Source organism: Natator depressus, chromosome 1, assembly GCF_965152275.1.
Source record: "Natator depressus isolate rNatDep1 chromosome 1, rNatDep2.hap1, whole genome shotgun sequence".
Taxonomy (NCBI): Eukaryota; Metazoa; Chordata; order Testudines; family Cheloniidae; genus Natator; species Natator depressus.
In genome coordinates, this window is record NC_134234.1 from 216,516,768 (window position 1) to 216,653,580 (window position 136,813).

Here is a 136,813-nt window from a genome sequence, read left to right on the forward strand (position 1 = left end):
ACTATGAGGAGGGAATGGCATGTTGGAAGCTCTTGTGAGGGGTCAGGCCTTCACAGGAGCTCAGCACTCAACAACTCTCATTTCAGTATCTTAAGTGACAAGATTTTCATTGGAGCTGCTGGGTGTTGAGCACTTTTGAAAATCTGTCTCTTCATTTAACTGCCTAAACGGGAGCTGAGCTCTTTTGAAATTCTTGGCATACCTATCCGAATGGAAGCTACTGGATACAGAACACTTTTAAAAACCTGCCTCTTATTTATCTGCCTAAATACAGATAAATACATATGGTGGGTATGTCTACGCTGGCAGAGTTACAGCGCCGGCAGTTACAGCACCGCTCAGAGAGCACTGAAGGGAAACTGCTGTTGTGTGTTCACACTGTCAGCTGCCTGTGCAATAGCGTGTTCACACTTCGGGCACTTGCAGTGGTATTCAGAGCGGTGCACTCTGAGCAGCTATCCCACAGAGCATCTCTTCCTCTTCTGCCGCTAAGAGTTGTGGGAAGGCGGATGGGGTCACGGGGCACCGTGGGTCCTGTCCCAATGCCCTGTGATGCATTGCTTCTCATCCCAGCAAACCCTGTGCTTCTGTCCGCATTTGGCGCCATCTTTCAATGGTTTGTGCACTGCGTGCTCTGCCTCTTCGGTCTGCAGGAATGGATCCCGCACTGTTTACCAGTATGCTGCTCGCTCTGACTAACGCAACACGAAATTGCTGACGACAGTAGAACGCTGCTTTCAGGCTCAGGAAAGAAGCACTGAGTGGTGGGATCACATCATGGTGCACGTCGGGGATGACAAGCAGCGGCTGCAGAACTTTTGGATGAGGAAAGCCACATTCATGGGACTGTGTGACGAGCTCGCCCCAGCCCTGCGGCTCAAGGACACGAAAATGAGAGCTGCCCTGCCGTTAAAGAAGCGCCTGGTGATTTAACTGTGGAAGCTGGCTACTCCAGACTGCTACGGATCGGTCAGCTCTTTGTAGAACTGGCAGCTTGTGGGCTCAGCACCGATGTGGCAGTTTGCCTCCCGAGCCTTGTGGTAGGTGTTCTGCAGCTCGTTCGCTTTGGCCCTGCACTGCAGTGTGTCCTGGCCATGGCCCCTTTCTGTCATGCATCGTGAAATCTGTCCATAGGTATCATGATTCCTATGGCTGGAGCGCAGCTGGGACTGGACAGTCTCCTCTCCCCAAATGCTGATGAGGTCCAGCAGCTCAGCATTGCTCCAAGCCGGGATCGCCTGGTGCGTGGAGCAGGCATGGCCGCCTGGAGAGATGCGCTGAGACCACTGCACACATCACCAAGCAAACAGGAAGGGGACTTTCAAAATTCCCAAGGAATATACGGGGTGGGGCTGATGGTTGGTCACCTGAGGGCAGGGCAGTAGAGTTCAAACTGATGACCAGAGAGGTGAGAACAGGCATTGTGGGACACCTCCTGGAGGCCAGTCACAGCGCTGTAATCAACCAGGGTGTCTACACTGGCACCGCAGCGCTGTACCCCCTGCGCAGAAAGCTCTATGCCTCTCGTCGGGGTGGGTTTTTTACAGCGCTGCAACTGCGCAGTTTCTGTGCACTAAATGGCTTGGCAGTGTGTGCACCGCGGGAGTTACAGTGCAGAAAGCTACATTGCTGTGCAGAAACTTGCCAGGGTAGACAAGGCTGGTGTGGTCTGTCTAAAGGAGTTAGTAGCATAATATATTACTCATAAATAGGGAAACCACCATTGAGCTACGCAGATCATCCCAAACTCATGCTGATAAAAACTTCACACCACCTGGTATTCTGTATGTGACAGAGCATTTGGCAACTGTTTTAGATTTAAACTTTTATTGGGTTATTTTGATTACTCTGAGTTCAACTGTACAAAGCTCTGGGAAAGCCAGAAAAACCTTTAAAATGATCTAAAAACTTTTCAAAGCAAAAATTGTCTCCATTTTAAGAGCCGACATCAGAGGAGCTTCAAGTTCTCTATGTGTGTCCCACTGGAAAAAGAGAATGCCCCATTTCTAGCTCTGCCAGGCTGCTTCAACCTCTTATTGGTACCGTACTGAATCTTGCAGTGTGATTTGGGGCAGGGTTTAAATTCCACATTTGGGAGGAGAAGGAAACATTTTTCTGAAAGGATCATTAAAAAAAATGGCAGCTGTTTGAAACTACTAAGAGGTTTGGCATGTTAGGATAATATGGGGTGGGTTAGTGGGCAGCCAAAGGTATAAGACAAATGGATGATTTATCAAATGGCTCTGCAATTTTTCACAGGGGTATCACCTCCAGTTACCTGGTATGAGTCTAATACATTACTCTGTAATTTAACTCATAGCATCATGGCCACCTATGTGGTATATGTTTATGTGTCACATCTCCTTGCAATTGATCACATGGCTAGAATCTCCAGTTCCTTGGTATGTATGTATACATTTATCACGTCCCTGAAATTTATCACATGGCTTCCATCTCCGCTTAAGGGGGGAGTAGCTGCATCTCTGTGTGAGTGAGCATATAAAAAATGTTCCCACCTTTTCCCTCTACTTGTTTCCGTTGTCCTGCCCGTTTAGCCCCATTCCTGTGGAGAGAAGGCAGCGCAACCACTCTCCATAAGTCACTAACACCTCCCCCAGGAATATCCCTGCCTCCTGTGCGCGCATGGGCTCCTGTTGCTCGCACAGCATCTGATGTGTTGCCAGCATTGCAGAGGTCAGCTAAGGATAAACTCTTCTTGCACTCTTTTGTTACAGGAGATTATAAAAGAGGCTGCGCAAAAAAAATCTGTCAAAATGAGAGAAGGATAAAGAGCAGGGGAGTGGGGGTGGGGGGGGGAGGATATGAATGTGTGTACTAAAAAAGGCACCCAAAGAAATGTTTAAGCCTCTTTGGACGTATGTTGGCCTGACGGGTAGACATGAGTTAGGACAACGAATGGTAGTGAAGTTGGTCAGGTACTTAAATCCAACGTGAAATTAACCCCTCTAGCTTTATTTTCTCACCCCACTCCCCCAACGAGATCAACACGATCACAGCGGGTTGGAGATCAACACTGGACTAAAGTGAAGACCCAGGAATGCATTGTGTAACATACACCCCCTCCCGCCCCTAGAGCCACCAAAACGAGCCAGGCAAATCTAGCTCCGCTGTAAGACCACATGAATCTAAAAGGTGGTGGGAGAGGGAGAACCAGAGAAACGTGCGGGAAGGGGGGCACTTAGCGACAGTTCCCAGGGAGGAGGATGGACACAGGGAAGGGCTTGACAAACAAAAACGCTTGTTCTGGCTTTGCGGAGCAGCTGTGCTCCGACCAGGGCGATCTTTCTGCACCCGGAGTCTGTTTGGGAGGCAGGCTCAGGCTAGATGTAAGTCAGGAAACAGCAGCTGGGAGGAAGAGGCACACGCACAAAACCAGAGCGAAACAGGCTTCCTGCAAAGCCAAAGAGAAAAGAAGCCGGAGCAGAAGGAGTTAATGGGCTGACCCATAAAATCCTTCTCAAGGGCAGCGAGGCTTTGGAAAGAAAAGTGGGGCTGATCCGAAGGGGTGGGGGCGAAGGAAGGAAGAAAGTTGTGTGTGTGTGTGTGTGTGGGGGGGGGGGGGGGCTGATATAATTGTGCCTCCCAAGAAAGGTACAGGAGATCAACTCGCAGAGTAGGGCAGGAGCCCAGCCCAAGAACAGGAAGGGGATGCTGCTTCCTTTTGAAGATAGCCACGGAAAGAAGCTAGCAAATGCTTCACCAGCGTGAGCAGTGTGGGCTCCTTCCTTAAAAGCAAGTTTTCTGGAGTGGAGACTTAGAGAGAGAGAGAGGAGCCCAAAGAAGAAAGGAAGGGGCTATGGTTTCCTGGCCCCGCTGCTTTGTCTCTGGCTCCCTCTGCCTCTGGAAGATTAGCCACAGGACACAAAGATGCCCCGCTGGTCACCGCACGCCCAAGTTCAGTTTAGTTGGTGCTTCTTGCCTTTTTAGCCCGATCGCTTTCTCCGAGGGAGCAGGACGCGCAGCCCGGCAGCCTGTAGTGTAAGCTGAAGAGGGGGTTGCCTCCTAACTCATCTCAAGAGCTTGGTGGAGGCGGAAAAGAGGGGGAAAGGGAAGAAGAACTTGGAAGTGTCAAAGGAAAATTGGTGCCAGTGGAGGCAGCAGAAAGGACAAAGCAAATTAATTTGTTGCCTTTTTGTGCGTGTGCCAGTTTTTGGAGATCTTTAAAAAAAAAAAAAGCACACAGCCCCAAGCCCCAACCCCTTGGCTGGCTCTTATGGGAATGAAACACTCCTCCCGCTGCCTGCTCCTAAGGAGGAAAATGGCGGAGAATGCTACTGAGAACACCGAGGTAAGGAAGCGAGGCACAGGGACCTGTCCCCCGGACCCCCATCCCCGGACACACCCCCCGCGAGCAGCAGCGAGTGCAAAACTTTCCCCGCGCCTTCTGCTTGCTCCTGACACGGTGGCGGCTGCGTTTTTGCATGGCCCCTGCTCTGGCTGGCTTCCTCTCTAGCAGTGCGTCCAGCCCTACAGGTCAAGAACTTTCCGCCTCAATTTGCCCTGCCCTCCGGCGGCAGGCTTTGATCCGAAGCAGCTCCAAGTGCTTTGCGGCTCGGGCGAAGGAAGCGCTGGGCTCTTGGGCCGTTCCTGGACGGAGCAAACGCTCCTCAGGCCGGCGCTCGGTGCACTCCGTTGCCGCAAGCGCTGGGCAGCCGGGTGCGCAGGGGGCTGGGGAGGGGAGGAGGGGCGCCGCCTCGGGACAGCTCCGCGAGCTCTGAGGGGTTTTGTTGGGGGGGGGGGGGCGGGGGGGAGGCAGAGCTCTGCAGCACCCCGGGCAGCTCTTCGCAGACCGGCCAGGGAGTTAGGGAGCCGGGTCTCTGCAGCACCTGGGAGAGCTCCGAGCGCGGCTGCCAAGGGCAAGCAGAGCCGAAGGCTCTCGCATGGCTTGGTGAGGCGCCCCCAGGAGCTCTCCAGGGTGCTGCAGAGAGAGAGAGAGAGAGAGAGAGAGAGAGAGAGAGAATATTTTCGCTTTAGCTCCGTGTCCTTTAGCAGCCTCCCCCAGCCTTGCACTGCTTTCCTCTGGAGACGCGTCTGAGCGGTAATGGGGTCAGTAGCACCTGATACTCACTGAGCTGGCCGTGACCTGGCGGAGGCTTTCCAGGGGCTGTGGCTAGTCTCTTGCTCCCGGGGGAAAAGAGGCCGAATCAAATCCTCCGGCTGCCTGCCTGCCTGCGGGAGAGCGAGCGAGCGCCAAACGCTCGGCTTCTATTAATAGGCTATGCCCAGTGCTCTTGCTGAATATTTAACGTATGCTTACCCGATATGCAGCGCCGTGAAATGTGTATCCAGCATGGTACTGCATGCTAACCAACTCACACTCCTATTCCGCTTCAGCCTCTCTCTCTCTCTCTCTCTCTCTCACACACACAGCTGACCTCCATTCTCTTAATATCCCTGCAGAGGTAAGGCACGAGCGCGAGCTTCTGTCTGTTTCCCCTCTTTTACCGCTATTTAAAAGGGATTAGCCCCCAACCCCCTCCGTCTCCCTTGCAGTGAATCCTAACAGTGTCTGCGTGGTAGGGACACTAATCTCTGCAAACGGGTGTGTGTGGTAAAGGTCCAGGGACGTGCTTCACTCGCCCTGCTATGAGAAGAGCGGAGTTGTCTTAAACGAATATAATTCCAGCAATAAATCAAAGGAGCATGGCCTGCTCCTGCCTTACAACCCCCTCGAGTACCGTGGTAGAAGAGGCTGCTATAAATAGTAAGGAGTCAGGCAGCACATCTGTAAACTGTCCTAGTACGGATGGCACGTATTGTACCAGAGGTCCCAGATTCCTGCCCAGTACTGGAGGCAGAGGAGATAAGCCCAGCTGCTTACTTTCAGAACCCTTCATTGTCCTTAAATGGGGGCAGGGGGGGGGGGGGAGGGCTGAACGCATTAACTTTCTCTCTTCCATCTAAACTTGATATCGATGCATTTGGGGGGGGGTCTATCCCCTCTCCTGCTGTCTTGTGCAACGCTGCACCCACTGCATTATGCATCTGCAGGGATGGCTTTCTTAAAAAAAATGCACTCGGAAAGGAAGTGTATCCTGGTTACGGGCTAGGTTTTTTGCTCCTTATAATCTATGCAAATGCAAGATTTGTGAAACGAGAGCAAAATTATAGACTGGACTATTGCAGATAGACATTTTCTATTGTATATGTCTATGCATGAAGCCAGCAAGGATGCATTGATAACATCTGGTAAAATATTGTCTCGTTTATTAGCTTATTAATTTTCAGCTGTTAGCGTTTCTTAATTTTTAAAAAGGAGAGAGAGAGCGAGAGCCCCACATAATTAGAAATGCAACAGATTAAATATTGGTGTATTTTTTAAACTAGTTAACTATCAAACATCCTTATTCAGTAAAACCATAAGATGCCGAGTTGGGGCTCAAACCTGCATTCCCTGAGCCTCCCTCACCAAGCTCATCCTGAAGCCAGGGGCTGTTTTGGAAGCAGAAAGAATGTAAGATAGGGCCCTTGGTTTGCATTCTTATCATAATGAAGTTATGTAGTATCCTCAATTGGTGTCAACTGACTCCACCTGAAGTCAATGGAGTGACACTGATTTACATCAGCTGGTGATCTGGCCCATACTCTTAATTTTCTAAAGCACTAAGGTACTAGGGTGACAGGCAGTATATAAAAAAAGTGAGACACTCAGACAGATGAGCAGTTAAAACAGTTAACAAATAGCCAAAACATCACTGCCAAATTATTCTAAAATCACCTGGATCTTACTCATATTGATCTGAAGCTCTTAATAAGACAATTACATACATTTAGCATTACCATTTTGTGATAAAGGACAGTGGATTACAGAAATTCACCACACATGTAACAGCATTATCTAAGATCATCCTGGCTACAAATACTGTATGTCAAGCACTTTTCTTATACCGTACTGAGTTTTAAAAAAAATAAAAGAAATATAGACCCAGTCCCAGAAACCCCTGCTCATGCGAGAAACCCCAGTGAAATAAATGGGACTACTTGTGAGTAAAGGAGGACTATTCATGCCAGTAGGGGATTTACAGGATTAGGCCCATATTTTATCAATTTCTAGACATTTACAGTGTTAACACTGATTTATATGCACTATGGGCTAGACCCGCAAAGGGATGTAGGTGCCAAAATGCCACTTTAGGCATCTAAAACAAAAATTTAGATCCTCAACTCCCCTGCTCAGCTGCTGACTAACCCTGTAGACACTTACATTCTTTAGATGCCAACGTTGCCCTGGCAAAGTCAACATGGTGCCTAAATTTCTGTGTGTGGGCATGCACAAATCTGTCTAAATCCTGATGCTGCTTGGCTTCTCAGCACCTAAGCCCTGGTGGGATCCTCAAAATCCCGCCAGGGATTTTTAGAGGCCACTTAAGAGCACGCCTACTGCATTGGGCCCTGCACAAAACAATACTGGAGGAGCAGGTGGTGCCCCCCACTAGTAGAAGTTGTTCCACTTTGTATAAAGAATGCAATATTCATTGGGTCAGGATTAGAGACTGAGGATGACTCTATACCCCAGTGGTTAGGGCACCCACCTGGGAGACCCAGGTTTCAGCTCCAATAAATGTTTGTTTATTTTATATTCAGTGAAACAACTTCAACACGAGAAATTGAGAGAGCCCTACATCAGAATATGCCATAGCCCAGGGAGTAGGGAAATCACCTGGAGGTAGGAGGGCTGGGGCCAAGTCCCAGCTCTGACCACTGGACTACAGGGTATAAGGTCATCACCTCCTCCTGAGTTTTTTCTCTTTTTTTTGAGAAAGAACTGAGCTGGCTTGGGTACTTAACGTCTTCACAGCTGTGAAGCCCAGGTGGAGATCGGCATCTTCCTCCAGTCCAAATGTAGGCACCTAACTCCATTTGAGGGCCAACGCTTGGCCACACCCTTCTCCTCAACATTTCACTTCTGGCTAGCTTAGGTGGCCCCCTGCTCACCATGCTGGCTTCTCTGAATCACATTCTTAGAAGCCTAATTCTCCCCATGCAGTATGTGGGGAGCCAGAGTGCCTAACCTCGGGCTGAGGCTTCCGCTGGGCACCAGGGCAGCTGAAGTTACTCATTGCAATGCTGAGTGTAAGTCCCCTTTGTGGATATAGTCCTATGGGCCTGATTCAATGTCCAGTGAAGTGAAGGAGAGCCCCACCATTGACTTCAATGGGCATTGTATCAACCCCTGTATTTATGTATGAGAAGTCCATTAGAGCTCTATTTGCCAACATTTCTACAAAGCAATTCATTTGCAGGGCCTTTTATATTTCTTTATTTATACAGCACCCTGGGTGCACATGGTGCTTTACAGAAAAATAAAAGACAGGGGGCTGAAACCAAAAGCCCTCTGTGCATAGTATTCACAGTGAAGTCAATGGAAGCTCCTCTCATGGCTAGCTTGCAAGATTTGGACTGACGAGTGTACAGTCCAAAAGCCAATACTGCAGAGCTTTATTCTCAGGAACCATCCCACTGACTTCAGTGTAGGGCTATTCATGTGAATAGGGCTTTGGGATCAGTGCCTCAATTATGGGACTGATCTTATAAATCCTTATTCGCATGACCAGTCCCATTTACATCAGTGGGGCTGCTTATGTGAGTAATGGGTTCAGAAATGGGCCCTATAGCAATAATGGAAGACAGAAAGATAGAAAATAAAGGGAAAGGGGAAATTGCTTTTGGAAGAGCATTTATACAAAGTGTCCCAAAAATCCCTATTGTTGCACTTGCATGGATTGCTTGGTCTATTCTTTTAATGTGAATGGGCATGGAGGAAGGAGATGTCAGTTCTAGAGCTGAGTTTAGCAATGGAAAACAAGTCTAAAGACATGAGATTTCAGGAGGAGAGGGTGTGTGCTTGATACATAGTCTTATAGAGTGTAAGGCCAGAAGGGACCACCACATTATCTAATCTGACCTGCTATACATCACAGGCCCCCAGTACCACCCAGCACCTGCACACTAAACTGAACAACTGAAACAAGGCCAAAGTATTACAATTGTCAGGAAACTTGACAATTGTGTGCCACAGGCAGAGACTAGGAGAGACTGAGGTGCACCAGTGCCTGAGGCGTCTGGAATGTCAGGGAAATAATTAAGTGAGATGTACAGAGATAATCCTGGCAAGTGACCCACACCTACGTGCTGCAGAGGAAGACTAAAAAACCCCAGCGTCACTGCCTATTTGACTTGGGGGAACATTCCTTCCTAACCCACATATGGCAATCAGTTATACCCTGAGTATATGAGCAAGAGCCAGCCAGCCAAGTACCCGAGAGAGAGAATACTCAAAGTCACCTCAGAGTCCCTGGCCCACTCTGTCTATCTCCATTTGTGACCAACTTTGATACTTCAGAGGAAGGAAATTAAAAAAAAAAAATCTCCCAGCATACATTGGCAGGAACAAAATCCCTTCCTGACCCTTGTCAGTGGCTGTTCCAGGTGCAGGGAGTAGTGTGAAAAAAACGCATGAAGGCATGAGTGATACAAGGACTTTATAACCTGACTGCTATAGTGATAGGGGTTATATACATAGCTGAAGTCTAAGTCCCCTGTAATAAACCATCCAATGATTATACTCATCCACATGTACCATTTACATCTCTGACTGATGTCATAGTCCATAGGCTGTGGATTTCGGGGCAGGAGTACTGGGCCAGAGCCCAACCACTTCTTGGCTGGATCAGACGTGTGTGGTGTTGCAACCCTGTGTGCCAGATTGCAACACCACTCACTCAAATTTGGATGGGGTGGGTGTAGGGGTTTATGGGCTGAGGAGAGGAGGGTCAGGTTGCTGGTGGTGATGAGGTGTCTGAGAAGGGAAGAAGAGGGTCAGGCAGGGGGAGAAATCTATGCCCCCCACTTTACTGCATTTTGCAGTCCCTGTAATAGCCCTATTTTTATTACGATAGAACCTAGATGCTGCAGCTGAAACCGGGCTCCTATTGTGCTAATTGCATTACAAGCACACAGCATGGCAGCCTGTGCCCTGAAGACCTCAAAATCTAAGGAGATTAAATAAAGTATGGCAGAAAGGAAGTACTAATATCCCCATTTTACGGATGGGGAACAGATAGATTAAGTGATCTGCTAAAGGTCACACAGGATGTGTGTGGAAGAGCCAAGAAATGAATCTAGATCTCTTGAGTCCCAGTCTAGTGCCTCAACTCATAGACTTTAACATCAGAAGGGACCATCGTGATTATCTAGTCTGAGCTCCTGCACATTGCAGGCCACAGAACCTCACCCACCCACTCCTCTAATAGACCCCTAACCTCTGGCTGAGTTACTGAAGGCCTCAAATCATAGTTTAAAGACTTCAAGTTACAGAGAATCCACCATTTACATCAACCTCCCTCTATACTTACAGAAAGTCCTGGTTCTCTTCCATGGGTACAGAGGGCCACAGACACAATGAAAATCATGTGATTCTGCTGTACCCCCTGGTATGCAGGATGCCAGTAGTCCTTAAATATGGATGTGAACTCTGAATACTGCAGAGCCCAGATCTGTGAAAGCTCCTTCTCTGCCACGGTGGATGAAGACATTAAGGTGGTCTGTGTTAATGAGAAGCTCAGTGGATCTTCAACCACACAAATCCATCAGCCACCCCACTATGGATGGATGAGTGGGAAAACTGTGAGGGCTACTTGCAGCCCTGAGTCTCCACAATTACTCTGTGGCTCATGAGTAGGATTTCATTTCCCAGGCACTCCTGTGGCATGGGATTTGCCTTTCAATGAGTAATTAAAGTAAAACTCAACACAAACTAAAAACCTATTAAGAAGATTTTTGCTATTGAGAGAGGCAGCATGGCCTAGTGGCTAGATCATTGGTTTGGGACTGAAAAGACGCAGATTCTATTCCTGGCTCTGCGGCTGGCCAGCTGGTTGACCTTGGACAAATCATTGTCTCAGTTTCCTCATCTGTAAAATGGGATAATGATATTGACATCCATTGTAAAGTGCTCTGAGACCTACTGATGAAAAACACTAGATAAGCATAATGTTATTTGTTTCAGTACATGACTTCAGAACTCCATGCATGAAAGAATACCGCCGAATGGAAGTTGCTTACACCAAGAGAGATGGGACGGGAGGGTAGTGGAAGTGATGATGGACTCTGACTCATTCCGAGGCCCGGTGCCAGCCGGGTTGTAGCATGTCACCACTGAGAAAACAGCTTGTGACATGTCTTTCAACTGTACTGAGCGGTCACGTGTCCCAAAATCTTGTAACACTGGAGAGCAGACAGTTGCAATGCCAGCTGTGATGATAAACAGTGTATCTGAGTTGTATGGACCAGATCCTTAGCCCATGCTCCAGTCAGAGCTGTCTGGGAAACAGTGTTCCCATCCTGTGGGAGTTTGAGATTTTGAATATTTTTCTCATCCCAAATCAGGACTAAAAGTCAAAATTGTGAAAATGTTTGTGAACCGATACACCAAAAACCATTTCAGCTTGGGTCAAGTGTTTCGATAATTTTGAAACTTAGGTTAAAACAGGTTTTGACTTGGGAGAGTCGTGGAAATTGACCCTGCCCTGCAACTACTTTTGATTTCAACAAATCAGCATTTTCTGATAAAAACCCCATATTTTTTTCCAGAGAAGTCCCAGCTAGCTCTCCTCCAGCTGCTTTGTGCTGCTGAGACAGTGAAAAGCAGCCAGAAAGTTATCCTAAAGGGGCACCTGAGAATTCCCACTGACACAGGGGAATGCTCACGTAGTGTAGAGCTTGATTAGGGAGCAAAGCAGAGCGCATCCCATTCCATCTTATCCTCAGCTGGTGCCTTGCCTCTGCAGCCAGTATAACTTAGACTACCCCTTCAGCTACTCTGATTTATAGTGGGGGCTGTTTTGGTTTTTAGCCAGTCCAGGATTGGGGGAATGGAACTCTGGCTGAGAACCACGTTCCCCTCCCCACTCCAGTTGTGCAGGACATACATTTGGCTCAGGTGAGGATTATGCCCAGTGTAATTAAATGCTCTCTATCCCTCCTCAGAATTAACACAATGTTCAGGGTTGTGAAATCAAACACTAAAAAGTCAGGACATTCCCAGAATTAGGGTATCTCCTACATTGTTATCCTGACTCATTATAATGAAGGTATTTTGGGGTGTGCATTAATAATATAAAATAAGATCCAGGAATGTTTATATTTAATAAGAATCATAGAACTTAGAGATGGACAAGACCTACTGGATCCTCTGGTCTGTTTCCTTGCCAGTATAGGGTCATTCACTATAGCACATTTGTTGATGTCCGGTCTAATTACTCATATTGTCAAGGCCCGGCTTGACAAAGCCCTGGCTGGGATGATTTAGTTGGGGATTGGTCCTGCTTTGAGCAGGGGGTTGGACTAGATGACTTCCTGAGGTCCCTTCCAACCCTGATATTCTGTGATTCTATATGCTGTTTTGTAGTGTAGAATGTGCTGTTTGTCCTGGGGTCATTAAGGGACGGATTGTGCTTGCTTTGAGGCTGTTGTTGTTCTACACTAACCCAAGAGAGCTCCAGGAGTGTGCATGGAGGAGTGCATGGAGAGTGTGTACTCTACACAGGAACATGGGAATTGCCATCCTGGATCTGAGCTTTGGTCCACCTAGTTCAGTGTCCTGCCTCTGACAGTGACTGGCACTAGATGGTTTAATAGGCAGATGGGGGATAACTTGTCCCCTTTAGGATGGACCAATCTGCTGCCGCTTGGGTGGCTGGGTCAGAGTGGAGAATAGAATTAGTACTTTTGCCTCCCTTCCGCCCAGCCCTCCTTGCCCTGCTTGTGGTGATTTGTGCTAGGAGGATAGCAGACTTTTGTTCCCAAAGGTACCAGGAGGGGACAAGGGACAGGGCACATTCTAGTCATGACATTACACTAACCTCTTTTACTTGTAAACTATTTTTAGATCACCAATAAAAATAGTAGTGGCCGGTGAATGGCAAAGTCAGTTGCTTTGGGCTCCGATTTCAGAGCATTCTGCTGGTTAGTATGCTGCCCACCAGCTTCAGCAGCACGCTTGACTTTGATCTAGGCTTGGTTCCCCTGAGCTGTGCCAGCACTTGCTTCTGCCTGGCTGTTTATGCGTGGAGAAGCTGCGTAGAGTTCTTTGTGCGCCGCTCCTGAGCGTGGTGCCAGACGTGTTTAATCTAAAGCCTATGGGCAGAGAAGCTGGCTGTTATTCAGAAGACTCATAGGCTGTTTCTGGGAGTTGGAAGCCTAAGTGAATGAGCCAGATAGGCGCTAAATACCTGCAACTCCTATTGACTTCACTGGCCATGCTGGATGCTCAGCAACAGCACCTGGTTTACAGTCAAGCCTGTATTTTGGGGACTGAAGGGAAGGGTCAGATGGATTTTAAGTTCTGTAATAACTTGGGGTTTCCTAACCCATTTTTCTTTCCTCTGTGGGAATATTCCCTAAATACAATAACATAAAAACACGTCCATATTAAGGAGCAAGGGAACTACTCCTAGAGCCAGATGTGACTCCTCAGCCACTAGCTGTACTGGCCTGCTACAGCGGTGCCCTCACAAAGGTACAATGCCACCTGCAGTTCAGCAGTTGCCCACCCTTAGAAAGCATGCAGTGGGCAATCCTCTATGGCCAGCTAATGTCACTTGTGAGTACTGTCTTCATGGAGATTTTGTGTGTCCTGAGCACTGAGAATATGACTGTGTTCTGCTGCTACACAGAGGCACAAATGAGTGGAAAGTCCCTCGAGCCTTTTCCCCACCCTTGAGCATCTGCAAAAGCTGGACACAATTTAGCTCCTATAATGTAATAGGAAAATATATGGGCTTTATGATGGAGAGTGTATTGAACCTTGTGGTCCTGGAGATGCCTTTCGCCTCAGACAATCTAATAAAATAAAGACGTAATTTTAAAAGGCAGCGAAAATGTTGTCCCTTTTGTCTGCAAACACAAAAATTGAGTCTTGCTTTGAAAAATTGGAATGGAAGATGGATTATTTTGGTTTCATTGGATTAACAATTTGGAGAGCTAGACATCAGAATTGGAAAGGAGGAGGATTCAGACAATCACTGCCAAGACTGCTTTTTTGAAAACTCTGTTAAGTGCAGTGATGGAAAATAATTTCTCCTTGTATTCTGAGAGTGAAACGTTACAGCATCATAAATAAATCTGATTGTCTTGGCTTTCCAGTCAGAAGTGAAGATTCCAGTAACAAAACATATGCAAGGAAATTATGGAGAGAAAAAGTTCTTAGCTGAAATCTTAGACCTGGGCACAATAAATAGAGAAGTAAGTGTTAAGGTTAAGGTGTTGGCCTCGGAATTGGGAACCCACATTTAGCTTTCTGCTTTGCCACAGACTTCCCGTGTGACCATGGGCAAGTAAATGAGGGTACGTATACACTTCAAGCTGGGGATGTGATTCCCAACTCAAGGAGACATGCTACGACAATGGGAGCTAGTGTGCTAAATATAAAGGATAGCTGTGGCAGCACAAGGGGCTAGCCGACCTGAGTATGTACCCATTTGAGATGCTAGGCATGTACTCAGGCTGGTTAGCCTCTCTATTTTTAGCGTAATAGCTTGATCAGAGCTAGCTAGTGTGGGTATGCCTCCCCGAGCTGGGGATCCCACCCCCATCTCAAAGTGTAGATCTACCTTGAGTCTCTCTGTGCCTCAGTTCCCCATCAGTGCATGTAGATAATACCCCAGCTCTACCCTAACAGGAGCATTATAAAGATGGTGAGGCTCTCAGTTACTATATACAGATTAAAGATACTATATACATTAAAGATGGTGAGGCTGTCAGACACTATTTATGGATGGGGGCTGTATATAGATCATGTAAGATCTGAGGTATGGGATACACCTACTGTATTTGACTCTGACCTAACTTACAGTGGTATATCAGGAGTAACTCCACTGAAGCCAATGATGTTACACTGGTGTAAATGGAGATCGGAATCAGGCCCATGATGTAGTATCTTGCCTTTTTTCTCCCTCATTCAAGCTCTTTATTAAGTCTCTGGGGGAGTATGCGGAGACAGGGACTAGAGTACATTTTCTCTATTGAAACAGAATTTCTGTCTAGCTGCATACAGCCGCTGATGTAAATCAGCATAGTCCATTGAAGTCCATGGAGCTCTGCCAGCTGACACAAGCTGAGTATCTGGCATGTTGTTTTTTCTCCTGCATGCTTTGATGATTTTTCTTATAGTGTTTATGGAGGATGAATATTTTAATAAATAGGGTTTATAAAAAATGAATAGTAAACACAGAAATCTATGTTAAACTGATGTTTTGGGTGAAACACTTCCTGTTCATTTATTTACACAGCAAAGATCAGGCCACATCCGAGAAGCCACTTCTCTTCCCTCCCCCCGCCAATCAGATTTAGCTTCTTGCCTAATTGTACGGCTCAGCCAGCTGATGCAAAAGGAGACATCACATTTGACCTTCAGTCACATCGGGGTCTAGTCTCTTCTCTAGGGTCCCAATCCTGTGAAATATTAAGTACCACCAACTCTGATTGCCTTCACAGGCCCCACTTCTGAGGGTTGAGCCCCGTGGGTATGTCCACACCGCAAGTGTGAGCGTGATTGTAATACAAGTAGGCATACTTGTGCGAGATTTAATCCAGCTAGCACAGGTAACAAGAGAGTGAAGACGTGGTGTCATAGGCTAGCAACCTAAGTCCCTGGCAGCATTCTACATGAGCAGTTAGTCTGTGCCACCATGTCATCAGTACTACGATTGTCCATGCTAGCTAGATGAAAGCTTGCATCGGTATGCCTTCCCAAACATTGTAGGTATGCCTACTGTAAGCACCCCTTCACTTGCAGTGTAGACACCCTGTGAACTTAACTTCCTGCCTGTGTTATTCAGAGTAACATGTATTTGGAGAGGATAGTTCCACCAGGGAGTGATTCATCTGGGAGTTGAACTCATTGCCCGACAATATGTTAATTCCTTGCTATAGCCATTAGATAATTCTGCCTTCGTGGACTGAAAACTTGTTCCTACAGAGCGGGAGTGTAAGCCTACCGTGTCTCAGGCTCAGGGCACCCCCGCTGGTGGTGTCGGGGAATTGGTATATCTGCTGGATGAAGTTGTTGGGCGGCCTGCCTGGTGGCTGCGCAAATGACAGTTCAAACCTCCTGGGTGAGGGTTCAACACATCAACAGGCAGCCTACAGCTCCGGTCTCTTGATCAACCTCCTGGGTGAGGATTCAACAATCAAGCCAGCTACGGCTCTGCCCTTGTAGGTGGGGGCTGAGCCATTCGACAGTCTCTCTCTTAGGCCTCCTAGCTGGAGTAAACAACTAGCATCTATGGCTCTGGACTCCGGGTTGAGAGCTGTGCAATTCAACAGGCTAAACTTCAGACCTCCCAGGCAAGGGCAGATTAAGCAATGCCATCTGGGACTCAGGACTCCTGAATGGGCTGAGCACTGAAACAGTCTATAGGTCCGGCCTCCTGGCCAAGCAAACAACAATAGTCAGTGGCTCAGGCCTTCTAGGATGAGGGCTGAGCAGGCCACAATCAATGGTTGGAGCGCTTGGTTGTGGGCCGAGCAAATAAACAGTATCTCTGTCTTTCTGGCCTAAAGGACAGTGAGCATCCAGCCCTGGGGGGTAAGGGGAACTGGGCCCACGCTGCTCCACTGAGTTCCAGTCCAGGGAACTTGACATGATGGGTGGTCCCAACACAGGGTCAGCAGGGTAACGTGGGGTCACTGCATCGCCTCCTGGCAGCACAACAGGACCAAAGTCTTGTTACCCTGGGCTACTTCCTACTGGCTCTTGGTGGGGATGCTCCATCGCCACTGGGGCCTGGTTCCCAGTCTCACAGCCCTTCTTTCACTCCCCCTGCAGTATTGTCCACCTCTCAGGGCAGTGGTTTGCCTTTTCTGCCCACTGCTGGTTGTGCGCTCTGCTGGTGGCTCAGCTCCCTCGGAGGGACATTCGCTTCCTTCACTGGTCCAGCCCCAACTGAGCTGCAGGATGTAGTTTTTATATTTCCTGTCCCACCCCTGTACTTCCTGTGAAGGGGGCAGTGTAGGGTGGAGTTAGCTGCACCCAACGGGGTGACTTAATCTCCTCTGTACCAGAGCGAGGCCACTCTTCCTCACTACAGGCAAGGTTGTGTGAGAGCAGCACCGAGCCATTGGTGTGGCTGGCGAGCAGACGGGAAGAAGAAGCACATTTCACTGGGCACAGAATATCGTGCATGCTTCATCCTTTTCATTTCTACCATTTTCAGCACTTAGTAATTCTGGCAGGTTTCAGAGTAGCAGCCGTGTTAGTCTGTATTCGCAAAAAGAAAAGGAGTACTTGTGGCACCTTAGAGACTAACAAATTTATTTGAGCATAAGCTTTCGTGAGCTACAGCTCACTTCATCAGATGCCATGAAAGCTTATGCTCAAATAAATTTGTTAGTCTCTAAGGTGCCACAAGTACTCCTTTTCTTTTTAGTAATTCTGGGTTTATCTTGATGTTGCTGAAGTTAAGCACGTTGAAGGTGAAGTTTCCCTTAAGTGAAAAACCATTGTATCTTGAAACAAAATTCATTTAGTCAAACAAAATTTGTTCTGTAAGTCTACAGTAGGGGAGGGGCCACCTTACAAAGTCTTTAGTGGGGTTGGGAATTGAAATGGAAGGAGTGAAGTAGAAAACAAGAGAATGGGGAGATGTGTTCATAGCAACTTGCTGCCAAGGCTATTCATTGTCATCAATTCGCACCTGCAGCAGCAACAGCAGCAAAGGAAATATTCTCCCCTTCAATTTCCTGACAGAAATGTCCGGAATCAGAGAGCCAAAGGCCTGGGTGATGGATTAGACTTCCAGGGGATTGGGTCAATACTCCCTTTATACTGCTTGTAAATAAACAACTAGATCTTTACAACAGCTCCTAGAGACTCATGGAAAACACAATCTCTCTGTTTGCAAACCAGAGTGAAAATGACTTCTGCTAGCCTTTAATCACACACTGCAAGATTGCCCAATCATGGAACTAGAAAGCACACCATCCATATGACTAGTCATGTGATCCATCCCAACCAACCTGAGATGAAATAAGAACATCACATTCAGAAAAGCACAAAACATTTTGTTTCAGTTAGTTCAGGCGAATTTTGTTTAGCATTCCCTTGAAATCTCCATTAAACTAACCTTTAGCCAGTTCCAGCACCATTTTGCCAATGTTTAACCAAATCTAAGCTTGATAAGTTTCATTTGAATCAGTATTGTGTGTTGACCATGGAGCTTTGTTACTCATGATCCAGTAAGGCAAAGTAAGCTGTGGAGTGGAGGTGGTGCAGGCTGATAGGCTGGCAAGAACACAGTAGATGTCATGAGGCAGTCAACAACACCTTTGAATATTCTCTTCTGTCAGCGTCTGGCCCTCAGAGCTTCTCCTGCTCTCAATTTCTCCTAATTGCATTCAGGTAGCCACTTCTCCTCATTGGCAACAGTCATATGAGAAAATCCTTAAAATGGCTTCTAGGGACACTATTTGCATGTGCTGGATTAAGCACTTGTCTCCTAACCAGGGTTTATTTCTGCTCTCCTGTCTTTTCCAGCTGTGCTCATATCAGTTTCAGTTCAGGATTGATCTTAGCTCACCTTGCTGAGCACTGTGTATATTTTTCTTTCGCCCCATGGAAGCTTTTCCGTCCTGTCATTTAGCAAAATCTGAGTCCTGAGCTCTGGCTCTGCATTTCAGCAGCTGGCAGGATTAACTCGTTGTCCAAAGCAAGGATATGGAAAATTAAGGCTGTTATTCCATTCAATTTATTTCTTGATTAAATGTTGCAGCCTGTATGGAATATTAAACCACACAGTGTTCTCATTAATACTAGACTTAAGAACAGCTGAGTGAGTTAAGGACAGATCTCAGCTGGAGAAGAGCAAAACAATCACAGGGAAAAATGGACTGTTTTTTAGTGGCACCTGTTGGGAAAACTACGGGTCCTCTGCACTGGTAGACATGGGTTCAAATATAGTGTAGTAAGACTCTCCAAAAGGCAAGATTATGGTGCATCATGGGAGATGTAGTCTGACCAAAGAACCCTGTGTATAGAGGAAAATGGGAGCATGAGACACATGAACTACAACTCCCATGCAGCGCTGCAGCAGCATTTTCAAACAGATTTTTAAAAATTTTTGGCTGAATTTTTCCAATTTTAGGTCAACATTTTTCAGTATTTGAATTTCTGGTGAAGTATTGAAATGTTCTGCAGAAAAGTATCCCAATTTTTTGATCAGCTTTGTTCTCTGTAGCATAGAGAGTATGTATCACATGGCCTCCAACATTAGGGGTCTCTCAGTGGTCCAACTGAGCCCTGCATTTGCACTAAGATGGATTGCAATGTGAGTGCCTTATATATGGCCTGATCTGTCTTTCTTACATGTATCTATCTTCCTTATCTACCATCCTGCATGTTATTCTTCCTTCAAGCATTGGGGGCAGAGCAAGTGTGACACTAGTGCAGTGTTTTTGTGAGCATTGGTTTAGAAAAGGTTAGCCTGTGTAATAGAAGTAGGATAACTCTCAAAATTATTTCTTGCATTTCTGCTTTTTCATAGCTTACATTCCATTTTTTTCTGGTTTTTAAAGACCCCCTCCCCCGTTTTGTTTTTTTTTTTGGAGTGCCTGAATGTAATAGGAGGTTAAAATAGTTAGAAATAGTTAAAGAATGGTTTTAGGCTATGAGAGTGCTGTCAATTGTTTCTGTGAGGGTGGAATTGTATTCTTTGGGGATTCTTTTCTTTTACAAGAGACATACATTTAGAGAGCCTCTAGGCAGTTATTTCATTGGAAAAATATCTCTGTACATCCTTCATGTTATCTCTCTACCTGCCAGCTCTCTATTCCTTTCCTCAGCACTAGGCCAATAACGGTCCTAAGTGCTCATAAAATATTTCTTGAAGTTGCTGCCACGTATAGTGGCAGAAAAATATAACCAGTTTAATATTTGTTGTTTGGAAGATCTGTTTCCAGACAATGTAACTGCGTAATAAATGGAGACAGTCTGATCACACACTGTTTGTACCCTGGTGTAAATCCATCAATTTCAACGGAATTATTTGTGATTTACAGTGGTCCAAGTGAGTTCAAAATCACCCTGTTAAATTAAACGTGCTATCCCTATGAGTCTACTTAAGGATGCAAATGTCATATTTAATTGGTATTTGTCAAATTATGGGTTTTTCAGCAGGCTCTAAAGGTTATGGTACACGATTTCATGGGTGTATAAAAGTTTTAGTGATATGGTCTCTTGCATCCCTTTTGCATTTAACAATCAAACCTGTGGAAAGACATTTCAGAACTATCAAGAGCTGGCTTATGTATTAATGTGAAGCTACAGATTGTGTTGTACTCTTGTTTATGTTAGCATTGTTAGCAACAACTGATTAGGGTATACAATAAAGTTTGTATCATAGGTAACATTTTTCATGGGCCTAATCCCAACCCTACTGGAGTCAATGGAAAGACTTCCATTGACTTCAATGAGCTTTGGATCATGCCACACAATATTTAGTATTGGAGATGTGTGAGGGCCCCATTCTTTAATCTCTGTTCTCACTGGGTAGTATTTAGGCAAGAAATCCCACTTAACTCAGTGGGACTATTCATGTGCGTAAGACCTAATCAGCATGATCAGTTAATTAGAATTAGGCCCCAGTTCAGCAAGATATTAAGCATGAGTCTAATTTTACGCACCAGTAGTTCCACTGGCATATATGGAACTACACATGTGCTCCCATGTAGATTCATGGCTGAGCCCCTTGCTGAATCAGGGCCTAAAGCATTAAAAAGCTAGATTCACCCAGGGATTTAGATATTGCGATGCTCAGCGTTGCAACGCCTAACTTTTAGACCTCTAGAAAACCACTGGGATTCACAGAACCTGAGTTAGGTGCTCAAGCTTCCTATACCCCTAAGACTGGGATTCACAAAAGTCAGCATGCTAAATGGCTCCTCAACTAAGCTAGCCAATGGGAGATGTGAAGGAGAGGGGTGTGTCCTAAATCCTGCCCTCTCAGGGAGTTCAGCACCTAAGTCCAGGCTAAAGGGAAGCATCTACCTCTGCTCAGGATTCTCAGCAGTGAAGACTCTTCAGGCATTTCTTCATCTTGCAAGCAGTAGCTGTAGTCACCACCTCAAAACTACTCAGCGGGTAGGGTACTCACCTGGGTATGGGAGACCACTGGTTCAAGTCTTCCCTGTCCCAGCCTGATGCAAAGAGGTTTGAACAGGGAATCTGCCACCACTGAGGTGATTGGCCTAGCCAATGGGCTATAGGGTGGTCTGATGTAGGTCTCCCTCAGTCTCTCCTGTTGAAGCTGTTCCACTTTGGAGAAATAAATATATAAATATTAACTGGGCCAGAAAGAGAGTGAGAATAACTCTATAGCCTTGTGGTTAGGGCACTCATCTGTGAGGTGGGAGACCCAGGAGCCAGTCCCCCTGCTCCCATGACTCTAATGATTTATACACAGTGGAACAGCTTCAACTGGAGAGACTGAGGGAACCCCTTGTCAGAGTATCCCATAGCCCAGAGGCTAGGGAATGCACCTGAAAGGTGGCAGATCCTTGTTCAAATCCTTTCTCCCCCTCAGGTGGAGGTGAGGGGGTACTTGAACTGGGGGTCTTCCACATCCCCAGCCTAACCACTGGTTTGAAAGTTATGAGGGAAGTCCTCCCCCATTCCCCAGATGTTCTGGGTGGAGGTAGGCATGCTGCACACATGCCTAGAGGATCAGGCCCCTGCAAGTGAGAAAGGCAGAGGGATGCCTATCTTCCCCTGGTTCCTGCATTAGGTGTCTGGACAACAAAAGTGAGGCAGCAGTGTGTATGCCCAGAGGTGCCTAAGGAATGTCTAGTGCAAAAAGATAGGCGCTGCTGAGTGAATTTAGGTGCCTACAGGGTTAGGCAGCAGCTGAGTGGGGGTTTTGTAAATACGAATGGCATCTAAATCTGGGATTTAGGAACCTAAAGTGGCAGTTAGGCACCTAAGTCCCTTGTGAATCTACCTGTCTGAGCCTGATCCAAACCCTATTGAAATCAGCTGCAGTCATTTCATTGAGTTCATTGGGCTTTGGAACAGGCATTAAAGTGAAATTAATAGGAGTTATGTATACAGGTTGAGAATGGAATATACTCCTTAGGCCTGAAGCTGTGGGTTGCTGAGCTCAGTCTCTTTCAATGAGATTTCTACTTAACATAAAAACAACAATGTATCTTTAACTCTTAATGTCTGGCATGTCACTTCTCTTTGCATATAAAGTTTTTTGGATGTGGTAAAACAAAACAAGATTGTTTAGCGACCAGCTATAAGTCTACTTAATGAAGTTAAATCCACCTAGGGTTTCATGAGCATAGAGTTGGAGAAGACATATCCCCTATTTATAATCAGATGAGGATTAGGCAGCTACAGAATTTAATGCATTATTACCCTAACAATCAGAAAACAGACTATTTATGTGGCAGTAAAAAGCTTTTCATAAACTGTATATTATCACTACAAAAAAACTTTGCTAACTTAAAATTGAGGTTACTAATGTGTATTTTTCTCATAAATGATCACTAGAGAGCAAGGAAATAATATATTAAGACAACTGTCACACCCAACACAGTTCTAGTCTTTAACATATAGCGCACTGCCAGCATGATATTCAATCACACCAACACACTAACGTCTTCTTTAACACATGCAATTTCAGTTCAATAGTGCTATCACCTTCACCGTCACAGAACTGAAATTTAAACTGCACAACCTTAACTCTGACCTTGGGGACAGTTAAGTACCTAATGGGATTTTCAGAGCCAGCTAGGCAGGTAGGTGCCTAATTGCCACTGATTTCAGTAGGAATTAGGTGCTTAACCTGTTTAAATGCTTTTGAAAATCCCACTAGGTGCCTATCTGCACTGTTAGACACCTAAATACCTTTGAAGATCTGGCCTCAAGTGACTTAGAAGCCTAAGTCTCATTGAGGTGTTTTTGAAAATTTTACCCTTCATTATTTATTTTAAAAATTATGTAAAAAAGTCAGTTGTTCCTTGAAGAGTTATTGTGCCTAACGTGGACACTAAATTAAATAATTAAAATATAAAACAGAGGGATTTTAACTGGAAATCTCAATGCTTTACATGGAAATCTCAATGCAACTTTAAACTATCAGTTCTTCCCTTCTATATGATCAACACCTACTGGGTCCTTCATTCGTGGAAGCCAGAATTATATCCTTACATAAATCCATGGTCAGTTTGATTTTACAAGGACAGATAAATATGCAACAGCTATCTACTTATGGTGATCATTTTCAAATGGGTTTAGCATAGCGATATAATTTTTAATTGCTATTGGGCACACACAGCAGCTTTTGTATAAAGATGAGACTAGCTCTCTCGGTGCTTTTGTTTATTGAGTCATTAGCAATATATTGTCTTGTAATGTGTTTCATGGTAACGCGCATGAATATTCATCACATTCTGTAAAGCATGTAGTGTATGTTCTATGCTGAACAGATGATATTTAGGGCCTCTCTGCTGGGACTGACACTGCCAATTACCAGAGGGGTTTTGGTGATGCAAAAAACTGAATGCTCGCAATAGGCCAGAGGCCACCAGGGGCCTGAGTTTCAGAAGCACTGAGCACCTGGCTCTCGAATTAAAGTCAATGGGTCAGAATCATAGCATTTTACACTCACTTTGCACAGGTGTAAACGACTACACAAGGTGCAGGGCAATGCGGAATCAGGCTCCACGTTTTTAAAGGTACATTAAGCAAAAAGCAGACTCAGAACATCTCCCTTAAATTTAAAGAGATACATACACAGTCAAAAGGAGCTATGCATATATAGGAGGAGCAGAATACCAATGCAGAGTATGACCATGTTGGTCTGAGAGGGGGATTATTGTATGTGAATCCCATATTTTTATCTATTTCTTTTTCCTTGCTATCACACATCTTGAGAAAGGCCAGAGTGTAGCCAAGACACTGATTTTACCTCCAAATGTATTTGGGTAAGTAAATCAAATACCAGTTTTTAAATGACGCTCAGAATGTAAAATGTTGAACTATAAGTTCTCTGTCTGATATAGAAGAGATCCAATCACTTTAGGAATATCTGCCATACATGAACATAGCCCCCATGGCTCCCCAAGGTTTCAATCCTGTGGAGTTCTGCATGCCCTCAAGTCTCAATGGGCCAGATTTTGCTCTGAGTGACACCAGTATACATCTGGGGCAACTCAGGTGGCAAATGGAATTATTCTGGATTTACACCAGTGTAACAGAGCAGAATTTGGCCCAGTGACTTGAGCAGGACTTGATTATGTTGAGCCCCTCAAAGGACTGAAAAAAATACAAAGGGCCAACTATTTCTGATAGTTTCACTGATGTAAATCTGGAATAATTGACTCAAAAGAGTTAATTTCTTGAGCTGTCTGCTAGTGGTCACATGCACAGATTTATGGCTCTTGGTATTTGACTCAGTTTGGCTTCTGGACCCTGCTGGATTTGCCTGCACTATTAATTCAGATGCCAAGTTAAGAATAAACTATGACATAACAGCATCTTTACTGAGAAAATCCTTGATGGAGTCAAATTGACATGGTTCTAACCTTTCTAATGTAGTAGGATTTTTCTTATTGTTAATTTCCTTTACTGAACACTTGCATATGAAAACTCTGGTAAGTTAGGCGAATCGTGCCAAGAAAACTTTTTTATGAACTGGCAATTTATGATACAGCTGCTGCTTTCATGGCATGAGCCTTCTTTGAATCATTTTGAATGCCATGCTGTGAAGAGAAAAATGTCCAAAGAAACTCTATGTATATATTCCTTGTGGGATTCGCATTCAGCTGGGTTGAAAGTCAGATTGTTGGCAGAAAAATGATCAGATACATTCCTTTTGGCTTCATAATTGTTCTGCTGAAAACCAGTGTCACCCCTAAAATGACAAAGTCCAATCCAAGTCTGATTAGATGCTGACTGTCCTTTTCTCAAACACTTCAATGGCTAGAAAAAAATCAATTTTTAAAGCCTCTGGCAATGGCTGAGCTCTTTAAGCACTGAAATAAATGTTGAACATTTTGACTTGGGATCCTGTTCAAGCTGACAATAGTTTATCCAAGTCTAATTTGGAAAAAATGCAAGATCCATTTGATAGTTTTCTGATGCCTTCTATTGTCTGAAGAACATGGCAGTCCCTTTTTATGGCTGTACTAAATAACCTCATGTCTATGTTTGTAAACAAACCGTTCCAGGACCTTTGTGTTTTGGAACTGGTCCTCTGAGAGATCACAATGGTATGGTACCTGCTATCTCTTCAGTAACTTATAGAATCATAGAATATCAGAGTTGGAAGGGACCTCTGAAGGTCATCTAGTCCAACCCCCTGCCCAGAGCAGGATCAATCCCCAACTAAATCATCCCAGCCAGGGCTTTGTCAAGCCTGACCTTAAAAACTTCTAAGGAAGGGGATTCCACCACCTCCCTATTTAACTCATTCCAGTGTTTCACCACCCTCCTAGTGAAAAAGTTTTTCCTAATATCCAATACTAAATCTCCCCCACTGCAACTTGAGACCATTACTCCTTGTCCTGTCATCTGCTATCACTGAGAATAGTCTAGATCCATCCTCTTTGGACCCACCTTTCAGGTAGTTGAAAGCAGCTATCAAATACCCCCTCATTCTTCTCTTCCGCAGACTAAACATCCCCAGTTCCCTCAGCCTCTCCTCATAAGTCATGTGTTCCAGTCCCCTAATCATTTTTGTTGCCCTCCGCTGGACATTTTCTAATTTTTCCACATCCTTCTTGTAGTGTGGGGCCCAAAACTGGACACAGTACTCCAGACGAGGCCTCACCAATGTCGAATAGAGGGGGATAATCACTTCCCTCGATCTGCTGGCAATGCCCCTACTTATACACCCCAAAATGCCATTGGCCTTCTTGGCAACAAGGGCACACTGTTGACTCATATCCAGCTTCTCGTCCACTGTAACCCCTAGGTCCTTCTCTGCAGAACTGCTGCCTAGCCATTCGGTCCCTAGTCTGTAGCCATGCATTGGATTCTTCCGTCCTAAGTGCAGGACTCTGCACTTGTCCTTGTTGAACCTCATCAGATTTCTTTTGGCCCAATCCTCCAATTTGTCTAGGTCCCTCTGTATCCTATCCCTACCCTCCAGCATATCTACCACTCCTCCCAGTTTAGTGTCATCTGCAAACTTGCTGAGGGTGCAATCCACACTATCCTCAAGATCATTAATGAAGATATTGAACAAAACCGGCCCCAGGACCGACCCTCGGGGCACTCCGCTAGATACCGGCTGCCAACTAGACATGGAGCCATTGATCACTACCCGTTGAGCCCGACAATCTAGCCAACTTTCTACCCACCTTGTAGTGCATCCATCCAGCCCATACTTCTTTAACTTGCTGGCAAGAATACTGTGGGAGACTGTGTCAAAAGCTTTGCTAAAGTCAAGGAATAACACATCCACTGCTTTCCCTTCATCTACAGAACCAGTTATCTCATCATAGAAGGCAATTAGATTAGTCAGGCATGACTTTCCCTTGGTGAATCCATGCTGACTGTTCCTGATCACTTTCCTCTTGTCTAAGTGCTTCAGAATTGATTCCTTGAGGACCTGCTCCATGATTTTTCCGGGGACTGAGGTGAGGTTGACTGGCCTGTAGTTCCCCGGATCCTCCTTCTTCCCTTTTTTAAAGAAGACTTGCTCTTCCATATTTCTCTAGTTCGCTCCATGGTGAGGTTCTGTGATGAAGGTGGTGGAATCTCCTAGGTAACGCATTCCAGTGTTTTACCACCCTCCTAGTGAAAAAGTTTTTCCTAATATCCAACCTAAACCTCCCCCACTGCAACTTGAGACCACTACTCCTCGTTCTGTCATCTGCTACCACTGAGAACAGTCTAGATCCATCCTCTTTGGAACCCCCTTTCAGGTAGTGGAAAGCAGTAATCAAATCCCCCCTCATTCTTCTCTTCCGCAGACTAAACAATCCCAGTTCCCTCAGCCTCTCCTCATAAGTCATATGTTCCAGTCCTCTCATCATTTTTGTTGCCCTCCACTGGATGTTTTCCAATTTTTCCACATCCTTCTTGTAGTGTGGGGCCCAAAACTGGACACAGTACTCCAGATGAGGCCTCACCAACGTCGACTAGAGGGTCAGGCTTTTTAAGGTCAGGCTTGACAAAGCCCTGGCTGGGATGATTTAGTTGGGGATTGGTCCTGCTTTGAGCAGGGGGTTGGACTAGATGACCTCCTGAGGTCCTTTCCAACCCTGATATTCTATGATTCTATGATTTGAGCATAAGCTTTCGTGAGCTACAGCTCACTTCATCGGATGCATGCATGTAGCTCACGAAAGCTTATGCTCAAATAAATTTGTTAGTCTCTAAGGTGCCACAAGTATTCCTGTTCTTTTTGCGGATACAGACTAACATGGCTGCTACTCTGAAATCCTTACAAGGAGGTATTCAGACTCAGATCACTTCTGTGGTTGCTGCATTAATGTTACTAGACCACAGCATTTGGCATCCATGGTAGTTTTGCAAAACTTATTCCCTGACTCAAAACCCTGTGGAAAATCTGTTTGATAGTAAAGGCAGGCTGGAGTGACATTAACCCATCGGCAGTTCCTTCCAGTCTGGAGAACCCTCTCTCTGCTACTTTTAAGGTTTCTACTGAATGCTCTGACAGTGTGGCTTGCGTTTCAATCTATTTGTGCTGTTGCCAGGCTTGAGTGACTAACTCTGCATTTTCATATTTTCCAGTGTGCCTTATGAGTGTCATTCTTTTAAGGCCTTTTCCGCAGTGTGACACCTCTCCACAGCCATAGTTTCAGCCTAATGAAGATTTTTCTCTGGGACTCTAAAGGCTGGGGAAGCGGACTGATTTATTCTTCTCTTAGGAGCCCAGATCTGGTTCCCCTTTCCTCCAGCATTTGTTATAGGCAACGCTGGTAGTGCTGCCTATAATTAAAGTTGTCTGATATTTCCCATTATAAGACCCTGTTTTCAGTTGCTTTTAATACATAATAATAATGATGTGTTCAGTGCAGGTGTTGGATACAGGGCATTAAATAAGGTCTGGGACCACACAAAGAATGTGGAGGATAAAAAGAAATATTGAATAGCTACCCACTCACTGAATGAGGCAGAGGTGGTGTGGAAATAATTGTATGTGATCATGTAACTAAAGAATGTCTCATAATGCATATGCACAAGGGAGCCAAATTAAGGTTGCATGAGCATTTCCTAACCTTTGAGCACTTGAGTTTGCCACCTTAATGTTCTTTTAACACAGTTTTGTTGGATGCAATAAGATTCCAGATTTAGGAGTGTTTCTTCTACTCTTTGTTTCAGAATCTTGTTCCTAAGAGAGAGCTCCTCTTCTCACTTCTTCCCAGTTAATTCTAAATATACAATCAGTTCAGAAAGTGCTAACTAATGTTTCCCCTCCTCTGCTCCCCTCAGCTGCCAATCATTCTCAGAACAGGAGAAATGTTTGTAGAGACAAGATCTCAGGAGGACCCATCATTTTCCAAAAAAAACAACCCTCAGTCACAATAACATCTTTATTCCCCCTCCCCCCCCCCAGTTTTCTGTGTTAATTTACTATAGCTTTGAACACTATGCAGCGATCTGGGAACAAGTTAGGTAGTATATTAGTGGGAATGAGACATGAATAGCATTGGGGTGACACAAACGATCCCCTTGGGAACCTGCTATTTATGATTCTGTGATATAAAATTTGGCAGATTAAAACTCAGTGATACAGCCAGCAGCAGGTTAAAGGGAGAACTTATTATTCATTCTATTTTTTTCTATATAGTTTCTATCAAACACAATTTCATAGATGAGCTAATGGCTCACGCGACTGGTTAGTACATTTTCCAGCCCAGCCCATGTCAGTAGAGATTGCTGTTTGGTAGCCCCCATGCAACGAGTTGATGATCTTAGTCGAGTTCTTGGTGGACATATTGAAAACCATCACCACCACTGGACATTTCTTGGCACTTATGCTGGCAATATTTAGAAGCAGCCAAAGGCTGAATGGGCAAGAGAGATGGAAGTCCCCTCTCTCTTTGCACACTGGTGGGGCAGTGTGTTGAGAAAGTTTACACTGCTGCTAACCATGCTGCATTCATTCTATGATTAAAGAGGAGGACTGCCAACATCCATCATAAAAAACAAAACAAAATCTCATGAGATTTCAAAAATAATGTATGTTGGCTTCTTTCTGTTGGCCATCTAATACTGGAGACTTTTTATTAGTCATGTTTTCAAGCTTTTCTCCTCGACTATGAAGGCTTAAAAACTTACTTAAAAATATAAAAGCTGAGATTTTCAGGTAAAGCCTCAGCACCTGGAATCAGGTAAGAGAAAAATCCCCAAATCATGAGATTCACAATAAAATCATGAGAGTTGGAAACACTGAAATAGAGAATTTCAGTCTTCAAGCCAGCCATCTAGCTACACAGGCATCAACGCTAAATTTATTTGATTAAAAGCCCAGTTACACAGATTTTTCTGCCAGGAATGCCTTTTCTGTTCACTTGCTTACATTAACTTTTTTTCTTCTAGGTTTGTACTTCTTTTTTAGGCCAACATCTTTTCTAGGTTCTGTTTGGACTTTGTAGCAATTCTGGGGCACTATTTTGGATGGCCTTTGTATGAGCGCACAAGGGAGGGGAAGGGTACAAGGAGCTACACCGAGCTACCCACAGTACAGTCCTCCAAAGGGTACATCTAACAGGGTAACAGTCCCGTGGCATGGCCACGGCTGTTCTGGATCAGCTGACTGGGGTGCAGGTTGCAGGGCTAAAAGATGCTGTGTAGATGTTTGGGCTCAGTCTGGGTCACACAGCTGGGGCTCCAGCCTGAGCACAAATGCCTACACAGCAATTTCACCACCCTGGAGCCCAAGCCTTGCAAGCCTGAGTCAGCTAACTTAGGCTAGCCACGGGTTTTTTATCCCTGTGTAGACATAGCCAAAGTTGCCGTCCGTGCAGTCTTGAGAGCAATGTTCCCTCTAATTTTTGACAGGCTGTGTGTGCAAAAAATTTCTTCTGTGCAAATTGTTGAGCTTCTGTGCAAATTTTTGTGCGGGCAGTGTTTCACCGTGTGCGTGGGGTTTAGGATCCGTGCGCGCGCACACGCGCACAGCTTAGAGGGATCAGTGCTTGAGAGTGGGCTATGCAGGACCCATGCCACTACAAACAAGTGGGAGGAATCAGGACTATGGACTCACATATCCCACAATGACAAACAGAGGTGACTGGGGGTGTAGGTATGCAGGACCCTGAAAGGCTGTAGCAGCAGACTTACTCCCCCTGCTTGGGAGCTGCAGGAGGCATTGTTCCTTCCCTGGGGCCACTGCCTCCCTTTGTTTCATCTGGGTTGCTTGCTGCAGCTCCTTCGCCACCTCCGACACAGTGGTGTGGCTGAAAGCTACAAGACAGCCTCCTGAGCCCATTCATCAGCGTAATCATTTTAACTATCTTTCTGCTGCAGCAACTGATTCAAATGATCATCCCCCTCTTGTAGTATATGCTTGATGCTTTAGTTTCTTATTAGAAGCAGGACTCGGGTGAACCAGTTCTGATAAAACAAGAACCAGCCACCTTAAATCTTCAGCTGTCCCACAAACCATCTGTGGTCTCTCTCACGCTGATGATCAAAGGTGCATCAAGAGGTAGCTTCTCAGCTGCAGTTAACTTCATGTGCCTAAGTGCATGATCTCAGAATAGCACATATTTCATGACTTACCTAGGTTTATGGCATAGTAATTGCTTCTTCAGCGGCTGTTTGGTTATTCCCCATTTAACTTCAGCGGAAAGATGCAATAAAACACACTGCTGTCCCATCAGGACAGTCACAGATTGCTGTTTTCACCGTGGACATAGAGTTCTACATTGCCTCCATAAATCAGGCCAGGAGTTCCCATTCAGCCCCAGCCAAGTGTACACTCTGTCAGCATGCAGTAACATATGTTGCCTAATGAGTCAGCATCAAGGAAAATGCTTTCTGAGGCAAAACAGCCAGTCCTGTCTAGAAGAAGAAGAACAGCAAGAAAGTGAAGGCAACGAAGCTCACGGTGGAGACAGTACAGTGGTAAATAGCAACAGATGACCCTCAACAGGACTAGAGGTTCATGCTGTAATACTTGCAATTATTTATCTGTGGATCTTAAAACATCTGGGACCAAACTGCTTTTTGGGCACTGGCTCAAGCAGGGAGCGGTGTGGAGCTGCATTGCCCCATGAGGAACTCAGGGAGGGATTGTCCCTCAAGGAGGGATAATTTCTTCTCAAACCTCCCAGTATCCAGGGGACTACACAGGCTGCACTGTCCTCCTGGTATGGCCAGCCACTGTCCTGCCCCTTTTGAGCCACAGAAGTCCCTCTCCTTCCCTCAGCTTAAGGGACTGTACCTGTAACCGACCCTCAAATGGGCACAAGATGGGGGAGCTCCTTACACATGATCCCTCCTCCTCACTCTCCCCAGAGGGGTCTGTTACACTCTGGCCTTTTGCAAACTTTAATGAATTAAATTTGGTAGCACCCCATGATGCAGGTATTGTTCTAGCCAGTACAGATGGACAAGTTGAAGCACAGAGAGTTTACAGGGCTTGTAGACCCACATTGATAGATGAACATAAGAACGGCCATATTGGGTCAGACCAATGGTCCATCTAGCTCAGTATCCTGTCTTCCAACAGTGCCCAATGCCAGATGCTTCAGAGCAGGAGTGGGCAAACTATGGCCCGCAGGCCACATCTGGCCTGCCAGCCAATTTAATCCAGCCCTCGAGCTCCCGCTGGGGAGCGAGGTCTGGTGCTTGACCTGCTCCTGCGCTCCAGCCAGGAAGTGAGTTCGGGGGCAGCTCTGCATGTGTGTACTGCAGCTCCGCACAGCTCCTGGAAGCAGCAGCATGTCCCCGCTCCGGCTCCTACATGTAGGGGCAGCCAGGGGGCTTTGCACACTGTCCCTGCCCCAAGTGCCACCCCCACAGCTCCCATTGGCCAGGAACTGTGGCCAATGGCAGCTGCAAGGGTGGCACCTGTGGACAGGGTAGCACGCAGAGCCATCTGGCCATGCCACTGCGTAGGAGCCAGAGAGGGGACATGCTGCTGCTTCCGGGAGCTGCTTGAGGTAAGCGCCTCCTGGAGCCTGCACCCCTGAACCCCTCCCATGCCCCAACCCCATGCCCCAGCCCTGATCCTCCTCCCACCCTCTGAACCCCTCGGCCCCAGCCTGGAGCTCCCTCCTACACCCCAAACCCCTTATCCCCAGCCCAACTCCAGAGCCCACACCTCCAGTCAGAGACCTCACTCCCGCCCCCACACCCCAAACTTCTGCCCCAGCCCGGAGCCCCCTCCTGCACCCTGAACTCATTTCTGGCCCCACACGGGAGCCCACACCCTCAGCTAGAGCTCTCACCCCCTCCTGTACCCCAACCCCAATTTTGTGAGCATTCATGGCCTGCCATACAATTTTCATAGCTAGATGTGGCCCTTGGGCCAAAATGTTTGCCCTCCCCTGCTTCAGAGGGAATGAACAGAACAGGGAAATTATCGAATGATCCATTCACTGTCATACAGTCCCCGCTTCTGGCAGTCAGAGGCTTAGGGACACCCAGTGCTTGGGTTTCTTCCTTGACCATCTTGGCCTATCCTCCATGAACTTCTCACTCTTTTTTGAACCCAGTTATAGTTTTGATCTTCATAACATCCCCTGGCAATGAGTTCCACAGGTACTTTGGGTGAAGAAGTACTTCCTTTTATTTGTCTTAGATAGGCTGTCTATTAATTTCATCATGTGACCCCCTCGTTCTTCTGTTATGTGAAGGGGTAAATAACACCTCCTTATTCACTTTCTCCACACTATTCATGATTTTATAAACCTCTATCGTATCTCCTCTTAGTTGTCTCTTTACCAAACTGAAAAATCCCAGTCTTTTTAATCTCTCCTCATATGGAAGCTGTTCCAGCCCACTAATCATTTTAGTCGCCCTTCTCTGTAGATGACCTCTTGAGGTCTCTTCCAGCCCTAATCTTCTATGATTCTATACCTTTTCCAATTCTAATATATCTTTTCTGGGATGGCGTGACCAGAACTGCATGCAGTATTCAAGGTGTGGGTGTACCATGGATTTATATAATGGCATTATGATATTTTCTGTTTTATTATCTCTCTTTCCTAATGGTTCCTAACATTCTGTTATCTTTTTTGACTGATGCTGCACATTGAGTGGATGTTTTCAGAGAACTAGCCACAGTAACTCCAAGATCTCTTTCTGGAGTGGTAACAGCTAATTTAGACCCCTTCATTTTGTATGTATACTTGGGATTATGTTTTCAAAGATGCATAACTTTACATTTATCAATACTGAATGTCATCTGCCATTTTCTTGCCCATACACCCAGTTTTGTGAGATCCCTTTGTAATTTTTCGCAGTCTGCTTTGGGCTTAACTATCTTGAGTAATTTTGTATCATCTGCAAACTTTGCCACCTCACTGTTTACCCCTTTTCCAGATCAGTTATGAATAAACTGAACAGCACTGTCTGGGTGACTTCCTCAAGGACACACAGTGAGCCAAAATTAAAACACAGGAGTCCTGACTCTTGCTCTAACCACTAGACTACATGCAGTCTCTGCATGAATAAGTAATATGTTTTGACTTGGAGAGCCACAGTCCTATAGGGACAGGGCAGGTGTCTTCAGTCTCAGTGCCTTTGCTCTGAATATGGGAGCTGATTATTTTTTCTTCAGACTAAATTGACAAGTGTGGGGCTTGTAGTCAGTGTCTGTGATCTGAAATTTCTGAAGCTTCAGTGAACTGTATAAATCAGTATGCTGAGTTCCTCCTAGGCCACAGCTCAAGAACTGTCAATCCTCCACTCTCCTCTCCTTCCCATTCTCATCTGGCCTAAATAGGTTGAAAAATCAGAGTGGGGAAATCCATGCTTTCCTCAGTCTCTTCGAGTGTGGGTAATCTACATCAGAATCTAAATCTGAAACAAAATGAAAGCATTTCTGGGAAGTATGATAGGTAATTGAGATAGTGGAGAGTTTCCCTCCCAGTCGTAAAGCTAGATACAGGCCTACAGGGAATAAATACGTCCTAGCTCCTACAGCTATCATTCTGAGATGTCTGAATCTCAATGGCATGGGAAGAGTGTGGCTGGGGTATCAGATGCAAAATGACTTTCAGGGGTCAATGCATAAAAGCCTTGCTAAGTGCCTGGAAGATTGTATCCACAAATCACATTAAAAATGAAGCAGATTTTCGGGCTCCCCTTTCACAAATAGACCGATCACAGATGGGGGCAAATGTACAAGACATGGAGAGCTCAGTACTCTCAGAGGCATCACAACAGCTCAGCAGACGAAGCAACCTCCTCTGGAAAAACTTACATCCCATAGCTCAACCTAGCCAGAAATCCCTAGGGCACTCGTTGCCATTTCCTCCAGGGAGCAGTGTAGGAACAAACTGAAAATATTTTCTTTGTAGTTTTCAAATGCAAGGAAGAATTGTTTTATTTGTCTGAGTAGTTCTTGCTTGCAGGTAAAGTGTTTAACTGCTTGTGGGCAGACAGTTACAGCCTGGCTGGCCCGCCTTAGTATAAACTCATTGAGTTCTCCTTAGATGGAGACTTCTGTACATCTGGTTTGGGAACCTCGCTGTTTTATAGATCTGTACATAGTGATCATTAGTTAGGGTCGCTCCAATGTGATTTTCATAACAGAATTCCGTTGTTCTTAGTAGTGCTGGATTTACTCAGTACTAAGAGACAATGTGCTCTGCTGTAGGGCTCTTACTCTGGACCTTAAGGAGACAAAATGTGTTTGTGACAATCTGGGAATCTTTCTGTACAGCTTATCAATTCTGGCGGATATTATGGAGTTACTATGAAATGTTTGTTAGGGGCTTTCCCTTCACCCCTTCTGCTGGTTCTTGTCATGCAGACAGAAAGCAGAAGACTGGAAGTCCAAAGTGCAGGCAATGTGATGTTTATTGGGGATAGTTTCAAGCAAGCATATCCAAAGCTCTGACACCACAGAGCCTTTTTCCAAGTATTCCCATTCCCACCTCCTTTTTAGCAGGCCCAAATATACCTGTAGTGCACATCCCCGGTCCCACCCCTTACAATTTATGGTCATGTTCCGTTTTGGGGGGTTGTGAGTCTGGGGGCTTCATACCATCTTTTTTGTATCCCATGGGAGGGGTAAGGAGTGAGGTTGTGGTACGAACAGGGATAGGCATTTTGTTAGCCTTTTAGTGTTTCTTATACCTTCCCCCCATCCCATCTTGCCCCTCCCGACTGGTGCTTGACCTTGCCTTGAGACAGGAGTCGAGGCAGTCTTCAAATGTGCGCTCGTATATTATACTCCCACCATACCCAGTAACACTTTAGCTCTAAGCCTTATCTTTTCTCATTGTACTAAAAGCCCCATCTGGGTGTGGGAAATGCAACACACAGTGTCTTTGTTCTTTGTTTACACATATTAGTAAGGATATAAACGTATCAAAAATCAAACCCAAAATTCTGTCTCAGGCTAACAAACAGCCCTATAGACTAACAATGTTGTTATGAAAATCTGCTGTATCATGAATACTTCTCGGTATGTCTGTCCTCCATTGGCTAGTATGGTTGTGTCACCTCTTCCTAGAACTGATACCATGGGAAGGTTGTTAACTTTAAACAACCATGCTTTGACCAACAACAGTCACTCTAAAGAGTAGAAACAACGAGGAGTCCTTGTGACATCTTAGAGACTGACAAATTTATTTGGGCATAAGCTTTTGTAGCCCATGAAAGCTTATGCCCAAATAAATTTGTTAGTCTCTAAGATGCCACAAGGACTCCTTGTTGTTTTTGCTGATACGGACTAACGCAGCTACCACTCTGAAATCTAAATGTGAGGGGACTGTTGCCCCCTTACTAACATTCAGTGGGGGTGTTTTAGTTGCTAGCTCCCAGTACTCAAAGGGGAAGGGTCGAAGGGGAATCAGGACCCTGAGACTGACAATCCCCAGGAACAATGGGGAGAGGCCAATGCTCCAGGTCAGCCTGAATGACAGGGCGGGCAGGCTAATCAGGGAGTCAGGAGGCCAGAGATGTCCTGTCCTCCGTGTGAGCTGGAATTGCTTGGGTCAGACAGAGTGGGGCCAAGCTAAAGAGAAAGCAGGGGTGCAAGCTGAGTTGGGGAGCAGAGCTGTGCCAGATCCAGAGAGAGCAGACCCTGTCCTGGGAGCAGAGCTGCAGCCCCAAAGCCGGAGGCACAGCACAGAGAGAGCAGACTTGCCCGGGAGCAGAGCTGCAGCAACCATAGAGCCAGAGGGGCCAGAAAAGCAGCCTAGGAAGCAGGTCAGTGCTGGGAGCAGAGTCACAGAAGCAGCCTGCAGAGCAGACCTGTCCTGGGAGCAGAGCTGCAGCAACCAGAGCCAGAGGGGCCAAAGAAGCAGCCCAGGGAGCTGGAGGCAGAGCAGCAGAGACGGAGTGGTGCAGCTGGGGCTGGAGCAGTCCGGAGCTGGGTGTGGTGAGCAGCTGGGGAGAGCGAGGGGGACCCTGGGCAGCGGGCCCAGCACAGGGAGACGCCTCAGCCAAGGGGCTCTGCAGGCCAGGCTTGGATCGTAACCCCGACAGGGCGGGGGCGACACTGGGAAGAAGGGTCCTACCACTTAGAGCCTTAGAGCGTGTGGCCACCACCAGAGCAAGTGTCCAACCCACAGCATCCCTGCAGCACAGCCAGGGCCTGAGAAGAAGGCCTGGGACTTACAAGGAACAGACTGTGAACTGCCTTGACATTCCAGAGACACTGTTTGTGATGTTCCCTGCCACAGAGCGGGGTGATGTGTTTCCTTTCACCTTTCCCATTTTTCCTTATTCTTTTTAAAATTAATTGTTGATTAAATAACTTGCATTTGCTTTAAATTGTATGTAATGGTCAGTGGGTCAGAGAAGTGCCCAGTGCAGAGAGAGTACCCCGGAGTGGGGACACCCTAGCCCCTGTCCTAGGTGACCACAGCGGGGTTGGGGGTCAAGCCCTCCAGGAATCCTGGGCCCAGCCTTGTTGGGGTTACGAGGACTCTGCCTGGCAGGAGAGTGGAAGGGGAGTCCTCAAGGGCAGGGAGGCCACTGGGTAAAGGAAGTGGGAGCGAGGACTCAGATCCTTTCGCTAGCTTACTTCACCGGGATAGTGCAGAAGCCAGGAAAGTTCCCCACAATAGCGGGACTATTCCCCCGCTTACATAAAGAATAGCTGCGTCCTTGGAAAACCAGTTTTATCTTTCTGGGTGTTGGGGGTGGAAGCTATGAGCCATGGAAATTTACCAGGAACAGAACAAAAGAGGCCAAGTGGCCAGGCAGAAGTTTAAATAAGGAAACACACAGGAACAGAAGGGGCCAGACAGGAAGAGGACGCATTGGGCAAGAAACTGGGGAAGGAGACTCCATGAAGGAGAAGCCACCCAGCATGTAACAGCCTGCATGAGGCAGGGAAACCCTGACTGCTTTCCTGGGCACAGACGGCCCCCAGAAACTCCTAAGAGAAAGGTGAGCTAGTGAGGAGCATTGCATTTAGCATGTTGGTTAGATTCCATATGATCTGTATACGTTTGTGCTTTAGATGATTAAGTGAAAAGGGGGCAATAATGTGTTAGACTTGTGCAAAGTGTCTTTATTAAATGCTTCATAACTACTGTGTGCCTCCAGAGAGAGTGAAAAGGTAAACCTGAAGAATCACACTGCTAGGGTGGAGTTCCGGGAGTGGGTGTGTTTAAGCAATGGGAAAGTCTGAATGTCATCATTGTGCTCAGAAGCTGGGCAGCTGGTCGGCAGGTTCCAACTCTCAGAATATAAATTCTGTACCCTGAGAGTGTGCCTAGGGACCCCAAGATTGGGTCAGTGGCTGGACTTCATTCAGCCTCCAGAGGCTTAAAACACTCCAGACTAAGATTCCCTTCACAGCAGCCTGGTGGGTGCCTGGAAGGGGGTACCCGACCAGACCTGTGACAATGTCTAGTCTGGGTTTAGCAATATATTTCTTCTATGGCCTAATAACTTTTAGTTCTTATAAGAAATATAATGAAACCCCAGCTCTGCATCCCTCACTCAAGCACATTTTCCTTGCTCATTCAGTAATAACATTAAAATAAATGAGACTATTGGAATAAGTAAACACTACCCTTGAGTGAGGGTCATAGAACTGGGCCCTTGATATTACACTTGCCATCAAGACAGCTGATACCAAATTGGTACCTTTGTTGTCTGAGCATAAGCTAAGGAGTGAATGTGAGTCTGACTTCTCCTCTCTCTCCAAGGAGTTCTCCTTCAGGTCAGGATTGAGGTACTCTGGTGGGGTGGGATGGTACTGCTTGTGCTATACCAGTTCAATGGATAAACTGAGGACTTTATCCTCCTGGGCTGTCAGGCTGACATCTTTCATAAGCAGCAAAATTCATTTGAAAATGGAAAAAAATAGAAAAGTGATTGACAAGAATAAAAGTATTAAGAGAAATGGAATGACATTGTTGCCTGTATTGGATTAAGCAATGAATAATATGAAGGAAGAGCTCCTCAGCTCTGGAATTCATTTCCCACTACTTACCACCATTGTCTGGTCTGCCACAGCCTAGATGATACAGGCTCCCACTCTGCAAAGCACTTATGTTAAGCACATGCTTAAATCCCACTGAAGTCAAGGAATGTGTAAGCAGGCTTAACACGAAAACACATGCTCAAATGCTTTGCTGAATCAGGCCTTAGTGATTTTTCTTTTGTATTTTTAAATTTGTAAGAACAGCTAGTGTTTGCAATAGACCTGTAAGGTATAAATCGTAATGAAGTGGGATGAACTAGTTAAAAATAAATACGAGTATAGTATGTGTATTTACCCATCCTTCACTGTCTCAGCTCTGCTATATTATTTTATCTTCTGCATGTGATGCCTTCTCTTTAAGAGTTTGATCTATCTGCTATTAAAGTGAATGGAAAGACTTCCACTGACTTTGTTTCGCAATGGATCAGACCCTTACTGCTTATGTAAGAAAACAACGTGTACTGCCAGACTACTCTGCTTATCTTTTACTAATAATTAGTAAGTAGTTACTTTAAATATTAGAACCTGATTTTCATTTACACTAAGGCCACTTTACATCACTCTGGTAGTGCAAAGGGGCCTTAAAGTAAATGTAAATATGCTTTATTGCCAATTTAAGGCACCTTAATCCTGTCAGGTAAAGTGGCCTTAGCATAAATAAGAGGCAAGCCCTTAGTGTTTCCCTTCCCACCCTTTCTCTGTCTCATCTATTTCGAGGGTAAGCTTTTCAGAACAGGGCTTATCTCTTACTATATGTTTGTACAGTACCTAGCACAGTGGGGCCTTGATCTTAGCTGGCACCTCAGGACATCATCATCATCAACGATAACAGTAATGAATAAGAAAGCTATTAAACAGGATCTAAATTAATATTTCAATTCCTCTGTTATATTTCCCTGAGTTTGTTTTTCATATATAGCCTCATAACTTTTTATGTAGCACAGTTCAGCATTGTTCCTCACAGTGTTCAACTGTGGTGTTAGTAGAGATGCTGATGACCTCTGCTGCCACTTCTGCAGCCATCTGTGCTGGGTGAGGTGAGGCGCTGGAAGGAAATTTCACAAGTGAAAGTCTCCCTTCACCTGAAGGGGAATAAAAAGTGTCAGTCCCATTAATATCTGTACTTGCTAGACTCCATAGCACAGCAACTTGTCATCTCTGGCTTGTTGTGTATTACAAGGTGAAAACAAATGCTAATACAACTAGAAAGCTTTTTATCTTTGTGTTATGATTCTGGGATGACCTCATCCTTAATTCTAATTTCCTTCAGAAAGAGCTGAATTCCCTACCAAAGTGGCTTCCCAAGCCCTACACACAATGGTGACCTGTTAGCTTAAATGAGAGTCATGTGCCTGAAGCCCTGAGCACTGAATTTTCTGGTTTCAGAGTAGCAGCCGTGTTAGTCTGTATTCGCAAAAAGAACAGGAGGACTTGTGGCACCTTAGAGACTAACACATTTATTAGAGCATAAGCTTTCGTGGGCTACAGCTCACTTCATCGAATGCATAGAATGGAACATATAGTAAGAAGATATATATATATATATACACACACACATACAGAGAAGGTGGAAGTTGCCATATGTATATCTCTCTCTCTCTCTCTTCTTACTATATGTTCCATTCTATGCATCCGATGAAGTGAGCTGTAGCCCACGAAAGCTTATGCTCAAATAAATTTGTTAGTCTCTAAGGTGCCACAAGTCCTCCTTTTCTTTTTGAATTATCTGGGTTATTCATGCAGCTATAGCCCAAAATGACAAAAGACTTCAGCAGTCTCTAGTTCAGAGGGCTCCCAAACTTTGCAGATAACTGTATAACTTACTGCGGCAAGACCTTGTTGGTACGAGTAATTTCCTGCTAACTACCTGTGTATATAAGCTTAACCCTTGGTGGAGTCTGGGCTGGTCTGTCAATTGTGAAATGGGTTTGGGGCAGCCCAAGCTCCCTTTATACATTAGAGAACACTCCATTGAATGGCAAGGGGACAGCAGCAGGGCACCAAGAGTTGGCACACAGGTCCAATAGTAAGCCAGCTTACATGCCTGCCCAGAGGAGTACTTTTTACTCTCCTCTGCAGGCTACCTGCATTGTGGTGGGCAGAGCAGCCAATGAGGGGCTGTCCTGGGCACATGGATGGGAAGTGGTCAGGCAGAAGCAGAAGGGTCAGAGGATTGGCTCCTCCCTCCAACTTGCTGAACTGGCGCAGAAGTACGAGGCATCAGGAAGACAGCTGGAGATACTTACTTCCTCCTGGAGGAAGGGGAAGCAGGGACTGGATCATGACTCTGAATCAGGTTTCAGAGTAACAGCCGTGTTAGTCTGTATTCGCAAAAAGAAAAGGAGTACTTGTGGCACCTTAGAGACTAACCAATTTATTTGAGCATAAGCTTTCGTGAGCTACAGCTCACTTCATCGGATGCATAATTCGGTCCCTGTTCTGCTCCTGCGGAAGTACAATTACACATCCCTTCCTACCCAAGGTGACTGCTAGGTGCCAATCCAGCCCCAAGGGAAAGGGGGCAACTGAGGGCATCAGTCACAAAGCACATGAAGTGTCAGGATTAATAGCTATACCAGTGGCTGCAATAAACTGGTCTAAAGGCCTTAGGGCCAAATCCAGCTCCCTCCATATTCACCATTAAGGTGTCTGAGCGCTGTGAAAGCATTGCTGTGCTGCTGCCCTGAAACAAATAGGTCCATACCGCAGAATCGAGTTCTTCAGGGCTTCCCCCCAATCCCGCATGCTGCGGGGCTCAAAGGGGCAGGCAGGAGTGGGGCTGGGGGCTGGTGGATCAACTTCGAACAAGTGCCCCCAGCAAAGCAGGAGTAAAGCAATGGAAATGGATTCCTGCAGCAGCCACTGAAAACTAGCTTTGCTGATATTACAGCTTTGCTGAGACCATCCTGTTTTAACCAGCAGATCTCCAATGATCTAAAAATCAAAAAAGAGTCCTACAAAAAGTGGAAACTAGGTCAAATTACAAAGGATGAATATAAACAAATAACAGAAGTATGTAGGGGCAAAATTAGAAAGGCCAAGGCACAAAATGAGATCAAACTAGCCAGAGACATAAAGGGTAACAAGAAAACATTCTACAGATACATTAGAAGCAAGAGGAAGACCAAGGACAGGGTAGGCCCATTACTCAATGGGGGGGGGGGGAGAATAATAACAGAAAATGTGGAATTGGCAGAGGTGCTTAATGACTTCTTTGTTTCTGTTTTCACCAAGAAGGTTGGTGGTGATTGGACGTCTAATTTAGTGAATGCCAGTGAAAATGAGGTAGGATCAGAAGAGGCTAAAATAGGAAAAGAACAAGTTAAAAATTACTTAGATAAGTTAGATGTCTTCAATTCACCAGGGCCTGATCAAATGCACCCTAGAATACTCAAGGAGCTGACTGAGGAGATATCTGAGCCATTAGTGATTATCTTTGAGAAGTCATGGAAGATGGGAGAGATTCCAGAAGACTGGAAAAGGGCAAATATAGTGCCCATCTATAAAAAGGGAAATAAGGACAACCCAGGAAATTACAGACCAGTCAGCTTAACTTCTGTACCCGGAAAGATAATGGAGCAAATAATTAAGCAATTAATTTGCAAACATCTAGAAGATAATAAGGTGATAAGTAACAGCATGGATTTGTAAAAAACAAATCATTTCAAATCAACCTGATAGCTTCCTTTGACAGGGTAACAAGCCTTGTGAATGGGGGGAAGCGGAAGACATGGTATATCTTGACTTTAGTAAAGCTTTGATACTGACTTGATCCTTCTCATAAACAAACTAGGGAAATGCAACCTAGATGGAGCTACTATAAGGTAGGTGCAAAACTGGTCGGAAAACCATTCCCAGAGAGCAGTTATCAGTGGTTCACAGTCAAACTTGAAATGTATATCAAGTGTGGTCCCGCATGGATCACTTCTGGGTCCAGTTCTGTTCAATATCTTCATCAATGATTTAGATAATGGCATACAGAGTACACTTATAAAGTTTGTTGGTGATACCAAGCTGGGAGGGCTTGCAAGCGCTTTGGAGGATAGGATTAAAATTCAAAATGATCTGGACAAACTAGAGAAATGGTCTGAAGTAAATAGGATGAAATTCAATAAGGACCAATGCAAAGTACTCCATTTAGGAAGGAACAATCAGTTGCACACATACAAAATGGGAAATGACTGCCTAGGAAGGAGTACTGCAGAAAGGGATCTGGTGGTCATAGTGGACCATAGGCTAAATATGAGTCAACAGTGTAATGCTGTTGCAAAAAAAGCGAACATCATTCTGGGATGTGTTAGCAGGAGTGTTGTAAGCAAGACATGAGAAGTAATTCTTCTGCTCTACTCCACTTTGATTAGGCCTCAACTGGAGTATTGTGTCCAGTTCTGGGAGCCACATTTCAGGAAAGATGTGGACAAATCAGAGAAAGTCCAGAGAAGAGCAACCAAATTGATTAAAGGTCTAGAAAACATGATTTATGAGGGAAGATTGAAAAAAATTGGGTTTGTTTAGTCTGGAAAAGAGAAGACTGAGAGGGGACATAGCTGTTTTCAAGTATGTAGAAGGTTGTTACAATTTTTCTCCCTCCTCCTTGTTTTTCTTAACCTCTGAGGATAGGACGAGAAGCAACGAGCTTAAACTGCAGCAAGGGATGTTTACATCTGACATTAGGAAAAACTTCCTAACTGTCAGGGTAGTTAAGCACTGGAATAAATTGCCTAAGGAGGTTGTGGAATCTCCATCATTGGAGATTTTTAAGAGCAGGTTAGACAAACACCTGTCAGGAATGGTCTAGATAATTAGTCCTGCCCTGAGTGTCGGGGACTGGAGTAGATGACCTCTTGAGGTCCCTTCCAGTTCTATGATTCTATGTTCCATGGGCTGAGGGAGGGAAGATTAATTCCCACCGTTCAAAACACCACCCTTGTCTGAGAGTATTATACCTCCATAAGCCCTGTGCCATGCCTGGCTACATGAGCTTGGAGCAGTGGGGTGGGTTTGGTCCCTGTACAGTATGGGATAACATGGTGTAATTGCTGGGTGGTATACGAGCACTTGCCCTTGAAAGATCAGCAGGAATCAGGCCAGATGGGACATTAAAAAGTCAATATCAGTGCAAGTAATATACATTTAACACTAACAATGGTCTGTACCAGATTTAGAGGTGACTCTGCAGCGAATGCCTGGGAAAGCAATTGATATGGTTTATTTTTAGACTCCCTGAGACCGTGACCAACATTTGAAAAATCAGCAGGAACACCTGATGCATTTTAATAAAGCAGAGACATTCCTCCCCTTAAGCTGGTCTCTGAAACGCAAATGTGAACTAAAACGATGTTAAACTTGGAAATGCTCTTTATTTCCCAGAGGCTGTAGCCTAGATTCATGAGGAAAACTGGGCTATTGTCTTTCCTTCTTTCTCACGTTCTAAGGACAGGCAAAAATATATAAATAAAATACCCCAACCTAACTCTAACCTCTCCTCTCAAACCAAGATGAACTCTAATACCCTGTCAGAGGTCCAGGCCATTTGCCGCCTAACATTTTTGCCTTGATTACTTCTTTACTACCTGATCTGGATGAAATGCCACGACACTGGCCATTCTGGGATTTCTGGCCTTGTCAAAACCCCTTAGCACCAGATGTTTCGGGGGGGAAGTTTATTCATGTAAAATGCACACAGCATGGCTTGCCTGGTGGTTCACTGTAGCCCCCTCACATTTTGGGGAAGGGAACAAAGGAGAACGGAAGTTGTTCCCTGGATGATTGATCAATTTATCTAGGTACTTATATGACCCTCATCACTGTAATCTCTCAGTTTCTCACAAGTTAATTAAAAAGAATGGGAATCACACCAAACTCTTGCCCGCCTTTGTCTGAAGGAGAAACTCGAAAGATGGGAGGTTTCTGTTTTGTGTGTGTGGTTGTTTTTGCATCAGGGTTGCTGTTAGAGCAGCCTTAAGAAGGGGACAGCACCGCTAGGATGGAAGAGGGGGCTAGGACATGTTGCACATCACCATAACCCTGTCTGAGACCAGGAGGCACAACCTGTCGCAGCCTCTGCCACCTTGCAGAAAATGGGTGGGGGGTGGCGGTAACTGTGCAATTAATGTTAATAGCTTCTTAGGATAAATATGGAGAGTGCTCCCTGGGCCTCTCTTTTTAACAAAAGCAGACAGTAGTTCACTTCAGTTGCCATACATAGGGTTGCCAGGTGTCCGGTTTTCTACCGGAACACCCGGTCGAAAAGGACCCTAGTGGCTCCGATCAGCACTGCTGACCGGGCTGTTAAAAGTCTGGTTGACAGTGCTGCTGGTGCAGCAGGGCTGGCAGGTTCCCAGAAGCGGCCGGCACCTCCTGCTCCTAGGTGGAGGGACGGCCACGGGGGCTCCGCGTGCTGCCTCTGCTCTGAGCCCCAGCTCCGCAGCTCCCATTGGCCACGGTTCCCAGCCAATGGGAGCTGTGGGGGTGGTGCCTGTTCACAGGGGCAGCGCACAAAGCCACCTGGCCACCCCTGAGTCTAGGGCCGCAGGGACATACTGGCTGCTTCTGGGAGTGCCTGAGGTAAGCACCGCTCAGAGCCTGCACCCTATACCTCCTCCCGTACCCCAACCCCCTGCCCTGAGCCCCCTTCTGCACCCAAACTCCCTCTTGGAGACTGCACGCCTCCTCCTGCATCCCAACCTCTTGCCCCATCCCAGAGCCCCCTCCCACATCCTGAACTCCTAATTTCAGACCCCACTCAGGAGCCCGCACGCCCAGCCCAGAGCCCATGCCCCCTTCCACACCCCAACCCTCTACCCCAGCCCGGAGCCCCCTCCCCCACTCCGAACCCCTCGGCCCCAGCCTGGAGTCACCTCCTGCACCCCAAACCCCTTATCCCCAGACCCACCGCAGAGCCTGCACCCCCAGCTGGAGCCCGCATCCCCTCCCACACCCCAACCCCCTGCCCCAGCCTGGTGAAAATCAGTGAGTGAACGAGGGTGGGGGGAATGGAGTGAGCGGAGGGTGGGGCCTTGGGGCAGGGCAAGGATGTTTGGTTTTCTGCGATTAAAAAGTTGGCATTCCTAACCATTCACCTCTAGCCCCAATGCATTTCTCCAGGAAAAAAAAACACAACATGGGTTCATAGGTGCCAACTTCTACTGGCGCTGGTGGGTGCTCGACCCCCCTCTGCCCCGCCCCGACTCCACCCCTGCCCTGCCACCTCCCCATTTCAACCCCTTCCCCAAAGTCCCTGCCCCAACTCCACCCCCTCCCTGCCCCTATTCCAACTCTTTCCCCAAATCCCTGCCCCGGCCCCACCTCTTCCCCTGAGTGCGCCGTCTTCCCGCTCCTCCCCCCTCCCTCCTGGAGCTTGTTACACTGCAAAACAGCTGTTTTGTGGCGGCAAGCGCTGGGAGGTAGGTGGAGAAGCGAGGACGCGGCGTGCTCAAGGGAGGAGGTGGAGGCAGGGTGGGGGGAGCCTGTGGGTGCAGAGCACCCACTAATTTTTCCCCATGGGTGCTCCAGCCCCGGAGCACCCACGGAGTCGGCGCCTATGCATGGGTTCTCTTTTGTGCTATTGTACAGCGAAAATGCCAGTCCTGCTTTAGGGTGAGTTTTCCAGCACTGGAAACCATGTGCTCATTGCAAGGCTGTCAAGCAACCAGGCAGCTAGCTCCCATCTACAAAATATCCCCAGCTCTGGTGTCCACTTTTAAGCAAGCCAAGTTTATTTACAGCTCTCTGGTTTGTTACCATGACTGTGCCTGTACAGAACCTGTTTACCACCTCCCACCCTCCCACTGACTCTTTTATAGGCAGGAGGCTACATGCTACTCAGAGGGATGGATGGTGTTCCCAAATCAGGAAAACCCAGGTACGCTGATTGACACATATCTACAGCATCCATTCCTGAGCAAACTGGACAATTGAAACAAAGCATCATAGTATCCAGCACTACACAAATGTAACTGGACTCCTTCACAACTTTTATAACATGCATTTATTTCATTCTTCTTCTCTCTGTATTCAGACTCCTGCATCATGTGATCATCAGAAAGTAACAAATACATATGCTGCAGTGTGTGTGTGTGTATGTACACAGAGAGAGAGAGAGAGAGAGAGAGAGAGAGTGTGGTTGTCAGAGATTAATTTCAGGATTACTGACTCCTACAACTCAGGCCTGTGTACTTGAGTTTAAGAATAAATTGTTAGCTGCCAGTCCACTAGAGGGCAACATAATCAGAGAGCCTGCTTCTGCTGAACAGAACAATGGCAAAACACCATATGAACTCAATGGGAGCAGGACTGGGACCTTAACTAGCCCATTACATACTCCGTACAGTCAGGCAAAGCTCATCCCCATTGAGGTTCACAGGGCTTCAAATCCAACAGATTGGCATCAGTTTCTAATTAATGTACTTTCTGAGCACAATGTCTGTCTTGTGCTGCAGGGAGGATAGAAGTCAAAGCTAGAACTGGATGAATACAAGAATTTTTTTTTGACTATTGGGTTGAATTCAACCTACCTGTGATGGTTGGTGCTTGTTGGAAGCATCGCATAGTGGTTAGGGGGTGAGTCCCTGGACAATTTCTGGACTTAAAGCTTCTGATTGTCTCTCCCTTGTCAGACTTAAATTTGGTCTTCTTGGCCATGTCAGCAAATGTTCTGATGCCAGATTTCTTGATTGGACTGATGAAGCTACATGTCCCATCAGTATCAAGTGCCTGTTTCACAAATCTCTCCGTTCGTTCTTCACTATTTTCAGTAGTGACTCTTGTACATATGATGTTTCATGCAGTCCAATAGATATGTTGATAAGCATCTCATGATGTGATTCAGGATCAAATGGCTTTGTCGTATTGTTGATGACATGGCTGGTAAGAGCTGTAACATGCTCTTCAGCTCTCTAGAATGCAGAGGCAAGGACTTGTTTGTGAACTGTCTTCACTACTTCTTGTTAGGCCACATCTTTCTCTCATAGCTTTTGCATAGTCACAATAGTGTTATCTCTAACACTAAATACGGACCCGTGCATAAGTGTGACTGAATTCAAAAGCTAGTTTCTAGAATATTTCAAAGGCTAGGACCGCATGGTTACACAATTACAAATTAAAACCTTCTACCAGGCAGACTAGATGCTACATTGCATGTACGAAAACTTAGAAATGGAGGAGTGTTACATTAGGAGTATTTACCCACCATGCAGTACAAACTATGGACACGCAATCTACTGCTACTAGTGCACAGCCTTCAGTGTGAGACTGATGTGGTCAGCAAATTTCAATTAAAATGCTAGAAAACTAGTATAATCACTCGTGAGATATTTGACAATTAAGAATATGCAATATGAAACAGTTCATGTTAGTGTCTTACAAAATGTTAAAATTGGCCATTTTTGCCATGTGCTAAATAGCGCCATCATTTCTGAGAGAAAAAAATACTTGCCTACACAAAACCAATACAAATTTTTTAATTCATTGTTGTTTGGTAGATTTGACCACATTAAGGTGGTGAAATTAAGTTATACCTACAGTTCTTACTGTTTACTCATGTTGCAGTGTTTCTGGAACTGTGCAAAAACATGACACTCTCATTTTGGGTACCATTGTTTCCCATTGCTGAGAAGTTTACAGCACCACTTGACAGCTCCACATCATACCTCTTTTAAACGTACATAAAAGAAGCTTTCAAATGGTATTTGATGTGGGTATGTGTAGGGTGGATACCAACAATATCGTCCCTTTTGGGGAATTGCTGCATACCTATAATGTTACATCATCTCATTTGCTGTCACCTCCTACTGGTTATTTCATACATAGCCTTAGAATCACTTGCTGTTCACTTCTAAGATGTGCATCCGAATGCTTTCATAATAATAATGAAAGTTTAATTTCCAGGGAGAGGCTCTTTATATCCTCTCCATCCCTTGTGCAAATGTTTAGGAGCTGGACAGTGGACATAATCTGACCTGTGGTCTCCACAATGCTCAGGTTTCCTGATCACTCTTCTTCTGGAGGTATTGATCATAAGACTTGAGGAAGAATCAATCCTTGTTTGTTCCTGATGATCTGGACAGTTTTGCAAAGCAGTTTGTACGCTAATCATGTCTCTAGTTCCTGTGTAGTAAAGGTGGAATGTGCATGTCCTGACAGTGTAGGACCTACACATCTTGCACAATAGTAGGCACTGCCCATACCTTCTCAAAGTCTAATTTTAGTCCCCCCTTAAATGCCAGTATGTCAGCCATGCTCTTATCAAATTGAAATTTATATGCATCTTTTTCTTTGGCTTGTCTGGGATCTTGCCACATAGGGTGGAATTGGTGTGTCCAGCTGTCCTCCCAGATTCAGCTGTGCTGGGCCTGGGCCATACTTGGTGGCATTTATATTCTATAACTGAGGAAAGCTAAAAATTGATCCTCTTGTTTCAGACCCTGCTTCACAGTTTGCATAGCTCTCTCAGGCTTACAATTAGCTTGGAGATAATGTGAAATGGTTACAATGTAGTCAAAGTTACAGTTGTTCATAAAGGACATGACTGCTTTTTGACAAATTGCGGATCTTTGTCCATAACAAATTCATCTGATGTTGTGCAAACATACTCTCCAGGCAGTTTGGCATTCAAGCTAGAAAAGTCAGGTAAATGTGTGACTTAAGTGTCCGGCAAAGTAGTAAGCTACATCCAAGCACCTGTAATTCACAGCTGTGTACCCCAACTATTCTACTGGGTCGGTCTGACTCCTGAGAAATTGTTAGCATTGCCTTTGTCAAGGTTCCTTCCCAACTCTGAACTCTAGGGTACAGATGTGGGGACCTGCATGAAAAACCTCCTAAGCTTATTTTTACCAGCTTCGGTTAAAACTTCCCCAAGGTACAAACTATTTTACCTTTTGCCCCTAGACTTTATTGCTGCCACCACCAAGCGTCTAATAAATATATAACAGGGAAATAGCCCTCTTGGAAACGTCTTTCCCCACAAAATCCTCCCAAGCCCTACACCCCCTTTCCTGGGGAAGGCTTGATAAAAATCCTCACCAATTTGCATAGGTGAACACAGACCCAAACCCTTGGATCTTAAGAACAATGAAAAAGCAATCAGGTTCTTAAAAAAAGAATTTTAATTGAAGAAAAAGTAAAAGAATCACCTCTGTAAAATCAGGATGGTAAATACCTTACAGGGTAATCAGATTCAAAACATAGAGAATCCCTCTAGGCAAAACCGTAAGTTACAAAAAGACACAAAAACAGGAATATACATTCCATTCAGCACAACTTATTTTATCAGCCATTAAAACAAAACAGAATCTAATGCATATCTAACTAGATTGCTTATTAGCCCTTTACAGGAGTTCTGACCTGCATTCCTGCTCTGGTCCTGGCAAAAGCAACACACAGACAGAGAGAACCCTTTGTTTCCTCCCCCACCCCAGCTTTGAAAGTATCTTGTCTCCCCATTGGTCATTTTGGTCAGGTGCCAGCAAGGTTATCTTTAGCTTCTTAACCCTTTACAGGTGAAAGGGTTTTTCTTCTGGCCAGGAGGGATTTAAAGGTGTTTACCCTTCCCTTTATATTTATGACAGCCTTATACTGGGTAGATCTGCATTTTTCACAAAACTTACATAAACTTATGGGGCCAGAACTCCAACTGGTGTAAACTGGAAGAATTAATGGATTTATAGCTGAGGGTTAGGCCCTTAAGTCCTAGTTTTGAGAACACAAAAACCAAGGCTACAAATTAAACACAATAAGAAGAATCCAACAGAGAGAAGACAAGAAACACTTGGGTCAAGATTTTCAAGGCCCTGTTTTTTGAAAAAACAAACAAACTTTGCCTAATAGGTGGCACATTTAAATAATCATATCCAAGGAATGTTGTCTGTCTGTCTAGATTAGATTCCATATCTATAACCTATCTAGATTTTCATACCACACATTACTGTAGTACCTGAGCACTTCAAATACTGAAATAAATCCCTGACACAAAAATTCCATGTGTATAGACAATGGCTGAGGTACTCTGCTCAGGCCAAGGAGCACTCAACAAAACTCAGGAGGGGTTTGCACTCCCCTAAACCTGGGACCAGTCTGGTCCTCACAGTACATAAATCAGAGAAGCTAAAGGTTGCCATAACTTGTGCCATCTGCTAATGAGGTCCCAAGAGGCCATCATGGGAGCCCCCAGCTTTGCCATCCACCCCTAGTCACGACCCCTTTCCCCACTGCAGGGAGAGCTGCATTGCAGGATCTGCTATGGTGACTGTGTGCTAAGCCAAGTGATAATCCCCACCATGCTGGGGAGATCCTTCTGGGGCTGCTTTGTTCCAGTGGTCCTGACACAGGAGAGAATCTGGCTCATTGAAATTCAGAACCCACAGAAATATTTGACACAGAATTTTGAATGGTCTGAATTTTTACAAATCAAACTCTAACTCCATTCGCAGTTTGATTCTCTCTTAATGATGGTGTAGGATTTTTTGAATATAAAATATCTCTAGCCTGCTTAGTACCCACGGAAATATATTACTTGTATTCATAAATAACACAGAGCTTGACAGGGAAGAAAATTGCAGTTTGAGCATCGGTTTTATCAGTCTTCTGTTCAAGATTTGAATCTTAGTATCCAAGACCCTATCTCCATGGTAATGTCAAGGAAGAGCAGGACTTGCGTAACCTTGAAAATTAATTTTCTTTTTCTTGACACACCTCAATTTTCTTCAGTCTCGTAAAAATGGAAAGTAATTAAAAGAGTTTTGCATGTTTCCCATCCCCCAAATCCTTCTTGCCTCGCTGCAGAGTCAGATGGTGATGCATGAAAAAGCTGAGATTTTCAAAGCTGCCTCAGGTATTTGAATGCCCAAGTCTCATTCAAATTAATGAATGAAAATTAATGTGAATTGGACATCCACATGCTACAGGTGGCTTTGAAAATCTCAGCCAAAGTCCTTTGTATACTCAGTAAGGCCCCACTCATGCAACAAGATCTAACATGGAGCCATAGGCCCATGAGGAATCCTGATGGCTTCAAAGGGACTCTGTGCAGGCATAAGGCTCCATGCTACTGGAGACCACTGAAGGAAAAGGACATGTTAGTTTCATAGAATTTAAGGCCAGAGGGGACCATAGACAGAATTATAGAATCACAGGACTGGAAGGGACCTCAAGAGGTCATCTAGTCCAGTCCCCTGCACTCATGGCAGGACTAAGTATTATCTGGACCATCCCTGACAGGTGTTTGTCTAACCTGCTCTTAAAAATCTCCAATTACGAAGATTTCACCACTTCCCTGGGCAATTTATTCCAGTGCTTAACCACCCTGACAGGAAGTTTTTCCTAATGTCCAGCCTAAACCTCCCTTGCTGCAATTTAAGCCCATTGCTTCTTGTCCTCGGTTAACGAGAACAGTTTTTCTCCTCCTTCTTGTAACAACCTTTTATGTACTTGAAAACTCTTATCATGTCTTCTCTTCTCTAGACTAAACAAACCCTATTTTTTCAATCTTCCCTCATAGGTAACGTTTTCTAGATCTTTAATAATTTTTGTTGCTCTTCTCTGGACTTTCTCCAATTTGTCCACATCTTTCCTGAAATGTGGCACCCAGAACTGGACACAGTACTCCAGCTGAGGCCTAATCAGTGCAGTGTAGAGTGGAAGAATTACTTCTCATGTCTTGTTTACAACACCCTGCTAATACATCCCAGAATGATGGGGTTTTTTTTGTAACAGCGTTACACTGTTGACTCATATTTATCTTGTGATCCACTATGACCTCCCAGATTCCTTTCTGCAGTACTTCTTCCTAGGCAGTAATTTCCATTTTGTATGTGTGCAACTGATTGTTCCTTCCTAAGTGGAGTACTTTGCATTTGTCATTATTGAATTTCATCCTATTTACTTCAGATCATATCTCCAGTTTGTCCAGATCATTTTGAATTTTAATCCTATCCCAAAAAGCACTTGCAACCCCTTGCAGCTTGGTATCGTCCGCAAACTTTATAAGTGTACTCTCTATGCCATTATCTAAATCATTGATGAAAATATTGAACAGAACTTGACCCGGAACTGATCCTTGCAGGACCCCACTTGATATACGTTTCAAGTTTGACTGTGAACCACTGATAACTACTCTCTGGGAATGTGTTTCCAACTGGTTATGCTACCTTATAGTAGCTCTATCTAGGTTGTATTTCCCTAGTTTGTTTATGAGAAGGTCATGTAGATCATGTAGTCTGACCTCCTGCATATTACAGGCCATTAAGTTTCACCCAGTTTCCCCTGTGAAAGGGTTGACTCACTGCTAGCACCTCCTTATGGGCAGGCATGGCATAGCAGCTCTCTTCTCGTGTACTACCTGTCAACCAACGCTCTGGGCCTGCAGATATCTGCCTCTTCCTGTGACTTGGCCCTCCAGCCAGGTCACTTTACAGTCTTGCCCCTTCCGGGGTAGTCAACTAACAAGAACAAGGAGACTTAACATAAATAAACTGAGTTCACAGGTAAAAGTGGGGAATGTTTCCCTCTCAAGGTGTGTCAGCATCCGGCGATCCCTTTCCTCAGGAAGGGCCCATGAAGGAAAGCATACTTTTGGGTGGGGAGCTCCTGCTTTTGGTCAGCCCTCTCTTCAGGAGCTGAGCACTGAGGGCCTGCTCTCCTTACTGGTCTGTCATCAACTAGCAGGGACTCTTCCTCTGAAGCTCCTCTCTCCAAGTCTAACATTTCTCAGAGGTACAAAGGAGCAGAGCCACCTAAGCCCACATTACCTCATTAACCCCATATTGTCCCATGTAGGGTTTGTTTATCCCAGCACACCTCTATAGTGATCCCAAAGATTTTAGTTAGACTAAAGCATTTCAATCCTCAGGAAATTAAACTGTTGTGTGCCACAGACAGAGAGAACAGGGGAGACCAAGGTGACACCAATGCTCAAGGCCTTTGCAATTGTAAGGAATTGATTAGGTGAGATATACCCAGATGATCCTACCAGGACATCCACACCCAGTGTTGCAGAGGGAAGGAAAAATAAACCCCAAAGGTCACTGCCAATCTGAGCTGGGGGGAAATTCCTTGCCAACCCCAAATCTGGAGATCGGTATGACCTTGAGCATGTGTATTAGGTTCAATATATCTCACCTAGTGTTTTCTTTAGTAATGTGCCAAAGAAGTGACAGGACCAACTTGTGTCACCCTTTCCTTTAAACTTACACCCCAAACACTGGAAAACCTGGTTGTAGGTCATCTTCAAGTGTCTCCAAACAGCAGTGTCCTCTGCAGGTGGGCAGAATTGCTGGGCACATTGATGGATGTCTCACAGGGTAGCTTTTTATCATATTGTTTTGGATGTCGATAGGTCTCTGAATTAATCAGTGTTCTGGAGCAGTATCGGACTGGTTTCAGTAGACTATTAAGATCTTGCAGTATTACCCCCTTAATTCATAATCAGTGGCATCCATATCTAGAATGTTTGGGCTTACTGGCAACATAGGAAGTTAGTATTGGGGCTTCAGATAGGAGCTGGTAGACTCTGTAGAATGCCTGCTCTGGTGCTTGCTCTAATTCAGGTGCTTGCCCTTCTCAGGAGTTATTCAAAGGATGTATTGTTTCTGACAGGTTAGGTATACATCTGCCAAGCTAGTTAATCAAGCCTAGGCTTCTTTTCAGTTCTGGAATAGATTCAGGAAGCTGCCTTTTCTCAATGGTTTTACTCTGGAGCTTGGCTTTCATCTGGAGCATTTATAACATGTCCAAAGAAGTCTAGCTGTTCCTGGTTCAGCAAGCACTTCTCTTCGCTGAGGTTCAGACTTGCAGACTTTATTGTTTCCCGGACAATAGACATTCTTTCAACATATTCCTCTTCCTTGTTTTCCAGTGTTCTGGCAGCATTCACTGGCTTTCGTATGGTGTTCATTGTCATTGTACCTGAGTGCTCCACATACATCAATGAATTTGTTTTCACAACATCCTCTGAGGTAGGGAATTATTACTATCTCCATTTGACAGATGGGTAATTGAGGCACAGAGAAATTAGCTGACTTGAATAAGATCACACTTGATGTCTATGGCAGACCTGGGAACAGAACACCTGTCTCCTGAGTTCTAGTAACAAGACTATTTTTCTTCTCCAACCCATAGCTATGTACTACAATATCATCTACAGAACTGATTACAGCGCTTATTCCAGGTGCTTCATTACTTATATCATTTTCCTTTGGAAGGTCTCAGGTGTACTAGTAATACAAAGTTGCACATTTTCAGAAATAATGCAGTCTCAATAGCATGATAACAGTTATTAACCTGGCACTGTCTGGATGTATAGGCCTTTGCCAAAAACCAGCTGCAGCATCTAAAGGAAAAATATAGTGACTGCTCTGTGAGAGATTGCAGAGAACGGCAGTGCTCTGTCATTTCCTTTGTAAAGAGAGGAACCAGTTGGTGTAACACCAGCTCCCTCCAGCTGGGAACGTTGAGGTTCCCTCCTTTCTGTGTCTACATTATGGAAAACGTTTTTGGTTAGTAAACCTTTATCTCTTATCCTAATATAGACAAACCCTAAATGATCTGCCCCAGCTCACATGGAAAGTTGGAGATAAACTCAGGAATTGAATCTAGATCCCCAGAGAGCTATAAGTGCATTAACCAAAAGACCATATTGGCTCCTTAGAGATAAGCATCTCTAGTTGACAGCAAATTAGACAGGAATTTACACTACGACCATAAAAAAGGCCAGTGTCCCTTTAGATTTCACATACAAAAGGCATGGCGTCATTGAACAAAAGGGGGATAGATTCTCTCTCCTGTACCATGTATGGCTCTTGTGCAACTGTCCATAGAATATTGCATTGAGCATCTCACTACCTCAAAGACAGTGACAAAGTGCAAAGAATAGCTACAAAATGACCTTGGTGCTAGAGAACTTGATTTAGGAAGCAAACAGGGTAGAGGGATTACAGTCTGCAAACATTTGATAGGTGCAACACCAAGGAGGGAAAGGAATTGTTTAGGATATTACATGGTGGTATAACTAGGAGTAATGGGATGAAATTACGAGGAGAAAAATGTGGATAACTATTATGAAAAAGTCTTAATGAAACGAGATGTGGAATAGAGAAGTGGCAGAAGCCCCATTGCTTGGGACTATTAAAACAAACCAATAATAGGGAACAATCCTGCAGTGGCTGGGAGATGGACTGTGTGAAGTAGGTCTTTTCCATCTCCAGTTTCTATGATGAAAGTATTTTTAGATCCTTCAGGATGAAAGGCATTGCAGGAATGTAAGTTATTACTATTCATTTTACACAGATGGACCAAAGAAACCATCAAAAGAAGACATGTTTAAAATTAACATGAGCAAGGAAAGAAAGGTTAAAGTCATTTTTTTTTAATCAAAGTAAGTTAAACTAGGCTAATTGGTGCTATTCGGAGACAGTACAAGTGATTGATTTCTTGCAACACTAAACTGCAAATGATAATTCAAACCTCAGAAAAAATCTCTAGCGGAGGTTGCACCAAATGAAGTCATGGCTGGGGAATTAGTGAATTTAAAACATGAGAACAAGTACGATAAGGATGGAATATTTTAGGTGGAGGAATTTCCCTGGCTTTCTGTACAAATAAATTAATGGTGATGATCCGTAAATGGTAGGGCAACTTTCACATTCCTCTGAGATTTTGATGCCTCTTCTAATTTTTCTCACTGTTCAGAATTTTGCTTCGTGCTAGAATTAAAGATGGAGATATATTTAAGAACCCACATCCTCCATGACTTTTTCCAGATATAATGTTAATGCAACATTCTGTGTTCTGGTATTGTATTAATACATCCTTTCTACTCATTGAAGCTATCAAATCTGATCCTGTGAGGTGATGTGTGCCCTCAGGTCTCTATTGAAATTTGTGCTGAAAGGGGTGCAATTACACAGAAAATTGTGGGGGAGTGGAGATACATGAATCCTATATCCATGCTGAGCACACTATCAGCATCAGAGTAAAAGTTAGGGGTAACATATCCTGCTCAGCCCCGTGGCAGCTGTTTCTTTGAACGTTGAGGGACTTTCACATGACATGAGAACTCTCCATTCCTTGCAGGAGGTGTTCAGTATCTTGTAGGATGGTCCTTTGACTGCGAGCTCTTCCACACAGGGACCCTTTTTGTTTACTATAATTCACATATTATGAGGTAGGATGGTAAAGATTATTGCCACAGTCTTACAGAGGAAAAAGCTAAAAGAGAAGACCCAAATCTCCATTGACTTGCACTTTGTATAGTCATTGACATAAGTGCAAAGTTGGTGAACATAAGAATGCACCGAAGTTCTCCACTCACAGCAGTGCTAGCATTTTACACCCACTTTTCACCCTCTTTGCATTGTTGTAAATGACGACACAAGGTTCAGGGCAATGGAGAATCAGGCAAGGAACTTTTCCAAGGTTCACACAGCAAGTAAATTAAAGAGGATTAAAAAGCAGCCGTTCCTGGCTCCCATCCCTAAATTCCATTCATTAGACCATGCCATCCCTGCGTTGTAGCTAACTAACTGTAATAATAATAATATCCCTGGTAAGACAGAGACAACAATGACCATGCAGAGGAATGTTCTGTGATTAATGACTGTTGCAATAATATTTCACGTCTTTCTAGGTCTGTAGTGGCCCTTCCCAGCCTCCTCAGCCTATCGTCATTCCGAAGCCTGTTCAATCGGTCATTCATGTACCTTTGCAACCGAGCTGCCCAGGCCGAGGCAAGATGGCAAAACTCCTGAATCCAGAAGAAATGACATCCAGGGATTACTATTTTGATTCCTATGCCCACTTTGGAATCCACGAGGTAAGGCTTTGTTTTCTTGGTAAAAATATGGAAGGGCAACATGTTTTCAGTGATTTCATGGTTGATTTCCCCTCCCCCTCCCCTACTGGATGCACCAATTTGCCAAGGACCTGATTCTGCAATCTTTACTCATGGCAATGGTTACTCTAATTAAATGCTAATGATGAACTCCACGCCTGGGCAGAGGGCCACCTCAAAGCCTGTGTATCATTTAGATCCTCAACAGAGGCCGTCAGTGGTGCATGGAACTTGTGCGGTCTCTCTGCACAGTGGAGAATTTCACCTTTAAGTAAGCGGTACTTAGCATGACTGTAAGGGTTGCAGAATGGGTCCACCCCCATGGAAAGGACATACCAATTTAGTAAGATAGTTCTTTCTTTGCTGTTTAAAAACAGATTCTGCATACAATACACAGTGGGCCATATTCTCCCTTCAGACATGCGTGCCAAGCTCCTATTGATTTCAATAGGAGATGCAAGCATTTATCTAAGGGCAAATTTGGTAAGGACTCCAGAGCAATCTGTCATTCAGAAGACACATCATGGAATCTTTAATGCCCATGCAGTAATTACAGTGACATCCTCAAAGTCTGTGGCATCCTTTCAGCTGTGACTAACTAGGATTTGTTTCCTTTATTTTGGTTTGTGTTTTGTTGGGATTTTTCATAGTGGGGGAGTTTTTTCCACGACTTGTGTATTTTGATTGGCTATTGGGTCTTGATGCTATTTGGAATTTTCCTGTTCTTAGATACATCTTTTTCTGTGCCATTTTCAGAGGGTTTTAGGCATTTTGCAGGAGATGCTGCAGCTTTTAATAGTGATTTGAATGAGGTCAGGACGGAAGCTTGACAAATAGATTTTGGAAGGGCATTCAACACACAAGGGGCAGTATGGAAGAGAGAGCTGTGGGAGAAGGAGACCAAAAGGGTATTGAAGAAGGCATAACATGCTGTGAGAACAATGGAATTGTACCTAAGGGTTATATTAGAAAAGCAGAAATTTTAATACTAGTGGTGATGCACAAGACAGAAAGAGCCCAGCTTGTCGCTCAGATCCCAGGGTGAGTTTCAGGAGTAGTAGTAAGAAAAATATTGTTATGTTTGTAAATAAATTGAGCACGTTTGGTATAGGGTCGCTGAGACAGCAGCCCCTCCCTGCCAAACAGCCCCCCTCCCCTTTGAAATCCATAGGAAGGGAGGGAGAAGGTTGCTACCACTTCAGTGCAACTGCCCCGCTCCTTCTGACAGTTATTGGGTAGTTTAATAGCATTCTTTGCATGCAGAAATGTGGAGGACATGATCTCAGCCTTGGCTTGCAAGGACCTTGGAGCAAAGGATGAAACATCCTCTGTGTCTATAAAGAGTTACAGGAACATTTTTCAAATCTGGGTACCTAAAGCTAAGCTGCTAAATCCATACTTAGGCTGAGATTTTCAAAGCCACCAAACGGATTTAGACATTGTATTCCCATTCCAATTAATGACAGTTGGGCTTGCAAATCCCCTAGGCAGCTTTGAAAATCTCATCCCTTTGGTCAAACTTTGCATTCATAAACTATATTTTGTCTTTGAAAATCAGGCCCTAAAAGCACATGCTCAGGAAACATTAAATGGTACCATAATGTGTCAGATCAGTAGTGAGAAACAAACAACATGGGGATTGGACCAGGCTTAATACCATCACAGCAGCTCCTACTTCATGCTAAGTGGAATCAGACTCCCTCCTCTACCCTTTTCAGTATTTTATGTCAAGCCATATTCCATGAGAAAACATCCTCTTACACGTCAACAGTTATGGATATAACCAGTCCCTTTGAAAGTAACCCACCCAGACGGACAAGCAACCAATGTATAGTAATCTTGTGCGCTAGTGCTGCTTCCATCTGCTAGGCATTGGGGCATTCATATACCTGGGCATTCAACATGCATTCATCCTACTGTCTAAAATTATTCAGTGAGGACCACAGGAGTAATCAAAGTTATTGCCTTTTAGACATAATAGATAACATTTCCACAAGCACTTGAGTGGCTCCTTAGTGCTTCAGCCACTTTTTAAAATGGAATTTAGGTGCCTAAATCACTTAAGTGTTTTTGAAAATATTTCCCCAATTTGTTTGATTTTTCTCACACTAATGCAAATGAGGATTAACTCCACTGATGTGAATAGAGTTACATCTATGTAAAATTGGTGCGAGAAAGAAATTGGCCCCTATCAGTGGCAACTTCAGGAGAAGAAACTGAATGCCTGAAGGGATTGATCAAGAGTTAACCTCTAGATCCTGCACAGATACCCACTAGAAACTGGACTAAGATCCTTCTAGTAGTGAGGCTGTGAGATGTAGGGAATAGGAGAGTAAAATGCGAGTCAGGAGGCTTGGTGCTATTCCTAGGTCTGAAACTATTAGCTGTGAAACTTTGGGCAAGTCTGTTGAGCTGACATGTTCACAAGTGTCTACTCAATTTGAGTGCCTCCGTTTTCGGGTGCCAAAGTAAAGACACCTAGAATCTCAAGATGGGCTCCCGTAATTATTGGACAACAGAAAATTTAGTCCTCAATCTCTCTGTGCTCCAGTCCCGACCCCCCAGCTTGTAAAAGAGGAATAATAACTACCCCACCTATTGGGGAAGCACACTATTTATGTATTATTAGTTCACCAATTCATATCCAGGCGAGTAGTGACAGTCGTTACCTTCTACAGTCTGTCTGGTGACCTATGTGAAACCTATTGGAGTTGGTCTAAGTCCAGTTCCTTGTGGAGGCGTCTGCATTATAAAGACTGCCACAACCACTGCAATGTTCATTCTCTGTGGCAGTCTCAGCAGAAAGCCCAAGGGGGAGGAGAGTGAGGGGGTTTGCACCGTTTTTGCCTATGCCCGCAGCAGTACTGTGGATTGACTATAATTTCTGGTCGCCATTTTTAACAGTAAAATAATATTTGAGGGAAATAAGAGTAGACGAATAAGACGATGCTGAGTCTTACTATTTCACTTCTTCATGGTTTGCATTTTAAAGTTGTCTTGATTTGTAATGAATCCTGGTTGTGTCCCAAACAACCTTAAAAAACTCTTCAGCCGGTGAATATGTTAAATTTTAATGACACAATGAATCCTACACCATGAGTAAACATGTGATGCCTTCTTTCAACACAGGAAATGTTAAAGGATGAGGTGCGCACATTAACATATAGAAACTCCATGTATCACAATAAACATGTTTTTAAGGATAAGATTGTATTGGATGTTGGAAGTGGCACAGGAATCCTCTCAATGTTTGCTGCCAAGGCAGGAGCCAAGAAGGTGTACGGGGTAAGAAGAATTTTTCCTAACAACTTTATTTTGGAGAAGGACAGAGGGGGAGACGTAGGTTTTCTTTTATTTTTTTCATGTGTTTCCATGTCTTGTTTTGACCTACAGCCTTACATTGTGGGCCAGATCCTCAACTGGCATAAATGGGTGCCGCTCCATTGATTCAGTGGAGCTGTGTCCATTTGCACCAGCTAAGGATCTGGCCAAAGACATCCTTTCAAAAGAGTGAAGGGATCCCTCTTTTAGCTGTTTCGTCTTTCCTTGTGATTGTTGTGTGTGTGACCTGCACTGATCCTAGTTAAAAAAAAAAAAAAAAAAGTGCGGTCTCTTTTTCCTGCTAACATTAAAGGCATTTGCTCCTCTTGGAAAAGTTGATAGGGAGTGTGCTGCTTTTTCTGATTTTTCTTATGTTCTCGGGACCTTCAAAGCACCAGAAACAAATTCCTCCAATCTAGCCTCCCTGTGCATAACAACCAGAGGAGCTGAAACAGAAAGCATCGGTAGCCTTTTCGTATCCATTACTCCACTCCTCAGAAAAGGCAGGGAATGATTACTTTAAAAGTACTTTATGGACGGAACACTAAAGTGCAGTTCTACTCTGAGAAGTGATTATGTAAAAGTTGCATCTTCTTACTCAATAGGTCTGCTCCCTTTGTGTATTCAGAGTTATTACTGGTGACTTGAAAGTGATTGATATAAGTTTTTATTGCTTTTCACTCCTGTTTGCCCTGCAGAGCCAAAACAGCTCAGAGAGAGCGAGCTGGATTTTATTCCTTCTTTTATTCCTCCATCTAAGTTCCATTCAGTTACAGCTGTACACTGAAGACAAAAGGGTTGCCCAGCTAGATGTAATTGAGGGCCTAAGTGAAGGATCTGTACTATTACTGATGAATAAGGCTCCGTGTTTGTCATGGAGGTCACGGATGCCATGGCTGTCTATGACCTCTGTGACTTCTGCCACGGCCTGTGCGCATGGCCAGGGAGCCGCCTCAGCCGCTCAGGCAGCCCCTGGGCCAATCACACTGGCTGCTGCTGGGGCTGTCTCGGGCCCCCCTAACCTCCAGCAGCAGGAGCCTGGGTGTGTGTGGGGGGGCTCAGGGCTGGGGGTTGGGGTGTGGGGTGGTGCTTACCTGGGGGGGGGGGTGCTCCCCAGAAGGGCGACAGGAACTCCCCGCCCTCAGCTCTGAGCTCCATGTGCTGCCTCCGCCCCCGCAGCTCCCATTGGCCGCGGTTCTCAGCCAATGGGAGCTGCAGAACTGGGGACTGGGGAGGAGCGGAGGCACCACATGGAGGTAGGAGCTGGAGGTCACTGCTTCCCAGGAGCTGGGTAGGGAACCTGCCCCAGCCCTGCCAACCTCCCCCCCATAGCACCCACAGCGCCCCCCCCCGCCAGCACCTACGACACCCCCCCAGACCATGCCCCCCCCAGGCTACCCCCAAGTACCCACTGTGCCCCTCGGGCCACCCCCTCCCAGCACCCATGGAGCCCCCCTGAGATCCCCCCGAGCCGCCGCATCCCAAGTATTAGTCAGGGGTATATAGTGAAAGTCATGGACAGATCACGGGCCGTGACCTGTCCATGACGTTTACTAAAAATACCTGTGACTAAAACGTAGCCTTACTGATGAAGCATGAAATGCAAAGAACTTGGCTTGACTCTTACGCCCAGATTTTCAAAAGTGGCCCTTGATTTTGGATGCCACAATTTCTGGGTGCCTAATCTGAGGCACCAGGTGTGTCAGGTTGGGCAGTGCAAAATGGATACAGCCAAATCTGAAGCCACTATTGGAAATGTTCGCTTTAGAGCCTAGACAGAATATGCAGGGCGGGCAGTTAGAAAGCACATATTTTTTCCTGTAAACTGAGCACTTTTGACTTGAAGCTTCAGTGACAATAAAGATGGAGCGCCATGCAATGCTGTTTTTATGGCCACTTTTCAGAACAGAACTGAACTCTATGCTGCCTATGTGATGGTGAAGAGCCTCAAACACCCTGGGCCTCAGTGCATGTTAAAAAGCCAACATTTCCAAAGAGTTATCACACAGGGCTACCTGAGCTGTCCCAGTTTTTTTGTAGATGTAAAATAGGAAATAACTGTGGTGCCTCAGATAGCCCATGTGGGAATTATAGGTTAATACTGACTTTTTAATGTCAACCACGGTACACACCTAACCTACCAGCCAGAGAGTCACTAACAACACTCTCTTATTTCTAATTGTTCTCTCATCCTCTTCCCCTTTCATCCAAGTCCCAGTTCACTTGTCTAGTTCTCCTCTTGTCTCCCAGTTCAAGGTCTTGAATGTATTCCTTTCTCACTGCCTTCTTCCTCAGTCACCTTCTAGTAGCATCCATGAGTTTCAAACAAGTGAAGGAGGCTCAGTGTGACCAGGGAAGCAGGTCACAGAGGTGGAACAGGAGCTTACTGGGTGACTTGGTATAAGAACATAGAGAAGGGAGCAGGAGTGTGGCCTGTTCCTAGTTGGGGTGGGGTAGTGATGAGCTACTGAAGTTCTTGCTTAGCCCTTGAAACCTGAGACCAGCTCCAGTATTGTAGGTGTGCAAAATGTGTAGGTGTGCAAAATGGGCATCTTCTGCAGCAAATCTATCTGCATTCTATGGTGTTTTTAGCCAAACCAGGGAGCAAAGGCAATTATGAATTGACCCATTAGGACATGAAGACATATGCCTGACATTAGTTTAATTGGGTATTAAATTAGGAGATAAACACATGATACAGAAAACATTATAGAGCAACAGCAAGTTACCATAATGAATGCTTCTAGCTCTTTAGCACGAGGGTATATGCTACCTCTCTTCTTGGACAAATGAGCCAGATATCAGTTTCTTGGGAGCAATGGAGCAGTTAGAATTGTTGGTTTTCTTGCCAGGGTATTTGAAAGCAAGTGTGTACAGTTCAGGAACCATTGATATCTATTCCTTGTCAAGTGGGGGCAGGAAGGATCACACAGACTCCATTGTAACATCAAGCGAAGCACATAGTCCCTCTGTTTTAGGCTAGCAAGAGAGGAACTCTTTAAAAAGGAAGTGGTAAGGACACAGTGAGGGGCTAAAACCTGGCTATGCATATCGACCGTCAGTGTATCAGGGGAATCCATAGTAAAAAGAAGAAAGGCTTAGGGAATCAAATTCACATTTGAGAAGCAAATCAAAGGCAGAGCTGGGAAGAGACAGATGGAGTTAGAATTAAGGTTGGTTGGAGAAACTTAAATGGGACCATATTCCATTGGAAGTTGAAATTATGTCTAATCAAAATACTTAGAAAATTGGGTTGATTTGTCTGGAATTTTGTTTTGGAAGAAAACTGGTGAAAAAAGTTCCAACAATGTCAAAGTGCTCTGTTTAGACATTTCTGGAATGAAACGTTTCAAATTTTTTGTTTTGAATTACTTTTTGTTTAGACTTTTTTATTTTGTCTTATATATTACAATATGATACCATTTTTTAAAAGTTGAAATCAAATCAAAATGTTTTAATTGACCCAAAACAATTTTTTTTCCAGAATTTTACTGTGTGAAGAATTTTGAATCTTTTGATTTTTATTCCTAGCTGAAATGAAGCTTAAATTTCAAAAATCTCAAAATTCTTCATGAAAAGGAACTTCTGTCTTCAGCACAGCTCTGGTTAGAAAGGCTGGGAGCAACCTCTAAACATATAGATGTCTCTGTAACCAATTCAAGAGGTATCATGAATAAACACAAGGAACTAGAAGTCTAACTAAAACATAAGAGATAGAGAAATGTAAGTAAGGGTGGTGAAATTGGGGCCCTTTTCTTGCTAAGATTACTGTGGCAGGGCTGGACTGTGCAAACTACCCACAGGAAGGAAAGGCATGCCTCAATGAAGCTAGAAAAGACATTCCACCTCAAGGAAGTAGAATTCTTCCCTAGGCTCTCTGAGATGTGCCTGTTACAGCCCTTCATTATTCCCTTCTACATGCCTGTCCTGCTGCAGGACGAAGGGCAAAAGATGGAGGTAAGGCCATGACTCTACCAGCTCTTCCTTTTGGAGTGGTTTATGCGCACAGGGGTGCTGGCAGGGAGCAGTCTTCGTTTTCTCGAGTGCACAAAGTGCAATTGTGATTGGCCCTTACATGGGCTACACAAAAAGGGGAGGCTCCATGCAATCCCTCCATCCTACCCCATGCAATTTCATAAGGGCCAACCATAATTCAGCCTTTAGTGGTTAAAAGAAATTCACTGGACATAGTATCTCTAGTGGGGCATTTTAGACATATGAGGCCATATGACATTCCCATAGGGAAATTAGAGCAATGAGGATTACACAGAGCATTACTGATGCTTCAGTGTCAAATTTGGAGGATATATTGCATGTGGTTTCCCAAGGGGTTTGTTCAAGGTACAGCACTACTCAATGTTTCGATTTACAGCTTGGAGGATAAAGAGAAGATTGCACTAATCACACTAGCAGGTGACACAAAGTTTGGACAGAATCCCAAATAGTTTGATGGGTATAGTGGTTGCACTTTAAAACTTTCCACTTGTGCCTCAGTATTTACTCCAAATATTGAGGTGACATTGTCAAGTTAGCTACGGGAATTGGAAAATGTTTAGGTGCCACCACTATATAATATAACAATAATCATCATAAGTGTGCTGGTGATATGGATTGAAAAATCCATCAAGGCAATTCAATAAAGGCAAATGTAAAGTGGTTCATGGAGGAAGAAATAATTAATTGCACACATTTTAAATGGAGGGACATTGGCTAGGCAGCAGTCCTGCAGTTAAAGCAACTCCAGTGGGATATAAATTGAATTCTTGTCAACAATCTGATGCTACTACAAAAAAGGCATATGTTTATCTTGGGTTGTAGTAATAAGAATGGCATAAATCCAGCAAGGTTATTATTGTGCACTGCCCAGCAATGCTTAGGGATTGATCAGTTTACTGCAGTTCTGAGTGCCATATTTTAAAAAAGAGACACAAATTAGGAGACTTCAGAGGGAAAAACATACAGTTTTCTACAGATATTAAAGCACTTTTACAAACATGGGTAACTGTCATGATCCCCATTTTCCAGGCGAAGGAACTGAGGCATGGAGAGGTTAAATGACATGTGTAGGGTCAGGCAGAGTTAATGGCCAAGCTGGGGACAGAAGCCATGACTCTTAACCCCTCATTTCATGCCCATTAAAAGACTTAAAGTAAGACTTATGAAGAAAACTGGAGAGAACTGAGCATGTGCAGTCTGTTGAAAATATGATGGAGGTGAAAGTTATCTATCTATAAATATGAGAAAGGAGAATTTAAAAGAAGACAAGGATCAGTAATTCCCATTAGTTCAGTGAGGAAAAAATAAGGACATCTTCAACTTGAAATCTAGTCTGTTTAAAAAAAAAAAATTAAAACTCATTTCAAGTACAATACCTACCCTTGAGTCCCTCTGTACATTTTTGTGCTTTTATAGATGCAAGTTCCTATTTCAGAAGATGTTTCTTTTTCCTTTTTATGGGTGAAACACCCACATAAATGAAGGCGAAACTGACTCAATGACTCATGAAACCAACCATAATCAAAAAGTGCTCTCAAATAGACACACTAAACGAATTGGTCTCTTTCAGTTACAGTTGTCTTAGGTGCTAATTCTAACAGCAGGTATACTTACCACAAATGTGAATTTTAAGTTGGCAGTGTCCCTTGAAGTTGCAGCATGTGAAAATTAAGTAAAATATCTGGAAAATTATTATAACTCTCAGAATAGCTCAGTCAGTAGATAAAGCTGCCTAGAGAGATGGTAATGGATAATTAATTTAATACTGCTATAATAATGCCGGAGGATGGATTAGGTGACCTAGTTCAAGGTTCTTTCCAACCCAAAGGAATCTATTATTCCAAATATAGCATTTTGGTTAATTAGTTTACTCTCTCATTTTTATACTGTACTATTTCTTAGCTGATTATCTGCAAGTAATAAGGGCCATTAAAATTTATTTAAATAATCAATTCAATTAGATAATCAACAGTTTCAGATAAATGTGCTGGGGCTGGAAGTGTCAGCAGAGTTTTGAACTCTGCAGGAGAAAGGCTTCAGCCTTTCTGTTGCAGAACTTATCCGCTCTACAGGAGCAAGCTGAAGCCTGTATAAACTCTGCAGGAAAAAGTCTCTCTCTTGTAGCACTTACAAATTTTGCAAGCTAAAGTGTTTAGGACTTCAAAAAAAGTGATGATCTGTGTTACAACTTGGCCCAGTCCCCCTCTTGATGGTCACCAGTCTGTTGTAAGTGGATCCAGCCCCTTTGTCCCATGTGCTTCAAAGCCCCCTGAGCCTGGGTACTCTAGTGGCTATTTTTAGCTCTGGGTCTCTACGGCACATTCTCATGCACAGACCTCTTGTCTTAGTCCTTCCTTGGGACATGGGACTTCGCAGTCCAGCCTCCCTGATCCCTGAAACCAGTGCCACAGATCTCCCACGCCCCCCAGTTGCTTACACATGGTCCCCCAGAGTTCCACCTTCCTGTGGGCAATCTGGCTTTTAGTTTCACTCCTATGGGGACACTGGGACAGGAAAACAAGGAACACCCCATGCAGAGAGACCATTGTTCCATGGGATTGGTCGGCAGTTGAGAGACAGCTAAATTTGATGGTCCTAAATCAATGGTGCTCAAACTATGGGGCATGGGAATGTGCGAGCTATGTGCTTTTGTGTGTGTGTGGTTTTGTTTGGGTTTTTGAAGAGCTCTGGCTGTCAGCCCCAGATGGCTGGGGGCCGTGCAGAAGGGCCATGCACACCGGGGAGGCAGGGATAAATGGGACAGACAGAGCCCTGCCTCCCAGGCTCTCCTCCCCACCCGCTCACACTCAATTGCTCACCAGGAGATGGTGGGGCTCCAGCTGTCAGCCCCAGGATAGCAGCAGCAGCACAAAAGTAAGGGTGGCAATGGGGCACTGAGTCTACTGTGAAAAGTGATCTTGACAAATAGCACTTTTCACATTGCCTGCCCCACTTCTCCGCTGCTGCTGGCACAGTGCTGCCTTCAGAGCTGGGTGGTGGTATATGTACTTGTGGGGGAGGGGGAGGCCGTAAACAACTACAGAGACAAAGAAGGGGGGCCCAATCAAAAAAGTTTGAGAACCACTGTCCTAGATAGTGCTGTGATTGCTTCTCAGTTATAGCCATTCAACTAGGGAACAAGCAACTTTCCTGGGCAAGGTGGCTGTCTAGAATTCATCACAGGCATCTTGCCTTGGGCAAGGTTGGGCATGAATTCAGCCCCTAGCATAAGACGGATGTCCTAATCCAAAAATGAAGGTTTCAGTACAAAGCAGAGTTCAGGATTTGTCCCAGACACATCACAGAGTTGACGGAGGGTGTAGGTGGGTCATGATATTTTCATAAATACGGAAGGACATTTATTGCCAGAATATCAACATGTGAACATTTGTTGACAAAATTTGAGAATTGTAGTACATTTTCCAGGTTAGGATAGAGAGCAGCTACTAAATAAGGCACTCCACCTACTCACATCTGCCAGACTTTTTTTTTTTTTTTTTTTTAAATACCTGCTCTACTTGGCCTCCTAGATCTGATTCAGCATCATTCCAATATGGAAGGAAGACAGTGTGATTTGTAAAAACCAATTCCTACTTCCAACTTCTTTGTGCTGATCAGGTAGCACAAGGGGACAGCTGGGCATTCCCTTTGCATAGGTGCATGCTGGGATAGTTTAAAGCCAGCCTCCACTCCTACAGCATAGGGGCATATTGGTGGGCTGCAGGGGATGTGACCAAAGTGTGCTGTGCTCCACTGATCCTAGATAAGTGGAAACCACCTCTGTGGTTGTGGTAACTCGTGCCAAGGGCCTAACTGGCTCCTGGCTGCCAGGATTGGGAAATGGGGTTGAGAGATGACGGAAAGCCACTATGGAGAATAGAAAAAAAGATGGAAAGCCACTTATGCCCCACATCTCTTCAGGTGTGTCCAGAGTAGATCAGGTGCTATCGAAGATGTAGTCTGTACATTTTTAAGCCAGGAAGGAATAACTGAAGGACTAGTTTAGACCTCCTTTACATTACAGAAGTAACTCTGCTGAAGTCAATGACTCTGAGTCTCCAGTTTTATGCTGAAATACACAGATGTTAATGAGAGGATAATCGGGCCCAGTAGAGTCACATGGATGTAAAACCCATGTGAGAGCAGAATCTGATTGTGAGTCTCCAAAAGAGATATGGGAAGCAGCACAGCATTTGATATAGGACACAAAGAGCGCTAGAAGAAGGTCCTGGAGGCATACGAATTCTGAAGGTTGTTTTAAAAGTACATAAAATATATCAGTAATTTCATATATGTGAATTTTGGAATTCCCTTTCAAAGGAACATATTGTTATCAAAGTAGGTAAGTCATGGAACTGATGAATAATTGCTTTTCCAAACAGACAAGTACTGAAATGGTTTGGATGTAGACACAACTTGAACAGTTTGGAAGCATATTTTTTCAACTGCGTTTGGAAATTTTGCAACACGCTATTCATCCTCTTGAGTTCTTTAATGATTGGCTTTTTTGGGGTGGTGGTGCTGGTGGAGGAAAGTAAAGATTTTCCAACAGATTCTGAAGTAATTGGGATAAATTCAGGTATTATTATGTGTGCTGTGCAGTCTATTACATATGACCTCTTTCTTTCATATTTTCACATGGGTTTAGAGAAAGTTTCACATATAATACACACACTTCACAGTTTTCATGCTAAGATATCACCCTCTCCATGGTGGGACTGCAGATAAAGCTTTGATTTATCTGCTGTCTATGGTTGCATGTTTTGTACAGATTCTGCTGTGTTCAATAGATTTTATTTCTGTTCAGTATGTCTGAAGTCTTTAACACAAAGCTCTCCTTTGTCCTGTTGTTCTTTAGATTGAATGCTCCAGTATATCTGACTACTCGGAAAAAATTATCAAGGCGAACCACTTGGACAACAGTAAGACATCTAAGAATAGTTTCTGTGAAAAATGGTGGCAGATTGGGGCCTGCACACTCTGATTGATTTCTGTTGTGTAGTTTACATGTAATTGATGGTTTGGTACATACAGCTGATGATTGATGTATTTCGATATAAATAGAAAACAAAAGATACCTATTTACAGCTCTAGGCACCTGGACAATTACTGAGAATCACTATCCACGCTGGTATAATCACCCAGGAGTACATGAGTGCTTATATGCAATGAAAGTAAATGAACCTAACTAGCTGGTAATTCAATGTAGCAAAATAGACCCCAGATGCTACCTTCAGTGATTCCCTCAATCCACAGCAAATAGGTGACCTTACAGAGGCTTTTTCAAACTGGAGTTGGGGACAAGTTCAAGAATCAAGAGGCCTCTCATGGAAGGTATGTCTTCATTACAGAGTGAGCCATGGCTAGGCTAGCCCTGGTAGAAGGTTCCCTAGTGCAGACCCCTACCGTGTGCCAGACCCATGTAGCTGAATCCACACTGGTGCTGTACTAAGTGCTCCTGTGCTGGGGTAGACTTTTGGCAGGACATTCTGTGGCTCTCAGCCCCGTACTAAGCTGTGCTGTTGCCAACAGACAGCACTCTGGGGGGACGATTTCTCACATGGCATGTCTATTCAAATCTAGGGAACCACAGCAGAACTGTAACAGGCAACTTGGGGTTTAAATGCCGAGCTAGTGTAGGTGACTTCCAGTGCAGAAGACGTGAGGAGGTCGAGAGCAAGAAAACATGGCTGAGGTGGAATTGTGGGAATGCAATGGAGGATTTGATTAGCCTGTGTCCTCACTGCAAAGTAGATGGGTTGCCAGCCTGGGCTGAGGAGAAACACAAGCTCAAGCCCATGCTGGGCTTAAGCCCAGCAGCATATGCTAACCTTGGTTTAAAGCACTCTCAAGCATGAGTAAGAGGTTCTGTGTGGACGACAGGGGGTTAGGGTAAACACCCATGTTAGATCCCAGGCTAACTCTCCAGTGAAGACTTACCCTGTTGGCAGTACACTCTCTTCTCTGCCAACCGGTCTTCTCTCCAGTAAAACTCTCATTGACTTGAACTATAGTTTTGCCAGAGAAAGATTTGCAAGGCTATTTTTTAAATGTTAAAAGCAGCTGCAGTGGTTTCTGCCATGTAGTCGGCTATACCGTCCATGACTGCTTAATCTATACTGACATTTAGGGAGCTGTGAGTGGTGAAACTAAACTGGACAGTCTGGGAGCTACAGAACTAGAGAGAAGAACCACAAGGTCTGTCTGTGTCCAGTAGCTGAATCCAGTTTCTTCTCGAGCATGAAGACTCAAGGTGCAAAAATTTGGATACAGATTTCAACATGTTCATGGGTGTTTAGATTCGGGGGGGTTGGGGGGAGAGGTTGTTCAACTTATTAGAGGGGTCACCAAATGAAATTAATAGGCAGAAATTAATAGGCAGCAGGTTTAAAACAAACAAAAGGAAGTATTTTTTCACACAATGCACAGTCAACCTGTGGACCTCCTTGCCAGAGGATGTTGTGAAGGCCAAGATTATAACAGGGTTCAAAAAAGAATTAGGTAAGTTCATGGAGGATAGGTTCATGGAGGATGGGCAGGGACGGTGTCCCTAGCCTCTGTTTGCTAGAAGCTGGGAATGGGCAAGAGGGGATGGATCACTTGAGGATTACCTGTTCTGTTCATTCCCTCTGGGGCACCTAGCATTGGCTACTGTTGGAAGACAGGATATTGGGCTAGATGGACCTTTGGTCTGACCCAGTATGGCCGTTCTTATGTTCTTATATAAAGATGGGGGCTATCTGAAAAATTCTAATCTAGAACTTAGTTCCAATTTCAAACACACTTGATGCTTGGGAGGTGTTCAGCTCTGAGGTCTGGGATATTGATTCAGAGCTACTTCTAGTGTTATGTACAGAAATCTGATAATGAAACAGGACTCCTACAAGCCTTCTCTGTGGGGTTCAACGACTGAGCAAATTACCTTTTTTTCAGATAGATCCATCCCTAACCTCTCTGAATCTATGATCCTCCATAATGAACAATTTTGGCCTAATCGTGCTGTCACTAACATAGGTGGAAATCATAGGAGTAACACCACTGACATCAATTAGTTCACACCAGTGTAAAACCCAAAATAAAACCCTCTTTGTTTATGAGGACACACCATTCTCTAGAGAGTCCAAAGGCCATAGTCTGCTCTCGGTTACACCAGTGTAAATCTGGAGTCACTCCAATGAAATTAATGGAATATCTCCACATTACACTGGTATAAATGACTCCAAGGATCCCGTTCTCCTCTCCTAAAACTCATAGAAGCTTTAAATTTAAAAAAATCCTTTAAAGTTAATTTAGACTAGAACCAGTGAAAGAAGCTGAACTGACAGCTGTTTACCAAAAACTAGGTACAACACAGCTAGTGGCAGTGCAAACTTCCCCCACACTATGCCTTTTAAAGTGTTTTACATTAGCGAAGTTTTGCGGCCCAGGTTGTGTGTGTGTGTGTATGCATACATGTATATATAAAAATATTCAGTTTCTAGGCCTGTCATTCTGGCAGCTGTCAACAGTGCTAAAATTCACCCCAAAGGAATCATCAGGACTGTTTTGACATGTGATAGAAGTAGGGTACCTGAGTGTTGTAGCAATCATATTATGGAAGGATGAAATTCACCTCTGTGCTTCATTTAAATTTTAAAATAGAGTTTAAGTGGGACATTAAGCTTGTGTTGGCTCCATTGTTACCCAGAATGATGCATCCACATAAAAAAATTGAGGCAAACTCATATTTCAGAATCTAGTTTTCCAATGCCAAGTTTTCCAAATCATCTAACACAGCTTTAATATCACATAGTTCAACTTAATGCTGGTCAAACAGTAATCTCCCACCCACCATGATTTCTGATTATTTTTGTGAATAAAAACATTGAGTTCTGTTTGCTAAGATTAATGAGTTTCTATTATTTGGTATGCAGAAGTATTTGTACTAGTGCTAGGTGTTCAGGAAAGTTTCTGTGAATCCTAAAAGTTTTACACATTTTAGCACAGATAATGATTTGTCTAAAAATTAATATTGGAAAGTGCATTCATATCTAATCACTACATTTTTTTATTCTCCTGTGTCAAACATTTCAATTGTCCAGTCAGGGAACAGACCCAGTGCCATCTCACTTCAGTAACTATCACAAAACACAAAGGGTGTATTGTAGCAAAGGGAACAGTTTGCAAACAACCCATAGTTTGAAAAATTATTTGTCCAAACTATTTGGAAGAAAACTTAGAAATAATGAATATTTCTGGAGAAAGTCAGGACTCATTTGTGAATAATTTGCTAATTACAAAGGGAGCTAATTATTTGTAACAAATAATGCAACCAGATCTAGATCACCTCTAGCATTACTGTAAATAAAATATATGCTCTCATTTACACCAATATTATCATGGTGCAATTACATTGACTTTAATAAGTTACTCCTGATTTTCATCTGTGAAAGTCAGAGGAGAATCAGAGCCTACTTGTGTCCTTCCACAGAAGTAAAATGAAGCACTTACATTACTTTATGCATACCTGCTATTATGATAACAAAATAAACAGATCAAGGCTGGATTTTGCTGTAAAGTTAGGTTTATTCAAACCAAATGGGTTACTTAATCCAAGTGGTGCTGTGAATTCAATTAGCTTCGGTGATTCACCTCACCCCCTCTACTTCCATTCTTGGTTAAAAAAGAAAGCGAGAGCGTATTTAGAGAGGAGTACACCTTTGAATTAGAAGCGGCAGTGGGAAAGAATGCGTAGGTTGTTCCAATCTGGTTTGTATAACTCAGTGTACTTGGAGGCAGGTCTATTAAATTGAAAGCTTAGGTGGGATGTAACTTAAATGAAGGCAAATAGAATATACACCTAATATGTATTTCTGCATAATCAAAACCCTTTTGAAACATTTTTAACATGAGTCAAGGGTTGTTTGATCCTTTTTCAAACGAGAGTTTCCTAATTATTTCATAAGATTTAGAGTTCAGCCTGTGCTTATGGAAAAAATGACAGAGAACTTGCTACCAAAGTAAATGAGTATACATTGCAAATAGTGGGCCATATTCAGAGCTGATGTGAGTGCTGTTCCCAAGGAAGTCTGTGGGCCAAATGCAGTGGCCCATACAGATGAAAGTGGAGGGACCATGCATACATGATGTCAGAATCATTCAGTGACTATATAACTGTGCCCTTAACTAGGTATGATCCACGTACATTCCTTATGTTAAAACTCAGATAACTGAACCTTAAATGCCTTGTAGCAGCAAAACATGATCCTTGCACTTTTGCTGCTATGGGGTATGACTTACATGGTGCAAGTTGCACGTTGTAAAGGTAGGTAAGAAAATACTCTGCAAGTGGTAAAGCAGTGTCACTTGCATTGATTTTGCATTCATTTTGCACTACAACTCTAAAGGGGTAGAATAAGTGTGTGAGTCTGTGTGTGTTGAGGAGCGGTTGTAACGGGAAGAGAATGTAAGATAAAGAAGGGACTCTGCTTTATTTTAAATGCTCCTGTTAATTGCTTTCCTTGCTACAACGCAGTCTTCTTCCCCGCTTAGTGTAAGCGGAAGAATCAAGCTCTGTTTATAAATGTTGGCCCTCATTTTGAACTCATTGGTTTTCCACTAATGTAAATTAATGGATCTCACTGATACTACTCTTTATTCACATTGGCGTGGAGACACAGGGTCTGGGTCTTTGTTCAGATGGACCTACCTCATCCCCGGACTGGAATTTCTTCCCCCCTTCACAGAATTTTACTGCAGGAGGGGATGATCTGGTATATTATTATTCTTTGTTGATCCAGGTGATGTGATTTCGCCCCCCCTTCAGTGACTTGCCAGCAATTTAACAAGCTTCACTGTGTGTCCTCCCTGCAGTCTGCAAGTTAGGTCTTCAGCCACTCCAAACTTAGTAACCTTCTCAGCTCCTTGAAACTAATGTGCTGCTGACAAAACACCTGTCAGGAATGTTTTTCAAAACAGCCACTGTAGATAGCTGAGGAAAGGCAGCCAAGTCCAAAACTGCTAGCAAATTCTGAGTAAGGTGCCAATGTGTTGTGAAAGAGTCTGTCAAGAAGCAGATGATTTTGGAAAGCAGGGCAGGTGTTTGTGCAGACTTTTATGTTTGTGTTCCGCGGAGATAAAATTACGTCTCTCTGCTGAGTGAGCTGTCCAGGATTTTTAAAGAAAATGGACCTGATTCTCCTCAGTGTGAAGATGGAATAATACTTTGAAAGTTACTGCAGTCCCAACAATGCACATGTGGAGTAGATCCACTGAAGCCAAAGGAACTGTACCACTGCAAAACTGATGTGAGATCACAATCAGGCTGTATGTCTGTAAGAGATGGTGGTATGGATTCATCTGGTCATTTAAGCTTAAGGATGCATGTTCCTAGTTCCTCTCTCCTACTCCTTAACAATTACCTCTGGTCCTACTTCCAAGAGAGAGATTTTATTGGTTTAAAGGCTATGCACTATGGATTGTTGCCTTAACAATTAAATCATTTAACCAGAGTCATGCTAAGAACTACCCATTGAATGCTGGGAACTTGTCTGAACTTTGTTTTGAAAACTAGGCTCTGATTTGTTTTGAGTTTGTTCAAGTTTCCTTGATGTTGCACTAAGAGCTATTGGAAAATTCTGAAAGGAGGGCTGTGAACAGGCTAGTGATTTTCCAAGAATGGAGAATTATAATTCTCCAAGATGAACTCAGAAGGTGCTTTGCTTGTCTTTGCGTTTGTTTTGTGTCTGTTCTTTTCTTTATTTTCCATTCCAGCCTTATGGGTGTCCAAACTACTGATCGTTAAGAGTGAAATCCTGGCTCCACTGAAGTTAATGGCAAAACTCCAGTTCATTTCCATGGGGCCAGGATATCAACCCAGATTTTACCTACATACCTTAGCAGGTCCAAGATTTCATTTTGCCTGCTCATTTTTCTGGGATAGAAAACTTTGTCTAACAATGGAACTGCAACCCCAATCAAGCCTTTCTAACCTGACCACAAATGGGCCAGTCAAATGTTGACGTTGTTTTCTTTCTTCCGGGTTTGAAATGGAGCAATTTTTAAAAAATTGTCATGGATTTTGTTAATCCATCGTTTATAGAAAACAAAACGAATGAGACATTTTTTCATTGACTGAAAAATAGATTCTGAGTAAACAAAATACTCTAATGATCATGTCAACAATGTTTGATGATTTTTCAATTATTTCAATTAAAATGACATGAAAAATGTTGCAAAAAGCAAGAATCATAAAAAGTCAACAGGATGCGTGGGCTGGTTTTTTTTTAAAAAGCTCATCTGGAGATGAAAAAAACTTGTGCTTGCACATTTTTGACCAATTCTAACTAAGTCCCATTCAAGGGGCCCTGCTTTACCATTTACAGTATATTTTCTTACCTACCTGCTACCTCACTAAAAGAGGGAGTACCCTCTTTTCCTTTTTCATATCTTCTTTTTTCATCCACGTTGGTCTGTATTTCTCTTTGGTGGGAGAAAGAGAGTTAACAAAGCTCAGCGTTTTTAAGTAAGCTGAGAACTTTTCGCTGTAACATCCTTAACCTTTCCGTCACTGAAGACGAGGCTTAAGAAACAAAGAGGTTTTGTAACTTGCAGTGTTTCCCGTGGACATAAATAAACAAAGCAGGGAGGCTCCCACCTTGTGTAGTGAGAGAAGTTAAACCTGCAATTGTTAAAAAGAACGTTATGGCACAACACTTGCTGGAGATGTAAATAGGACATTAAATAATCATACAATAAAGACCTGCTGATCCTTTGCTTTCCCACTGGCATGAGACCCAACCCTTTCCTAGCTGCCTGACCTCTTGCAACTCCCTGAAACTCACCTAAGCCCTCACTCACTGCCAGTTGCCTCCTCCTCTCTCTCTGGACATCTGCTCTCTAGCACCTTCCTCTGTTCTGTGGTCTGGCTTGCCCTTCCGTCTAGACTTTCCTGACCATCTACCCTGCTTAATCTGCCTCCCAGCTGCTGATTTCTAACCCATGCTTCGAACAACCCGTTTTAAAAACTGAAGCATTAATTGGAATAATAAGGTATCAAAATCTTAGGAAAAAGCCCTTTGTGCTGACCCCTGGAGTTGGGAATTAAGAACACAAATAAGCCAAAAATTACATCAAAGTTCAAGAAAACAGAATTCTTTGTCCTGGGGCTTTCCATTTTTTCAATGGACTCAATAACTCACTCTTCAGCCTGTGGAGAGCCCAGCCATGATGAAGAAGATGGCATGTATTAATAAATCTTCTTCCTTGATACTTCACACCCCTTCTCAACTTACCAGGAAAGCAAGAGCTAATAATGTCTACCAGTCATGGATATAAGGATAGACAGAGAGGAACAATGCATGCTACAAAAAGAATTGAAGCTACAAAATATACTTATCTCAGGGATGGCTGCACAGATTGAATATGTAATTGAAAGCATTATTATTCCAGAAACACGGCTTGAATGACAGAAAAATCAGATATGTTGTCTCAGTACGAGAGTCATTAGGATGTCAGGATTAATTCCCATCTCATTTGTGGAACCTTTTTTCCCCTGTAAATTGTTCAACTTAACCCCCTGCCTATACTATCTATGGTTGTCCACCATAGCGTAGACAAGGCCAGAATGAAAAGGGGTTGCTAGTCTGTGTTTAAAAATAAAATTACACTTCAGTGACTGAAACCTAGATGGATTTTTATCATTTCTTTTGTTGGCATCAGAAATCACAAATAGGTTCTTCCTGGAAGTTGCTAGATATAAGAAATAATTTGTGTAAAAAAACCAGAAGATCCTTTTCTTCCCTGAACTAATTTCTGCAGGCATAAAGAACAGAAATGAGAGATGCAACACAAAAGATGTCGTTAAAGAAGTAGAATCAGCTCAATTAATTCCAGCTGAACTTTAAGTAATCTTCAATACAAGAGTCTTTTCCCCTATGTTTTCTTGAACTTTAAATCTGAAAAACATCTGTTAGGGAAGGTAAAAGAAGGAAATGGAGGTCAGGATAGAGAAAGTGGGTCCAAAATAGAGGGATAATAACCAATTCTGGAAAAGTATACACCATTCATAAAGAAATCAGGTTAGATGTGATCTGAAGAATTTCCAGTTCCTAAAATTGCTGTGAAAACTTCAGTCATTATTTTGTACGTAAGGCTGAATATTGTCCTTGCTCTCTATCCTTTGCCCTATGCACAATGGTGCATCAGCACATAGAAAGAAAGATGTTTGTGAAAATAGCTCAAAATTACATGAGCCCAGGATAAAATGGACTACATTTCATTTGAAATTACAAAAATTTGTCAATGAAAATACTTTAATTGAAATTTAAACATTCTCCTGCAACATTATAAATCCAAATGCAACAGGTTGTTCTTGTTTATGAGGACCAGGAAGTGAAACTAACAAGTCAAAATTTCACTGTTCAAGGTAAGGTGACAAGCAAAGAAATTAAAAACAACATAAAAAGCAAAAAGTAAATTAGAATTGTCTCATAGAAATATTTTCCAGTTTAACCCTTAGGATCCTGGGGCTGAGAAGTGAGGAAACATCTTATTAAATGGCTTGAATTTCCTAACGTTTTTATACTAGCTGAGTTACCCCATAATCCCTAGCACATAGCTGCATGGAATCCAAGACAGTTCTCTAGCTATTGTAGTAAGATGTTTGAGGTGTCTGTCTATAATCCCAAGTTTAGTGTAACAATTGCTATACCAGGAGTGGGATTGTTTGCCCATTTCTGCTGCTTTGTGGAGATGGAGGTTTGAATCATTTCTTGCCTACTAGCTTGAAGACCTTGATGAATTTGGGAGTGGCAGTGAGGGACATATTAGCATTTTCAAAGATGGAAGATGGGGGTGGAAGACATCTTGTGCTTCCAGAAACCCTTATGACAGAGCTGGGTATGGGTCTGGAAAAAGGCAGCTAGGGACAGACTGAGGTTGGGGCAAGGGAATGTGCTTGTGAGAGAGAGGGCAGGGTAGTGGGGATGGGTCTAGAATTGTGTAAATGCAACATGCTCAATGTAGATCTCATTTACATGCACCAATGTAAATCAGGAGTAACTCCATTGAAGTCAACGAAGATAAACACATGGCAAAACCATGTGAGATCAGACAGCTCCCAGCTCCATGAATGTTGATGGACTTGGGCTGATGAGTTGCCAAATAGTACTAGAAACCAAACACAGCCTGAGGTTGGGTGTATTCAGGGTTTTGGATGAATTCTTTACATCCCACTACTGAAGACGTAGACATATGCCAGCTTCCAAAGGGCTGGTAATCGAAGATATTGTAACAGGTAAGGAATGTTTTTTGAAATATATGTTGTTTATCTTGACAGCGTCCCTTTACATTGCTACTAAGGGTATATCTACACCGCACCCCGTACGTGTGGCTACACGCCATAGTGAAAAGCAGGCTGTATCCACACTACGGTGTGTAGCTTCCTGTGCAAGGAAAGACTTCAGCAGCTCCTTGTTGTGGGGGAAAGCAGGCTCCAGCAGCAGGGAGGCAGCTGGACACTACATGGCTAAAACCAAGGAAAGGCACTGCTTGGGCATGTAGAAAGCCCCATGTAGGATGCATACACTAAGGGTCTGGCATGTCTTTACTCTACTTGCCTAAGCAGCACCTCACACCATCTGCACTGGTAATTATACCCATGCTAGCGGGGGAGCGGGGAAGGACACAGGACGTAGTGTATGCACTCTACATGCTGACGAAAGGAGTGTGCACTGTAGACATACCCTAATGATTCTCTGTTTATTGTATACTGCATGGGCCTGACCCACTTCTCCCGTATACTGGTTTATTTCTTATTCGTGTAACTTCATGAACTTGAGTGGAGTCACTCCTGATCTGCACTGCAGAGAGAGGAGAATCAGGTCCATATATTTAAATCAAAATGAAAAGCAAGGGTAGAATGACATTCACCAGTGAGTTACTTTTAATCAGGCTTTTATTATGTGAAACATATTTCTTTTGGATTCTTTTTTCAGTAATCACAATATTTAAAGGTAAAGTGGAAGAAGTTGAACTGCCTGAGGATAAAGTAGACATCATCATCAGTGAATGGATGGGTTACTGTCTTTTCTATGAGTCAATGCTAAACACAGTCATCTTTGCACGAGACAAGTGGCTGGTAGGTGCTCTGCATGTCATACTCCTTGCTGGAGGTCTGGTCATTTATTTTCCAGTTGCAAGCCCTCCTCTCCTACTACCACCAGCATCAAAAAGACACAGTTACGTTCAAGTGCCCTTTCTTAGGCTTTATTAGAAAGATTAGCATGGGGAGCTCAGTAAACGGGGAAACCTTTAATTTTAAAGGTAAGCTTTGCTTTTGAGTGACAGCTGGTACAATTCCAATCGACTCTATTTATCTAACAACATTGCCCCAGGGTGCAAGAATCTCTGAGATATTAAAAGCCGATGTGAAAATCTGAAGGAGAACAATAAAGGCATGCGGGGGGTGCTTGTCTGGTTTTTGTATGTGCAGTTCAAAATGTGATGTCTTTGTCAGGTGAATAGATTACGAGATCCATTTCCCCACAATTCATCAACAGAAACCTGGAGGGCTTATGTTTCCAGACCGGGCTGCTTTGTACGTGGTAGCAATTGAAGACAGACAGTACAAGGACTTCAAAATTCACTGTAAGTACAAGTCTAATACATTCCTCCTGTGCGATCAACTCCATGAAAATATTTTTATTTCCCCATTCACATTGTTATAGAGTAGCCTTTTGGACTATTTAAAATAGATACATTGGACATGATTCTCCTCTCACTTTATCTTAATTTTACACCAGTGTGACTTCACTGGAGTTACTCCTGATTTACACTAGTGTGAGGTTAGATAAGACAAAACCCTCAGGTGGCTTTCTTACACTTGGTGTGTTATTTGCAAACTGCATGAAATAATGAGAAAATGCACCGCCATTTTAAGAATGACTATTTGTTTTAATAGGCTGGATCTTCAGGTGTGTAAATCAACATAGCTCTGTTGACTTCAGTGGAGTTAGGCTGATTTACACCAGATGAGCATACGGCCAAAAGTTACAGCTATTGCTTGCTAGGTGTTTTATCAGCCTCCGTGGCTGTGAAAATACATACTGCCCCTGCTGATATTAGCATTTTGCATAAGCACATCTTTATTGTAGCCTGATTCTGGTCTCCCTTAAACTGACATAGATCAAGAGAAACTGCACTGAAGTCAATGGAATGACACCAGTGTAAACCAGGTGTGAGATCAGAATCAGGCCAATTGAACTAAATTGAATTGCTCTTGAATTAGACTTGCGTCAGTGAGATGAGAAACAAGCTCCTTCTGTTTATATAACAACACTCCCTGATTTCATTGTCACATTCTATCAAGCCCATAGCTCTCACTCCTTGAATTTCAATCTATTTTTTGCAGTAGGAAGGTGGTGGTGGTGGGGTGTCATTCTTCGTCCTGTATTTGTTTTACATCATCCAGTGTTTATTTGCACCCGAGGAGAGCAGCAATCCTGCCACACTGCTGCAAGCTCCCCTCTGGCAAAGTCTTGCTATAAGAGAAGCTGCTGAGAAAGTTAATGGAGTGTGGGCACTAGGTCACAAATACAATATCCAGATGAACACAACGAAAAATTCATTAGTATCGAACACTGTATTAAGAGGCAGGGAAAAACATGAATAGCAACGTTGTAGGTTGAATGTCTGATTGTTCCCCCACCTCCAAAAAAACCCCAACCACCTGTAATCTTCCCTAAATATGAACTTTCTGGATTTTAGAGTTTGGGATTTTTTTAAAAACTGCATCACTCCATTGTGCTATCTAGAGCAATTACCATAAAAATCTACACATTTGACTGCCTAGAAGTATGCAGTGTTGTGGTAGCCTAGAGGCAACACTCAGGTGAAATTTAAAATTTTTATTAAAGCTCATGTTAAAAAATTATATAATACACAGGTTAAGAAAAGAGTGTCTGTACATCTGGGTATAGTGCTTAGATCATCCATAAATACAAAGTTTGTTTTTAAAAGTCAAAAGATACATACAGTGCATAATCAGCAATAACCCAAATTAAGGTGGCCCTTAATTTCACTCAGCTGCCCTTGTTGCCAAGAAGGCTAACGGCATTTTGGGCTGTATAAGTAGGGGCATTGCCAGCAGATCGAGTGACATGATCATTCCCCTCTATTCGACATTGGTGAGGCCTCATCTGGAGTACTGTGTCCAGTTTTGGGCCCCACGCTACAAGAAGGATGTGGAAAAATTGGAAAGAGTCCAGCGGAGGGCAGCAAAAATGATTAGGGGGCTGGAGCACGTGACTTATTAGGAGAGGCTGAGGGAACTGGGACTGTTTAGTCTGCAGAAGAGAAGAATGAGGGGGGATTTGATAGCTGCTTTCAACTACCTGAAGGGGGGTTCCAAAGAGGATGGATCTAGACTGTTTTCAGTGGTACCAGATGATAGAACAAGGAGTAATGGTCTCAAGTTGCAGTTGGGGAGGTTTAGGTTGGATATTAGGAAAAACTTTTTCACTAGGAGGGTTGTGAAGCACTGGAATGGGTTACCTAGGGAGGTGGTTGAATCTCCTTCCTTAGAGGTTTTCAAGGTCAGGCGTGACAAAGCCCTGGCTGGGATGATTTAGTGGGGGATTGGTCCTGCTTTGAGCAGGGGGTTGGACTAGATGATCTCCTGAGGTTCCTTCCAACCCTGATATTCTATGATTCTAAGGTGAATAGATTTAACAATACAGTTTAGATATTAGCATCCAACTAGCTGGGTACATCACTCATGAAAAGTTATACAGAGCGTTTGTTGTGGAAAGCAAGTATATTTCCCTATTCTCAGCATAGTGAGTACAGCTATAACGTTAACAGTTTGCAAGGGAACTTGAAATCTTCACAAGTGGCCACCACTGTAACTGTGAAAGCTTATTGGTACAGTTGGTCAAAAATATATATTTCACATTTTTGAAAAATGAATTTTATTTGTCCAAAATGTATTTATGGAAAAAGTTTCTAAACATAATTTTTCATTTCATTTTGATGGGGAAAACCATAATTTTACTTGAAAAAACAGGGTAGCAAATTAAACAAGCAAGAGTGAGTTGCCCCCCCACCAAAACAAAAGTTTTCAATAAGGTTTTAAAAAAACTGCATGAACATTTACTAAAAAATTTTCATAGAAATTTTTGTTTTGGCTGCAAAGACCTTTTCTGGCAAAAAGAAGTTTCACTGGAAAATTTCCAACCAGCTCTACTCATTAGGGCCATGTGGTATATAGGATCTTGGAAGAGAACCAGTGGGCTCAATCACCAGTCAGATGCACACACACAATTCCTCCTTATCGGCTTCATCCCAGTCTAACAACTTGACAATTCCCCCCTCCTCCCCCCCCAAAAAGAAGTGTCTTGATTTTTCTGACTTAAGTGCAGTCTTGGGGGGGCCTTGTCTTCCATCAAAGGATACAAGTAACTCCCACTGAGCTCAATGGGAGTCATTAGCACCACAAATAGGATTCAGGATTGGGCCCATTACAAGGGTCATCTATAGCAGTGGCTCTCAATCTTTCCAGACTACTGTACCCCTTTCAGGAGTCTGATTTGTTTTGCATACCCCAAGTTTCACCTCACTTAAAAACTACTTGCTTACAAAATCAGACATAAAAATACAAAAGTGTCACAGCACACTATTATTGAAAAATTGTTTCCTTTCTCATTTTTACCATATAATTATAAAATAAATTAATTGGAATATAAACATTGTACTTACATTTCAGTGTATAGCAAATAGAGCAGTATGAACAAGTCATTGTCTGTATGAAATTTTAGTTTGTACTGACTTTGCTAGTGCTCTTTATGTAGCCTGTTGTACAATTAGGCAAATAGCTAGATGAGTTGATGTACCCCCCAGAAGACCTCTGTGTACCCACAGGGTATGCATATCTAGGGTTGCCAACTTTCTAATTCCAGAAAACCAAACACCCTTGCCCCGCCCCCAGCCCTGCCCCTTCCCGAGGCCCTGCCCCCAGTTCACTCCATCCCCCCTCCTACTGTCAGTTGGTCACCTTAACTGTAGGAGACTTCCCATGCTTGCGGGCCCCTTGCCCAGGGGGCTGCAATGCTGCCGGCATGAAGGTTGAGCCCCAGAGCAAAGGGGCCGGAGGCTGGCCGCCTGGCACTGAGAAGGCTTTGCTCTGCCTGGGCCCCGGGCTGCTGGCTGAGTTTTACTGTCTAGTTTTATTGCCTTTTTATTTTCTCTCTCTGATTATGATGTTACCCGGGAGGACTCCCCTCTTCCAGGGGCTGCCTAAATCACTCAGCTGGGAAGGGAGGAGGGTGGGCTGGAGGGGAAAAGATGTTGGGGTGGTGGTGGAGGAGAGAGGATGGGAAGGGAAAGAGACCAAGGACGAGAGTAGGGTGGGGGTGAGAGTGAGCAGTGAAGGAGAGAGGAAGGGGTATGGTGGGGCATGGGGGGTGAATGGGGATGCAGGGGAGACGTAAGGTTACAGGTACATGAGGCTGTGAGGGTCATAGGGGTATATAGGGACATAATGGGAATGCAGCAGAGTATGCAGGTGAATGAGGTGCAGGGCTGTAGGGGGTGAGGGACATGGTGGGCAGCTCTGGGAGGTGGAGAGATGGGTGGGAGAGCACTCTAAGGGGTACAGGGATGGGATGGGTAGGGGTGGAGGGCAGGGCGGGATGGGATGGGGGAGAGATGCAGGGAGGGGGGTGCGGGTTTGGACAGGGAGGGATGCAGTGAGGGGGAGGGGGTGCAGGGCTTGGTGGGGAGGAGTTGCCCAGAGTCTGGGGCTGCTGGGGCCAGTGGTGGACTCAGGAGGACTGTCCCAGGCTGGGGGGATGGGGGGCGGTGCTGCCGGGGCGGAGGCAGTGCTGGGCCGGGCCTCTCCCCAATTCCCCAAGGTGGCTGGGCCAGGCGCTGGGTTTGTCTCATTCTCCTCCCCTCCCCTCCAGCAGCCCCATTCCCAGCACTCAGAGACAGGGATACATACCTCGAACTCCTAAGTGCCGGCGATGGGGTGACCGATCATGGTTCTCTACAGGGCACGCGCCGCAACTTGAGCCCAGCCACAGGAGAAGCACGAGGAGAAGTGGGCCGGTAGCAGTGGGAGAGGCACGTGCCATGACCCCTCAAAGCCACCTGCTGAGCGTTCATGAGTCGCGCAAGTTTGGCCCCTGCCCTGACCCTGCTAATGGGAGCTGCGCCTGCGGGCAGGGCAGTAAGCAGACCCCCCCCCGGCCGCCCCTAAGCATAGGAGCCGGACATGCCGGCTGCTTCCCGGGAGCCGCGTGACGCGGAGGCTAGCAGGGAGCCTGCCAGCCCCACCACGCAGTGCTGCCAACTGGACAGTCAAGAGCCCAGTCAGTGGTGCTGACTGGAGCCACCAGGATCCCTTGTCAACTGGGTGTTCCGGTCAAAAACCGGACACCTGGTCATCGTACGCATACCCCTGGTTGAGAACTACTGATCTATAACATCAAAAGTGAATTGTCATCTCCTCTTTGTCAAAAGCCAGGAATATTTTCAGATTTTTTTTTTTTTTGGTTGCAGAAGCAGACAAAATCCCATAAAATCATAGTTACAAAATGCTGTATGAAGGACACTTCATGTAAAATAACAAAACCTGCTTCCTGTCACCCAAAAAAGCACTCTCCTACTTTTTTACCCTCTCTTTCCATCCTGTTTTCTACTTTCCCTTCTATATCTTGATGTCTTTTCTTCAGGCATATTCAGTGTCCTTGTTTCCCCCTGATTTATTGGTCTGTATGTTTTTTCATCCCTTTTAAATGTGTCTGGTTCTCTTGCCCTCCCCCACCCCTGCAAGCCTATTTTCCTTCAAAACACTTTTCTTTTCTGATATCACCTTTCTTCCTTATTTATACTACCAGTTTTTTGCTCTGTCTTCTTTACTCCTTTCTGTCCCAATCTCTTCTCCCACTGCACTATTCTCTCCCCTCTAACTCCTCCCTAGTATCTCACTTTACTTTTATTTCTCCCCATTACTTTGTTCTTCTTGGGATGGGAACCAGAGTTTCTCACATGTGAAATGCAATGATGGGTGTTTCAGAAGGTGCTCAGAAATCACGCCCCCGCCCCAAATCATGAAATTGGTTTAAAAATAATTATTTTTGGGGGGAATGGGAGTATTTGCTTTCTGATCTGTGATCCTTTAGGATTCATATTTTCCAGCTTTTTTTATGGAACCATGAGGGCTATAAACTTGGCACTTAAAATGAAAGCTGAGATTCTCCTATAGTAACGTGACTCAAGGAGCTGGGGCTTTCAGAAAACACACCAATACTGGGTGAGTAAGGATAGAAATCACAACAAGAGGGTGGAAAAAGAAAAAAGATTTGCAGGGTCACCCCCACCTCCCAAAATGTGGGCAAGCTCCATCAAAGGAAACCATTACCAAAGAATCTTTGCCAAATATGTTGCAATTTAGAATCATACTTACTGACCTTTTACTATTGCTGCCAATTCTGACCCTGCTGGGAATTCCAAGAACTCAACTGCTGTGCTCTGAGAGGAGAAGCTTTTGCAAATCTGCTCCCTACCATGGTTTGCCCATTTACTTTGCTTGTTCTCATGCATAATAATATTTTTAAATGCTCAAAGTACTTTTCCAGCCATTCATCTACCCAGTACATACTGCAGCCCACATGACTTTTGTAACTTTCAGTTTAGACTTTTAATGGGGCATTGAGGTTTAATGGAATTTGACTCATCTGGTTCAGGAGGGTGTAATGTGAGTTTGGTTTAAAAAAACAAATCCAAAAATGTAACAGTTCTTTGTATTTTTTCACAAAGAAATGTCAACCATAAGAGCCGAGCCAGTGTACTTTCCCCCTAGGGGATCATTTGTTCAAAGAAGGAAACTCAGCAAGATAAAAGGCACTTACTGGTACAGTCATCAGAACAGTTCAAATACCCAGTGAGCTCAACTCAGCTTGCAAGCTTTTTAGAAGGCAATCTGTCATGATGTACTTGCATTAAGGTCTTGATCCTCCAAACACTTAAAGATATGCATAACTTTACTCTCATGACTAGTCCACTGACAGGATAGGATCATGTTTTTGCAGGATCAGGGCCTACGAGATTAAATGTTATCTAGAAGTCAGAGCAAGGGACAAGGATCCAGGAATGGATTATTGAGTTCTACTCACAACAATTTGGCTGACTTGCTGTGTGATTTTGGGCAACCCATTTAAATGCTTCAGTCTTTAAAAGTGCCACTGATCTTGGTTTCAGAGGGGTAGCCATGTTAGTCTGTACCAGTAAAAATATATAGCATGAAAAGATGTGGTAAGACAACTTGGTAAGGCAACTCCCATCTTTTCATGTGCTGTATATTTATACCAGCTTACTATATTTTTCACTCCATGCATCTGATGAAGTGGGCTATATCCCACAAAAGCTTATGCCCAAATAAATTTGTTAGTCTCTAAGGTGCCACAAGGACTCTTGGGTGTCTTAATTATTGGGGAACCCAAAACAAGAGGCCACATTTGAAATTGTTTGCCTTGATCTTCCTGTGCCTTATCTGCAAAATGGAGATAATGCCACTTACCTATTTAACAGGGGTGCTGTGAAAGTTAACTAATCGGTTGTGAAATGCTTTAAGATTCTGGAACAGAAGCAGCTATGCAAAGTGAAAAAGATTTATTTATTTGTTTTGTATTACTTCTCACCTTTGACACATCCATTTGCATTGACAGGGTGGGAGAATGTGTATGGCTTCGACATGACCTGTATTAGAGATGTTGCCATGAAGGAGCCCCTGGTCGACATAGTAGATCCAAAGCAAGTGGTGACCAATGCGTGTTTAATAAAGGTTTGGTAATTCCAAATGTACTTAAATGTGAACGCTTAACACTTACTGTGGCATTCTTTGGAGATGCATTATTTTTTCTTTAACACTATCTTTTGGGGCTGCTAACAAGCTGCAGATACCATCAGTATGGAATGTGATAAAACTAAGAGGGAAAATAATCTTAGTTTTCATAATATTCAGTATAAGCATGTTGCTCATGTCGGGTGTCATCAGCTCAGCTAAACATGAATACTAATACCTTGGTCACATATGGTACTACCCAAATTGGAAGATGTCACCTGAGAGTGGGATTTTGTGCTCATCTGGCTGCTGCTATAAATGGATCTCCAAACATACCTTCAAACTCGCACAAATTAAATATAAATCTTTTTTTGGGGGGGAGGGGATAATCAGTGCAAGTACTGGATAAATGGAGACATTGTATATATTTAGATATGCATTTTAATTGTTCTTCCTCCCTGTGAACAGATATTGCAAATTTGAGATGAAAAGCCACTGGGGAGAGGTGTTAAATGGATTTAAGTTACAGTGAAAAGATTAAGGCACCAGATGATATTAACTCTGCTGGAATAACTCCAGTTTTACCCCAGTGTATGAGATCTGCATTTGGCCTTAAATTGTCAACATGATTTCTGTAGCCAAGTTCTCACTCTTTTTCATACTGGAACCTCCCAGCACTCTTCTCCCGTCTAGCTTGGATATAGCTGTGACCCAGCTCCTATTTAGCAATATGTGAAGGGCAGGGTGGTCACAACCCACTGACGACTGTTCACAACCCCAGGTTGAGAATCCATGATAATTCATAGATTCTAAGGCCTTTTCTACACTACCACTTTACAGCGCTGCAACTTTCTTGCTCAGGGGTGTGAAAAAAATAACCTCCTGAGCGCTGCAAGTTTCAGCACTGTAAAGTGGCAGTGTAGACCGTGCACCAGCGCTGCGTGCCCAGCGCAGGTAGCTATTCCCCTCATGGAGGTGGGTTTTTTTATAGTGCTGGGAGAGCTTTAACATTACTAGTGAAGAGATGTCCTTAGGCTAGAAGGGACCTCTGTGATCATATAGTTGGAACTTCTGTATAACACATGGCATAGAAGTTCTCAAATTCCCCTTTTTTAGGGCTAATCCTTGTAGTCCTTATTCCCATGAATAGTCCCAGGGAGTTCAATAGGGCTACTTGCATGAATAAATTCTATTTGCATGAACAATGGTTTGCATGAACCAATTCTACTTTCCCTATTGTTATCTGTATCTCTGGCTGGCTAGAGGCAACGTACTGGGTATTTCTATAAACAAAGAGCAAACAGATTACTTAAATCTGAATATTATTTCAGATTATGAAAGCAGGAAGGAACAAAAGTAAAAGCTGTATGCAGGAGCACAGCGTGTGCATTGCTGTATCTGCACTCAGCTGAACATGAGATGGCTGGCTGTCTTTGTAGAAAGCACAGGCCTTAGTTATTTAAAATCATAGCACACAGGAAACAAAGTTAGTTAAATAGGCTACTGCACACACGATAGTTAAGATGGAATATAACTCTAAAATGAACTTTAAATGAACTAAACAAATGATGGATACATAGTGCAAGAACATATGGTTGAATAGCTTGATTTCCTTGGTATCATGTGACAGCTGCATGTTTGTTGGCCCAAATCTAAAACCTTTAGCAAAAACTCATTGAAGTCAACAGGGTATAGAAAGACAGACTGAGTTGCTGGTCTTAAATTTGCTCCTATTCAAGTTTGTGCTATGCAAGCTAGTACTGGAGAGGGGGAGTAAGAAGTAGCAACAAACCCACTGTCCTAAGGCTTTTCACTCCAATGTTAGCTAGAATTTTCTACACTCAAGTTAATGCCTCTCCAGTTAGCTGCCCAGAGTGTTTGGATTAGCAGCACAGAGAAGGTGAGTCCCCACTGCATTACTAACTCGATTTCAGCAGCTCTCAGGCTTCAACCCACATCCCCAGACAGGCCCGCTAGCTTGAGTTTAAAGCACCACTTAGTTTGAGCTAGAGATCTGTGTGTGCACACAGGAGTAGAGCTATGGGCAACACTTAAGTTATACATTGAGTCAACACTGCAGTGAAGACAAGCCCTTAGAAAGAAAGCGAACACCCCTTCTGTGAACTTTTCTGGAGTGGTCTTATGTTTTGAAAATAAGCAGTTAAATTTAAGGTGCAATAAATTCTGCATTCACCTAACATTACAAATGTTTCTTCCTTATATAACACCTTCCTCTGAGAGAGTCCACCCACTTGCATCTGTCATGAGGGCCATGCCTTCTGAGCAGCAGGCATCATGCATTTAGCAGGGTTTAGCAGATTTTAGAATCAATGAATAGTGCCCCCACCTGGGGAAACAGTGTCAATAACCTGAGGGCAAGCTTTAGTCCCCCAAGGAAATTTTACAGCATAACTAGGGCCCTGTAAAACACATCACGGACCATGAAATCTGGTCTTCCCCCCTCCCCCATGAAATCTGGTCTTTCGTGTGCTTTTACCCTGTACTATACAGATTTCATGGAGGGAGACCAGCGTTTCTCAAGTTGTGGGTCCTGACCCAAAAGAAAGTTGGGGGGGGTCACAAGGTTATTTTAATTGGGTCACGGTATTGCCACCCTTACTTCTGCGCTGCTGCCTTCAGAGCTGGGTGGCTGGAGCGTGGCAGCGGCTGATGAGGGCCCAGCTCTGCAGGCAGCAACACAGAAGTAAGGGTGGCAACACCATACTGTGCCATCCTTACTTCTGCTGGTGGTGGCTCTGCCTTCAGAGCTGGGCTCCCAGCCAACAGGCACTGCTCTCCAGCTGCCAACCTCTGAAGACAGCGCCGTCGGCAGCAGCAGCGCAGAAATAAGGGTAGCAGTACCGCAACCTCCCCTACAATAACCTTGCTACTCCCCCTGCCCATTCCTTTTTGGGTCAGGACCCCTACAATTACAACACTGTGAAATTTCAGATTTAAATAGCTGAAATTATGACATTTATGATTTAAAAAATCCTATGACTGTAAAAATCACCAAAATGGACCGTGAATTTGGTAGGGCTCTAAGCATAACGCGCTTAGTAGGAGCCATGCTAGACTATCTAAGGGCCTGATTTTTCCACCCTTACGTTGAAGAGTGCCTTATTCTATAATAGCGCCATTGGAATCAATGGAACTAATAGCTAAGTCAGGTACTACTCAATGTGAGTAAAGGTCTCAGACTCTTGCCCTAAAGTAGTTGTTGAACTCACAGTCTGCTCAGTGAGAACACAGGAGGTGTCAAGGTGGGCTTTATATAGGGGTATATTTAGCGAACTGTTTCCTGTGTGATGTCTGATTAGTTGGGGATTGGTCCTGCGTTGAGCAGGGGGTTGGACTAGATGACATCCTGAGGACTCTTCCAACCCTAATATTCTATGATTCTATGAGATTTTAAATCTAAAAAAACCCTTAAGAAACTGTAGTAAAAGGCTGGCTGAACAAATATGGGTGCAAGCAGACTGAGAAGGTGGCTCTCCATATGCTGACTCCATAAAAAAGTTTTGGGAACCCACAGCAGTTTTGAGGCTTATCTCCCATCTACTCATAAAGATAAGGTAGGTTGTCATGACCCCCAGGACCTGTTCACAACCTCTTGAGGGTCATGACATCTGGTTGAGAACCCGTAGTCTACATAAACAGCCTTTTCAGCAGGTCTTCCTCATGCAGGGGCTAATGCCTAAAACACACACTGGGGTACCGAACCATGAGAGTACACAGTGGTAACAAAAAACCTGGCTTGTGTTTTCAAGTGTCTCATGATCTGTGGTGTGTCCATTTTTGGGTTGTCCAAAAGGGGGACCTGATTTTCAGAGGGCAGGGGCATAATACTTTCTGCATGGAGTCACACATCCCCAGAGAAGGCTCTGGGAAGCAATGAGCCTGAAGGAAGCACAATGCCTCTAAGTGCCTAGGGAGTTTGGCCACGTGCCAAATGCGCTTCTGCCCATATCCCCACGCTGCAAGAGTGATTTTGCCCCAAGGAGTCTGTGGGAGGGACTGAACCATTCCCCTTCAGCACCAGGAGACAACTCGAGAAGGGTCCCAACACAAGTTCCTTTCTCCCCACTCCTCTTAAAAATAAAAACAAGACCCACAGCACCTACTTTGGCTGTCTTCCACTTCTCTTGCTGTGGTACCACCTTTGCCTGGCTTCCATCCTGTAATCATCTTCAGACAGCATGCTGCGCCTCCACTCCCTAGTTTCTCCTCCTTCCCCTCTAGACCCCTCTTTGTGAAATCTTCTCTGACTCCTCTCCTTCCTCCAAACTCCTCAAGTCTCCTTCCTCTTCCTCCACACCACCTCTCTCTTCCTCCCCCAGATTCCAGTTTCTCCATGAATCCCCCATTCAATCTCACCTCACTCTCCACCCTCATCCCCAAACACTTCATTCTCTCTTCTCCAAACTGCCTCCTGCCCTGTTCTCTTTCCCTCTTCCAAAATCCTGCCATCTTCCTTTCCTCTAATTCCCTCCATAGCTGCACTCCTCCTGTCTGTACTACTAAAGGGGGTGTGTCTGGCAGGGGGAGGTAGAAATTAAAGGAGAAACTGCTATCAGCCAGTGCTGCACCCTCTTGTCCTGGCCAGGCTTCTTCTCTCCTGCAGACCTGGTAAGGGAGGACCCCAGGTAGGAAAGGAGCCAGAGCTGCAGGCTCTTGCCTGCCCAGCAGAATGACACTGCTGAGGGCCCTGCTGGCATGAGACTACAATTGCAGCCACTTCCTGTTATTGAGCCTATTTGGAAGGCCGGCATGGAGGCAGGGTTGACAGAGCACCACAGGTGAAAGTAAGCCGGTACGGTCTGGTACGGCGTACTGGCAAGAGCCAGTACGCTGTGCCACACCAGACTGGCTTCCCCAGGCTGGCGATTTAAAGGACTCCGGCAGCGGGGCTCGGACGGCACTTTAAAGGGCCTGGCGCTCCTGCTGCTGCGGGGAGACCGGGCCCTTTAAAGCCCCGTCCGAGCCCCGCTGCCAGAGCCCCAGCAGCGGGGCTCCTGCAGTGATTTAAAGGGCCTGGGGCTCCCCGCAGCAGCCGGAGCCCTGGGCCCTTTAAAGCGCTGCCGGAGCCCGGCGGCAGGGCTCCATCAGCAATTTAAAGGGCCTGGAGCTCCTCTGCGGTAGTGGCAGCTGGAGTCCCGGGCCCTTTAAATCACCCCTGAGCCCCGGGGCTCCCAGCCACCTCTGCAGCTGGTAGTTCCGGAGGTGATTTAAAGGCCCTGCCTCTTCCGGTGGAGGCCTTGCCCCTGCTCAGGACTCCAGTACCGGTAAGTCCTTTAAGTTACTTTCACCTCTGCAGAGCACTGAGGCAGCTGTACAAAGCACCCTCAGACTCTCCTTCTTTCCTGCTCTGCAGCCTCCTCTCTACAGCCAGCCAAAAGCTCAGGGGCTGAGGGGGAGGCATTGCTGTCCCCTGCTCTCCAAGCTGAAAGTTTGGGAGGGTGATTCCTGCTCCTTCCCCTCTAATTACTCTCACACCCATCACGCACTCTTGAGGTGACTAGTGCCACTTGTGGCAGAAACCAAATCTTCCACACTCCTGCATACAAGAACTGAGTGGGACACATAGCAGGGGAGGTTCCTTATGCCCCTATTCCCCTCTGTGCTTCTCCACAGGCCCCCAGCCACAGTCTGATCCGAGGTAGTTAGCTGCTGTGTTTATCACTCTTACTGTTTCTCAGTTTAACACTTTATTACAATTAAGGGCTCTTGGACCAGCCTTGTGCTCAATTATGCCCCATTTTTGAATAATTTGGAGAGAAATGTGGAGGAGCATGACTTTTCCATCTAATTTTATGCAAAATTAGCATTCAGCCACCTGGGATTTTGGCTGAGAAGCAGGACACACATCTAGTATAGGAATTTGTGGCAGCTGAAATGGAGGTTAAGAACAGGGATTGAGTCAGTACAAAATTGTACAAATTAATCAATACCAGTTTTTTTTTTAATCTCCTACTCTGCATGGCAAATTAAAGTATGGTTCTGCTCTGAAAAAATGACTGTAAAATTGGCACCCGCTTACCAGTATTTTTGTTCCCTGTAGATTTCCAGAGACATTTTTACTAACTTTGCTGACAAAATAATTTTTTTTATTGATTTTGATTCTGCTTCACCCTGCAGAGCCAATGCAGCTCAGAGAGGGGGAGCTGCATTCTAGTCTTTCTTCAACAACAACAACAAAAAATTTATGCTACGTTCCAGTCAGTTACATCTGCAAATCCACTGAAGACAATGGAACTGCAGCTGTCACTGAAGGCTCAATTTGGCTTGCAGAGTCTTTGGCCAAGATTTTGAAAAGTGATTAGTTGTTTTGGGTGCCTAAGTTTTTGGGTCCCCCCTGGAGACCCTTTTTAGGGTCTGATTTACACAGAGCAGATGCTCAGCACTCTCTGCAAATCAGACCCTTAAAGTTGTCTCAAGTCAGACACTCAAAAATTGATGCATCCAAAATTGCTACTTCTTTTTGGGTGAAAGCCATCAGTACCCTGTAATAATAAGGGAGAAAGACATCGCAGGTGGGTTTGCAGGGATGGCAGTTAAAAAATATTTTTACTTGCAGATTAATCATATTTGGAAAGGCATTATTAAGAGACAATAAACGCAGAACCTCTGCAATGCCTTCTATGCAGAATAACTTTTCAGAGAAGTACTGCACTTTAAAGCAGTCAGGCAGTTTTCATTTATACCACTTATAAACATGTGACAGATAATTCAATGCCTCCACATGGCAGATACTCCATGACCTTGGAAACAGAATACATTCTTCATATGGTTGAACTGTTCCTAAACAATATCTCCAATATATTAAGCCAAAACTAGAGCTCTGTTGTTAAAGATGCAGGCCCTCTTACCCTATGTTTTCATCCTCTTGGAAAAACCTATGAATTGTGTGGTCAATGCAAAGAAATCCATTTCTGAATAATAGCTGAGTCTGTCTCTGTTTGTCTTACTATGCCTCTCCTATATTATTGAGCATTCTTGACAAAATATAGAATTGTATTCTGTATAAATGTGCAAGATTCTGATCTCCATTATACTGATATAAATCCAGAGTGATTCCGCTTCAGTCAATCCAGTTACTCCAGGTTTACACTGATGTAATGGAGAAGAGAATCTAGCCCATATGTTTCCTTTTCAGACTTCCGTAGCGTAGAACAAACTTTGTCTCAGAATGCATGAACTGTTTCTGTCTTTTTCTTTATTTTAATGTTGAAATTGATTTTCCTCCTTTTGATATGAAGTGGTGTATTGGACTCATTACCAAATAGTTGCACCTGGTCACCAACAAAAGAGGAAGTGAAGGCAGATGTACTTACAGGGATATAATTAAATGCACCATTTGAAATATAGGCTATCCCATACCATCAGATATAACCAATGGTACACCAAGCCTTGTATCCTGCCTCTCACAGTGTCCAGTATTTAATGCCTCTGAGGAAAACAATGAACATGCATAATACAGCATCCCAAACAACTGTGCAATGCTGTACATGCGTGGGGAGAATTCATCCCGATTCCTGAGGCAATCAGCTTATGCCCTGAAGCGTGAGATCTGATTTGAGCATCAACATAAGCACACTGTCTTGGAGACTGCATCTTTGTTGTTGAATGCCACATTCAAGCCATATTAATATTTAGATAATTTTCTTCTGTGGTCTAAAAAAATCCTGTGCCTAATATTTTGGAATCCATTCTTTGATACAAGGTCAGAAAGCATGATCGGGGGAAGTGGGACCATGTCACTTACTTTGGAGGTTCTGTTTATTTGGCTCTACACAGCTAATGCATATTCCCTTCTGTGAAGAGGATCCAAAAGTGAAAAAAGATGCCCTTACGAATCAAAATTCATAGAAGAGGCCTTAGACATCAACAAATTTAACCATGTTGCCAAGTAGAAATTAGAGGTAGCAAAGTCTATGAACTCATCTTACTCACAACCCTGCCAATGCTGGGTTGTTCATTACAATGTGTCCAGACATGGCCGAAGCAAATAAATTTAAAAATTCAAATGAATATTCATGGCATATTTTCTGCATTATTCACTCAGCTATATATCTGTGTGCAGTTCTTACAAGTGATGAAAACTCCTTCCATCTCCTCTCAGGCCTGACCCAGGTAAACAGATGTGTTATGGCTTAATTTTCTTGCTGTCTCTGCTGCCAGCTTTCATGGCCCTGCCTCCTTTTTTTAAGTCCAAAGTCCGATTTCTGTCCAACCCCTAAGGCTTATGCCCACTCCTACAGTAATATTAACTGTCCTCTGCTGGTTATTAAGGGTCCAATTCTGCCACCCTTCCTCATGCTGAGTAATAATTACACGAGAGAGTAAGGGTCTCGCAATTGGGCCCTGAAGGCTCCCTCTTCTACTTTTTCTCCATATTTCAAAGCATATTTTCTTACCTTGTTTCTCTCTAACTACTGCAACCCCCCCAGGGCAAATTCCCTTTCACTGGTTGGCCTCTCCATTGTTCTCTGCTGAGCTAGTGAGTTATTTGGCTGGCTGCCTGGTTGTAAGATCCCCCTTCTGGGTCATTTGCTGATTTCGTGGATGCTATTCTTCTCAAACATGCCATTGATTTCTTACAGAGCAATGGGCCGCTTGTAGCCTACATTGCTGAGCAATAAATAAAATGTTTAAATACATCACTCAACATGTTAAACAGATCCTCTCACCTAGTCTAGTCAAGACAACTCAACACATACAGACTTCTGTTATGTAAATGGCTTACTCTTTTTCCTCAATGCAGGAAGTGGATATTTATACAGTGAAGACTGAAGAACTGGCTTTTACATCTGCGTTCTGCCTCCAAATTCAGCGCAACGATTACATTCATGCCTTGGTCACCTATTTTAATATTGAATTTACAAAGTGCCACAAGAAAATGGGATTTTCAACAGGTACACTATCTCCTTATTGCCACAGCTCCATTGTGTGATAATCCTGAAGGCGAGAATGTGAATCCTTTATTCACATTGATGAACAGCCCTATTCTTGTGAACAACTGCTCGCCAAAGTGAGTAAGGAGTTCACGGTCTTGCCCTAGCCAGTATAACTTGTTTTTTAAAAAAAAAATCAAATAATTGACTGACTGTATTTAAAGGGACAGGATACCAAAATATCATTGGGCCAGATTGTCATTTGCACTGAGACACCATTATGCAGCTGTGGCAGGCCTTAAAGTGGATGTAACTTAGATCTTGTCAGAAAATGCCCACCCCACCAGAAAATTTTGACTTTTTGGTGAAAAATCAAAATATTATGTTGAAAAGCTGAATTCGATTCTGAAATGCCAATGTGGTGTCTCATGGGAGTTGTAGTTTGAGTGCCTCGTGCACCCATTCTCCTCTATAGTGTGAATTGTCAGGTCTCACTACATCTCCGATGATGCACCAGGATTTCACCTCTTGGTGACAGCAGGCGTGGCATCATGGGATAATGAAGTCTGGCTGCATAGCCTGAACCATAGTGGAGAATAGCCACATGAAGCTACTGAACTACGACTTCCATGAGGCACCTCAGTGGCATACCCAAATAAAAATATTTTAGTTTTCAACTGAACACTTTTTTTTTGCTTTTTCGTTATTAATTTTTTTTGAATTACAATAAAAAAAATCAGACACTTCTGAAAAATTGTTTCGTCAAAAAACCAATTTTCTGTCAAAAAATAGTTTTGACATAAATTTTTCAACATCCCTAATATAAATGTCACTTATAACCAGAGCAGAGCAAAGGAACCTTAGTGCAAATTTAAATGTGGCCCAATGATAATGGAGTGTGTGTGTGTGTGTGTGTTTGTGTGTGTGAAAAATTTGCATTAACTAGAGACACTAGTCCAGCTCCTCAATTGGTGTACATTGGCAGAGAACCACAGACATCAATAGAGCTATGCTGATTAGCCTCATTTAGGTATTTGGCACATCATTATTATACATTTTTTTTAAAATGGGTGAATAGGCTGATATTTGCCTGATAGATTTGCGCATCAATGACTACATGCCTCCATATATTCAGACACACCAGTCTCCTCAGCTCAGGGAGCACAGACGGTCAAATTATGTCAATCTTCTCTAAGGAACATTACGGATGATTGGAAGTCCCTGCACTCTTTCCCCAGAGCGCATCTGTGCCGGGTCAGACTTTATTTGGCCCTAAAATGTTTCCATTTAGAAATTTTACCAGAGACAAATCAAACAGAGAAGAGATTAATTAAGATCCTTTGGCATGGATCTAGATCCAAACTCATGCATGTGGCAGCATCCAACTAGTCTAATGAGTGTGGGAAGCTGTCAGAGGAAGAGTTACTACATAACTTAGGACTTGTCTACACACTAGAGCTGGTTGCGAATTTTCTGATGAAACATTTTTCATCACAAAAGGCTGATTTGTAGAAAGTCGTTTTTGACAAATGGTTTTGAGAAATCTCCCACTTCAAAAACACTTTGAAAATAAATAAATAAACATTTCAAAATTGTTGAAATGTTGCATTTTGACATTTTGTAAACAATAAGGTTTGTTTTTTCTTCAAAATGACTTTTTGTTTCAAAGTTGTAGTTAATTCATACTAAAGAAAGGTAAAAAATAATAACAAAAAAGTTGAAATCAAAATGAAATGTTTTTAAATTATGGAAATGAATTGAATTTTGATTGATCCAATCCAAAAAAAGTTTGGATTGTCTGTTTGTGAAAACTTTAGAGAGATTTACATTTCATCCCTATTTAGGACGCAAAATTATTCAAAATCATGATAGTTTTCCCTTTAAGTGAGAATTATTTCCCACCCAGCTCTGCTATACACATACCTTCTACCATTTTAATTATAACAATATAGTTAAGCGGGTCAACCCCCATTAGGGGTGGGCAAACTACAGCCACAGGCCGGATCTGGCCTGCCAGCCATTTTAATCTGACCCTCGAGCTCCCGCTGGGGAGCAGGGTCTGGGGCTTGTACCGCTCCAGTGCTCCAGCTGAGGAGCAGGGTCGGGGACCATTCCACGCGGCTTCCGGAAGCAGTGGCATGGTCCTGCTTGAGGTAAGAGCCACCCGGAGCCTGCACCCCTGCCCCAACCTCTCCCCATGCCCCAACCTCCTGCCCCAGTCCTGATCCCCCTCCCTCCCTCCGAACCCCTCGATCTCAGCCTGGAGCACCCTCCTGCATCCCAAACCCCTCATCCCCAGCCCCACCCCAGAGCCCGCACCCCCAGCTAGAGGCCTCACACACACACCCCGCACCCCATTCCCCCGCTCCAGCCCAGAGCTCCTTCCTGCACCCTGAACTCCTCATTTCTGGCCCCACCCCAGAGCCCACACCCCCAACCAGAGCCCTCAGCCCCTCCTGCACCCCAGCCCCAATTTTGTGAGCACTCATGGCCCGCCATACAATCTCTATCCCCAGATGTGGCCCTTGGGCCAAAAAGTTTGCCCACCCCGGTATAGATACTAGTATAAAGGTGCATATAGTGACATATTCCCGTAAGAGAAGGGAAAGCTCTCCTGATATAAGCCACATTTTTACTGGTATAATTAGAACCACACTCAGGGTTGTGGTGGTACAACCATTTTAGCTAAATAAAAAAAAAATTGCACCCCTAAGCAAAATTGTTGTACTGGTACAAAATCTGTGAGCAGACCAGGTCTCAGCATCTTTCCCATCATGTCATGAGTTTGATTATGTTAATGTGATCTCAGTGAATGCATGATAATAATACTGGAAGAAACTCAATTTGGCTTGTCACAGACTGTTGCATTTTTACTATGAAGAGCACACTGAACACATATCACTGTCTCCAGCAAACAGCAATTTAAATTGACTCTTCTTAGCAGAAAGAGAGAAGCTGGCTGCTATGAACCAACTGATAGACATGCAAAAAGACTCCTGAATTCTTAAGTGTCTCTCATCTCTGCCTGGTGTTATTGACCCAGGCTCACCAAGAAACACGAAGACTCATTTACCAGAGAAAAAATTTCTCTCTCTCTCTTTTTGTTTTCTTTTTATAAATACCCCCCGTGGCATTTTCTGCTGTTTTCAGCTTTCAGTGGAATGGCTTTGGGGGGGGGGGGGGTGTCCTTAAATACAGTATCACATACAAGTCTGAAAAACATTTTTATTGTTTTAAAAATACATGTGAAAAATATTGCTATGGTTTATATGACTCATTTACTTTGGAAGATCATCTTTCACACTTCCACAGACCCATTGGCCCTTCTCCTCTCATACCGAGGTAAATAAGGAGTGATTGGATTGAAATCGACAGAATTATACTAGGTAAAATCAGTGTGACAGCAGAATCAGACCTCTTGATTACAATGCATAAAACACATTTACAAGCACAGTATTTCAGAGAGGCAGCATCTGTAGATAATCTGTGTAAGAAAAGTAAGGAGCAGGAAAAGGGCATTTAGCTCCATATGCCAGCCTTTTTTTATTGTAGATTTTCACATTACATTCCTGTTCATCCATGCTCTTTGCTCCCATCCTTTGGTTGGTAATTTATTCTCTGGATCTGATTCTCCTCTCACACCAGTGTAGCTCCATTGACTTCAGTTACTCCTGATTTACACTGTAGTATGTGAGAAGAGAGAGAGATCTGTGGGTCCCATGAGAGCTAATAGGAAGAAGCAGGACATTGTATTTTAGTTCCATGGAAGTGGGAGATTAAAATAGATGTAATGATGGAGGAAGTGAGAATGCTTTTCGCATTAGATTTGATTGTTTTATTAGCCATGAGGCTAATGAGCTGGGAGGAAAGGTGGGTCTTAAAATGGTACCAACAGACTCATGGGATCGGTTATTTTAGTGCGTAGGGGCCACAACTTGAGACCAGGGCCCCAGTGTGCTAGGTATTATATAGACATCTCAAGGCATCTCAGTGCCCTGGCCTGCAGTTCAGCCTATGAGGGTGTGAATAGGAATGCGCACCAAAGTGCATTGCTGTAACTCCCCTGTGGACACTACCTGTGTGAACTAAAAGGTTCCTAGTTCGCATTAACATAGTCCTCTTGAAAGAGGACTACAGTAATGCAAAATAGGAACCGTTTGGTTGGAACTGCAGTGTCCAGCAGGGGGAGTTATAGTGCAACACACCCCTGTAGTCTGAATGGTGGGGCAGTGTAGACATAGCCTCACTGGGGTCTGTAGGTACTATTGTGATTGGGAGTAAAAGGCAGTCTCTGCTGCAAAATTGGACAGTGTAAATAGACAAGAGAAACAGAGTGAGAGAAAGGAAATATTAATTAAGACTCAGTTAAGTGACTTGCCCAAGAACCCAGATAGTTGTCCTAGTAAGGAATGTGTTCATGGAAATCATCAAGTAATGCCGTACAAGGATATCAGAGTTATGAATGCAAACTTGGGAAATCAAAAAATCTAGGGTAAAATGTTCAAAAGTGCCCAAGTGACTTAGGAGCCCGAGTTCCATTTTCAAAACTGACTTAGGAGTCTAAACGTTTTGAAATTCAGTGAGACTTAGGCTCTGAAGGTCTAGATTTGTGAAATCAATGGGAGTTAGGTGCCTAAGTACATTTGAGGGTCTGGGCTTAAGCAATTTTGAAAATTTTACCCTTACAGAGAGTAAAATGCAATAGCAGGAAATATTCAAATCCATCAGTATGGAAGAAGCCTAAGAGAAAGTCTGCTCCCAATCTCAAGGAAGTTAATAAGATCTGTTGAATTTAATGGACTTTGGATCAGGGCCTAGAGGTGCAGCAGACTCCCTGAACTAGAAGAATGCAAGAAATAAAAAGGAGCCAGTGCAGGTTCACAAGGGGCTTCTCAAAAGATCTGAAAATAACATTTCAAAACCATACAGGAAATGCAAAAGGGGAAAGGAAGACAAACACATTCTGTTGAAGTTTTCAGGGGGAAGATATGGACAGTGGAATGAGTAAGGGCCAGGTCCATCAGTCCCTCAAAGCCAATGGAGTTCAAAGGGGGCAGGTTGCAAGGTCCGGCCTCTAGTGCAGTGTAGAAAGTGTAGAAAGAAGATCCATCAATAAATTGATGGGTAGAAAGAAGATCCATCAATACATTAGAAGGATGTGTGTGTGAAATTAATAAATCAAAATGGTTGAGATATTGAATCATCTTAAAGGACACCCTGTAACAGATAAGCTTTGAATCACATATCGGCATATAGTCATTCAGTGTAAACTGCTTTGGGAACAGGAGAGAATTCTAAATCTCTGAGAATATTCACAAAAAGAAAAGGAGTACTTGTGGCACCTTAGAGACGAACAAATTATTTGAGCATAAGCTTTCGTGAGCTACAGCTCACTTCATCGGATGCGTGCAGTTGAAAATACTGTGGGGAGATTTTATATACATAGAGAACATGAAACAATGGGTGTTACCATACAGACTGTAACAAGAATGAACAAGGTGAGCTATTACCAGTGGGGGGGAGGGCAAGGAGAGGGGAACCACCCTTTTGTAGTGATAATCAAGGTGGGCCATTTCCAGCAGTTGACAAAAATATGTGAGGAACGGGGTGGGGAGGGGAATAAACATGGGGAAATAGTTTTACTTTGTGTAATGACCCATCCACTCCCAGTCTTTATTCAAGCCTAAGTTAATTGTGTCCACTTTGCAAATTAATTCCAATTCAGCAGTCTCTCATTGGAGTCTGTTTTTGAAGTGTTTTTGTTGAAGAATTGCAACTTTTAGGTCTGTAATGGACTACAAGCCATCAGGAACAGTATCCCCGATAATGTCACGGCAAACCTGCAGCACTGCAGCTGCGCCAATGTAGCGTGGTAGTGAAGACAAGCCCTTAGCCTCTGTGTGCCTTAGTTATCCCACCTTGAAAATTGCATAATGATACTTATCTTTCTTGTAAGTGCTCTGAGAGCTTTAAGTAAAAGGCACTATAAGTGAGGTCTGATTCACTTCCAACTAACACCAATGTAAATCCAATGTAAATTCGGAGTAAGTCCACCCAAGTTAGTGAAATTACACTACGGTAAGTGGGAGCCGTACAAGTGTCATAGTATCTGAGTTGAAATCTGCCATGAGAAGGGGATTTTTTCCAATATTTCAAAGTCTAATGTTCTGTTCATAGAACAGACACAAATGCCGAATTCATATAAATGCCAACATCTGTTTTGTAGCCCCTGATGCTCCATATACCCACTGGAAGCAAACGGTCTTCTACTTAGAGGACTACCTAACTGTGAGAAGAGGCGAAGAAATCTATGGAACTATATCCATGAAACCAAATGCAAAAAATGTGGTAGGTCGGCTTCCTTGGTTCTGATTTGTGGCCGTAATGCTAGATGGACCATACACAAGAGTAAACAGAGTGAGCCTGTTAAAGGGTCTGAACTCATGACCAGTCGCAGGTAGTCGGTTCATAACCTCACTGAATTCGGATGCAGATAACTATGTTTGTACAATGCTAATGTTGCACTGCTAAAATTGCAAAAAAAAATCAGCATGGAGGAAAAAAAGGAAGGTTCCAAATGCAGTGTCAAGTCAGCTGTACAGTGTATTCTGTATGGTGTATGGCTCTCACTTTGTGACATAAGCAGGAAGGCCATGTTTCTACTGCCATTGAAATCAGTGATAAAGTTCCCATTGCTTTCAACGGTGGGTGATCAGGCATAATTATTTCAGTTATGCATGTTGGGCCATATTTTCACAAGAACTGAACATCGGGCCGCTCCCAGTTGGGCCCCTAGGTAAGGGGTTGCACATTCTCATATGCACTCAGCTCGCATATAGGCGACTAACTTAAATTATCCAATTCTCAAATAATCTCAGCAGCCAGCAGGTCCCATTTTTCTCAGTGGCAGCTGCTGACTGCTGAGTGCTTTCGTAATTTCCTACCTCAGCTGGGTGCTAAACTGGGAGCGGAGCGTGGTTTGAAAATCTGGCCCCAATTGTGGATGCTGAACTCTTTTGAAAATGTGACTCTTATAGCCTAATCCAAAACAGAGTGAAGGGACTGGAAAAACTCCCATTGACTTCAGTGGGTGTTGGGCTAGTCCATGATAGGGCGGGCCAAAAATATTCCATTAAAACTATTTTTGATGGAAAATTGGAATTTCATTTGGAAGTGGATTAAGCTAAATTGGAAAAAAAAACCCACTCCTTTTCCAGAATAAGTGTCCCCACATAGGGGTTTATAACTGTTCTAGAATAGTTATTCCAGAACAGCTATTTTGGTAAATTTCCAACAAGCCTGTAAAGAAACCTCTGAGAAGAATGTACAAAGCTTCCACTGCTGTAGGTTACCCAATGAATGCTGTTGGGCCATTTATTCTCATACTTCATTGGTAAAAAGAACACTATGTGCATGTCTTTCTGAGTCTGCATTCTTTCCTAGGTTGAGTAAAGATAATCAAATTTGCACACAAAACTACTTATAGTCTTACTTACATGTTACGTCTAAATCTTCATTACAGCGTGACCTGGATTTCACAGTAGACTTGGATTTTAAAGGACAGCTGTGCGAAACGTCTGTATCTAATGACTACAAAATGCGCTAGCAAAAGAATCTCTTGAGAGACAGAGAGAAGAATTGCACCAAATCTCGATCCACTGCACTTCAAGCTAGAAACAATTGTTTGCAGGTCTATTACATTAGACCCTAGAAAGTGTACTCTGGTGGAAAGTTGGTAACCTGATCCTTCCTATTGGTGCCACATGGAGATGGGATCCTGCTATGAATGTACAGTATACAGAACCATAACTTTTGTCAATTATATAGGCAAAATAAGCAAACAGTCTTCAGTACTCTGGTTAATTTTAGGATGGCAGAAGATGCATAATCAAATTGTACTACTTACTGTGAATTTCTGGTTCTTCCAAGCTTTGCATGCTACAGGCAATTAGGACAATTACTTTAAAATAGAAGACCACTGAGACACATTGTCATGACAGCATTACTGAGATCATAGTCAGTATAAATATATTATAAATATAAAACTATGTTGTACATCAGAAGGATTCTATTGCTTCATAATAGGAATTTGTTTTTGTGATTAGTTTTTTCTTCCCATTAAGCAACAATAGAAAGTTAGTTGTACTAGCTCTGATATTAATCTAGCTAGGCAGATGCTCCAGCTGTCATTCACTGCCCTCCACTGTAGCTTCGGGGAATATTACATATTGATTGTTAGTGTGAGCTAGAAGGTAACAGAAAATCAGTTGGAAAACATACATCTCTAACTTTCAGTGTTGATTTCTGTCCCGTTCACAGATGGACATCTGTCAGTTATTTAAAAAAACAAGTTTAACTTTTCATCATTTGGGAACATTTTGTGATGAATTCTTATAGCTGGATTTTGCATGAGACCCTCTTAAATTTGGCATTCAGTATTTGAATATGATGAGTGCGAAGCCTTTCAAAATGATAGATTAGTCATGCTTTGTTGGCCATGTCACATCTCCGTTTACCTCTCAGTAACCATCTTAATACAAAATCATTTTAGTTCTGAATAAACAGGGGGTTGGTGTTGGTGTTGGACAGGTCACTTTAAAGTACAAATATTAGTCTCAAAAGTGCAGTGATCGCCTTTGCTGAAATGGGGTAATGTTTATTTAAAAAAATCTGTGGCTTCTGGTATTATGACGATGTCTGTAGCTTATTTTTTCCCCTTCCACTTATTATTTTACTTTAAATATATTCAGCTTATAGTTAATATTTTAACTGTTTATATTCCTTGAGATGTATGTATCCATTTTTTTTACTATATATAAATATTGGGCATTTACTCACATGTAATTTATTAAATTGTTGCATCATCATCTTCATCTGTACGTCTTCCAGCCACCAAAGGTATTAGGCACAAAAAGATGTTCTTGTGATGTACTGGATAAAATTGACTAGCTTTCTGTCTGAGATAATTTCTTTATCAGCTGCAAACGAAACAGGCTAGAAGTTGTGAAAAGCTAACAGTGCTGAAGGTGTAAACTTGTCCGTAAGCTTTTCTTAGGTTCCTGTTCTGTCAATGTAACGACTGTCTGCTTTTAACCTTTTAGACATGTTTCTATTGTTTTTCACTTCATCTGAGAGATGTACAGTACTTCCATTTTCTTATGGTCTAAAGATTATGGTCTTGGGATCATGGTACATGGTATCTGTGTAGAATGAAATTAAACTGTAATTTGGCAGTAAAACAAATTGTTCACTCTGTAGTTAATTATGATTCCTTTAAAGCAATTTTTACTGTTTTCTTTGAGCCAGATGCTGATGTTTTTACTCACCCTGAATAGTACTGTAACAGGGTGGTCTGCCCCTTTTAGGACCAAGGGGTTTGGGAAGCAGCCTGCCTGATTCTGCAGAGGAGTCCATATCATCCGACTCAGCTGGGCAGCATCAGGTGATTAGGTCTGATGAATCCTAGCTAGGAGATATAGATGTGGGTCTTAGCTCCATGGGGGAGCTTGGGACCAGGAGAGAGCTGGGAGAACATCTCCTGTAACTGTAGCAGGACTGTGAGGGCCTGAGAGGCCCTGTGAACACCTGTAGCCTGGGTGGAGGCCTCGACTACTAAACTGCCAGAGATTAGGGGGTTGGCAACAGGACTGTCACTTTGTTTTCACTCCATATTTCCTTTTTTTGTGTTGGAGAATAAACAGAGCCCTGAGACCAGGGCTATGAACTGATATAGGTATGGCCAATTATTTTCCCCAGGTTGGTTATTGAGTCCACCAGCATACAGAACCTTACTCCTCAAAGAGTCCTGTCTAAGTGGGTCTATTCTTGGAGTCAAGTACTTCTGAAGGTGAGGAAAGAGAAAAGGATTTCCCTACACCACCCCTGAATTTCCTCTCCCCACCCCCCCGCAGTTTTGTGAACTAGTTACATGCAGTGTTGCCAATTTAGTGATTGTGTGGAAATTTAAATTGAAATTGAAACATTTATCATACACTTTATATGCTTTTAAAGTGTGTATTAAATATGTATATCTGAAAAAGTATAATAGATTTGAAAGGTATGAACATAGACTAGCTTCCTTATACTGCTGTTGTTTTTATGACCATGTCAGTGCATTCATTTTGGTGATGTTGGCCAACCTAATAATTTCAAATTATGATTTGTAAGCAAAGTCTAAATGAGCTCTCCCTGACAGCTAGTGATGAGCTTGGGCCTGGGGGAAAAGGCTTCAGGACCAGATTGTATTTACATTCACACCTAATCTACCTAGGTATCCAGCAAACAGAGTGATAGATTTTGGCTGGGGTTGGGTTACAAATCACTTGAATGTGGGGGGTAAAGAAATTTTATTATTCTTATTGTAGGAGTAAAGGGCAGTAGAACTGTACTCAGCCTGTGCTGATTGATGGCATCAAGAGAGAGGGTGGGGACGGGTGTTTTGCTTGATGGTCTGCCTGAGTCACAAGTACTAATAGACCTGCCCCTCTCCACTGGTTAAAGACAGAGCTGATTAGGCTCCATAGATAGTCTTTTGTTGCGTTAAGTGATCACTACAGCTGAAATCACTGATAATCAGGTCTACGTGCTTAGACCTGCTGTGGGACAGTGTTTCTGTGGAAGAGACGGCCCAGTCTGCACTAGCACCGAGGTTCCCCCACTGAGAGCTCAGCTGAAATCACTGAGAGCTGGGTGGAACCTTAAGAGACCAACTCGCAGAGGTCACAGTGGCAGGTGGCAGCAGAAGGTGACGGCGCAGGGCCATTGGCAACAGAGCGATGGAGTGAATGGTGGCACAATGAACAAGAGTGGCCAGAGTGAACAGTGAGCAGCTGGAGGAATGAGCAAGGTGCCTTCTTGTCCCCCACCTGGGAGGTGAACTCATGTGAAAGCACCTCTGAACTCTGAGCCTCCACTGACCAAGGACAACACCGGTGAGTGTTAAAGAGGCTATTAAGAATGCTGGAGACACAACACAGTTCATGCGAACAAACATGGCTGTGGCATCATACTTTCAATTTAGGCAAGAGATACCACACGCTACAAACTGGAGGCCAATGTTAAGTGCATTTTCACTTGTTCATCCTGAAGTTGAATACTTGTTCCGAACAAGACCAGCAAATGCTCACTGTCTTTCTGCAAGAAACTCAACTGACTGGCTAGACGCATGTGCTGCAACCGTGAAAGACTCAACAGTTGAAAAAGTGAAGAACCCTCTCACCACATTAAAAGAATTTGCATACATGGCTGATGAATGCACCAATGCAAATGGTCATCAAGTATTAAGTCATTGTGTACATTATCTTGATGTCAGCGGTAGGCCAGTAGATGCATTTCTAGATGTTCAAGTTATAGAAGACAGATTGGCTGCATCTGTGACAACCCACATCTTAGAAGAGTTAAATGCTTGTCAATTGGACCCCAAACAGATGTCTGCTTGTACATTTGATGGATCTGCAAACTTCTCTGGAAGACATGGTGAAGCACAAGCTTTGGTCAGAGAAAAGTGTAACCCTAGTCTCTCCCATACACACTGCAGAGGCCATGTACTCCAACTGGCACTAGTATGAGCTGCAGACTCTTCAAAAGACATTTTAAAAAGCTAGAAATTTAATGTCTTCATTATATTCTTTTTTCAGCAAGAGTCCAAAAAGACTGAATATCTTGGAAAACATAGAAGATACACTGGGATTGAAGTTCAAATTAGTTCAACCTGGGAAAACCCTCTGGCTTTCTCATGAGCGATCCTTGGCTGTTGTCTTAAAATTACTCCAGCCATTATTACTGGCTTTGGAAAGCATCTACCAAGATGGGATGGATCTAAGTAGTGAGGCTGGTGGATTATTTTTGCTACTACATTCAGAGAAGACTATTGCCATTCTCTCTCTTGTAAGTCTACTGTTGAAACCACTTGGGTAATAAAACAATGCCATCCAGGCATCTGCTACAACAGTAGTAGATCTTTGTCCAGCAAAGCTTGTCCAGAAGCTACATTTGGATCAATCAGAGAGCTATCCATTGAAAAAGTACTGGAAGAAGCAAAGACTTCAGTCCAGAAGTTGACTAATGAAGGCATTTATATTGAATCCTTAAGTGAAGGGGACAAGAAGTGTTTAAGACAACTGAAAAAGTACACAGACTTGATTCTTAAAAATCTATAACAGAGACTTCTAGATTCTACTCAACCTCTACGTAGCTTTTACAGATCCCTGTCTTATAAAACACTGACAGTTGAGTGGAGTGAGGCACTACCAGCAATGGGGCTGCCATGTTCTCAGGACAGAATAGAGAATTTGAACACAGAGTGGAATATCATATGACTAATGAATGAAGATTCGACTTCAACTTCTTTTTTATCATCACTAATGGCTCGACCCGATCTTTATGCTGTTTCCTGGGCTGAAAGAAGTAGGAATTCATCTCTTGCTACTCCCAGTCACAACAGCTACAGCTGAGCGTTCTTTTTCATCATTGAATAGAATTTTGTGTTTTGAAAGAAGTCGCCTTCTACCTGATCGTGTGAATGAACTAATGAGCATATCAGTGGAAGGAATGGAAGTACTGGACACATGAGAAGCCACCAAAGATGAATGCATTGCATTCAAGAAGTTCATTAACAGAGTTATGCAAAATTATAACAAGAAACCAAGAAGGATGTAGATGTAGTGCTTCATAGAAAGCTTGAGTAGCCAACTTTAATTTGTGTGATAATTTTAAAATTTAATAAAATGGTCATGAAACATTTTTCAGTTTTTACTGTGGTGCCATACAGCCCACCTTCATCCTCACGGTCTCACCCCTTATCGGCCCTGACACCCCCGGCCCCCTGTAAATTTGAACACTCCCACCCCTAATTTCAATTCCTGGGGAAAACACTGGAAAGAGATCAGAATCTGTCCCTGTTTCCCCAATGTATATTGGGATGCACCTACTATTTCACAAGTAACCACTGTACTGACTACAACTGACCAGGAAAATATTTGCTCAGATTGTTTACTTTGTGCATTTGGCCAGCACTTTGGCCCAGATCCTCAAAGGAGTTTAGAGGCCTAACTCCCTTTGATTTCAATGAGAGTTAAGCACCTAAATACTTTTGAGGATTTTGGCTTTTGTGTATAGTCATTTGCGCCTGCTGTTTGTGGTGGGTCTTTCAGACAGCAACAGAAGAAAGCAAAACCTTTTTTTAAAATAGGAAAACCACAAAAATTGACAGGAGAATTCACAAGCAGACATTGCACCTGAAACTATTTTATTATTCATTTTTTTAAAAAAATTGACTAGGATTCAAGTTGTTGGTGTTGCTAATAACATTTTAATCCACTGATAAAAAAAATTTCTGCATTCATTGAATATGTGACATTGTCATTTGGCAGAACATATTGGAACAGAAATAGCTGGGAGGACTTAATCATAGCCACGCCATTAACCAGTGCTCGAAATGGAATTTAAAAAGTGATGTATGCTCCCCTTTCAGCCCACCTTCTTCAGCTAGCAGCAGTGAAATGTGTGTCGCTATTCAAATGCTGCTATGACATGAAGGCTTGCTACTGCTCCCACTTAAATCAAAGGGAAAACTCCCATTCACTCCAACATCTCAGGATTAGGCCTTTAATGATTTTCTTAGCCAGTAATGGCAAATGTCCAGGGTGATGATCAGGATCCCACTAAATTGATCTGGGATACCGGTGTGCTCTTTTCCCCAAAAAGGCATTTTAAGAGTACCATGCATTTATGGCCCTATTCTTCAGAATGCTGAGAACCTCCCATGAAGTGCTGAGCATTCTCAACTCACAAAGAATACAAAGAAAGTTGAGGGCACCTAGTACTTTTCAGGTAGTGCTCATCACCTTGCAAGACAGGGTCTTGCATATGGCATCTTCCTTAAAAGGTCTTATTGTGCTCTACAAACAGCAATTAATTGGCCTGTCCTATGAGGTCAGTATTATTGTTATTCCAATTATATTCAAAATTTCTAATATAAACAGAAAAATATGACTAACAGAAGTTGGAAGGACGACTGCCAGAAGAGGAAGCAGATATGGAAGAATGTGACCACAAGGACAAAGCAGAGGAAGAGACCAGCAAGTAGTGGTAAAATTGAATTGAGTTATAGATTTATTGTACTGGGGAATGAGAAGGAGAAACAGGCAGAGGATGGGGTGGCAAGGAAGAAAAGAAGAGAAGCCAGTCCCTGCAGGAGAGAGAAAGAAATGATGGAGATAACCAGGGACCAGAGCCTAAGGAAAATGAGGATGGGACTGCAAAAAAGAACATAAAACAGATTTATATCAACATCAGGAAGAGACAGGTTTAGGTGACTGGGGGCTCCAGACTCAAAAGAATCAACAGGCCTGTCACCAGACCAGATCCAGAAAACAGCAGAGTCTGCTATCTTGTAGGAGCAAGGACACAAGATGTGGATGTGAGGCTGAAGAGGATCCTGATGGGAATGGGCAAAAATCCCCCGATTCTGCTGTATGTTGGGATGAATGATAGTCCTGCTGGATTCCCATTGGAATGGATCAAGGATGACTACACTCAGCTAGGTGAGATGCTTAAAGAAGTGGAAGCTCACATGATTTTCAGCAGAATACTCCCAGTTCCTAGAGAAGCTGGGCAAAGGCATAACAAGATAATGAAAATTAATAGTTGGTTCAAGGATTGGTGCTATGAGGAAGGATTTGGGATGAGTGACCAGTGGGAGACATTTAAGGAAAGAACACTCTTCTTGACTGATCTACTCTACTTGATTATCTGGGGTATTAACCTTCTGGGATAAAGGTTGGCACAACTGATAAGAAGGTCTTTAAACTAGCAGATGAGCGGAGAAGGTTGGGAGAGACATGTGAAATCTCCACACCTGGCTTCAATACACAGGTTCAGGAAATTCAGCTAAAGGAAGATATAGTAAGGGATAATGGAATACCCCAAGCTAGAAAACTGGTTGAGGTCTGAAGGAAACAACTGAAATGCTTGTACATGAATGCAAGGAATCTGGGTAATAAAATGGAAGAATTGGAACTACTGGTGCAAAACCAGATATTACAAAGATTATAGAAACGTGGTGGAATAGCACTCATGACTGGAATACAGGTATTGAGGGGCATGTGCTCTTTAAGCGAAATAGAAATAAAAGTAAAGGTGATGGTGTAGTGTTGTACATCAATGAAGCAATAAACTGTAAAGAAATAAGAAGTGATAGTATGCACAAAATAGAATCTGTTTGGGTCAAAATCACTTTGGGGAAGGATTGTAAAAGAGGTTCTGTTGGGATTGTATTAAGGGCCTGCTATAGAACTCCAGGTTGGACTTGGATGTGCTAGAGATCTCCTTAATATTAAAAGAGAGAGAAATACTTTTGGGAATTGGGTCATAATGGGAGACTAACTTCCTGGACATAAATTGGAGAATAAAAGCTTCCGATAATGATAGGGCCCACTTATTCCTGGATGTGATAGATGACAGTTTTCTTTGTCAAATCATTGAACCAACAAGAGGTCATGCAGTTTTAGTCTTGGGTTTAGTTAGTGGTGAGGACATCATAGAAGAGCTGGTCAGAGGAAATAACCTTGGATCGAGTGATCGTGAGTTGATTCAGTTTAAATGAAATGGAAGGATAATCAAAACCAGGTGATCAACTGTGTTTATTTCAAAATGGCAGACTTTGGGAAATTAAGGGAATTTGTTAAAGTTGTCAGTGGTACTGACAAGCTCAAGACAATGTGGAGGAGGCTTGGAGTTTCTTCAAATCAGCTATACAAAATCTGTCTGACATTTGCATCCCAAGAAAGAGAAAAAAACTTGTAGGAAAAGGCTCCAGACCCAGCTGGATGAATGATCACGTCAAAAAGGTAATTAAGAGTAAGCAGAGAGCCTATAGGAAACGGAAAAAGGGGTTGGTCAGCAAAGAAAGCTTCATCATGGTGCTTAGAAAATGTAGGGAATTAAACTAAATATTTAGAGGGTTTTTTAGTTATATAAATAAAAAGAGCATAAAGAAGGATGAGGTTGGACCACTATTCAGGGTGGATGGGAAGCATTGTAAGATGGATAAGGAACTGGCTAAAGGGGAGAAGGCAATGGGTTGTGCTGAAAGGTGGATTATCGGACTAAAGAGAGGTTACTAGCAGAGTTCCTCAAGGATCGGTCTTGGGATCAATCTTATTCAATGTTTTGATTAATTACCTAGCCACAAAAAGTAGGAGTGTGCTAATGAAATTTGCTGATACAAAGATGGGAGACATCATCAGCACAGAGGAGGATTCGGAACATTAAACAGGAATGTGTGGATGCCCTTGATGACTAAAGTAACAGAAATGGGATGAAATTCAATAGTGCAAAGTGCAAGGTCATGCACTTAGGCCTAATAATGAGAATTTCTGCTACAAGCTGGGGGCTTATCAGCTGGAAGTGACAGAGGAGGAGAGAGACCTGGGTGAGTGGATCCATCACAGCATGACTATGAACCACCAGTGTGATGTGGCTGTGAAAAAGGCAAATGCAATCCTAGGATTTTTTTTAAGCAAGGCATTTCCAGTAGAGCTAGAGAAGTATTAATGCCATTGTACAAGGCCCTGTAAAATCTCACCTGGAGTACTGTGTACAGTTCTAGTCACCCATGTTCAAGAAAGATGAATTAAAACTAGAACAGAAGAAGACTAGAGAAGAGCTGTGACGATGATTAGAGGAATGGAGGGGCTATCTTATGAGAGCAGACTGGAAGAGCTTGTCTTAGTATCCCCCAAAAAATGATAGAGCGGGAATATGATTGCTCTCTATAAATACATTGGGGTAAATACCAGGGAGGGTGAAGAACTATTTAAACTAAAGGACAATCTTGGCCCAAGAACAAATGGATATAAACTGGCCATGAACAAATTCAGGCTAGAAATTAGAAGAAGGTTTCTTCCCATCACTGGGATGAAGTTCTGGAACAACCTTCCAATAGGAGTTGTTGTGGCTGTGACGGGTTGGATCACAGAAACCTCCTTGGGAAATGCCACCTGGTGTGCCGAGACTACTTCTGAGCCCGTTTTTCCTGGCAGCTTGGGACTTCAGAACCCTGCCTGGTTGTGCCAGACATGCTAGCCTGCTACAAACACAGACCCAGGTCTGAACAACGTCCCCCAATAGCTGCTGGCTTAACTGAAAACAGCTTAAGAAGTGTTCCTGTCTCCAACACTCAGATGCCCAGCTCCCAATGGGGTCCAAATCCCAAATAAATCCATTTTACCCTGTATAAAGCTTATACATAAAGCTCATAAATTGTTCGCCCTCTATAACACTGAGAGAGCTATGCACAGCTGTTTGACCCCCCCCCCCCAAGGTATTAATACATACTCTGGGTTAATTAATAAGGAAAAAGTGATTTTATTAAATACAAAAAGCAGGATTTAAGTGGTTCCAAGTAATAACAGACAGAACAAAGTGAATTACCAAGCAAAATAAAACAAAACACGCAAGTCTAAATGTAATACAGTAAGAAAATGATTTCAGATGAAATCTCATCCTCAGAGATGTTCCAATAAGCTTCTTTTACAGACTAGGCTCCTTCTAGTCTGGGTCCAGCAATCACTCACACCCCTGTGGTAACTGTCCTTTGTTCCAGTTTCTTTCAGGTATCCTTTGGGGGTGGAGAGGCTATCTCTTGAGCCAGCTGAAGACAAAATGGAGGGGTCTCCCAGGGGCTTAAATAGACTTTCTCTTGTGGGTGGAGACCGTCTCCTCTCTCCTATCCAGAATCCAGCTCCAAGATGGAGTTTTGGAGTCACATGGGCAAGTCACATGTCCATGCATGACTCAGTTCCTTTCCTGCCAGGCCACATTCCCAGGAAAGCTCAGATGTGGACTGGCATCTCCAAGTTCATTGTTAGCTTAAGTGTTTCTTGTTTGGGCACTTACTGAGAATAGTCTTTTCTCAGGAAGCTGACCAACTGCTTCACTGACGCTACTTAACATTAAACAAGTACATAGCCAATATTCGTAACTTCGAATACAAAAATGATACATGCAGACAAATATGATCTACTGGATATATTCATCCTAATCTTTGCAGAGATGTTACATGGCATATCTAGCTTAAAACATATTCCAGTTATGTCATATTTACTTTCATAAGCATATTTCCATAAAGCATTATGGGGGTGCAACATCACAGTGGCAAACAACTTAAGAGACAGCTGGACAAATTTATGAGTGCAATTGTATGATGGGATTGCTTGTGATGGTGTGGGGCAGGACTAAGCAGCCCTGGGGCTCAATTCTGGTTTATATCATACTTTCCTAAAGCTCAGCCTTCAAGGTTTCAGACGGCAACTGGCCGGTGTCAGAAAGGGATTTTTCTACCCAGGGATTTTTCTGCATTCTGGGAGGTTTTTTTCTTATTTCCTTCCTCTGAAGCATCAAGGATGGTCATGGCTGGTGATGGGACTCTGGTCAGGTTGAGTCAGGGGCTCTGAAGTGGCACCAAGCATTCTCTCTCTCAGGGGCTAGGCTGGCTGGTTCTTGCTCACGTGCTCAGGGTCTCACTAATCCCCCTACATGGGGTTGTGAAAGTATTTTCCCCCAGGTCAGATTGGCAGTGACCCTAGGGTTTTTTCGACTTCCTCTGCAGCTTGTGGGTGCAGGTTACTTGCCTTGATTATCCGGGTATATCTCACTTAATCATTTCCCTGCCATTGCAGGGGCCTCAGGAGTCCCTCCGACTCTCTTCCTGGGGCACATAATAATCTAGTCTCCTGTGGGTTTCATTTACTTGAGCCTCATTTTGGTTGTTGGGTTTAGTGTGTGGGTCCTGGGTGGTGGCGTTGGCCTGTGATATTGAAGAGGTCAAACTAGATGATCTGGAAGCCCCTTCTGGCAGCTCAACTCATTCTGAAATCGAGGCCAGGACTAATGCCTCCATGATCATTACAATTAGATATAATGATCATTAATAACATATTAATTACAACACAATTTCTTCAAATGTAGCCTACACGCAAGAGTGAGATTCTTTGTCATGCCCCAAAGAGGCACAGCACAAAGCTTGCAGCCAGGGTGGGAGGAAGGTGTCATAGTGGCTTCAATCCATCATTGCACCATCCCAACCCTGGGGAGCTTGGGGGTTGGAGAGGCCCCTGTTGTAATTTAGACAGCACTGGAGATCTGTCTACATTATGGCAGCCGCTGTGGGTTTCCTTTCTAGAGCCTTTTTATACCACTCTGGCCTTTTAAGATGGTGCAAAGGGGCTCCAGTGAGGATTGGGATCATACCCAAGATTTCAATGAGCTCTCACTAGAGGGGAAGTTTCAACAGCCTGCATTATGTAATTATTGTTTTGTTATATTGTAATTATGGTTGTGACTGAGTCCCTGTGATAGACCACACCGATAATGCCAATCTCAGGGCAGACTGCAAGAAATAGGGCAGGCAATCCCCAGAGCCGGTGGTTTACTCTATAATTAGATTAACCAAACCAGCAACAAAATAGCTTCTGCAGCAGCACACTGGTTAACCAGAAGCCAAACACAGTCCCCATTAGACATTCCAGCCCTTGGGTCCCATTCAGGTTATTGAAAACCCATTTCACCATATGTGGAGCTTCTTTCTAATCCCAAATGATAAGACATATATCCCCAGGTCAGTATGAATCTCAGATCTTACCAAAATATACTGTCAGCCAATCTTTAGTAACTAAGTAAAGATTTATTAAGAAAAGAAGAGAGTTATAAATGGTTAATAGATCACATACATACAAATAATTGCAAAGTCCCTATATCGGATTTGTAGCAGTGATGGAATGGACTGTTGGCTTTTAAAGTCTCTCTAGTAACTTCCAAAAGACTGGAAGGTCCTCAGTCCAAGATGCTCCTTTTAGTTGTAAATCCACAGTCCAGAGAATCAGAGCAGGAAAGAGGCAACATGGAGATGTTTTAGGTGTCCTTTTATATCTTCTGCCATGTGCATGGAAATTATTGTCCTAAACAAAGCCCACAGTCCCAGTGAATGGAAAGTTACTGGCCCAAGATGGAGTCCAGGGTCACGCAAGCATATCACATGTCTTTACATGGTTTGCTGAATCACAGGCGGTAGCCATTGGCTCCTCACTGTCTGAGGCATCCACAGGAAGACCTACTGGGTGGGATGAGTTTCTTCAATGGCCCATTGTGAGAGTGGAGTGTCCTTGATAGGCCATCCATACATAACTGGGGGACATGGATCAGTGTTCATGTTGTCCTCCCTGTCAGTACCCAGCCTGGGCCAGGGAAAGTAATGATCCAACCAGCAGACCAAATTCAATGATGAATTCTGGTCACATGCCACCTGAGGCATGTTGCACATATGCTAAGAAGAACATACAGCTGTCTAACCTTAATGTAAATTCTATTGTGTGTGTGTGTGTGTGTGGGGGGGGGGGTGTTACCTAGGAATACCACACAGGTTTAAGATACAAATACATAGCCAATTTTAATAACTTCAGACACAAAGATGATATATGCATAGAAACAGGATACGCATGCTTAGCAAATCATAAATTTACCATTGGCAGCTTACATGACATACTTGGTACAAGATTTGTTGCAATTGTATAGCAGTGGTAACAACAATCATATGAATGGTCATCTTTAGTTATACAGCTTCACAATGGTATTGTTATGTAAAGATTGCTCAGTACAAAAAAGATCTTACGGAGAGTACTATATTTCGCATTTCAAAATTAATTTTAACAATCCAATTTACAACTCTAGATTTACTTGTAAATGCTCAAAATATTAATTCTTCACTCAGAGAGCGTGTTAAGATTGGTGAGGACATTATATTCTCCACACTTCACAAAGAAATCAAATCCCTATTTTAACTACAAAGCTCAATTCCACCTTAACAAAAGAGTCACGACCAGCACTTCCACAATAGCATCATTTTTTAAAGGTTTATTGTGCCAGAGCTGACATTTTCACTCCGTGCAAGTACATTTAATGATTTCACCGTTATTGAAGATTATCAGGGTGCAGTTTATACTTTCTTACTGCATATGTCATGGTGGTAGTGTCACTAGTACGACAGGTCTGATTCTAACCTTCCTTACACCGGTGTCAGATACAGTCAGTAGGGCCTGATTCTCATTTACACTAAGGCACCTTTTACAATGGAAATCAGCTTTCATGTCAATGAGAACACGGTCTAATGCAGTTATACGGGTGTAAACCCAATGTGCCTGAGAGGAGAATCAGTCCTTGTCACATAATCAATAAACTCAATTATTGTCTATACTTACATTGGAATTTTTTTTCATGATCAGAAATAAGGATGAACATATATTTCAATGGAGATTATCTAGCAACCAAAACAACTCAATATTATGCTTACTATCAAAATACTCTACACCTTTGAAAAAACCTACATGTTGGAAATTAACCTTTAAAAGTTTCTGGCAGTTCTCCCCTGCTGTATTATCTTTCATCATTCACTATCCTCCCACCTGCTTTATTCCACCAATCTGATCTTAATTTTGCTACCTTGCTTTCTTCTGTAATGGAAATGTTCTGCTGGATGTAAACTGTTGATTTTATATATCTGTAACTCTTCTGCCAGGTGTTGTTGGCAGCAATAAAAGTTTGGTTCAACATCTAGTGGTTCCTCTTAAGAGTACAAAGAAAATAATGTCTCAAGTCCCACCCAGAAAACTGCTAAAACTAAATACATCCCCCCAGCATCCTTAATAGTCAAAACTTCTCCACTTGCAATCACTGAGTCTTTTATTAGGGGGAGAAATTAATTCAGGAAAACACAGCACCAATGACTCAGAAATATGCAAATAATAAGTAAGTCATTCACCCCACAATATCTTGGGCAGTAAGTAGTCCTTTGCTTCAGTTTCCCCACCTTTCGGTGTGAAAATCCAACGGACAAATAGCCCTTTAATATGCTACTACACCCTTCCTTTCACCGTACTCTGCTCACAGGTTGTTGTCAGATGTGAGCAAAGTCCCAGAGTCCAGAGTGCATTCAGGTGGGTTCACCTCCAGTCCCCAGGGAGGAGGATGAGTGTGCTTCGCTCCTGTGAAGAGATGCTTTGCTGCCATTTTCTCATTGCACCACTGCTACCTCTCATGCCACCTGGAGGAACTCAAATATGAAATTGCAGAACTACTAACTGAGGTATGTAACCTTCCATTTAAATCTGCTTCTGTACCAAATGACTGGGAGGATAGCTAATGGGACACCAATTTTTTAAACAAGGTGCCAGAGGCGAGCCTGGCAACTACAGGCCAAAAAGCCTAACTTCGGTATCCAGCAAATCGGTTGAAACTATAGTAAAGAACAGAATGGTCAGAAACATAGATGGACATGCTTTATTGGGGAAGAGTGAACACGGTTTTTGTAAAGTGAAAACATGCCTCACCAATTTACTAGAATTCTTTGAGGGGTCAACACACATATGGAAAAGGGTGATCCAGTGGATATAGTGTACTTGGACTTTCAGAATGTCTTTGGTAAGGTCACTCACCAAAGGCCCTTAAGCAAAGTAAGCAGTCATGGGATAAGAGGGAAGGTCCTGTCATGGATCAGTAACTGGTTAAATGATAGGAAACAAAAGGTAGGAATAAATGGTCAGTTTACAGAATGGAGAGCAGTAAATAGGGATCTGTACTGGGACCAGTGTTGTTCAACATATTCATAAATGATCTGGAAAAAAGGGGTAAACAAGGCATTGGCAAAGTTTGCAGAAAATACAAAATTACTCAGGATAGTTAAGTCCAAAGCTGATTATGAAAAGTTACGAAGGGATCTCACAAAACTGAGTGACTGGACAAGAAAATGGCAGATGAAATTCAATGTTGATAAATGCAAAGTAATGCACATTTTAAAACATCATCTCAACTATACATACAAAATGATGGGATCTAAATTAGCTGCTACCACTCAAGAAAAGGAGCTTGGAGTCATTGTGAATAGCTCTTTGAAAACATTCACCCAAAGTGCAGTGGCAGTCAAAAATGGTAACAGCATGGTAGGAATCGTTAGGAAAGGGCTAGCTAATAAGATGGAAAATATCATAATGCCACTTTATAAATCCATGATACACCCACATCTTGAATATTGTGTGCAGTTCTGGTCGCCCCATCTCAAAAAAGATATATTAGAATTGGAAAAGGTACAGAAAAGGGCAACAAAGATGATTAAGGATATGGAACAGGTTCCATAAAAGGAGAGATTAAAAAGACTGGGATTTTTCAGCTTGGAAAAGAGACAACTGAGGTGGGGCAGATAACGTAGAGGTCTAGAAAATCATTAATGGTGTGGAGAAGGTGAATAAGGAGGAGTTATTTACTCCTTCACATAACACAAGAACCAATGAAATTAATAGGCAACAGTTTTAAACCAAACAAAGGAAGTACTTCTTCACACAATGCACAGTCAACCTGTGGAACCCCTTGCCAGGGGATGTTGTGAAGGCCAAAACTATAACAGGGTTCAATAACGAACTAGATAAGTTCCTGGAAGATAGGTCCATCAACGGCTATTAGCCAGGAATGGCAGGGATGCAACCCCATGTTCTGGGTGTCCCTAGCCTCTGATTGCGAGAAGCTGGGAGTGGATGACAGGGAATGGATCATGAAATAATTCCCCTGTTCTGTTCATTCTCTCTGAAGCACATGGCATTGGCCACTGGGCTAGATGGACCATTGGTCTGATCCCGTATGGCCTTTTTTATGTTCACTTCTTGCTGCTGCTACCACTACTTTTTGGCATCTCTCATCTCTTACTCTTCTTGTCCTCTCTGGTCACACAATGCATGAGCACCTACCTCAGCTTTTAGAAATCACAGCTGTAAGATTGCTAGTTAGGAGTTACCTCTCACCACTACCTCTTTGGGTGGTGTTTCATCATAGTGATTACAGCTCTAGGGATTTCCCTGGGTTGGAGGGAACCTCTTTGCTTCCTTTTCTATGCTATATTTCACCACAACACTATTTACACACCAGGTCTAAAGTTCTATTCTCTGGAACAGCTATTAGTGATTTCAGCTGTAATGGTCACTGGGCTACGAAAGGAGCTCTCAGATGAGTCTATTGAACTCTATGTTTAAATTTTGTTGAGAGGGTTTAAGTAACATGTATAACCCTTAACTAAAATCCACATCAACAAGCAGAAGCACCTGTCCCTGCTTCCTTTCAATTGGATTTTGGCTCATTACCCAGTTCTTTGAAATTGAGGTATACATTATGGAGACCCCTCAATCAGGGCACATTACATACAGTTCTACTTCTCTTTGGGCACACAAAAGGGATAACAACATTTCATTACTCATATATCCAAGATTGACGTTAATTTTAACTCGAAATGGCCAAAAATGATTACCTGGGCACAGTGGATGTTGCCTTTGCAAATGAGGTTGGTTTATGAGGTCTTTTCCTTCTGCTCTTCAATAGATGGCAGCAGAGAGCTCACTGAGACCATTGGTTTACATACTTTATATCAAACGTTTAGTAAGAATTATACAAATAATATAAACCCAGGGTTCAATAATTTAAGCAGAGTTCTATGGACTCTCATAGTACATTGTGTTGGTGGAATAGAAGAAAGTTGTTATGAGTAATCAATCCATTTGGGGTATGAAATGTGTTGTTCATAAGTTGCTGTAGGTTTTGTACAAGTGTATGTAGTTTACTAATTTGTATATTTAACTATATCATACAATAACTAACATACCTGTATATAAGCGTTGGGTATTTTCTTTTAATATGTAAGGTGAAATCCATCTTAATGTTATACTATATTAGATCCTTTGAACAAGAGGTATGATTTTATGTTTTTTCCCCTTCTGCATGTATTGTTTCAAATTTAGTGGACAAAGTTAATAATGGGTGGAATGGTGTAAGCTGGATGAGATAATGTGGTGATAGGAACAGGATGAATCCCTTAAATGATTTCCAGACTTTTGAATATTTGAGTTTTTTAAAAGATGCATAATTTTTGTTCTGTAATATTTTTTCTTAGTTATCTGGTTTCCACTCAAACATACTTTCAACCTTAACTCTATTTTAACAAAGTTTGTGTTTATGAATTTTTCCATTTCTTCCTTTTTTTTTTTTAAACCAAAGGTGAGCATTTTAAGTTAGGTTGCCATATAAGAACAACTTAATTTGCTACGTTCCTTCTGTGCTGTTACAGACCTAAAGATGCCATAAAAGGGCTACTAGGGGGTTCCCCAGGACATAGGCATTTCTGCATAAGGCGAGGAAAGAGCATCGCAGGAGTGCAAGGTGGCAAGGCTGAAGTGCACTGCCCTCTAGAAGTCTTGAGCAAGTTCTTCTCGGCCAGCCCTGGTCCTGTGGGAGAACAAAGATGGCATAGGAGGCCACAGAAGCAGAGCTGCATTCCTCCAGAAGTTAGCAGATCTATAGGGTGTGTGTGGTGATGGGAGTTATGCGTGGATCAAATAAGGAGGTCCTGGTGGTGAAGGGAAATGAAGGAGGAGAAAGGAAGTTTTTAACTACATGAATATTTTTAAGCACTTTGACCCACAGTCCTTAAAGGTAAAATGTAGTCACCTATCCCATTGATAGGGCCCTACCAAATTCACAGTTGATTTTGATCAATTTCACAGTCAGAGGGTTTTAAAATTGGTCAGTTTTGTGTTTTCAGATGTTTAAATCTGAAACTTCACAGTTTGTAACCCTGGCGGTCCCTTTTCTGGCAGCAGGGACTTGCAGCTAGGGCACTTCCAGCAGCAGTGGGAGACTGGACCCATGTCCACAAGCCTCCTCTAGCTGCGGGAACCTTCAGGGCTGTTGCCCAGCACTGGAGCTTCCTGCAGCAGGGGGAGGAACTTGAAGGTGGGTCTGATCTCTCCCCTCCTGCCATGCAAAGGAAGGACAAGTCCTGTCCTTCCCCAGCTGGGCGGGGACTTGCAGATATGAGCCCCTGGCTAAGACACTCCCAGCAGCAAGGGGGAGATCAGGTTTCATGGGGAAGGGCTTATTTCACGATCCGTGACACATTTTTAATGGTCCTGAAATTGGTAGGGCCCTACCCATTGATTTGAATGGGAATTAAGAACCAAATCCTCTAAGCTATTATGATTCCTAACTTCCATCAAAATCAATGGAAGCTAGGATCTAAATACCTTTAGGATCTGGGCCTCTCCCTTTCCCTGTCCCAACTTTTGTCTTCTAAGGTCCACTGCACACAACGCTGCCCCGATATTAACCGCATATCTCCTTGGGCCCCTCTTCCATGTCCTTTCTCTTTCTCTGATTTTTACCTAATTTCCCAAAAAGACTGCACACTGTAATGAGAAGTGGCATGAAAAATGTGAAGATAGAGTTCTTTGGGGGAAGTTTGGAGGTGTAGTGGATGTGTATGAAAATAGGGCTTATTATGTAGAGATAGCTACAAATGTAATTATGAGATGACTACGTCTGCTCCCCCGTGAAATCTTTTAATTCTCACAAAACAACCCATTTGGGTCACAGCTCCATGATTCTGCCTGGAATTGCCAGTCTGTCATCTTTCTGGAGCACAAAATTACTTAAAATCAAAGCTGATGACCTTTTTTCAGTTGTGCTGTGGAAAGCAACCGTTACACCTTCTTCTGTCTTGGCAATTCAGTGCTGTACTTTCATCTCTGACCCAGGTTCCTCTTTCACTTATATCTGTGAGAATCAGGAGTCACTCCAGTGTAAAACTGGTATGAGCTCAGAAGCAGACCCTTTGGATTACCCTCTCCACTGTACTTTAATCGCCAACTATACTTGACTCATCATTTTGTTGTAGAAATATGAAATGTCAGTCCAGAAAAAACACATGTAATTCATTAGATTAGCCATAATTTATCAGGCTGATCAGTGAGCAGAAATATTTTAACATCAAACAGTAGCACATTTTTCATGTTTATTGGTGTGACAAATCAGTGATTAACTAATGAGGCCTGATTAAAGCAAACCGCTATTTACTTCCATATTCAACTGATTATTCCATAATTGCCGTTATCACACCACCACCACAGCATCTCAACGAGAGGAAACAAATCACTATTTTTTTTTCTAAATGGAAGGGTTGTGTAGCGAGAAGCAGTGTTTGCGTTGTGGGAAGCTGAAGTAGTGCGGTGTGACATGTGGCACCTCTAGGCCAACAATGTGCACTTGCAACATGCCTCTGGGTTTTAAGGAGCAAAATGAGGTCTCTTATTTAGTACATGGGAGAGGCAGAAAGTGCGACTGGTGTCCTCCACAAATCAGGATGAGAAGATCACTAACATGACAGAAAAGGTTCTCAGAATATGCAGCATATGTTTGAGAGAGAAAAGGTGGGAGTAGTAATATCTTTTACTGGACATCTGTTAGTGAGAGAGAAAAGCTTTCAAGTTTACACAGTATCTTCAGCGTATCTTTTGACTGTAGGGTGACCAGACAGCAAGTGTGAAAAATCGGGACAGGAGTGGGGGTAATAGGAGCCTATATAAGACAAAGCCCCAAATACCGGGACTGTCTCTATAAAATCGGGACATCTGGTCACCCTGTTTGACAGGCATATGTGTTTGGCTGCCCACAGACAGTAAGTCCAGCTGAGCCAATAAGATGTAATGAATCATCTGTCTGACATTTTCCGTGAGCTGTGTTGGTTAACTGTGACTGGTCAGATATGTCCAGATACTTATGTTTTTTGATTGGATGAGTGCTCAGGCATTTCCAACATAAATGCTCACATGTGTGAATGTAAAATTCATTTTCTTTTTCTTTGAGTCTAATACTATAAATCATATTTTCCAATCCTTTAATTATTCTTGTAGCTCTGCTCCAACTCAACATCCTTCTTGAATTGTGGACACAAGGCGTGGGCACAATGTTCAGTAGCAGTTGCACTTGTGCCAAATACAGAGGTAAAATAACCTCTCTACTCGTACTCAAGATTCCCCTGTTTATGCATCCAAGGATTGCATTAGCCTTTTTGGTCACAGTGTCACCCTGGGAGCTCATATTCAGCTCATCATCCACCAGGACCTCCAACTCTTTTTCAGAATAACCACTTCCCAGGATCAAGTTCCCCATCCTGTAAGCATGGCCCTTTGATTCTAGATGTATGATATTCAGCCATATTAAAGGTTTCAGAGTAGCAGCTGTGTTAGTCTGTATCCGCAAAAAGAACAGGAGGACTTGTGGCACCTTAGAGACTAACAAATTTATTAGAGCATAAGCTTTCATGAGCTACAGCTCACTTCATTGGATGCATAGAATGGAACATATAGTAAGATATATATATATATATATATATATATATACACACGTACAGATAAGTTGGAAGTTACCATACAAACTGTGAGAGGCTAATTAGTTAAGATGAGCTATTATCAGCAGGAGAAAAAAACTTTTGTAGAGATAATCAAGATGGCCCATTTAGACAGTTGACAAGAAGGTGTGAGGATACTTAACTTAAGGAAATAGATACAATATGTGTAATGACCCAGCCACTGCCAGTCTCTATTCAAACCCAAGTTAATGGTATCTAGTTTGCATATTAATGCAAGCTCAGCAGTTTCTCGCTGGAGTCTGTTTTTGAAGCTTTTCTGTTGCAAAATTGCCACCCTTAAATCTTTTACTGAGTGGCCACAGAGGTTGAAGTGTTCTGCTACAGAGACGAACACCTACAAGATCTTTATATGTTCCATTCAATGCATCCGATGAAGTGGGCTGTAGCTCACGAAAGCTTATGCTCTAATAAATTTGTTAGTCTCTAAGGTGCCACAAGCCATATTAAAGCGGCTATTCTTTGCTTACAGCAGTTTACCAACTGATCCAGATTGCTGTGTGTCAGTGTCCTATCCTCTTTATTATTTACCATTCCTCCATCTGCAAACTTTGTGTCAGTTGCAAACTTTATCAGTGAGGATTTTATGTTGTCTTCCAGGTCACTAATAAAAATGTTAAATTGTGAAGGGCCCTATGAGACCTCTCCTTAGAAGAACATCCATTTGATGATGATTCTCCATTTACAATTATGTTCTGAGATTTGTCAATTAGCCAGTTTTTAAATCCTGGCTATATTAATTTTGTATTGTTCTTAATCAGTATCATGCAGTACCCAGTCAAGTGCCTTACAGAAATCTACGTATATTACATCAACACTGTTACCTTTCTCAACCAAACTTTATCAAAAAAGTTTGATAAACAAAAAAGAATAGGGACTATCTTTATTGTGTGTGCAGGACAGCACTGAGCATGTTGTTGGTGCTGAACAAATAATAATACTAAATCGTGCCTTTGACATTTCATTTCCCACAGCATCGGTGCCAGTAATACTCAATCTCCTGAATGCTCCTGGGGAGCACACCCCAAAAGGGGCACAAACACGGCAGAAATGAAGACATTTAAAAATTGGAGTGAATATTTGTGGGATATTTTTGCACTATTCACCCAGCTCTAGCAAATCATCAGAGGCTACTTGCTTTTACCGGAGGCCAGGGTTGCAGGACTGGTATGAAATTTGAAACCTAAAGGGCAATATCCCCAAACTAAACTTGTTTTAGCCATAGATTTCAAAGTGCCTTACAAAGGAGGGTAAGTACCACTTAGGGTGACCAGATGCCCTGATTTTATAGGGACAGTCCCAATTTTTGGGTCTTTTTCTTATATGGGTTCCTATTACCCCCCACCCCCTGTCCCGATTTTTCACATTTGCTGTCTGGTCACCCTAGTACCACTATCTCCATTTGACACAGGAGGAAACTGAGACACGAAGAGTTCAAGTGTTTTGCCCAGTGTCACATGCACTTAATCAGTGGCAGAGCTGGGAATAAAATCCAGAACTCAAATCCTAACCCCACTGAAGTCAATGGCAAAATTCCCACTAACTTCAGTGGGGCCAGGAATTCACACTAGGTCTCTTCTTAGTTTGGTACTCTCTGCATCAGGTTATCCCCCGGTTATGTACTGAACTACTGTCACTGTGTAGCGTGTGCCTGTCTGGCTACTTGACCCAAAGCTCCAATGATCCAAAACCACCAGCCCTGCCACCGGAGCTTAACAAAAGTAGGGGTTCATCATAAAATTGATGCCTTTCACCATTATGCAAAATGGCTCAAATGTGAGGTTATAAATAGTAAGTCTTAATAGGTGAGCTGTGAGGCCAGCTCATTTCCACCCCAGCATCCTCTCTTTCTGGGATCAGAGAACTGGCTTAATACAAGTCAATGTCTTTATTCAGATCAGACTGAAGGAAGCCCTGTCACAGAAGATCTATTTTAGTGATTTCTGCCATGTATCAAAGAGATGAGCACTGGCATTATTGCAGTTCTCAAATGTGTGTGCATGTGATACTGGGCTGCTATGGCAATTGCTGATTGTTAATAGTTTTGAGTCAAAGGGCCTGTCTCTCTTCTGTCGTGCACCTTGTACAGTACAGTCTTTTAGATCTGGACAAAGTGAGTGGAAAACACTAGTAAATCAGAATGGTAGCATTTCACATTCACGTGGCACAGCTCTGCACAATACGCAAGGCATTGGAGTCAAGCCTTTGGACTGAACTATTCCTGGTGATCCCCTGCAGCTGTTTTGGCCATTAGCAACTGGTGTAACTTGGAGCGCCATTCAAGCTGTCACACCCCACACCAGCCATTCCAGGGTCAGGGAGGGCAAAGATGAGTTTTATGCCACCTTTGTACACTTTCCCTTGACCCTTGCTGGATGTTCTTCCGCCATCACCCAGGATATTTTAAAAGTTGATGGTTTTCCCTTTTTGATTAACCATTACTATTGTTTGAAGGAAAACAAAGCAAGGACTAGGGGTGAGAGGATTAACAAAGAGGACTAGGACAATTCCAGTCAAATAAGAATAGAAACTCATGCTATGAAAAAATACTGAGAAAAATACCAAAACCAAAGCAAAGAGGAGAGAGAAACAAGAAATAGTAAACAGGGGCAAGGTGATACAACATTTGCATGGCAGAGAAAAATGTCACAGAGACCCAGCTCCATGCAATGGCATTTATCTGTAATATTTGTTTCTGCTCTAAATCTTCTTTAAATCTCCCAGGAAAGTCAGTTGCTTCGAAAAGTAGGACTCTTATGGGATTTTAAGGCCTTGCTCCTGATGGCACTGCCTGTAGAAAAGGAGTCTAGCCCAGTACAGAACTCAGGTGGTCTAGTGAGGTAATACAGTACGGCCCACTGGATAGAGTACAGACCTAAAAGTTAGGACAACTGGGTTTAATTCACAGTTCGTCTACAGACAAGGTCATATACAGCACTAGGGACAAGTAATAGTCTGTCATAGTAAGTACAGAGATAGAAGTCAGTCAGAAGAGCAGATCCCCTTCTGGGGTAAAAACACTCCACTTGTTTAGGAGGATTGAAGCCATCTCTGGTTTAAATGACTGGTGGACTTTAGGCTCTGTCTACACACAAAGTTGCACCACATGAATTAAATGCATGTTTTTAAGCCTTGAGTGGCATTCTGTTATTTTCTTTGTTGGGCCTGTCCTGTAGTAGGTAACTTCTCGGTACTCTTCTGGCTCTGTCAATCTGAAAGCCACTAGCCATCACCTTCAGCCCCCAACTAAAACCTCTCCAATGCATCATCAAGGATCCACAACCTATCCTGAAGGATGACCCATCACTCTCACAGATCTTGGGAGACAGGCCAGTCCTTGCTTACAGACAGCCCCCCAATCTGAAGCAAATACTCACCAGCAACCACACACCACACAACAAAAACACTAACCCAGGAACCTATCCTTGCCACAAAGCCCTTTGCCAACTGTGTCCACATATCTATTCAGGGGACACCATCATAGGGCCTAATCACATCAGCCACGCTATCAGAGGCTCGTTCACCTGCACATCTACCAATGTGATATATGCCATCATGTGCCAGCAATGCCCCTCTGCCATGTACATTGGCCAAACTGGACAGTCTCTGTGTAAAAGAATAAATGGACGCAAATCTGGCGTCAAGAATTATAACATTCAAAAACCAGTCGGAGAACACTTTAATCTCTCTGCCACTTGATTACAGACCCAGAAGTGGCAATTCTTCAACAAAAAACCTTCAAAAACAGACTCCAACGAGAGACTGCTGAATTGGAATTAATTTGCAAACTGGATACAATTAATTTAGGCTTGAATAGAGACTGGGAGTGGATGGGTCATTACACAAAGTAAAACTATTTCCCCATGTTTATCCCCACCCCCGTTCCTCACACATTTTTGTCAACTGCTGGAAATGGCCCACCTTGATTCCACCGCCCCCCGCCCCCGCTCTCCTGCTGGTAATAGCTCACCTTACCTGATCACTCTTGTTACAGTGTGTATGGTAACACCCATTTTTTCATGTTCTCTGTGCATATAAAATCTCCCCACTGTATTTTCCACTGCATGCATCCGATGAAGTGAGCTGTAGCTCACGAAAGCTTATGCTCAAATAAATGTGTTAGTCTCTAAGGTGCCACAAGTACTCCTTTTCTTTTTGCGGATACAGACTAACATGGCTGCTACTCTGAAAAGAGGGATTTAGGCACCTAACTGCCACTTTAGGCTCTTAAGTCCAACATTTAGGCACCACTGACATTCACAAAACCACTGCTCACCTAACCTTGAAGGTGCCGACATTGCCACTGGTAAAGTCCCCTAAGCCCCCCTCCCCGCTCCCCCTGCTCTGCACAGCAAGCCAAAAGGTCCCAGGAGTAGCTGGCCAGGGCTCCAAGGCAGAGGGCAGGAGCAATTCAGCAGCAGAGCAGTGAGAGGAGGGGCACCTGAACACACACCGCCGTTACCATAGGAATAATTACTCCAGCCAGGACAGGTTAGGCATTTTGGAACTCACTACTCAAAGAATTAAATTTAAGCATAAGAGAAATAAAATTATGAAATGCATAGACCAAACAGCATTGTGACACAATAAAATTACAGAGAATATATGTGCATTGGAGGAAGTACCAAGTAGTAACAACAACAACAACAGAAGTATGTGTTGGGAGGTGAGTGTGAAAAGTTTGAGGTTTCTGGTGAGTGCCTTAAAGAGACAGTACACAGTCTCTCATAGACTTCCCCAGCAGCCAGCACACACACAATCTGTGTGTGAGAGAGAGTGAGACACACACACACACACACAGATTGTGTGTGTGCTGGCTGCTGGGGAAGTCTATGAGAGACTGTGTACTGTCTCTTTAAGGCACTCACCGGAAAAGTCAAACCACAGCAGCTGCCAGCAGCTCTCCTACTACTGAGCCCTGTCTCCCCTCCCCCCCTTTGCAGAGTTGGGGTACATGGGCAGGGGATACCTGGACATCAGAGCCCCCCCGCGGCCGCTGCACAGCAAGCAGGAAGGTCCCGGGAGCAGCTGGCCAGGGGCTCCAAGGCAGAGGGCAGGAGCAATGATGCAGCAGCAGAGCAGCGGAGGGAGGGGCACCTGAGCACACACCGCCATGCGCAGCTCTGCTAACGAAGCGCGCGGCACTTGATTCACTCCTGGGCGGCCGCACAACCGCACAGCTTCGAGGAAACACGATGCAAGACCCAGCTTCAAATCCTTCCTCTACCTGATTTGGAGCTGCGATTTGAACCTGCATCTCCCACCTCTCAGGTGAGTGTCATTGGGCTATTGGCTATTCTGGGGAAAGGGAGGGCTCTCTCCTGTTTATATAAATATTTATTGGGCCGGAGAGCATGAGACTGACTCTATAGCCTCGATAGAACGCACACCCAGGAGGGATGCGACCCAAGGTCCAGTCCCTGCTTCAGTAAAATTGGAGTTAGACACCAAAGTTCCTTTGAGGGAGGGGATTAGGCCCTACTCCTCTCCTCAGTATTTCCTATTGGCTAGGCTAGGTGTCTTCCCACTCAGTTTCTAGCTTCTGTGAATCCCTCTTTTAGATGCCTAAAGCTACATCTGCTCTTGAAGCTGGGGGTGTGCTTCCCAGCATGGGTAGATGTGCTCGCACTAGCTCTCATCTGAGCTAGCATGCTACAAAGAGTAGTGTAGCAGGGTTAGCACGGGCAATGGCAAGCAATGGCACTGGCTAGGTGCCCAGAATTCACAGCACTACATAGTAGCTACACTACTGCTTTTTTGCATACTAGTTCTAAGGAGCGCCAGCCCAAGTATGTCTCCTCGAGCTGGGAATCACATCCCTAGCTCATAGTGTAAACATAGCCGAATTCTCCCCACACAGTCTATGGGGAGTCTGGGCACCTAACTCAGGGCCGTGAATTCCACTAGGCAACAGGGTGCCTAGAAGTTAGGTATTGCAACACCTACATTCCTCTTTTGAATCTAGCCCTACAGGTCTAAATAGGAGGCTGAATTTTTAGTCTTTTTTTTTATTATTAAACCAGATTAATAGAGAATTGTGAGAAAATTCAATGTAAGATGCTAAATATATGATAGAAAAATATTGACTGTAGAAATAACATGGGAGGTATATCAAGTAGGGTTTATTAAGACACTTGACTGCTAGTTATTAGAGATCCATTCCCCTAAAAGATTAACTTCTTTCTAAGAAAATAATTTCAATAACCCCAGAGAAGACAATGGAGTAAGGCTCTGGAGAATTGTCACATTGTGAAGGAAGCACTAACCATCCATCACACATGATGAGATTTACTGTAACTTGGTAGAGATAGTATTTCATATTGATCATTTCTGATTAGGGCCTCTCTTTTCCCCAAATTGTGTCTGGTAAAGGAGTTCCCCAGAGTATTTATAATAAATGGACTACTAGCAACAGAGAGCAAGTTCAAGGAAGGATTGATGAGAGACCACTGCCTGAAGAAGAAAACAAAAGATGCTGTGATGACATTTTGGGATGCAATCCAGACCACCCCTGGGCTGCAATTTTGGGGTGCCTCACTATGTTTTGTTGCTGTAGCTCCCACTATGGTTGCTCACAAACAGCCTTCCAGCATCCAGGTTACACCTTGAGCATCTGTGTGTAGCTGCAGCCTGCCAGCCACACTTCAGTCACTCTCTGGTTTCCACCAGCCTTAGTTATCAGTTGCAGGGAGACTCCAACACACTCCCAATCTCAGACCTTCCCTAAAAATGTGTTGTTCTATACTACACTGTCCAGCCCCCTCCTGGACAGTTCAGATAACAAAGGTCCATTGTCCCTGTCAGGGAACAATATACAACAACTTGCCACCTTAACTGGAATAACCCACACAGTTTGCAACATTGGATTAGTTTTGATTAAAGAATTAGGGTGACCAGATGTCCCTATTTTATCAGGACAGTCCGAATTTTAGGGGACTTGTCCCGTGTCCCGACTTTACATCGGTCAGAATGCCCTTTGTCCCAATATCGAGACCATCCGGACCGCAGCTGCAGCACTGCCACTCACTGCTTCCTGGGGCATCTCCCGGCACCTGCCCACCGGCAGGAGCGCCTTGTGCTTGCAGGCACTGGGAGTGGGCAGAGAGCCCTCTGCCCCCCCCACCCGACCCACGACCCTAGGAGCCAGAGGGACCTGCCTGCCGGATGCTTCCCGGGATGGGAGCCACCCCAGGTGAGCCCTGCTGGGACTCCCCACCTAGCCCCCTGGCAGATCCCTCTGGCTCTTAGGGTGGGGGAGGGGGCTCTGCGTGTTGCCAGCGCCTGCAAGCCCCACTCCACGGCTCCAGCAGTTCCCTTTGGTGCTTTTCCCGTTCAATGGGAGCCACGGAGCTTGTGCTTGTGGCAGGCGCAGCATGTGGAGAGTCTGGAGACTCCCCTCGCCACTCTCACCCTAGGAGCCAGAGACCTCCCAGGAGGGCTGGTGAGTGCGTCCAGGGAAGGGGGCAGGGTGTGATGGTGAGTGTCTGGAAGGTCTGTGGGGGGTGCTGGGCTGTGAGAGCGTGGAGGGCGCTGGGCAGTGGGGGAGGTTTGTGTTTTGGGGTGCTAGACAGTGGGGGCCTGTTGGGGGGTGCTGGGAAGTGGGGAAGATCTGTGTGTGTCAGGGCACTGGGCAGTGGGGGTCTGTGTGGGGCATTGTATAGTTGTGGTGGTGGGGCTGTGGGGAAGGGCACTGGGAGGGAGAATGGGAGGGGAAATCTGTGTGTATTGGGAAACTAGCGAGTGGGGGGTTCTGTGTGGGGTGCTGGGCAGCTGTGGTGGGGCTGTGGGCAGAGGGGCGCTGGGCGGGGTGTGTGTGTGCACAGCACTGTGCGTTTGTGGTGGAAGGGTTGTAGGAGGGCTCTGGGCATAGTGGATCCAGGGGGTGCTGGGCAGGAAGGGGCACGCTGGTAGCACAGGGCCAGGCGGACCAGTGTGCCTCTGGTTCTGGTCGGAGCTGTGCACCTGTGTCTGTCTCTCTCTTCCCCCTCCCCCCACCCCCAACCCACTCGCCCAATGTGTCCTGATATTTCACTCTTGCGTTCTGGTCACCCTATAAAGAATAAAACAAAATCCTATCTGCTTTTGTTAAATAAACTTAAGTGAGTACAAGTAATGAGGCATTAAAGTCAGAAATGATTACAAGAACAATAAAGATAAAATGTTTCCTAAACGAACAAAACGTAACAAACTAGACTTGGCTCAAAGTGAAAGTTCCACAGGTTCTCAGTAGCATTGCTGACCAAGTGTCACGTCATGATCTGCTTCCAAAGTCCAACGGCCGTTTCTTTTGTCTTCATAGGTGAAAAGAGACAGCAAGAGAACATGATGTGGTTTTGCCCCTCACTTTTATAGTTCAGTCACTCTTTCAGTTGCATTTTCCTGAGTGGGACCCTTAGATGAAGTTCTCTCCAGCTGAGACATGTAGTCTGGTGGGGGAGAGGTTTACTATGTTGTTTGCTAAGATGCAGATCTGTTTGTTCCTGGTCCTGCTTCCTTGCCAAAGAATGGCCACTTGTTAGGTGATGGCAGGCCCGCTGACAGTGGGGGGCAAAGGGGGCAATTGCCCAGGGCCCTGGGTGATTTAAAAGGGTCTGGGGGCCCCTGGCCACCACCGCTGCCACAGTAGCAGCAGCGGCGGCTGGGAGCCTCGGGGCCTTTTAAATCACCCGGGCGGGCCTCAGGGCTCCTCGGCGCGTGCAGGGTGGTACCGGTGGCGGTGAAGGCATCTGGGCGGGCATGTGGAAGCCCTGGCCATGCCGGAAGAGCGCGCCCAGCAGTGCAGCTGGCAGCTCGCTGGGCACCAGCCAGTGCAGGCGCAGCACCGCCCAAATGTCGGGCGAAACTCGTCCGCATGGGCTGGGCCAGCAGCAGTGTGGGGCCTGGCTTCAGCTTGCCCTGCACACATCAAACCTCAGCCATCCCTTTCTAGGGGGCTCATTGACTGTTCTGCCCTGGGGCCCAGGATTGCTGTCGGCGGGCCTGGGTGATGGCCCATCAGCTTTCATGACACCTGGCTGGGGCATCAGCTTGTCCTTTGTCTTTGTGAAACAGGTTTACCTACTCCCCAGACTTGTCTGGTAAGCTGAAATCATGCCTGAAGTGCATTTATGTTCATAACTTTATATATAATGTTGCTATATACATATCACCATGCTATTATTGACCAGCAAGTTTCAAAGGATACCTTACAAGGCATATTTTGTACAAAGCCTATTACAGTAATATGACCCTTTCCCCTAAGCCCCCACCCTTGTGCTGCCACTTCCCCCTTCCTCTCCCCACTCACTGCTCTCCGCCCCTTCCCCCTTCACTCGCCCTTACGGCCAGTAAAAAGTGATGGGGTCATGTCCCCATAGCCCTCGCCCCCGTGTTCTGGCACCCCCGCCCCTGGGTCAGACCCGGCAGAGTGAGGTGGCCCAAGTTCCCCTGCTCCCAGCCCCTGAGTGAGGTTGCTGCTGCAGAATCTAACCACTGGGTGGGACTACTGCCTGGTCACGATGCCCCTTAAATTTAACCTGGAGAAATTACCTCTTGGAATGAAAAAACGATTGAAATCCATTCAATCCTAACATGACCAGCTGGGGAGTCAGTTTTTTTAGCCCTTTCAAATTAACAGAGTTTATGATGTTTTAGCTTTAACTAGGCTGAAGTACTAGCTTTTAAAGTTTTCAAAACTGCAAGTACTCATGCCTGTAAGTTTTGTCATTTTAAAGATCAAAAGGGCTTCTTTCCATTTTGTCTGAGATGAGTTTAGGAAGGTGCTGCTAATCAGTTGTATTTGCATATATCTGCTTTATAAAGCAGGTTCCCACTTGTGCTGACGATGAAGTGGAACTCTTCATTAATGCTCTCTGATGGAGTAATATTCTTCTGACCTAGGATTGGGCATATAAAAACATCACTTCCATAATTATTGTCACTGCAGTTAAAGTGCTCTTGATAACGCATATTGTAAATGAAGAGGATCAATCAATACCAAGTGCTTTCACACAGATTGAAATGACGCACTCTACTTTTCATTTACGCTGTCAATCACACTGTCTCCTGTCAGTTAACCACACTGGGAAGTGATACAAGTTGAGCTGGATCTCTCTTACTGAGCATTTGGGTAAATCAGGAATAGTTCCACTGATGCAATGGATTTTCACCAGTGGAAGTGAGATCAGAATCAGACTCACTCAATGTAACAAATCCTTCCTCAGTGGAGTGTCTCAATCACGAGGTTTCAGCATCATTCGGACCCAGGGAACACAAGCTGATATTCATTCCTGGAGGATCTCCATTAAAATCAATAGTTACACCAGGGATGAATCTGGCACAATGACTAGTAGTAAATGTCTGATGGAAGAAAGAAAATAAATAGTACTTAACAAAATCCAGTAACAGAAGTGTTCTGAAGTGTTGCAGAGGTCTGGAGTCAAGGACTCTGAATCAGCAATTCATTCTCATCACATGATACTGTTATTACCCCCAGCAAGTTGGCCTCCTGAATAGAAGGAGATGCAGAGGCCCCACTACACCTGTGCTCTGCTCCCCCTACTGCTTCCTGCCCCAGTACCAGAATATTGTCTTAGCCTTTAAAGCATTAGAGGAATAGCAGCAGGCTACCTCAGAGACCACCCCCATCTGTGGAGCCTCTAAGACAAGTCTGCTCTTCATGGAACCAGAAATTAGGGGGCCGGATTCTGGAGTTACACAAGGGAAAAGCCAGTGTTGGTGAGATCGGAGTCAGGACCTAAAACCACCCTTCCGAGTCTAACAGAAACTGGATAAAAGACATTAAGGTCTGGTTACAGAAAGCGGGATGTGGGTGGCCATGCCCAGAGGTTGGAACAAGAGTCAGCTGCCAGGAATAGGAGTCTAGGGTCACAGATGCCAGAGGCAAGGTCAGAAATCAGAGCCGAGGGTCTGAGTCAGGTTACCTCGAGTGAGGCAAGGCAGGCGCTGGACTGGGAACAAGCAGGCACAGGAGCTATCACAGCCATGGGCAAATTCTTTGAGCAGCCACAAAACTGGGCTCAAGAACTGGCCTGCTGACGCTTCTCCCCAATCAGGCAGGCTACTACAGGCCAGCTGCGCTTGTTTGGTTGCCCAGAGACTGGCTCTGCAGCTGGCTGATTTCCGACAGCGGGGTGCTGGGCTATGGAACTCTGAGCCAGAGGAGAACAGGATGGGCATGAGTCTGAGGTGCTGCTGCACTGGAGATTTATCCCCAGTGTAGCTGAAGGGCAAAGCCTCTCCTTGACCTGCTGACGCTTACCCCAGTTTCAAGCTGGAGTAAGGAGCAGCTTTCCTTTCCAGGGCTGGGCACGGATGGCTGTCATTAGGGCAAATCCCCAGTGGGAACAACCTTCAGAACCCAGTGCAACGGTAATGTGTCCCTTCCCCACAATAGCTGACCTCCAGAAAATGGTTCTATGTATAAAGACATAACCCTGGGAAGCCAAGGAAATAACCTGCCCTCATTTGGAATGTTGTGCTGCTCTTCTTCATTGTATTTCAGTTGTTAAACACCGCAGTGGGGATTCGCAACCTGGGTGTCATGACCCACCAGAGTGGGAAAGGCTTGCATGGACCATATTGCCCATCCCACAGTGCTAAATAGGAATTAGATCCCATCTTGATGGAAGGAGACGTTCTGGCTAGGCCTAAACTATTTGGGAGAGTATCAAAGTGGGTTTGCCGTATGGAGAGAGGGGTTGCTCTAAGGAAAAGTTTGCAAACTCCTGTTCTCCAGTGACTGGCGTCTAGATGAATATTTTTGAGAGACAGGCGTTCCAACAGCATATTGAATTACTTTAAAGGTTTTATTCAAAAAATAAAATAAAATAGCTACATATACAACTAGTGTTTAGCCTTTTGGTCTTTTATAAAAGCACAGTCTCTTATTTTTAATTAAATTGGTTTCAAATATATTTATTATTCAAGTTTTTTTTTAAGAAAAAACGTCTGAAAGTTAGAAAATGGATTGAAAATATAATGTTTAAATCATCTTCCTTTTTTATAGCAAACAATCTTCAGTTTTGTTCTGTTCTATGGATA

General features: G+C 43.8%; 1 protein-coding gene across 3 annotated transcripts; it reads left to right on the forward strand.

The window, feature by feature from the left end:
• The first annotated feature begins 3,590 nt into the window (after nt 1–3,590).
• On the forward strand, nt 3,591–105,754 carry PRMT8 (protein arginine methyltransferase 8). Of its 3 annotated transcripts, none has more exons than XM_074935617.1 (10): nt 3,591–4,309; nt 57,244–57,429; nt 60,577–60,732; nt 69,623–69,686; nt 79,740–79,882; nt 80,304–80,391; nt 87,471–87,586; nt 96,351–96,501; nt 102,707–102,828; nt 104,003–105,752. In XM_074935617.1, the coding sequence occupies exons 1-10, from the start codon at nt 4,235–4,237 to the stop codon at nt 104,084–104,086; spliced, it is 1,185 nt and encodes a 394-aa protein (XP_074791718.1). In that variant the 5' UTR covers nt 3,591–4,234; the 3' UTR covers nt 104,087–105,752. The 3 variants fall into 3 exon arrangements, with proteins under 3 accessions (XP_074791718.1, XP_074791732.1, XP_074791724.1); XM_074935623.1 differs by lacking the exon at nt 3,591–4,309 and adding an exon at nt 54,488–54,574 and having other exon boundaries at nt 104,003–105,753; XM_074935631.1 differs by lacking the exon at nt 60,577–60,732 and having other exon boundaries at nt 104,003–105,754.
• The last annotated feature ends 31,059 nt before the right edge of the window (nt 105,755–136,813 follow it).

Bases quoted from the DNA above. Each gene is read 5' to 3' on its own strand.
- PRMT8 (XM_074935617.1), top strand. From the start codon at position 4,235: ATGGGAATGAAACACTCCTCCCGCTGCCTGCTCCTAAGGAGGAAAATG. The intron at 69,687-79,739 runs GTAAGACATCTA...TTCTTTTTTCAG, and splicing joins GGCGAACCACTTGGACAACA to TAATCACAATATTTAAAGGT. The intron at 79,883-80,303 runs GTAGGTGCTCTG...ATTCATCAACAG, and splicing joins TTGCACGAGACAAGTGGCTG to AAACCTGGAGGGCTTATGTT.